Source organism: Oryx dammah, unplaced genomic scaffold (genome assembly GCF_014754425.2).
Source record: "Oryx dammah isolate SB20612 unplaced genomic scaffold, SCBI_Odam_1.1 HiC_scaffold_26, whole genome shotgun sequence".
Classification (NCBI taxonomy): Eukaryota; Metazoa; Chordata; class Mammalia; order Artiodactyla; family Bovidae; genus Oryx; species Oryx dammah.
In genome coordinates, this window is record NW_024070210.1 from 30,470,294 (window position 1) to 30,614,472 (window position 144,179).

At 38.7% G+C, this 144,179-nt stretch overlaps 3 protein-coding genes and 1 long non-coding RNA gene across 7 annotated transcripts in view; 2 read left to right on the forward strand and 2 right to left on the reverse strand.

The window, feature by feature from the left end:
- Positions 1 to 22,296: 22,296 nt before the first annotated feature.
- DHRS7 (dehydrogenase/reductase 7) lies at positions 22,297 to 45,273 on the forward strand. Its single transcript, XM_040226326.1, has 7 exons — positions 22,297 to 22,559; positions 32,744 to 32,896; positions 34,786 to 34,892; positions 35,365 to 35,604; positions 38,485 to 38,607; positions 40,255 to 40,470; positions 45,042 to 45,273. The coding sequence occupies exons 1-7, from the start codon at positions 22,427 to 22,429 to the stop codon at positions 45,087 to 45,089; spliced, it is 1,020 nt and encodes a 339-aa protein (XP_040082260.1). The 5' UTR covers positions 22,297 to 22,426; the 3' UTR covers positions 45,090 to 45,273.
- Positions 45,274 to 48,617: 3,344 nt separating this feature from the next.
- LOC120852865 lies at positions 48,618 to 51,440 on the forward strand. Its single transcript, XR_005718674.1, has 2 exons — positions 48,618 to 49,236; positions 50,228 to 51,440. It is a non-coding gene; the product is annotated as an uncharacterized LOC120852865 (long non-coding RNA).
- A 3,926-nt stretch (positions 51,441 to 55,366) lies between these two features.
- PCNX4 (pecanex 4) lies at positions 55,367 to 92,516 on the reverse strand. 4 transcript variants are annotated; one of them, XM_040226327.1, is made up of 12 exons: positions 92,065 to 92,243; positions 83,015 to 83,127; positions 80,815 to 81,558; positions 76,617 to 76,796; positions 76,004 to 76,518; positions 75,670 to 75,770; positions 75,432 to 75,554; positions 72,737 to 73,097; positions 68,722 to 68,825; positions 64,752 to 65,788; positions 64,216 to 64,402; positions 55,367 to 56,103 (listed from the first exon to the last, which is right to left on the reverse strand). In XM_040226327.1, the coding sequence occupies exons 3-12, from the start codon at positions 81,501 to 81,503 to the stop codon at positions 55,852 to 55,854; spliced, it is 3,549 nt and encodes a 1,182-aa protein (XP_040082261.1). In that variant the 5' UTR covers positions 81,504 to 81,558; positions 83,015 to 83,127; positions 92,065 to 92,243; the 3' UTR covers positions 55,367 to 55,851. The 4 variants fall into 4 exon arrangements, with proteins under 4 accessions (XP_040082261.1, XP_040082262.1, XP_040082263.1 ...); XM_040226328.1 differs by lacking the exon at positions 83,015 to 83,127 and having other exon boundaries at positions 92,065 to 92,516; XM_040226329.1 differs by lacking the exon at positions 76,617 to 76,796 and having other exon boundaries at positions 92,065 to 92,240.
- Positions 92,517 to 135,289: 42,773 nt separating this feature from the next.
- The window catches only part of LRRC9 (leucine rich repeat containing 9), a 118,492-nt gene continuing 109,602 nt past the window's right edge, over positions 135,290 to 144,179 (reverse strand). The window contains exons 31-33 of the mRNA XM_040226333.1: positions 140,758 to 140,902; positions 138,619 to 138,787; positions 135,290 to 137,526 (exon numbers count right to left, since the gene is read on the reverse strand). Coding sequence (XP_040082267.1) covers positions 137,487 to 137,526; positions 138,619 to 138,787; positions 140,758 to 140,902 — 354 coding nt within the window. The 3' untranslated portion in view covers positions 135,290 to 137,486. The remainder of the gene's footprint in view (positions 137,527 to 138,618; positions 138,788 to 140,757; positions 140,903 to 144,179) is intronic.

Consider the following 144,179-nt stretch of genomic DNA (forward strand, 5'->3'; position numbering starts at 1 on the left):
ATTATAGTTGACCAAGCTCACAACTTAAATTTTGTCTCAAGAAGATAAAAAGTTAATCTCATGAGCTAGAATTAGTATACACATTATAAGAACTGCAGCTGGTGATGTCACAAAGAAAGCATTTACTTGAGTTTATTTTTGAGGTTGCCAAAGTAGGAAACCAGTACTCGTTTACTCTGATGAGAACTGGCTCTCATTCTCTGGCTCTCTATCTGTCTCTGCCTCCCTATCTCTCTCTGTTTCTTTCCCTCATCTCTATCTCTGTCTTCCTGTCTGACTCTTTATCTTTGATGTTAATGCATTGGAATTCATTTTTTAAACTGTCAACTCTCAAAATTAGAAAAGGAAGCCCCCCTTTGGAGAAACATATTATCTGACCATATTAATAAGCATGGAGGAATATCCAGACAGCTTGAACATCTAGGTTTCTTTCTCTGAAATTCAGTGGCAGGGGAGCGGGGGGCAGGAAGAAATCAAAGATTCTATTTAAACCAATCCACCTGCAATGTGGGAGATCTGGGTTCCATCCCTGGATTGGGAATATCCCCTGGAGGAGGGCATGGCAACCCACTCCAGTGTTCTTGCATGAAGAATCCCCATGGACAGGAGAGCCTGGTGAGCTACAGTCCATGGCGTCACAGAGTCAGACACGACTGAGTGACTTAAGCACAGGACACAGTAGAGTGGTAAACACAGATTATCCGGTAGAGGGCAGTGCTGACTTATCCATGGATCCCTTCAACAGAAGACCCAAAATGTAATAATAAAAGCCTTTTTTTTTTTTTAAAGGAATTCCCTAATAGACAATAGGTAATTTTACCTTAGATGCATTGAATTCAGCAAAAATGCCTCTGTTGGAAAGAAAAAGCGTGGTCATCGGCTTTACCCTCTGAATACCCAGGTTTCTGGGCTACCTCAGCCCAGGTTTGCTATGACCAGTGCGTTCTCTTGGCAAAACTCTGTTAGCCTTTGACCTACTTCATTTTGTAGTCCAAGGCCAAATTTGCCTGTTACTCTAGGTATCTCTTGACCTCCTACTTTGGCATTCCAGTCCCTATAATGAAAAGGATATTTTTGGGGGGTGTTAGTTCTAGAAGGTCTTGTAGGTCTTCATAGAACTGTTCAATTTCAGCTTCTACAGCATTACTGGTTGGAGCATAGAATTGGATTACTGTGATATTGAATGGTTTGCCTTGGAAATGAACAGAGATCATTCTGTCGTTTTTGAGATTGCATCCAAGTACTGCATGCCAGACTCTTTGGTTGACTACGATGGCTACTCCATTTCTTCTAAGGGATTTTTGCCCACAGTTCAGTTCAGTCACTCAGTCGTGTCCGACTCTTTGCGACCCCATGAATCGCAGCACTCCAGGCCTCCCTGTCCATCACCAACTCCCAGAGTTCACTCAGACTCACGTCCATCGAGTCCGTGATGCCATCCAGCCATCTCATCCTCTGTCGTCCCCTTCTCCTCCTGCCCCCAATCCCTCCCAGCATCTGAGTCTTTTCCAATGAGTCAACTCTTCGCATGAGGTGGCCAAAGTACTGGAGTTTCAGCTTTAGCAGCATTCCTTCCAAAGAAATCCCTGGGTTGATCTCCTTCAGAATGGACTGGTTGGATCTCCTTGTAGTCCAAGGGACTCTCAAGAGTCTTCTCAAACATTACAGTTCAAAAGCATCAATTCTTCGGCGCTCAGCCTTCTTCACAGTCCAACTCTCACATCCATACATGACTACTGGAAAAACCATAGCCTTGCCTAGACGGACCTTAATCGGCAAAGTAATGTCTCTGCTTTTGAATATACTATCTAGGTTGGTCATAACTTTTCTTCCAAGGAGTAAGCATCTTTTAATTTCAGAGCTGCAATCACCATCTGCAGTGATTTTGGAGCCCCCCAAAATAAAGTCTGACAGTGTTTCCACTGTTTCCCCATCTATTTCCCATGAAGTGATGGGACCGGATGCCGTGATCTTCGTTTTCTGAATGTTGAGCTTTAGGCCAACTTTTTTGCTCTCCTCTTTCACTTTCATCAAGAGGCTGTTTCCTCTTCACTTTCTGCCATAAGGGTGGTGTCATCTGCATATCTGTGGTTATTGATATTTCTCCCGGCAATCTTGATTCCAGCTTGTGTTTCTTCCAGCCAGTGTTTCTCATGATGTACTCTGCATATAAGTTAAATAAGCAGGGTGAAAATATACAGCCTTGACATACTCCTTTTCCTATTTGGAACCAGTCTGTTGTTCCATGTCCAGTTCTAACTGCTGCTTCCTGACCTGCATACAGATTTCTCAAGAGGCAGGTCAGGTGGTCTGGTATTCCCATCTCTTTCAGAATTTTCCACACTTTATTGTGATCCACACAATCAAGGCTTTGGCATAGTCAATAAAGCAGAAATAGATGTTTTTCTGGAACTCTCTTGCTTTTTCCATGATCCATAGGATGTTGGCAATTTGATCTCTGGTTCCTCTGCCTTTTCTAAAACCAGCTTGAACATCAGGAAGGTCACGGTTCATGTATTGCTGAAGCCTGGCTTGGAGAATTTTGAGCATTACTTTACTAGCATGTGAGATGAGTGCAACTGTGCGGTAGTTTGAGCATTCTTTGGCATTGCCTTTGTTTGGGATTGGAATGAAAACTGACCTTTTCCAGTCCTGTGGCCATTGCTGAATTTTCCAAATTTGCTGGCATATTGAGTGCAGCACTTTCACAGCATCATCTTTCAGGATTTGAAACAGCTCAACTGGAATACCATCACCTCCACTAGCTTTGTTCGTAGCAATGCTTTCTAAGGCCCACTTGACTTCACATTCCAGGATGTCTGGCTCTAGATTAGTGATCACACCATCATGATTATCTGGGTCATGAAGATCTTTTTTGTATAGTTCTTCTGTGTATTCTTGCCACCTCTTCTTAATATCTTCTGCTTCTGTTAGGTCCATACCATTTCTGTCCTTTATCGAGCCCATCTTTGCATGAAATATTCCGTTGGTATCTCTAATTTTCTTGAAGAGATCTCTAGTCTTTCCCATTCTGTTGTTTTCCTCTATTTCTTTGCATTGATCGCTGAAGAAGGCTTTCTTATCTCAGATGACCATTATATCTACTACTTTTTGCCCACAGTAGTAGATATAATGGTCATCTGAGTTAAATTCACCCATTCCAGTCCATTTTAGTTCACTGATTCCTAAAATGTTGATGCTCACTCTTGCCATCTCCTGTTTGACCACTTCCAATTTGCCTTGATTCATGGACCTAACATTCCAGGTTACTATGCAATATTGTTCTTCACAGCATTGGGCTTTACTACTGAGAGAGTCATTTCCTAGGCTGGTTGATTAGTCTAGGGGTCCCCAAGTAGAGAGGGGTCTGGAATTCTCAAGGAGGAAGAAAGGACAAACTTTTCTTCCTTCTCTACGTTCCTTAGGATTATATAACAACAATGTATTCTGCCTGAGGACAGTCTCTGGATTAAACCTTCTGGCTAATTCTGGTATCTTAAAATGTAAATTCTGGGAGTAGGTCTCCTGAGGTCTTTACAACCTCCAGACATTCTTTTGATTTACTGGAGAGTATATAACTCCATTGTTAACACTAGCAAGGGGGCACTCTTTCTGCCCCCTTCTGATGCCTATGTCAGAAGCTTTCTCTATCTCCTTTATACTTTAATAAAACTTTATTACTCAAAAGCTCTGAGTGATCAAGCCTCATCTCTGGCCCTGGATTGAATTCTTCTCCTCCGGGGGTCAAGAATCCTGGCATCGTGATTCAACAACAACCTTTCATCTTGGGGGCTCGTCCGGGATTCTTCAGGACAAGGTAAGGATGCTTGGAGCTCTAGTTCTTTGTTCTCTTAGCGAACACGTTTTCTGCTGTGCTTTACTGTCTACACTGTGCTTGTGTGAATGAATGACATGCCCTGCATGAAGCAAGTAAGGAGCCCTGCTCTGCGGTTCCACAGTGATCTCATACGGCTTTTGGCAGAAACCTGTCGGGGGTTTATACCGACCTGCCAATGCCAAGAGGCACCCAATGTCTCCTTCGGGAACCGACCAGAAATGGGCAAAGCGTGTGGACCGAACTCTCCTTTCTTGGTCAAACTTTTCGGTCTCTTTGACCATTTCATAACTCCTTGGGAATTAGAAGTACTAACCTAATCTATTGGATCTTAGACTTTCAAGGGACTTGTGATCTATACTGTTACTGTGTACTGTGGCTTAGGTTCCAAACTTGGATTGGTAGTCAAAAAAGCGTCTAGCCTCGCTAGGAATCGGAAGTTCGGAAACTAGATGGAGCTCTAGCTCCAAGAACATCTCTGAGGTTAAAGGTTACTCAGATTGGGACTGCAATGGGTTTTTTCCTTTGGTAACGCTGGCTCTTAGTGGACCAGAGGAGACTCTCATACTGGTGTGGTGATGCTTGAAAAGAACATCTCAGCTTTATGTTCATATCGGTCTTATTGTGGTCAGGAATATACTCAGGGTCGTGCACAGGCACTCGGGTGACAAATGTTTCCCCCAGCGGTTTTAGCTTGGAAGGCATTCCCGAAGGTTACTCTGATTGCACCCCGGGTGGCATCAGAGGCAAGCAAGGTTAAAGGTGAAGAGCTGGACGTCAGGTAGAGATGCTATCAGGTCAACCCCTGGTACATCTCCACCCCATCTCGGTGGTAGAACCGGGAGGGTCGAGATGGCGCCTGCGTCGGTAAGGGACAGACTAAGTCTGACCAGGAAGAAAAAGCTGTTGGTGTAAAGTCTGTCTACACCCCCATCTAGAGCAGGGAGGGATGCCTCCGGTAGAAAAATGGCGCTGGTCGCCTTTTTCTCTCTTACAGATGGGAGCTAACAAATCCAGCCTCACTCCTTTGAACTGTATCTTGAAAAACTGGGATAGATTTGATCCCCAGGGCTTAAAGAAGACACACCTGGTCTTCCTTTGTGATACTGCATGGCCATGGTATCCATTGGAGGACAGCGAACGGTGGCCGGTTGGAGGGTCTCTTAAGTATAATACTGTTTTACAATTAGACCGGTTCTGTAAGGAACAAGGGAAGTGGGTAGAAGTAGCATATGTGTTGCCCTTTTTCTCTCTGTGAAATATGCCAGACTTATGTCCTAAGGGTATAGATTTGGGCGTGAAAACTTCAGTTCCCTCCTCTACTTTGCCCCTGTACCCGGGGCTCCAAGCTGAGCAAACTGAAAACCAGAGAACGCCCCCTTAGAAGGGTTGCCTTTGTCTCAGTGGAAATCCAAACTGAGATTCAAACTGCACACGTGGAGGTCCAAACAACTCCTGTCTCAGTACGACTGACCTCAGACTACTCTGGTTTCAGTAGAAACTCAGACCATAGAAGTAAGAGATGAGATGGAGGACAGGAGACAAAGAGAAAAGTAAAAAGAAAGACAGGTTTCTCCAGTCTATCCCTGGGATCATATGCGCAGAGCAGCCAGAGAGACTGAGGAATAGCCACACAAGCTGTTGCCTCTTCATGAAACACCCACCGGGAGAAATAATCAGTCTATGAGGGTTAATAAGCCCTTTTCTTATCAAGAAATACAAAGAGTTAAGGAGGATCTGGGAGACTATTTAGAGGACCCAGAAAAATATATTAGAGTTTTTAAAGGTGTTACTCTGCTTTATGACCTTACTTGGAAAGATGTGATGTATATCTTTGGACAAACACTGACTCCTGACTCAAAGACTCGAGTTTTGGGAAAAGCAGTTGCTTAGGAGATGAATGGCTTGGTAATGAATCAGTAGGGAAGAGGGAGGATGAGATAGCGGCCCTCCCCACTGGGAATCAGGCGGTCCTAACTATAGAACCAGACTGGGACTACAACTCAGCTAAAGGAAGATGAGATCAGAGTCATTTTGTCAGATGTTTTCTTGAAGGACTCAGGCAGGTGCGTTCTAAGCCTTTAAACTATAGCAAATTGGCAGACATAGAACAGGAGGAGAAGGAAGCTCCTGGTAAATTCCTAGATAGACTAAGAGAAGCTCTTTGCAGATTCACTGAGATTGATCCTGAAAGTGAAGAAGGAAAAGTGATCTTAAAAGATAGATTTATCACTCAGTCGGCTCCAGATATCTGCCATAAGCTACAAAAACGGGCATATGGACCAAATCAGTCTTTAGATACTCTGTTACAACTGGCTCAGATGGTCTATTACTGTAGGGAATATAAGGAAAAGAAAGAAAGGCAAAGAAAGACAAAGGAAAAGGCGGAAGCCTTCGCAATGGCTATGAAAAACGCTCTTAAACAGCCAGAGAAAAATGCCTAGAGGGACCCAGGTGAAAAGGGATGGGCTTGCTATTATTGTGGAAAGGAGGGGCACCTCAAGCGGGATTGCCCTTTGCCCCCGGCTCCATGTCCGGTCTGCAAAGGACCACACTGGAAGAGAGACTGCCCTCAGAGGCGTAGGTCTCCGGGGTCGGACTCTCAAGACAATCAGGACTGAAGGTGCCCGGGGGTCCCCACACAAGGTCCACCTCTATATTGCAAAATGATCACCACAATAAATCTATGTACATCCATCACCACACAGTTTTTCTTCTTATGACAAGAGCTTTAAAGATCAACGGTCTTAGCAACTTATAAATATACAAATATAGCAGTATTACTAATCATAGTCTCCATACAGTACACTCCATCTTCCTGACTTATTTATTTTATAAGTGGAAGTTTCTATTTTTGACTATCTACTGCCTGTTTCTGGTGACTACCAATCAGTTCTCTGTATCTGAGTTTGCTTTTTATTTCTTTTTATTTTAGATTCCACATATAAGTGAGATCATATAGTATTTGTATTTCTTTATCTGATTGGTTTCACTCAGCATAATGCCCTTTAAGTTTCATCCATATTATTGCAAATGGCAGGATTTCCTTCTTTTGTATGGCTGAATAACATTCAACTGCATTCCATCTTATATATATATATATATATATATATATATATATATATATATTCAACTACAAATTTCACTTGCCAAGATCATTGCCAGCTAAACAACAACGACAAGGACATTTGCCCTCTGACTTCTCAGAGATGTAGTTCCGTGATTGCTGCAGCTGCTGACCTTCAGCCACTGAGGGGAATTCAGGGTGGAGAGTGAGGCAGTCTGTGCTCCAGGGAACCTGGGGGAGCAGGGCTGCTGCTGTATATAATAGTTGGCATCTGCTAATCCCAAACTCCAGCACTTTCCCTGCCCCGTCTTTGGCAACCACAAGTCTGCTCTTTGTCTGTGAATCTGTTTCTGTTTCATAGATATGCTCATTTGTTTTGCAGTTTAGAGTCCACATGTAAGTGATATCATATGGTATTTGTCTTTCTCTTTCTGACTTACTTCACTTGGTTTGATTATCTCTAGGTCCATTCATGTTGTTGCTTCCATTCTTTTTAATGGCTGAATAATGTTTCATTGAATGAAGAAGATGTGATATATATATATACCATATTCTTTATCCATTCATCTGTAGATGGACATTCAGGTTGTTTCCATGTCTTGGCTATTGCAAATAGTGCTGCAGTGAACATAGGGGTGCATGTACCTTTTTAATTATAGTTTTGTCTGGGTATATGTCCAGGAGTGGATATGCTGGATCATATGGCAACTCTATTTTTAGGTTTTTTTAGAAACATCCAAACTGTTCTCATAGTGGCTGTATCAATTTACATTCCCATGAACAGGGTATGAAGGTTCCCTTCTCCCTGAATCTTCTCCAGAATTTATAGTTTGTGAATTGTTTGATGATAGCTATTCTGACTGGTAGGAGGCGATATTGTAGTTTTGATTTGCATTCCTCTAATAATTAGTGATGTTGAACATTTTTTCATGTGACTCTTGGCCATCTGCATGTTTTCTTTGGAAAAATGTCCATGTAGGTCTTCTGTCCATTTTTTGGATTGGGTTGCTTGTTTTGATGATATTAGGCCACATGACCTTTTTATAAATTTTGGAGACTAATCTTTTGTCAGTCACATCATTTGCAAATATTTTCTCCCATTCTTTTGGATTGTATTTTTGTTGTGTTTATGGTTTTCTTGGCTGTGTAAAAGTTCTTGAGTTTAATTAGGTCCCATTTGTTTACCTTTGCTTTTATTTCCATTACTCTGGGAGACAGATTGAAAACGATCCACTTTCTTTGGATCTCTGTTTCCATGGAATACCCTTTTCCATTCCCCCACTTTCAGTCTGTATGTGTCCCTAGGTTTGAAGTGGGTCTTCTGTAGACACTATATATACAGGTCTTGCTTTTGTATCCATTCAGATAGTCTATGTCATTTGGTTGGAGAATTTAATCCATTTACACTTAAGGTAACTATCAATATGCATGGTCCTATTATCATTTTCTTAATTGTTTTGGGTTTATTTTGTATATTTTTGATATACAAATTCTTAACTGGTTTGGATTTGTTTTGTATATTTTAACCTCTTATCAGAGATAGGGTTTGTAAATATTTTCTCCCATTCCATAGGTTGACTTTTCATTTTTTCAATGGTTTCCTTTGCCATGTAGCCTTTTAGTTTGATGCCATCTTATTTGTCTATTTTTGCTTTTGTTTCCTGTACTTTTGATGTCATATCCAAAAGAACATTGTCAAATCCATCCTTTAACTTTTAATCTACTGTATCTTTAAATTTAGCAAGTTTCTTATAGATAACATTTAACTGGGTCTTGTTTTTTGATCTCCTCTGACAATCTGTGACTTTTTTAAAATTTATTTTTAATTGGAGGATAATTGCTTTATAATATTGTGTTGGTTTCTGCCATGCATCAACATGAATCAGCCATAGGCATACATGTATCCCTCCCTCTTGAGCCTCCCTCCCATCTCCCACACCGTCCTACCCCTCTAAGTAGTCACAGGGCACCCGATTTGAGCACCCTGCATCATACAGCAAATTCCCCCTAGCTATCTATTTCACACATGGAAAGTGAAGTAACTCAGTCGTGTCCGACTCTTTGCGACCCGTGGACTGTAGCCCACCAAGCTCCTCTGTCCATGGGATTCTCTAGGCAAGAATACTGGAGTGGGTTGCCATTTCCTTCTCCAGGGGATCTGTATACACACAGAAATGTATACCAAAAGCAGATATAGATGCCACAAAGAAAGAAAATTACAGGCCAATATCATTAACAAACATAGATGCAAATATCCTCAATCTGTGACTTTTAATTTTTATTTTTAGACCACTGAGAGTGCTTACTGATATAATTGGATTAATATCCACCATATCTGTTACTGTTTATTGCCTTACTTATTGTTAGTAACAAAAACTTGTACTTCTTCCCTAATTTTGTCTTCCACACCATTTCTGCCTTTTTTAACTAAGCATTTTATATGAGTCTATTTTCCCTCCGTGACAATTAATTTTATGTATCAACTTTACTGGGCTAAAGGGGATGCCCACATAGCTCATAAAACATTATTTCTAGGTGTGTCTGTAAGGGTGTTTCTGGAAGAGATTGCATTTGAATGAGTAGTCTGAGTAAAGAGCACTCTCTCCAATATGGGTAGGCATCATCCAATCCATTGAAGGCCTAAACAGAACAAAAAAGTAGAGGAAGGACGAATTTGCTCTCTGCTTGAGCTGAGACATCCATCTCCTGTTCTCTCTCATATATCAGTGCTCCTGGGCATTTGGACTTGGATGCGGACTTACACCATCTGCTCCTCAGGTTTTCAGGCCTCTGGCAAAGACTGAATTATACCACTGGCTTTCAGGGTCTCCAGTTTGCAGCTGGGAGATCATGGGAATTCTTGGTTTCCATTTGCATGAGCCAATTCTCATAATAAATTTCCTGTTACACACACACATCTCGTTGGCTCTGTTTCTCTGGAGAACTGCCTAATGCCCTCTCCTTTATTAGCATATCAATTATATGACTTAAAAAAAAAAAAACTTTTTAAAGTAGTTGCCCTAGAATTTGCAATACACATTTATAATCAATCCAAGTCTACTTTCAAATAACACTGTACTGTAGGGCAAACACCTTATAACTACAAAATATTCCTACTTTGCTGTAACATGATTATAGATTCACAGGAAGTTGAAAAAAATGAACAGAGAAGTTCTGTATATAACCTTTCATCAACCTGTTTTTCCCTATTCGTAACATTTTACGTAATTTTAGAACAATAACTGAGCTAGCAAACTGATATTTGTACAATGCAGGGACCTTATTCAGATTTCACCAGCTTAACATGTATGCAAGTGTGTATGTGTGTTCAGGCATGCATATGTAGTTCTATACAATTTTACCACATGCGTATATTTGAGTAACCAGCACCACTGACTAAATCATTTACTGAGATATGTAACAAGAAGTTTGAAATGAGAGAGAGTGAAAGAGAAAGAAAAACAGAGAGGGAACCAACCATATGGTGAACTTTTCATGTTTCAGAGACTCAAGATAATGCTGAAATCAGCTAACCTAAAGAAACAGTTAGTGCATTGATAAACAGAACAACACGTGGCCAGCAATGCAGTGAGAAGTTCCTATTGAGGAATCCCTTGAGATTATCAAAGAGAAGGAGGCAACTTATATAAGAGATGCAAAACTCTTCAGGTAAGATGTTGTCTGCCTGTAGAATATAAGGATCCTCAACAGTACCCAGTGCTTGTACATGCAATCTTTAATTCAATTTTCTGTTGATGGGTGGGGCTGTGTTCCCTCCCTGTTATTTGACCTGAGGCCAAACTATGGTGGAGATAATGAAAATAATGGCAACTTCCTTCAGAAGGTCCCATGCACACACTGCCACACTCAGTGCCCCCAACCCTGCAGCCGGCCACCGCTGACCCACCCCTCCACGAGACTCCTGGACACTCAGGGCAAGTCTGGGTCAGTCTCTTGTGGGATCACTGCTCCTTTCTCCTGGGTCCTGGTGTGAGCAAGGTTTTGTTGGTGCCCTCCAAGAGTCTGTTCCCCCAGTCCTGTGTAAGTTCTGGCAGCTCTGTTGTGGGGTTAATGGCAAGCTCCTCCAAAAGGGCTTATGCCATATCCAGGTCTACACCCAGAGCCCCTGCCCCTGCAGCAGGCCACTGCTGACCCATACCTCCACGGGAGACACTCAAACATAATTCTGTCTAAGTCTCTGTAGGGTCTCTGGGTCCTGGTGTGCACAGGTTTGTTTGAGCCCTCTGAGTGTCTCTGGCAGGTATGGGGTTTGAAATCTAAAACAATTTTGCCCCTCCTACCATCTTGCAAGGCTTCTTCTTTGCCCTTGGACATGGGATATCTTCAATAAAATTAGAGAAACCAGGGGAACATTTCATGCAAAGATGGGCACAATAAAGGACAGAAATGGTATGGACCTAACAGAAGCAGAAGACATTAAGAAGAGGCGGTAAGAATACACAGAAGAACTGTACAAAAAAATATCTTCATGACCCAGATAATCACAATGTTGTGATCACTCACCTAGAGCCAGTCATCCTGGAATGCGAGGTCAGGTGGGCCTTAGGAAGCATCACTATGAACAAAGCTAGTGGAGGTGATGGAATTCCAGTTGAGCTGTTTCAAATCCTAAAAGATGATGCTGTGAAAGTGCTCAATATGCCAGCAAATTTGGAAAAATCAACAGCAGCCACAGGACTGGAAAAGGTCAGTTTTCATTCCAAACCCAAAGAAAGGCAATGCCAAAGAATGCTCAAACTCCTGCACAATTGCAGTCATTTCACACACTAGTAAAGTAATGCTCAAAATTCTCTAAGCCAGGCTTCAACAGAATGTGAACCATGAACTTCTAGATGTTCAAGCTGGATTTAGAAAAGGCAGAGGGAACAGAGATCAAATTGCCAACATCCACTGGATCACTGAAAAAGCAAGAGAGTTCCATAAAACATCTACTTCTGCTTTATTGACTACACTGAAGATTTTGACTGTATGGATCACAACAAACTGTGAGAAATTCTTAAAGAGATGGGAATACCAGACCACCTGACCTGCCTCTTGAGAAATCTGTATGCAGGTCAAGAAGCAACAGTTAGAACTGGACATGGAACAACAGACTGGTTCCAAATTGGGGAAGGAGTACATGAAGGCTGTATATTGTCACCCTGCTTATTTAACTTATATGCAGAGTACATCATGCGAAATGCCAGGCTGGATGAAGCACAAGCTGGAATCAAGATTGCCGGGAGAAATATCAATAACCTTAGATACGTAGATGATACCACACTATGGCAGAAAGCGAAGAAGAACTAAAGAGCCTCTTGATGAAAGTGAAAGAGGAGAATGAAAAAGTTGGCTTAAAACTCATGGCATCTGGTCCCATTACTTCATGGCAAATAGATGGGGAAACAATGGAAACATGAGAGACTTTATTTTGAGGGGCTCTAAAATCATTGCAGATGATGACTGCAATGATGAAATTAAAAGACGCTTGCTGCTTGGAAGAAAAGTTATGACCAACCTAGACAGCATATTAAAAAAGCAGAGACATTACTTTGCCAACAAACGTCCCTCTAGTCAAAGCTATGGTTTTTCCAGTAGTCATGTATGGATGTGAGAGTTGGATTATAAAGTAATCTGAGTCCCAAAGAATTGATGCTTTTGAACTGTGGTGTTGGAGAAGACTCTTGAGAGTCCCTTGGACTGCAAGGAGATCCAACCAGTCCATCCTAAAGGAAATCAGTCCTGAATATTCATTGAAAAGACTGATGCTGAAGCTGAAACTCCAATACTTTGGCCACCTGATGGGAAGAACTGTCTCATTGGAAAAGACTCTGATGCTGGGAAAGACTGCAGGCGGGAGGAGAAGGGAATGACAGAGGATGAGAAGGTTGGATGGCATCAGTGACTTGATGGACATGAGTTTGAGTAAGCTCTGGGAATTGGTGATGGACAGGGAAGCCTGGCATGCTGCAGTCCATGGGGTCACAAAGAGTCAGACATGACTGAGTGACTGAACTGAACTGAACTGTACATGCAATATGGCTCAGCAGATACGGAGAGTGTGGAGGAATCCTTCCCTTAAGCAGGGAATAGACCATGAAACCTCTCTCCACCACAGTCAGGCTGTAGTATTTCTGGACAGGAACTGTGGGCATTTGGGGCCAGACAACTCTTTATTAGGTTTGCCTTTATATGCTGCCCGGATTTTAGCATACCTGACCCATGGCCATGAAGCACTATGAAAGCAAAGCATATCCAACACGTTTCCAAAAGTATCCAGGGTATTGTAATCATGTCGTCAATCAAAAGCCACAAATCCCTTGTTCTTGAGGAAGAATATTCTCTCCCTAGACTTCCTCAGTCTCAGTTTTCACTCATATTGTCTACATTTCTTTTCTATTCTCCCAGAGACTGCCAATCTTGGATGATCTGGATTTTCTAAGTTATTTTTAATATATGCTTTTATTATGAAAGGAGACAATTTTATTATAGACCACTGCTTCCATCTTGGCTGATCTATGTTGACTGGTCCTGACCACATACCGTCAAAAGTGATCATTACTAAAAGGAGGGAAGGTTGGGTATCATTCTACCACAGCTGGAGTAAAAACTAAGGTTACAGATTATGCAAAAGGCCTGGTTTCAAACTTTATTCAAAGTATTTTAATGACACTCAGAGACCTGACCTGAGAATTTCATGGAGGTTTAACTTTCGAAGAAAGGAAATATTAATTCAATTTGGGTTTATCATTTGTTATCATAGCTAAATATCATAGATCCTTCAAAAGAAACATTGGCTTTGTTACTTTATCTCAAGGAACTTAAAGTTTTGTTGAGGCAATACTATATTAACCCCACCAAAAAACTGGAGCTATCAGACACAGTCCCCATCAGAAATAATTGTAAAAAGAGGTAAGACTAGGGAGGAGGTGACGTGGCTCCGGATAACCAGAAAAAACTTTCGAGAGGAAGGCCGAAGTGGGAGGGGTTGGTGGAGGAGGTTTGCAATGGGACTGGAAAGTCAGAAGAAAGAGCTGTTTAAGGAAATTTAATTATTACAAGCAACATTCTTCAAAATATTTCAAGAGGAAAGACAAGGAAGTTTTGTAATTGGAAAATGAAACCTTGAGGAGGGAAGCCACAATCTCACTTTTGTGGTTCTTTTAAAGTTATATTTGGCTCCGACCAAAGAACAGCCTTTGATGTCAGATAATGCAGCGCATTGCAGGAGTTAGAGAGAATGGAAGTTCTATTGTATCCACGCCTAGAATATTCTCCACTTGACTATTGTCATCACCTATAACCTTGTTTCTATGCACCAGAACTGGGTCTTCATGAGGCTTGTGAATTGAAAACTCTTTTGCTTTTAAATGCATAAGAATAAGAAAGTTGCTGCTGTTGCTTGTCTAACACTTGTAGGTATCTGGGTGTGTGCATGCTTGCGTGCTCAGTCCTGTCCAACTCTTCACAACCCCATGGACTGAAGCACACAGGCTCCTCAGTCCATGGGATTTCCCAGGCAAGAATACTGCAGTGGGTTGCCATTTCCTCCTCCAGGAATCAAAGCCAAGTGTCTTATATCTCCTGCATTGACAGGTGGATTCTTTACCACTTGAGCCACATGGGAGGCCCTATGTAGGTGTTTAGGAAGAAACAATTAAATGCTTTGAAGCATATTCCTAGTGCAAATTAATCAAGAAAAGTATTCTAATGCTTTGTGAATTAGACAGTGGTATATTGATTACTTTCTGTTCTCACTGCACTGTGTACTCTAGGACATGAATCATGGCTGAAGTAGGGGATGATTTAGTACCAAATAGGATTTATTTGCCGAAACAGATACTTTGGCTGAGAGCAAGTTAATGTTTGCAGAATCATGTTGTAAGGTGCTGAAATATAGTATATGGCTTCACGGTTTTTTCTTTAATCGTGAAAGGCCCCTGACCTATTTGAGGGACCATTGCCTTGGCTTGGACTTAACACTCAGCAGCACTGTCCTGCACTTAACACTCAGCAGTACTCTCCTGGCCTCATAAGACTATACTGAGACTTGAGAAAAGGAGCAGCCACTGCTCTTCCAAAAGGGGGATGGAAAGGGGTCTGCAGTGACAGTAACACTCTTTGTCTCTCGACAATTGTTTAAGGTGCTCTGTTCATAGAGGAAATAATGCAGCTTATGTTTCAGTTCAGTTGCTCAGTCGTGTCTGACTCTGCAACCCCATGCACTGCAATACACCAGGCTTCCCTGTCCATCACCAACTCCCAGAGTTTGCTCAAACTCATGTCCATTGAGTTGGTGATGCCATCCAACCTTCTCATCCTTTGTCATCCCCTTCTCTTCCCACCTTCAATCTTTCCCAGGAGCAGGGTCTTTTCCAATGAGACAGTTCTTCCCATCAGGTAGCCAAAGTATTGGAGTTTCAGCTTCAGCATCAGCCCTTCCAATGAATATTCAGGACTGATTTCCTTTGGAATTGACTGATTGGATCTCCTTGCAGTCCAAGGGACTCTCAAGAGTCTTCTTCAACACCACAGTTCAAAAGCATGAATTCTTCAGCTCTTAGCTTTCTTTATAGTTCACCTCTCACATCCATACACAAATATTGGAAAAAACATAGATTTGACTAGACAGACCTTTGTTGGCAAAGCAGTGCCTCTGCTTTTTAATATGCTTCTAGTTTGGTCATAGCTTTTCTTCCAAGGAGCAAGCATCTTTTAATTTCATGGCTGCAGTCACCATCTGCAGTGATTTTGGAGCCCAGAAAAATAAAGTCAGCCACTGTTTCCCCATCTATTTGCCATGAAGTGATGGGATCAGATGCCATGATCTTAGTTTTCTGAATGTTGAGTTTTAAGCCAACTTTTTCACTCTCCTCTTTTACTTTCATCAAGAGGTTCTTTAGTTCTTCACTTTCTGCCCTAAGGGTGGTGTCATCTGCGTATCTGAGGTTATTGATATTTCTCCCGGCAATCTTGATTCTAGCTTGTGCTTCATCAGCTTATATTTAAATAAGATTTTTTTAAAACACTATTGGAATGTTATATTTCAATGGTTGAAATTTGGTCAGCTCATGGATGGGCTGCTTCAGGAGAGGCCAGATTTCTACTGCTCTGACTATCCCCTACTGGCCTCAGAAGAATGCCTTCATTTGTTCATCTGTCTTTCATTTGCTTTGAATGCTTTGGCTCCAAGTTTTAAGGTAAATTCTGTGCAATGGGAAGAGGCAACTGGAATGGATGTTATTTATGAGAAGAACTTGCTGAGTATCTTTACTGAGGCAGAAGATTCTGAAAGTGGATTTTTCTCACTGGAGAATAGAACAGATGAGGACATTTTATACTGCAAAGATGTTAGTTATAATAGCTATTTTTTCTGATGATGGTTAACTGAATCTTTATACATATACTTGAATGTTAAAAATACTTCTGTTTAGGTAAAGTAAAATCTGTGATATGGAAATTTTTACATTAATTTGTTGTTTTCATTTTCCAGTGCAAAAACTGCTGGTGAGATGACATCACTATGTGGTTTCATTATACCTGTGTGTTAGTTAGGGTTCTCCATACAAACAGAACCAATAGGATACAAACACACACATTAGTTTGGCCAAAAATTTTGTTTGCTTGTTTTTGGTAAATGGTTATGGAAAAACCCAAATGAACTTTTTGGCCAACCTAGTACATATACATATACCTATGCATATACAGAGAGAGAGAGAGAGAGAGATATTTATTTTAAGGAAATAACTCACAATTTTGGGGACTAGCAAGTGTGAAATTTGCAGGGCAGACTGGCAGGCTAGAGACTCAGGGAAGAGTTGACATTGTAACCCAAGTTCAAAGGCAGTCTGGAGTTAGAATTCTCTCTTCTCGGGACCTCTGTCTTTTTTCACTTAAGGTCTTTAACTTATTGGATGAGACCCAGCCATGTTATGGAGGCTAGTCTGCTTTATATAAAGTGTACCAACAAAAAAATCCCTTCATAGCAACATCTAGCTGAATGCTTAACCAGAAATTGGGCACCATGGCCTAGCCAAGTCAACACTTAAAGTTAACCATTATATCTTGTCAGATAATAAATGTACACAAGTTTACAAGTACATACCCTGGAATGAACAAGATATTCACATTAGACCAAATCATCAAATTAAGAGACAAAGACATAGGGATAGATTGGGAATTTGGATTAACATGCACACACTGCTATATTTAAAATAAAATGCTCTTCCATGAAAAAAGACAAAGGCATATTTTTTTGAGACTTAGATGTTCAGAGCTCATGTAGACTTCTTATTCTCCAGGAATGGACAGAGACTATATTCTTTGGGCCAGTTTTCCCAATCCTGGGCCTGCTGTCCCAGCTCCCAGTCCACTTGCCATTTGCAGATCTATCCCCTTTCACAACCACCCCCACAGCTGGAGTTTGGGATGGAGAATAGAGTGTACCCATCCATGGGATGATTTAGCGGGGGACACTAAGTCTAACTCAAGCCTTTCATTTTACAGCAGGGGAAAAGGCACAGAGGAAACTTGAACAGAATTTGTTCACAGTAGTGAGACTCAGTGTAGTACTGAAACAGAACAGGACTCTGTGGGGCTCTCCCAGGTACAATAAAGCCTCCATGTTCCCTGTTTCTTACTTGTGGAAAAGCTGTAGTCTCCCTGGCCTCACTGTGTCACAAAAAAGCAGGCTCAAGCAGTTCGTGGTTAGGGTGATAGTGTCACAGAATCTTTAGTTCCTCTCTGAAGGACACAGATAATAGTGCCTGATGTCTATTCCTGAGTTGTTTTTTGCAGGATACTAAAACCACCACCACATAGAAAAAGCTAACTGCATGATGACTGGACTATAGCTGTGACATAAGCTTATCCATCTTGCACAATTCCAAGAACTGACTTCAAGGAAAAGGTGACAAACCAACTCTGGAACTGAAGATTAACTGCACTTACAACAATCAAGATGACACTGACCAGACTATCACATGACCAGTTTCAAGAGAATTGTTGGAGGTGACTACTGTTCTGCACGCTCCTGAAACTTCCCCCTTTTCCCTTTAAAACTCTTTTCCTCTAACTGACAACTGGGAGATGGTTTGGGGAGTGCTAGTCTACCATCTCCCCAGGTTGCTGGCTTCCTGAATAAAGCACCTATTTCCACCAACTCTGAGCAAGAGCAGTTGAACCTCAGTTTGGTTCCAGCTCTAGCTGGCAATAGTATTTTTAAGCACCTTATTTGAAAAATCATTTACACTTATCATAAGAAAAAGAACACCTATATTACAAAGGTGACAAGGCCATAAGGGTAACTCTTGAGCAACGTTATTCCAAGTTGTGACTGGGATAAACTATCAGCCAGGGTCAAGGTTTAGCTAAGTAGGGCACAGCTTCCTCCAGGAACACAGAACAATATCACAATTTCTGATTCACACAATGTAAACATTTTTATGGCTTTCAGGTGTAAGGGTGTAACTCTATAGGTGCAGGATAGAGAGTTTATAAACAAAGCCCCTGCCTTTCATGTTGGAGTCTAAGAAATTGATAGCTTACAGTGAATGATTCATAATCTCTAAAGAAGAAGATTTAGCTTCAGGATCAGGGATCAGGCTCAGGTCTTTTGTGTAGCAGAAGTTTTATTACAGTGAAAAGGGACAGAGAAAGCTTCTGACACAGACATCAGAAGGGGGATGGAGAGTGCCCAACTCGCTAGTCTCAATTTTTCAATTGGTTATTACAGTAAATCAAAAGAATGTCTCAAGGTTGTAAAGGTCTTACCAGAACCACTCCCACAATTTACATTTTAAGATAATGGGATTAGAACTAACAATAGAAAGATCTTACTACACCCACTCCCATAATATACATTTTAAGATAACACATTAGTCAAAAGGTTCTTAAGAAGGAGAAACAAGTTCTCAAGCAGGATACTTTGTTGTTATATAAACCTTAGTACAGAGTTTACAGTGGAGAAGGGAATGGCAAACCATTTCAGTATTCTTGCCTTGAAAACCCCATGAATAGTATGAAAAGGCAAAAAGATAGGACACTGAAAGATGAACTCCCCAGGTCGGTAGGTGCCAAATATGCTACTGGAGAAGAGCAAAGAAATAGCTCAGGAAAGAATGAAGAGGCTGAGCCAAAGTGAAAACAACACCCAGTTGCAGATGTGCCTGGTGATGGAAGCAAAGTCAGATTCTGTAAAGAACAATGTTGCATAGGAACCTGGAATGTTAGGTCTACCAATCAAGGTAAATTGGAAGTGGTCAAACAGGAGATCCATTGGATCATCCATTGGATCACAGAAAAAGCAAGAGAGTTCCAGAAAAAGGTCTATTTTTGCTTTATTGACTATGCCAAAGGCTTTGACTGGGTGGATCACAACAAACTGTGAGGAATTCTTAAAGAGATGGGAATACCAGACCACCTGACCTGCCTCCTGAGAAATCTGTGTGCAGGTGAAGAAGCAACAGTTAGAACTGGACATGGAACAACAGACTGGTTCTAAATTGGGAAAGGAGTATATCAAGGCTGTATATTGTCACCCTGCTTATTTAACTTATATGCAGAGTACATCATGCGAAATGCCAGGCTGGATGAAGCACAAACTGGAATCAAGATTGCTAGGAAAAATATCAATAACCTCAGATATGCAGATGACACCACACTTACAGCAGAAAGCAAAGAAGAATTAAAGAGCATCTTGATGAACATAAAAGAGGAGAGTGAAAAAGTTGGCTTAAAGCTCAACATTCAGAAAACGAAGATCATGGCATCCGGTCCTATCAGTTCACGACAAATAGATAGGAAAACAATGGAAACAATGAGACTTTATTTTGGGGGGGCTCCAAAATCACTGTAGATGGTGACTACAGCCATGAAATTAAAAGATGCTTGCTCCTTGGAAGAAAAACTATGACCAACCTAGACAGCATATTAAAAAGCAGAGACATTACTTTGCCGATAAAGGTCAGTCTAGTTAAAGCTATGGTTTTTCCAGTAGTCACGTATGGATGTGAGAGCTGGACAATAAAGCAAGCTGAGAGCCAAAGAATTGATGCTTTTGAACTGTGGTGTTGAAGAAGACTCTTGAGAGTCCCTTGGACAGCAAGGAGATCCAACCAGTCCATCCTAAAGGAAATCAGTCCTGGGTGTTCATTGGAATGACTGATGCTGAAGTTGAAACTCCAATACGTTGGCCACTTGATGCAAAGAACTGACTCATTGGAAAAGACCCTGATTCTGGTAATGACTAAAGGCAGGAGAAGAAGGGGATGACAGAGGATGAGATGGTTGGATGGCATCACCAACTTGATGGACATGAGCTTGAGCAAACTCTGGGAGTTGGTGATGGACAGGGACGCCTGGCGTGCTGCAGTACATGGGGTTGCAAAGAGTCAGACACAACTGAGCAACTGAACTGAACTGAACAGAGTTTAAAATGAGTTGTTTTATTGTGTAATCATTCAGTTCAGTTCAGTCGCTCAGTTGTGTCCGACTCTTTGCGACCCCATGAATTGCAGCACGCCAGGCCTCCCTGTCCATCACCATCTCCCGGAGTTCACTCAGACTCACGTCTATCGAGTCTGTGATGCCATCCAGCCATCGCATCCTCTGTCGTCCCCTTCTCCTCCTGCCCCCAATCCCTCCCAGCATCAGAGTCTTTTCTAGTGAGTCAACTCTTCGCATGAGGTGGCCAAAGTACTGGAGTTTCAGCTTTAGCATCATTCCTTCCAAAGAAATCCCTGGGTTGATCTCCTTCAGAATGGACTGGTTGGATCTCCTTGCAGTCCAAGGGACTCTCAAGAATCTTCTCCAACACCACAGTTCAAACGCATCAATTCTTCGGCGCTCAGCCTTCTTCAGAGTCCAACTCTCACATCCATACATGACCACAGGAAAAACCACAGCCTTGACTAGACAGACCTTAGTCGGCAAAGTAATGTCTCTGCTTTTCAATATACTATCTAGGTTGGTCATAACTTTTCTTCCAAGGAGTAAGCGTCTTTTAATTTCATGGCTGCAATCACCATCTGCAGTGATTTTGGAGCCCCCAAAAATAAAGTCTGACACTGTTTCCACTGTTTCCCCATCTATTTGCCATGAAGTGATGGGACCAGATACTATGATCTTCGTTTTCTGAATGTTGAGGTTTAAGCCAACTTTTTCACTCTCCTCTTTCACTTTCATTAAGAGGCTTTTTAGCTCCTCTTCACTTTCTGCCATAAGGGTGGTGTCATCTGCATATCTGAGGTTATTGTTATTTCTCCCTGCAATCTTGATTCCAGCTTGTGTTTCTTCCAGTCCAGCGTTTCTCATGATGTACTCTGCATATAAGTTAAATAAGCATGGTGACAATATACAGCCTTGATGTATTCCTTTTCCTTTTTGGAACCAGTCTATTGTTCCATGTCCAGTTCTAACTGTTGCTTCCTGACCTGCATACAGATTTCTCAAGAGGCAGGTTAAGTGGGCTTAAAGGAAAAAAAAATACGTTTTATGTGACTAGAGAAAGCAATGTAGAAAAAAGTTTGTCCTTTTCTCCTCCTCAAGAGCCTCATACCCTTTTCTCCTCCTCGGGGCACTGGACTTCTTATCAACCTGCCTAAGAATTGACACTCTCAAAATGATATTTATAATAGAAATAATAAATAATACTAGTTAATTCTAGGAACTACAAAAGAAAGAACAAATATTATTACTGTGTATGAGCCACTATGCCCTTCACAGGCTTTTTTTTTTTTTTTTTCATTTAAATTATATATTCTTCGTGGGTACAGATAAGGAAAAAAAAGTAGGGTCACTGAGGGCTGAGCTACCTGGATTCCAACCAACTTGGAGTTGGCTGAAGTCCTCAGAAAATGCTCCTGGCACTAGGCTCAAGGGCAAGTGTTGCCTAAGCTGCACTTTCCCATTCAACAATCACACTAGAATCACTTGTAAGGTGCTTTCCAAACGTTGGTGGACACAGGGCCAATCCTACTCATATACTTGGTTACTTTGGTGAGGGAGTGGCGATAGCGCGGGGTGGAAAAAAAACAAAACAAAATGTGTGGTCTGTTAGGTCCCTGTAGTTAAAGATTAGAAGGGAAAGGAGGAGGCCGAATTCATAGGCTGGAATATTTGTACTCTTCTTGAGCTTCGAAAACTATTTGCATCTCAAAACAACTGTAAAAGAATCGGTCTTGAGATTACAAATGCTGTGACTACCTTACGAATAGGAATATCTCCAAATGCTTAAGTGACCCACGCCGTTTGTTCCCACTACAATCCCTTACTGGGCGCCCTGGCGGACAAAACTTGGGCAGCGATCTCCGGGCTGGGCGCCCCACGCCCATCGCGGGCAGAACTGGGGCGGGCTCCCCGCGGGGGGGTTCGGGGCGCGCCTTGCGACTCCTCCCTCCTGCCTGCTCTCTGGGCGTGCCGGGGCCGCTGGGCGGGCGGCGGAGCGGAGGCGCGATTGCAGCCGGGAGGCCTAGGCGCAGTCTAGGCACGGGTCAGTCTATCTTCCTCTCGCGGAGCAGGGCGCGATGAGCTGGGAGCTGCTGCTCTGGTTGCTGGCGCTGTGCGCGCTGCTAGCGCTCGTGGTGCAGCTGCTGCGCTTCCTACGGGCCGACGCGGACCTCACCCTGCTGTGGGCCGAGTGGCAGGGGCGACGCCCAGGTGAGGACCTGCCGCCGCCTCTCTGCACTGGGAGCCCGGGTTCCGTGCGATCGGATTTCCGCTGCTCCTGCGTCCCTCCGGGTGGCGTGGAGCTTCCAAGCGGCGAGGCTGCGCCTTTCTCAAGGGCTCTGGTTCGGGGTGGAAGGGGCCGGCGCCTTTTGTCTTCTGTCCTGGTCCCTACGGACTTGCCTTTTACTTGCTGAAGTAAAAGAACCTTGGAATCGGCGGGGTGCCTTCGGTGTCTTGAGTTCTCCGCCTGGCTCCCAGGGATTCTGAAGCCGCGTGGGAGGACAGTACTTGGAGAAACAGTGCGCTTGTAAAGGAGTGTCCTTTTGAGGCTACTTCCTGAAGTTGTTTATCTGCCATCTCTCACTCTACTCGAGAGTAGTGAAATGGAATTTGAGATAATACAGTCACCCACAAAGCTGCCTACCCACTGGGAGAAGAGTAAAGAACTGGAGTGGGTGATTTGCCTGAAGGAAGGCCGTTATTGGCATACTAAAAGACATTCTACTTGTCTTTTATCTATGCCCAGCTTAATATTTGATGGTCGTTTACTAAACGCATTCTATGTGCTAAGCAGTGCACCAGGCCCTTTTCATTTGTGACTGTTCGCCTTTACAATGACTCTTATAAAGTAGGCATTATTAATCTTATTTTCATAATGCTCAGAGAAGTTCAGTGGGCTGTCCAGAGCTAGGCTTTGGGTCTACAAGGGCCGGCGGGAATTGGGATTTCCCTGGACCTAGTTTCTCCACATGACAATATCTAAATCCTATGAGGAGGTTTGCTTGGAAGTGATTAAGTGAAAAAGTGAAAGTGTTAGTTGCTCAGTTCAGTTCAGTTCAGTTGCTTAGTTGTGTCCCACTCTTTGCGACCCCATGAATCACAGCACGCCAGGCCTCCCTGTCCATCACGATCTCCCGGAGTTCCCTCAGACTCACGTCCAACGAGTCAGTGATGCCATCCAGCCATCTCATCCTCTGTCGTCCTCTTCTCCTCCTGCCCCCAATCCCTCCCAGCATCAAAGTCTTTTCCAATGAGTCAACTCTTCGCATCAGGTGGCCAAAGTACTGGAGTTTCAGCTTTAGCATCATTTCTTCCAAAGAAATCCCAGGGTTGATCTCCTTCAGAATGGACTGGTTGGATCTCCTTGCAGTCCAAGGGACTCTCAAGAGTCTTCTCCAACAGCACAGATCAAAAGCATCAATTCTTCGGCGCTCAGCCTTCTTCACAGTCCAACTCTCACATCCATACATGACCACAGGAAAAACCATAGCCTTGACTAGACGGACCTTAGTCGGCAAAGTAATGTCTCTGCTTTTGAATATGCTATCTAGGTTGGTCATAACTTTTCTTCCAAGGAGTAAGCGTCTTTTAATTTCATGGCTGCAATCACCATCTGCAGTGATTTTGGAGCCCAAAAAAATAAAGTCTGACACTGTTTCCACTGTTTCCCCATTTCCCGTGAAGTGATGGGACTGGATGCCATGATCTTCGTTTTCTGAATGTTGAGCTTTAGGCCAACTGTTTCGCTCTCCTCTTTCACTTTCATCAAGAGGCTTTTTAGTTCCTCTTCACTTTCTGCCATAAAGGTGGTGTCATCTGCATATCTAAGGTTATTGATATTTCTCCCAACAATCTTGATTCCAGTTGTGTTTCTTCCAGTCCAGCGTTTCTCATGATGTACTCTGCATATAAGTTAAATAAGCAGGGTGACAATATACAGCCTTTATGTACTCCTTCTCCTATTTGGAACCAGTCTGTTGTTCCATGTCCAGTTCTAACTGTTGCTTCCTGACCTGCAAACAGATTTCTCAAGAGGCAGGTCAGGTGGTCTGGTATTCCCATCGCTTTCAGAATTTTCCACAGTTTATTGTGATTCACACAGTCAAAGGCTTTGGCATAGTCAATAAAGCAGAAATAGATGTTTTTCTGGAACTCTCTTGCTTTTTCCATGATCCATAGGATGTTGGCAATTTGATCTCTGGTTCCTCTGCCTTTTCTAAAACCAGCTTGAACATCAGGAAGTTCATGGTTCACGTATTGCTGAAGCCTGGCTTGGAGAATTTTGAGCATTACTTTACTAGCGTGTGAGATGAGTGCAGTTGTGCAGTAGTTTGAGCATTCTTTGGCATTGCCTTTCTTTGGGATTGAAATTAAAACTGACCTTTTCCAGTCCTGTGGCCACTGCTGAGTTTTCCAAATTTGCTGGCATATTGAGTGTGGCACTTTCACAGCATCATCTTTCAGGATTTGAAACAGCTCAACTGGAATTCCATCACCTCCACTAGCTTTGTTCCTAGTGATGCTTTCTAAGGCCCACTTGACTTCACATTCCAGGATGTCTGGCTCTAGATGAGTGATCACACCATCTGGGTCGTGAAGATCTTTTTTGTACAGTTCTTCTGTGTATTCTTGCCACCTCTTCTTAATATCTTCTGCTTCTGTTAGGTCCATACCATCTCTGTCCTTTATCGAGCCCATCTTTGCATGAAAATTCCCTTGTTATCTTTAATTTTCTTGAAGAGATATCTAGCCTTTCCCATTCTGTTCTTTTCCTCTATTTTTTTGCACTGATTGCTGAAGAAGGCTTTCTTATCTCTTCTTGCTGTTCTTTGGAACTCTGCATTCAGATGCTTATATATTTCCTTTTCTCCTTTGTTTTTCTCCTCTCTTCTTTTCACAGCTATTTGTAAGGCCTCCCCAGACAGCCATTTTGCTTTTTTGCATTCCTTCCAACTCTTGGGGACTCATGGACTGTAGCCAGTCAGGCTCCTCTGCCCATGGAATTCTCCAGGCAAGAATCCTGGAGTGGGTTGCCCTTCCCCTCTCCAGAGTTATCTTCCCAACCCAGGGATCAAACTCCTAATCCTCATTGCAGGCAGATTCTTAACTGTCTGAGCCACCAGAGAAGCCCTGGAAGTGATAACTATAAAAATGGAACCAGAGAGGGAAGGGGAGCCCTATCACTTACATGGGGGTGAAAATTGGTTCTTGGGGACTGAAAAAAATCTTAGATAGTACAAGGTTTTGTGCCCCTCCTAAGCTCAACCCTAACTGACAAAGTATTATTCCTTAGTATTTCATTTTTCTTGTTTCTTTTCTTGGAGGAGGGTGTAGCACTTAGATTGAGTTCATGGAAAATATGTAAAACATGTGCAAGCTCAGGGTTACAAAACTACTGCAAATAGATGGCTGTGATTGGCAGACTTTCTCTTGGTCATTGGCCCATCTCAGCAGATGGAATGCATGTACCTATTGGCTGCTTTGTCGACTTTAGTGTTTGATCCTATTTGTGCTTAGTGTTAACTTGGACTTTGAGATTACATAAAAATACTTTATATTTTACTGTTCTACAAAAGTTACTCAACTGATAATGTCAAGTGCTAAAGAGAAGAAACGTTGACAATATCTAGCAGCTAGTTAAATGAAAAGTTATTTTCACATATCATGCAGAAGTTAAGGTGACTAAAGATAACTTTTAAGAAATTCATTTGGTGTCTTCAGTGTTTTACTTTTGCTGGAAAAATACCAGTTTTGAAGGATTTTAAACATTTAATTACTTTGCTATTATTATCGTGTAGTTATATAATTTGATGATTTACAAATGTAATATGATACATTGCAATTTATGTAAATACATGTTATTCAGCAAAATAACTTTTGTAAATTTACGGTTGTAAAGTTAAATGTTAATAGCTTTTAAATTTTAATTTAACTTTTAACTTTTCAATTTCACCATGCTTAAACCTGCACTTACTGAAGAATAAACTTTATAGACCTCCTTTTATGTCTAAAGGAGATACATACATGTAAGGACTTCCCAGGTGGCACTAGTGGTAAAGAACCTGCCTGCCAATGCAAGAGACACAAGAGACACAAGTTCTGTCCCTGGATGGGCAAGATCCCTTGGAGGATGGTATGGCAACCCACTCCAATATTCTTGCCTGGAGGATCCCATGGACAAAGGAGCCTGGCAGGCTATGGTCCATAGGGTCACAAAGAGTTGGACATGACTGAAGCAACTTGGCACGCAGATATATGAAGATACATAAACATATATTTGTGAAATTGAAATGTTATAGGGACGTTATTAGGAAAAATGACTAAAAAGACTTCTAGGGGCTCTGGGAGGGGAGGATTGGGGGTGAGAGAGTTGGAAGGGAGGTGAGGGCAATAATGAAATAGAGTTAAAGGAACATGAAGATAGATTCAAGTTCTGAAAACAGCTCAGATTGGAAAGATGGGCAGACTCTATTAAAGTTTTTTAAAAAATTATCCTCTTTTTCATCTTTATGTTTTTGTTCAGTTGTGAAGTTGTGTCCATCTCTCTACAACCCCCTGGACTGCAGCACGCTAGGCTTCCCTGTCTTTTGCTATTTCCCTGAGTTTGCTTAAATTCATGTCCATTGAATCAGTGATGCTCTCCAACCATCTCATCTTCTATTGCCCCCTTCTCCTCTTGCCCTCAGTCTTTCCCAGCATCAGGGTCTTTTCCAATGAATCAGCTCTTCGCATGTCCACAGTAATTTTGGAGCCCAAGAAAATAAAATCTGTTAACTGTTTCCACTTTTTCCCCATCTATTTGCCATGAAGTGTCACTTTAAAAAGTTGACAATATACTCACATAAGGCAAAAAAACAAATACAAAATATATGTATTTAAAAATACAAAAGGATACATAGTGACAAGTAAAGCTCACTCTCACCCTTGTCTCCCAGCTGCCCAGTGTGCCTTTTTGGAGGCAACCACCATTTCCTACCTTTTATGTATTGGTCTAGAGATCCCTTCTGTCTCCAAGCATGCATCTCACATGGTAAAACTTCAGAGTGACTAATTTTAGGTACTGCACATAGATCCAGAAAAATCCATGGAAAAGTAGGAGTAGGAAAAGTCTCAACAGCAGAACATATGTGAGGAAAACAGCTCTTATTTGAGAGTGGCCTCAATGAGAGTCAACTGTGCAGTGCCAGAAAAGATTAGGCAAGCTTTTGGAGCTGTTTCATGTCTTATGGAACAAACTGCAAACAACAAAAGATGTTTTCTGAATTCCTGCTTGTGTTGGCCTCTGTGCTGGGCACTGGGGACACAGCAGTGGCTGAGCCAGCCACTGTCTGGGCCTTCACGGCATGTCCCTTCTGAAAGACAAGGGAAGTGGTTTAGTCAAGTCACCCTACTTGGAGCTGTTTAGACCCCTGGGAATCCTGTATCCTGCTCTGGCCAGCTCTTTTCAATAGAACATTGACCAGTTGGAGCTTGTACAGAGGGTGTGAGAAGAAGGGTGAGGAAACCAGATGCTGTGTCATCTGAGGGAAAGTAGCAGAAATTGGAGGTGTTTATCTAGCCTTCGAGAAGCAAGAGATGAAAGGACTTAGGGAGGACATAGCAGTTGTCTTCAAACAGATGAGACAGTCATGTGCAGGACAGGCCTGATTTATCCTTCCTGACACCACAAGGCAGAACTGCTGCCAGCTGCTGCTGGTCTGTAGAAGTTAAAGGTATCAGTATAAGAAAATTCCTGAAGCCCTTGAATGATTGTGCTCAGTGGTCAGTCGCCTCAGTCATGCCTGACTCTTTGTGACCCTATGGACTGTAGCCCGCCAGGCTCCTCTGTCCCTGGGATTTTCCAGGCAAGAATACTGGAGTGGCGGTCATACCCTCCTCCAGGGGATCTTCCCAACCCAGGGATAGAACCTGGGTCTCCTGTGTCTTCTGCATCACAGGTGGATTCTTTACCCTGAACCACCCAGGAAACCCATCTTGAATGATTAGACTTACCCCCTCCCAAATGAGCTGGTGCCTCAGAGGTAACTAGATTACTCATCCTGTGAGGGAATTAAATGGTCAACAGCTTGAGAGGAGAGTTCTTAACCTGGGTTGGGGGTTGAACTCTGAGAATCTGCTTTCAGAGGCTCTTTAGCGGAGGCCATGATGTACGCCAGATTTTGTCGAATTGTTTTTTTTTTTTTTTTTTGACATTTTATTTATTTATTTTATTATTTTTAAAAGTCTTTATTGACTTTGTTGCAATATTGCTTCTGTTTTATTTATTTTATTTTATTTTTTTCTGGCCCCGAGGCATGTGGGAACATTGCTTCCTGACCAGGGATCAAATCCACACCCTCTGCATTGGAAGGTGAAGTAGGAACCACTGGACTGCCAGGGAAGTCCCTGTAGAATTGTTAAATAATTGGTGTTAAGTTAAAAAGTTTTCTTCTCCAGAGTGGGAGGAAGGGTATCAGAACTGCAGATGTACTAAGGTAAATGTGAGCCTGATAGTTTTCATTGTTGTATTAATATTTGCATATTGGTATAATAGTTAGAATTGGACATGGAACAACAGACTGTTTCCAAATAGGAAAAGGAGTACGTCAAGGCTGTATATTGTCACCATGCTTATTTAACTTATATGCAAAGTACATCATGAGAAACGCTGGGCTGGAAGAAACACAAGCTGGAATCAGGATTGCTGGGAGAAATATCAATAACCTCAGATATGCAGATGACACCACCCTTATGGCAGAAAGTGAAGAGGAACTAAAAAGCCTCTTGATGAAAGTGAAAGAGGAGACTGAAAAAGTTGGCTTAAAGCTCAACATTCAGAGAACGAAGATCATGGCATCTGGTCCCATCACTTCATGGGAAATAGATGGGGAAACAGTGGAAAGAGTGTCAGACTATTTTTTTGGGCTCCAAAATCATTGCAGATGGTGATTGCAGCCATGAAATTAAAAGACGCTTACTCCTTGGAAGAAAAGTTATGACCAACCTAGATAGCATATTCAAAAGCAGAGCCATTACTTTGCTGACTAAAGTCTGTCTAGTCAAGCCTATGGTTTTTCCTGTAGTCATGTATGGATGTGAGAGTTGGACTGTGAAGAAAGCTGAGCGCTGAAGAATTGATGCTTTTGAACTGTGGTGTTGGAGAAGACTCTTGAGAGTCCCTTGGACTGCACGGAGATCCAACCAGTCCATTCTGAAGGAGGTCAGCCCTGGGTGTTCTTTGGAAGGACTGATGCTAAAGCTGAAACTCCAATACTTTGGCCACCTCAGGCAAAGAGTTGACTCACTGGAAAAGACTCTGATGCTGGGAGGGATTGGGGGCAGGAAGAGAAGGGGATGACAGAGGATGAGATGGCTGAATGGCATCACTGACTCGATGGATGTGAGTCTGAGTGAACTCCGGGAGATGGTGATGGACAGGGAAGCCTGGTGTGCTGCAATTCATGGGGTCGCAAAGAGTCGGACATGACTGAGTGACTGAACTGAACTGATGCAAATGAAGAGGGCTTCCCAGATGGTTCAGTGGGTAAAAAGTCTGCCTGCAGTGTGGTAGACTCAGGTTCAATCCCTGGGTCGGGAAGATTCCGTGAAGGAGGGCATGGCAACTCACTGCAGTATTCTTGCCTGGAGAATCCCATAGACAGAGGAGCCTGGTGGGCTATGGTCCATAGAGTCACAAAGAGTTAGACATGACTGAAGTGACTGAGCACGCATGCATGCATGCACAAATGAAATCTTTCTTACTGCTATGCTAACTAGTAAACATACAAACAAATTATATTTACCTTGGAGTCTTATATACTGCAGAACTTTGGAACAATAAGTAGGAGATCAAACAATCCTGAAGGAAATCAACTCTGAATATTAACTGGAAAGACTGATGTTGAAGCTCCAATATTTTGGTCACCTGATGAAAAAAGCCAACTCATCGGAAAACACCCTGATGCTGGGAAAGATTGAGGGCAAGAGGAGAAGGGGGTGACAGAGGATGAGATCGTTGGATGGCATCACTGACTCAACGGACATGAGTTTGAGCAAACTCAGTGAGATAGTGAAGGACAGAGACCCTTGGTGTGCTGCAGTCCATGGGGTTGCAAAGAGTCAGAGATAACTTAGCTACTGAACAACAATTTCCCCAAAAATCTGCAAGGTTGCTCAGTTGAGCCTTTCCATAAAAGTGCATTAGATTTAAGAGTTCCCTGGTGGTCTAGTGGTTAGGACTCAGAGCTTTGACTGCTGTGGCCTGGGTTCAATTCCTGGTCAGGGAACTGAAATCTCGCAAGCCAACAAACAAACAAAATACATAGTGCAATAGATGATAGGAAAACGCTGTAGCCCAGACACTGTATTTGGGATGTTTCTGTCCTTTGTTCAGATATTTACATGAAATCACTTTCCTGATGATATTTTCTTGAATTGCTACGAGAGTTGGGTCTACAATATTGACCATATTAAAATGTGGCAGCTTAGGCTAGAGGTCAGACATACTTTGACAAATATCCTAGCTCTGCCAGGATTCTTGGGTGTTTATTCAACAGTGACTTGTGGAGTCCTTCTTCTAAGCGAGTTTCTGTGCTAGGCACTGAGGACATAGCAATGAATAAAGGAGACAGGGTCCCAGCCTTAAGGAAATGTACAGTCTAGTGGTGTAAATTAATCTCTGTAAACCTCAGTTTCCTTTCTTGTAAAACTGAGATAATTCCTGTTTCATAAAGTTCTTGTGAAGATTTTAATAAGGTAATTAAAAAAAGCACATAGGAAGCAATGGAAAAATGTTAAGCCATTGAAGTTAGTAATCCCATTGCCTTTGGCTGGAGAAATTAGAACATTCAATGTTTTGCTGCCAAAATCCATTTGTTAAACAATTTTGCAACAACTAGAGCTGACGTTTTATTAAGCACTGAGTCCCCTGGAGGAGGGTATGGCAACCCATTCCAGTATTCTTATCTTGAAAATCCCACGGACAGACAAGCCTGGTGGGCTACAGTCCATGGATGCCAAAGAGTTGGACATGACTGAAACAACTTGGCTCACACTCCCACACGTGTGTCAGTCACTGTTCTGAGTGCTTTACATGTTTTAACTCATTTCTCTCAGCAATTCTATGAAGGAGGTTTTATTATTAATTCAATTTTCCACTTTTGGAAGATGAAGGCATTGAGTTCCCACACGGGAGCATTTCCTGGCTGTGTGTGGCACGGCTGGCACTTGACCCCTGGGAGTTAAAGTGCAATCAGAGCACATACTGACTCACCAACACTTAGACTTTGGAATCGTTTGACTAAAACAGTAAACTGGCTTCCTGATTTTAACTTTTCTGATCCAAAATCAGCAGTGTGTATCTTAAATAATACCTTGTTTCCTATTTTTGACAAATAACACATTTTAATAAGGTACACAGGAGCATCGCACTGCCCTGACTCGATGGATTCCGGTGGACAGTGGCTGTCATGTGCTGAAGTACAAATAAGGTTTTCATTGGACAATAAACCACTTGTCAGTGCTTTATTTCACATTTTTACAATCTTTTACAAGATGGTATCTGGCAAGCAGAGTATAACATTTCATCTCGCTCTCGTACGTATTTCATCTTGGGTGAACTACTAGATTCTTCTAAGATGAAGGCTCAGGCATTTGGAAAGCTCTTCTACAAAACGACCTTTAGTTGCTAGGCATCAGATTATGATTGACAAGTGGGGAAAACGAAAACATGACTTTAAAAATTCAGGGTGATTCTACCATACCATAGAGTAGAACTTGGTATACTCAGATTTATCATCAATACCACCAATGTGAGAAATTAGAATAATAGAATAGAAAACTGGATGGAACCAGAAGTGATCATCTTATATGAAACCCTCATTTATGAATAAGGAAGGTGAGAAAATGAGTCCAGATACTTTCTATCTACTTACCCTTACTTTTCATGATCAAATATGAAGGTAAATAGAGCCTTAGAGTCAGACCATGGAGTTGTAAGGCTTACCTTGAAGTAAAGTCTGGAAAACTCTCAAACAGTCTAGAATACACAGAATAATACAATTAGTAATAAACTGTTACTAATATGATTTCTAACACTAGGTAGAAAGTGTTTCCTTAAGATATTTAATTTAAAAAAATTTTAAACCACTTTATTGAGGTATGATTGTCATATAAGAAATCGTCCATATTTAATGTACACAACTGGATGAGTTTGGGGTAAGTATACACTTGTGAGATCATCACCACAGCAATCAGGGCTGTAAACATAGGATACTTAAAATTTTAAGTTCCACATATTATATCTTCATATTCAGTGATATTGTTTAAAACTATTTTTTTCCTTTGGTCAATCTTTGATTTATGGTTGTAACCCATAGCTTATTTTCTCCCCTCAAACCCCACCCCCTTTTCAATAGAATGGGAGCTGACCGATATGGTGGTGTGGGTGACTGGAGCATCAAGTGGGATTGGAGAGGAACTGGCTTACCAGCTGTCCAAACTAGGAGTTTCTCTTGTACTGTCAGCCAGAAGAGTGCAGGAGTTGGAAAGAGTGAAAAGAAAATGCCTTGGTGAGTAAATCTAAAATAGCAGCAGTGCTGCCTAGAACTAAATCAGAGCCCAGAGTCAAAATTTGGGAATTTTAGAGGGAAGAGGGAAGAGGGGGATTTTCATGGGCAGTAGACTCTGGTTCCAAATGCTGAGTGCTTTGATCCAACTCCTTTCCCTTTTGTCACTTCTTAGTTACCTGGCCTGACCTTTTTCTTCTTTTTCTGCCATCTTTCTACCTTTTTTTTTTATACTAATTCTTAGCATTAGGGATTGATCGTCAGTTCTCTCAAATGCTGGTTTGGATTTTTAGTGACCACATAAATGTCTTACATTTTTATCTTAGACAAAGAACAATTTGGTTCTTATGAATGACATACATATACGTTACCATAGAAATTTACTTGGTATTGTGTTAAAATGTCCGATATTAAAGTCATATGAAATAATATAAGATTTTTGTTGTAAAGGACAAAAAAACAGGAGTGTAATTAAATTTTTTTTCTGGCCGCACTGTGCAGCATGTAGGATCTTAGTTCCCTGACCAGGGATTGAACCAGTGCCCCTGCAGTGGAAGTGTGGAGTCTTAACCACTAGACCACCAGGGAAATCCCAGAGTAGAATTAAGTTTGAGAAATGCAAGTTGATATAAAATTTTTCATATATACAGGACAATAGTGTTTTTGTTTATCTGTTTGGGTTTTGGTGTAGTTCACAGTAAAAGCAGTCTCAAGTAATACAGTTATTATTTCTCATAGGAAATTTAATATCTACACTGAAATAGTTTTGAATTTGCCAGAAGATCGTTGTTTTTTTTTTTTTTTTTCTGTCATCTACTTGTCATTCTTTAAAAATCTTTCTTTCACTTTGCTGATGGGACTAATCACCCAGATATGGAGTTAGCGGATAAGGCCACAAACCCTCTTTCACAATATTGCTCTTAAAGGCCTCTTGTGTTTTTCCACTGGGCTACTTCTTTTGATAGTTGCTCCTCTGCTGTTGAGACTTGCACAGGAAGAAATGAACCATAACAGTGTTTCTTAGCTTGAGTAAGATTGTTTTCCTTTTATCTGTCATATCATGGGTACAGACTTTTCTATTGCTTTTAAAAAACAGTTAATATTTCACAATTTACTCCTATGCCCATAGAGCCTTTTCACCTCTTCTCTACTTACTTGTTTTTCTTACCAAAACACAACTTTGTTGTATTTCAGGGCTAGAATTCAAGGAAATTCGTTTGAACTGTTGTTTTGATAATAGAAATAGAGAGGCTGTTACAGCCCAACGTGTTTCTTGGTTGGGAATTTCAGGATTGTGTCCTTTTCCTTGTTCATCTCCTGGAATCCTTAGCCTCTGAAAGGAATCTTTTCTGTGTTATGTGACTGGAAGACCCAAATTCTCATTGATTTTCAGCATAAATTTTTAAAAATTGTGTTTAAAAATCAAGCAGTGAACCTATTATATAACAGATGTACAGAAATACCTCTGTACCTCTAAAGGAATTGATCTAAAATGTTTGCTTTTTTAAGTTTGTAGTATAATCTTGATTCCTTCTAGAAGCTGTTCCAATACTGAAGTGGGTAGCCTATCCCTTCTCTAGCAGATCTTCCTGACCCAGGAATTGAACTGGGGTCACCTGCACTGCAGGCGATCTCTTTACCAACTGAGCTGTCAGGGAAGCCTGGTCCAATGTTAGGTTGTATATATTTAAATAGAAGAAAGGAATTCTGTTTCCTGTGTACCTAGTCAGTTTTTTGTTCGATAAGATCCGTTTCTTGGTCCTTAAAGAGAACCTCATCCACAGGGCTTCACCCAGAAATGAGCTCATTGCTAAGTGTGGTTGTAGGGTGGGTGTTAAATGTAATGTGAATAGCACATGACTTCCATATTAATTTTAAATGTCTTTATTTAGAGAATGGTAATTTGAAAGAAAAAGATATACTCATTTTGCCCCTTGACCTGACTAACAGAAGTTCCCATGAAATGGCTACCAAAGCAGTTCTCCAGGAGTTTGGCAGAGTAAGTAGCATTCTGAGTGCATGAGTCTTGCTCTGAAGTAGCTGCAAAAGAGATTCCCATCTGTGGTGCTATCATTCAAAGGGCTGTAGGCAAATGGGTTCATGAAGCATCTCACTTCATCTCAAGGGCCCAGCTGGGTCTCTTAATCTCTGAATCGGTGGCTTTATGTATTAATAATTGGAACTTTTCCTACCTTAATAAATTAACTCCTCCATGTAGGACAAAAGAAGCTAAAGATTTACTGTGCCTTTTATTTCTGTTACATTATTTTCCATAAAAAGTAACTTAAGGTGGGAATTTAATTCCATAGGTGAATTTTTGTTTTATCTTTTTCTACTGCTGACCTCTGGAAATGTACTGTCCTGTTCCATTGATTCATCAAGTTAACAATATAACCAGCCATCCCTAGGAATTCCAACAATCCATCTAACGTCATCCCTAAAGTACCCCCTTTCTGATTTTCTTTACTTAGATCGACATTCTGGTCAACAATGGTGGAGTATCCCAGCGTGCTTTGTGTGTGGACACCAGCCTGGATGTCTTCAAGGAGCTAATAGAGCTTAACTACTTAGGGACGGTGTCCTTGACAAAGTGTGTTCTGCCTCACATGATTGAGAGGAAGCAAGGAAAAATTGTTACTGTGAATAGCATTGTGGGAATTATAGCTGCACCCCTTTCTACTGGATACTGTGCCAGCAAACATGCTCTCCGGGTAAGGCTGTCAAAACTCAACTCTGATAGAACTGACCTGAACGTGTGTATGGAACATTTACTGCAAGGGATCATTGGAACTAGGTAGTGATGTTTGGAGACAGAGAGACCCAAGAAGATCTTGGGTAGAAGACTTACCCAGAAGATGCTAAAAAGGCTTGAGCCTCACATGCCTCTTCCTAATTCTGCAAACATGCAATGAGTACCTACACTGTGTCATACACTGCAACATATCCTGGGAATATAAAGATGATATGATCCCTGCCCTTACAAACTGTATAGTCTAGTTGACATGACTTGTCCTTTACCTTGTCCTCATATCTACCACATCTTCATGGCAAATGTGGGGTCTACCCCTATTTCTTCTACACACATTTCAGGATTCTACATACATTTACTTGTCCTTCTCATTTCTATGACTTTGTTTCCTTCCCCTTTGTTGTTGGTGTTTATTTTACCTGAATTTCTAAATGTACATGCCTATCAGAAATAGAAACTTCCCACTGGGTGATTAGCTCTGAGCATCAAATCCCTACTGGGTCTAGCCTCGATTCTGTTTACTCTGACTTCATTAGAAGAAAATCTAATTAAGGCAGAGTCTGCTGCTGCTGCTAAGTCACTTCAGTCGTGTCCGACTCTGTGCGACCCCATAGACGGCAGCCCACCAGGCTCCCCCATCCCTGGGATTCTCAAGGCAAGAACACTGGAGTGGGTTGCCATTGCCTTCTCCAATGCATGAAAGTGAAAAGTGAAAGTGAAGTCACTCAGTCATGTCTGACTCTTTTCGACCCCATGGACTGCAGCCTACCAGGCTCCCCCATCCATGGGATTTTCCAGGCAAGAGTACTGGAGTGGGTTGCCATTGCCTTCTCTGGAGAAAGTTTAATTTGGCCTGTGTAACTTATGAGATATGAGTACTAGAAATGAATAAATTTTTAATGTTGGCTTAAGAATGGATAAGAAGAAACTGTAACTATATACACTATGCTGCTGCTAAGTCGCTTCGGTTGTGTCCGACTATGTGTGACCCCATAGACAGCAGCCCAACAGGCTACCCCCGTCCCTGGGATTCTCCAGGCAAGAACACTGGAGTGGGTTGCCATTTCCTTCTCCAATGCATGAAAGTGAAAAGTGAAAGTGAAGTTGCTCAGTTGTGTCCAACTCTTCAAGACCCCATAGACTGCAGCCTACCAGGCTCCTCCGTCCATAGGATTTTCCAGGCAAGAGTACTAGAGTGGGGGTGCCATTGCCTTCTCTATAACATGGAGCAAATTAAATTGTAAGGCCAATAGGAGGAAAATGATTAATAGAGACGTGATTTATAATTAATGCCATTGAAGGTCAGTTTATGTAGAATGTTTCACTGTTGGAATAATAAGTGCAATAGCTGAATGGTCATCAGTTTCATGAAAATTTGAAGCTTTGCTTCCATAGGATCCTCTTTCTGCTGTGAAGAGCAGACAATTGCAGAGAGTGATGAAATGAAACAATGCACTGATGATTTCCTCTTATTTGGTAATAGGGTGTCAGTTACTTCCAGCACGGCAGTTGGGCAACTCTCAGGCAGGCACATGAGGGAAGGTAGCCACCCCATCTGTTTGGTACCCAGTATCCCATAAGATACGCGGGATACTTTCAATCAAACGCAGTGGAAGTTGTCTGGCCTGCCCTCCAAGACTGTTTTGTACTGGATTTGATTGTCTGATACCATGTGTCAAGTTGAGATCTAGTTATACCAGTAGCTGAACACTGAAACCAGGGGTCTCTTTTTGAAGGGCACATTTTTTTCCCTGATACTCAGCAAGCTAGAGAGTGAACTTACTTGTTGAAAAGTTCACACACTATACTAGATGTGATTTCAAGCAAGGAGAGGTTTTAGTGTCTGGAGTATTGGCTTTCATGGTGTCCTCTCCCCTCTTCTGCTATAGAGGGGCAGAAGGTTAAAGTTCATTCATTCATTTACAAAGCCTTTTTTCCTGTCCATCTGAGTCAGACACTGTATTAGTCTCGGACAGCACAAACCCTCAAAGGCCTTGTATTTGTTAGGCATCAGCATTAAAGGCTGGTAACTGTTTAATGTTATTGGATCATAAATGAATGTACCTATGTTGGCTGCTTAGGCTTTTCAAAGTTAACTCAGTTTATCATAGTGTAGTCTTGGAATATTTCCTGATTTAGGAGAAGAGATGAGGAGAAGTAGATGTTTACTTCCTATATGGTTTAGAAATAGGCAGTATCTTTTAAGTCTAGAGGGTCTAGCTTGTTTTTACAAAAGTCATTGAGTAAGCAATCATATTACATTTTTAACTAGCCATGTACTCTCTTACTACACCTAAAATAAAAATTTTTGCTGAAACTAATAGTCTTCAGATAGTAATTGAAAAAGTGGAACTGTTCCTCTATGATAGTTTCCCTTAAGTATTAATTCCAACTTGCTCCCTGTTGCCCTACCATCTGTACTTTAGGCCACTTTGAGGGATCATCAAAAGAAATCCAGCCTCAGTGATGCTCAGTGAACATGTAACCCTTTTGGAGTGGGGAGCTGGTGACTGGGTATCAGACTCTTCAAGGGTAGTCTCTCACTTATCTGGTGCAAAATCACTGATGGCACAAGCTAAACCACTGCCATTGGGAGGATGAACTACTCATACCTGGAAGGAGTTAACAATGCCTGTTATAGATTGCCTGCGGTCTTATGTTTAAAAATGCCTCATCTTGTGTAATTACATTCCCTGTCCTTTACTCAGGCATTTCAGAACACATTTTGATAATATGCTGCTATTGTCCTTCACAAAAAGTTGAAGAAAAGTAATTTCATACTATTAAACATGAGATATGTGTCTGTATTTATTTATTTATTTATTTATTTTTTGTCTATTAGGGATTTTTTAATACCCTCCGAACTGAACTTGCCACGTACCCAGGTATAATAATTTCTAACATTTGCCCAGGACCTGTGCAATCAAATATTGTGAAAAATGCCCTAACTGAAGAAGTCACAAAGGTAAAATTTCTAGTTGGGGAATAATTTGAATGCTTTAGTAGTCATACCCTGGCCTTACATCACTATGCCTCAGGATTTTCATGTTAGAATCCCTTATGAATTATTTACATAACTTAACTCAGCATTAGGAAAGTTGTTAAGGTTAGCTGATAGTGCTTTGGCATCCAGCTTTAGTAATAGCTAAAGAAATTACTAAGATACTGCTTATAAGTGATCCACTATTATGTGGGCTATCAATATTTTAAAAACCCAGTTTTAATCAATTCACAAATCATAGCAATGTTGAAAGTTCTGTGTGGCTGAATTTTAGTAAATTAAGTTTTACTGGGATTTTAAAAGGGATTATGGTAAAGGAACTTAGCAAAAAAACCCCTGTTGAGATGTAATAGTTTTAGGTTGGCCTCACCCAGGCCTGTGCTTCTCTCAGCTCATAGATTACGTGTAATTAATCTACCAAATGAATAATAAATGTCTCATGAAGAATCCAGTATCACTCCATAATACAAAAAACTCTCTAAAGACCGTGAAATTTTCCTTCTTCTCCACTAATATTTCTACTGAGATATAAATCTATGTTTCCATGTAAGTGTTTACATATATAATTTATATTTTACATTTTCTATGGAGGCACTATAGTAAAATAGAATAAGCACAATGTACAGGAATCAGGGGACCTGGAATATAGAACTGGTTACTACTAAATGGTCTGTGTGAGCACACATAAAAGTTACTGCCTTCCTGGGCCTGTTTATTTGTAAAACAGTAGTAGATTAACTAGAGTAGCAGTTCCAAATTTTTTCAATATCAAGAAACCACTTTTATCTTCTTTCTCTATTTCATCCTCATAGACTCCATGTTTTATAGAACTTCATTTGTAAATGTATACATAGAGTTATCATTAAGTACTTCGCTCAGTCATGTCCGACTCTTTGCAACCCCATGAACCGCAGCACGCCAGGCCTCCTTGTCTATCACCAACTCCTGGAGTTCACTCAGACTCATGTCCATCGAGTCGGTGATGCCATCCAGCCATCTCATCCTCTGTCGTCCCCTTCTCCTCCTGCCCCCAATCCCTCCCAGCATCAGAGTCTTTTCCAATGAGTCAACTCTTCGCATGAGGTGGCCAAAGTACTGGAGTTTCAGCTTCAACATCATTCCCTCCAAAGAAATCCCAGGGCTGATGGTATAATACTAAGCAAAAATGAATAACTGTTATCTTTTAGTTAGCCTGCACACTTATCTGGTTAAGTATATGAATTCCATTAGGTTTTCTGAAATATATAGCTTATGTGTGCATGCTTAGTCAGGTCTGACCCTGCGACCCCATGGACTGCAGCTCCCCAGGCTCCTCTGTTCATGTAATTTTCCAGGCAAGATTACTGCAGAGGGTTGCCATTTCCTCCTTCAGGGCATCTTCCAGACCTAGGGATCAAACCCGCATCTCTTGCATCTCTTTCAATGGCAGGCGGGTCCTGTGCCACCTGGGAAGCCCATAAATAGCTTACAGGCACCCCTTAGTGCCTATGGGGACTCCTGAGGGGCATGAGGTCACAGTAAAGGAATCACTCAACTGGATGTCTCCTAAAAGTTCTGTGAGATACCCTAGATAAATACTTATCACTCACGAATTTTTCAAAATTTTCTTAGACTACAGGCAGCACTGCAGACCAGTCCTACAAGATGGCAACCAGTCGTTGTGTGCGGCTGATGTTAGTCACCATGGCCAATGATTTGAAGGAAGTTTGGATCGCTGATCAGCCTTTTTTGCTAATGTTCTATTTGTGGCAATATATGCCAACCTTGGCCTGGTGGTTAACCAACAAAGCAGCAAAGAGAAGGATTGAGAACTTCAAGAGTGGTGTGGTAAGTCCAATTTATACATTTCTGAATTCATATCAATCTTGTAGGAAAACATGAAATTTTCCAATGCTTAAAAACTTTTCTTACTGTCTGCCAATCTCATGATATAAAAAGATATAAAAAGTTTTCCATCCTCAATGCATATCTGTTGGTTTACTGTAAATTACTACTGGTCTTGGAGAAAGTTTTCTACAAGGTAAAAATCAAATCAAAGATTGCCATTTTTTTCTTCTGTGTTGCTGTTTGGCCAGTGTATGTGCCAAAATGCTTTTTCTCCACCATGTCTCCCCACAAACTCCAACCCATCCTATAAGTCTCTACATTTTGTGTCACCTCCTTGGGTTGATACCTGGCCTCCCTCCTATTTCTCCCCAGGACTAGGTGCACATCAGCCCTCTGTCAAAGCACTTCCACACTAGTAAGAGATATAGTTTCACCTGTAGTATTGGTTCCTTTGACTTTGTTCCAGAAGGTCAGTTTGCACATATGAAATGTGCCTAAGTCCATGTTTAGGAAAACTTGCTGATAGCTTATTCTTTCAGCACTCATTTTTCCAGAAAAGTGAGGAATGTTAAATGAACTGGTGAAAAAAGAAACAAAACCCCCAAAACCCAAATGAAATACTTAAAGAGACTTAAAGGTTATAAAACTTTCAATATGCACTAACATGTTTAGAACTTGAAAAATCACGAAGAGGGCTATTCATTTTATACTAACCAGTTTGTTTGGGGTCAAAACATTTATAAGTGATTTCATAACGTTGGAACTTGGTACTGTGGGTTGGTTCTAAAGGTAGAGCTGCATCAAATATTGCATCAGAGTCTGAAATTTAGAGGACAGCTGATAAAGTGGCATTGTGCCCAGTGATAGATAAGAGTTGAGGGGAAAGGCCACCTTACTAAAGAGGTGACCCAACATTCTGGTTAAAAGCATGGAGCAAGGTGCTGGGCTACCTAGGCTGAAATCCCAGCTCTACTCCATACTCATCCTACGATCCCAGGCAAGTTATTTCTCTATATCTCAATCTCCCCATCTACAATACTTTGGCCACCTGATGCGAAGAACCGACTCATTGGAAAAGACCCTGATGCTGGGAAAGACTGAAGGCATCACCGACTTGATGGACATGAGTTTGAGCAAGCTCCGGGAATTGGTGATGGACAGGGAAGCCTGGTGTGCTGCAGTCCATGGGGTTGCGAAGAGTCAGACACGACTGAGTGAACTGAACTGAACTGAACCATCTACAAAACGGAAGATTACTGTTGATAGTAGCACCTAGTCATAGGATTGTTATGGGGATTAAATGAGTTAGTATGTGGAAAGCTCTTAAAATATACCATGGTATGTTACACTCATTAAGTATTAGCTGTTACTGCTTTTGTTTTGATGGCAGGAGGATATTTAGCAAACAGACAGTGACGATTAAAGAATTAAATAATATGGCAGAGGGAGAATGCATTATAGAAATCATTGTTTCAGAGGGGAAAGAAGGATTAGGGGCTAGAGTTTCAGTCCCTTGTAGTAGTTGTTGATAAGAAGGTTATTTTATTTTGTTTACAGAATACCAACAGAATACCTAATGTAAATCTTGGGCTTCCCTAGTGCCTCAGTAAAGAACCCACCTGCCAAGGCGGGAGATGTAGGTTTGATACCTGGATCAGGAAGATCCCCTGGAGAAGGAAAGGCAACCCACTCCAGTATTCTTGCCTGGGAAATCCCATGGACAGGGGAGCCTGACGGGCTATACACCATGGAGTAGCAAAAATGTCAGACATGAGTTAGCAACTAAACAACAGCAGTGTAAATATAGTCACTGCCTTACATCTAACATTTGCTAAAAATCATGACTTCTCTCTTCCTACCAACATATTTGAATTATTGCTTGTTACATGGTCTCATTGCTTTATCACTTTATGATAAACTGGGCATCCTTTCAACTCCCCAAATCATTCTGAGATATATCTTATTCTTTACACAAAACCCTAGAAACTTTAAAAAGTTGTTCATTTTTTTTTTCACTTCTCTCCTCATTGCTCTTTCCTCCCTACTGTTATTTTGTATTGTGTATATTCATCTCCTTATTGAAATTTGTTTGTAAGAATCTCAGTTAAGAGAATGCCACTATTATTCCCAAACTAAATGTTGTTGTTGTTATTCAGTCACTAAGTTGTGTCTGACTCTACGATCTCATGGATTATAGCACCCCAGGCTCTTCTGTCCTTCCTATCTCCTGGAGTTTGCTCATATCCATGTTCATTGAGTCAGTGGTGCTATCTAACCATCTCATCCTCTGTTGCCCCCTTTTCCTTTTGCTTTCAATATTTCCTAGCATCAGGGTCTTTCCCAGTGAGTCAGCTCTTCTCATCAGGTGGCTGAAGTATTGGAGCTGCAGCCTTAACGTCAGTCCTCCCAATGAATATTAAGGGTTGCTTTCCTTTAGGATTAATTGGATTGATCTCCTTGCAGTCCACACGACTCTCAAAAATCTTCTCCGGCACCACAATTTGAAAGTTTCAGTTCTTTGGTGTTCAACCTTCTTCATGATCCACCTCTCAAATCTATATATGACTACTGGAAAAACTATGACTTTGACTATATGGACCTTTGTTGGCAAAGTGATGTCTATGCTTTTTAATACATTGTCTAGGTTCGTCATAGCTTTCCTTCCAAGGACCAAGTCTTTTAACTGCATGACTGCAGTCACCATCCACAGTGATTTTGGAGCCCAAGAAAAGAATATCTGTCAGTGCTTCCACTTTTCCCCTTCTATTTGCCATGAAGTGATGGGACCACATCCCATGATTTTAGTTCTTTGAATGCTGAGTTTTAAGCCAGTTTCTTCACTCTTCTCTTTCACTTTTACCAAGAGGCTCTTTAGTTCCTTTTTACTTTCTGCCATTAGAATGGTATCATCTGCATATCAGAAGTTGTTGATATTTCTCCCAGCAATCTTGATTTCAGCTGGTGATTCATCCAGCCCAGCATTTTGCGTAATGTACTCTGCTTAGATGTTAAATAAGCAGGGTGACAATATACAGCCATGTCGTACTCCTTTCCCAATTTGGAACCAGTTGTTCAACATCCAGTTCTAACTGTTTCTTCTTGACCCACATCCAGGTTTCTCAGGAGACAGGTAAGGTGGTCTCTTAAAGAATTTTCTGCAGTTTGCTGTGATCCACACAAAGGCTTTAGGGTAGTCAGTGAAGCATAAATAGATGTTTTTCTGGAATTTCCTTGCTTTCTCAATGATCCAGCAAACGTTGGCAATTTGATCTCTGGTTCCTCTGCCTCTTTGAAACCCAGCTTGTACATCTGGAAGTTCTTGGTTTGCGTACTGCTGAAGCCTAGCTTGAAGGATTTTGAGCATACCCTTGCTGGCACATGAAATGAGCAGAGTTGTACAGTAGTTTGAACATTCTTTTGCATCGCCAAATGAACCAAGATCATTCTGTCATTTTCTTGTCATCTCCTGCTTGACCACATTCAATTTACCTTGATCCATGGATCTAACATTCCAGGTTCCTATACAATATTGTCCTTTACAGCATTAGACTTTACTTTCACCACCAGACACATCCACAACTGAATGTTGTTTCTGCTTTGGCCCAGCCACTTAATTCTTTATGGAGCTATTAGTAATTGCCCTTTGCTCTTCCCCAGTAGCATACTGGACACCCTGTGACCTTAGGGGGCCCATTTTCTGGTGTTCTATCTTTTTGCCTTTTCATACTGTCCATGGGGTTGTCTAGGCACAAATTTGTTTCTGTTCTTTAGGCTAGGAACAGTATGTCTGGAACTTTGTTTTGATGAATTGTTATTAATTTTAGGCATCAAAAACAATAACATCATTGAATTTTGTATTATAATTTGTTTTTGTCTTATTTAGTATAAATTCTTGAGAGTGGTAAATGGGTATCTTCCCAGATGAAATGTCACCTCTTAGAAATTATTGAATTGCCTTGTTTTACTCTTTAAGCAATATACTAAAAGTTCACAAATGATTTTGGAGTTATCTTTCAAGTATTTTAATTCTAAAGACTCTTTGTATTTATTAAAGCAAGCCAGTGTAGGTATGACATGCTGATCAGAAGAGTAATAGTAGAAACTTCAGCATTTATGAAATAGCATACTCAGATGTTAACAAATGACAGGGAAGTAATGTTGCTAAGCCCGTTAGAGATATTTTGTGTCATAAGTCGCTCAGTCGTGTCCAACTCTTTGCGACCCCATGGACCATAACCTACCAGGCTCCTCTGTCCATGGGATTTTCCAGGCAAGAATACTGGAGTGGGTTGCCATTTCCTTCTCCAGGAGATCTTCCCAACCCAGGGATTGAACCCGGGTCTCCGGCATTGTAGGCAGACGCTTTACCATCTGAGCCACCAGGGAAGTGATATTTTGTGTAGCTTGAGAATTTTCGCTATGATTTTTATTCCTATTTAAGTATTTTTCCAAGGATTTATAAGGATTCTCAACAGTGAATCCTAATGATATAGCTCCTCAAAACAGAAGGAATTAATTGTTAAAAACTGGGGTAGAAGGAACTGATTCATGTTTCTGTTATTCTGTTATAGGATGCAGACTCCTCTTATTTTAGAAGCGTGAAAAAAAAACATGACTGAAGGAGTACTTGCATTTTTCAAGCCACTGGAAAGAGAAATGGAAAACATGGAAAACAGCGATCTTCTTACACATTGAAGAATAACTTGTCATTTTATTTCTTAATAGACACAACTTTTCTTTCAATATGTAATAAATAACAAGAATGACAGGAGTCTTGCAATAAATATGTTAATACATATTACATTCCTGGGTAACGTACTCTAGTATATATGCTTAAAATCTAGGTTAGCAGAATGCTAACCAAAGAATTACAGTTCCTCATAACAGCACTCTAAGGTAGGTGGTATTATCCACCTTTGTAGATGAAGAAAGAAAGGCCCAAAGCAAGTAGATATTACTTTTCCAAGGTCACAGGGCTAGTAATGGGTAAAGCCTGGGTTAAACTCAGCTCAGGAAGATTCCATTGGTGACTTTCTTACTTTAGTTATTATTGTTAATTTTACTTTAACCTTTAGTGTCTTACAGTAGAAAACATGCATAGGCTACAACAGAAAACCAATAAATGTTCCTTGACTATTTACTATCAAGGGAGAAGAATAGGGGAAGAAAAACATGGTTCTCATTGCTAAGTGGTTCACATTTTAGTTATAGACAAGGTTCAGTTCAGTTCAGTTCAGTCACTCAGTCGTGTCTGACTCTTTGCGATCCCACAGACTGCAGCACGCCAGGCTTCCCTGTCCATCACCATTTCCCAGAGCTTCTTCAAACTCATGTCCATCACATTGGTGATGCTATCCAACCATCTCATCCTCTGTCACCCCTTCTCCTCCTGCCTTCAATCTTTCCCAGCACCAGGGTCTTTTCCAATGACTCAGTTCTTCGCATCAGGTGGCCAAAGTCCTGGAGGCATCAGTCCTTCCAATGAATATTCAAGACTGATTTTCTTTCAGTTCAGTCGCTCAGTTGTGTCCGACTCTTTGCAACCCCATGAATCACAGCACGCCAGGCCTCCCTATCCATCCGTTAGGATTGACTAAATCCTAAGGTTGGATCTCCTTACAATCCAAGGGACTCTCAAGAGTCTTCTCCAATACCACAGTTTAAAAGCATCCTTTCTTCAGCACGCAGGTTTCTTTATGGTCCAACTCTCACATCCATACATGACTACTGGAAAAACCATAGCTTTGACTAGATGGACCTTTGTTGGCAAAGCAATGTCTCTGCTTTTTAATATGCTGTCTAGGTTGGTACAGAATCTGCCTGCAATGCAGGAGAACTGGGTTCAATCCCTGGGATGGGAAGATCCCCTGAAGAAGGAAATGGCAACCCACTCCAGTATTCTTGCCTGGAGAATCCCATGGACAGAGAAGCCTGGCAGGCTATCAATCCATAGGGTCACAAGAGTTGGACATGACTTAGTGACTAAACCACCACTACCACTAGGTTGGTCATAGCTTTTCTTCCAAGGAGCAAGCATTTGTTTAAATTTCATGGCTGCAGTCACCATCTGCAATGATTTTGGAGCCCAAGAAAATAAAGTCTGTCACTGTTTCAATTGTTTTCCCATCTAATGAGAAATGCTAGGCTGGAAGAATCACAAGCTGGAATCAAGATTGCCGGGAGAAATATCAATAACCTCAGATATGCAGATGACACCACCCTTATGGCAGAAAGTGAAGAGGAACTAAAAAACCTCTTGATGAAAGTGAAAGTGGAGAGTGAAAAAGTTGGCTTAAAGCTCAACATTCAGAGAATGAAGATCATGGCATCTGGTCCCATCACTTCATGGGAAATAGATGGGGAGACAGTGGAAACAGTGTCAGACTTTATTTTGGAGGGCTCCAAAATCACTGCAGATGGTGACTGCAGCCATGAAATTAAAAGACACTTACTCCTTGGAAGAAAAGTTATGACCAACCTATATAGCATATTGAAAAGCAGAGACATTACTTTGCCAACAAAGGTTCGTTTAGTCAAGGCTATGGTTTTTCCTGTAGTCATGTATGGATGTGAGAGTTGGACTGTGAAGAAAGCTGAGCGCCGAAGAATTGATGCTTTTGAACTGTGGTGTTGGAGAAGACTCTTGAGGGTCGCCTGGACTGCAAGGAGATCCAACCAGTCCATTCTGAAGATCAGCCCTGGGATTTCTTTGGAGGGAATGATGCTAAAGCTGAAACTCCAGTACTTTGGCCACCTCATGCGAAGAGTTGACTCATTGGAAAAGACTCTGATGCTGGGAGGGATTGGGGACAGGAGGAGAAGGGGACGACAGAGGATGAGATGGCTGGATGGCATCACCGACTTGATGGACATGAGTCTGAGTGAACTCCGGGAGCTGGTGATGGACAGGGAGGCCTGGCATGCTGCGATTCATGCGGTTGCAGAGAGTCAGACACAACTGAGCGACTGAACTGAACTGAATGTGACTGGATGTCATGATCTTAGTTTTCTGAATGTTGAGTTTTAAGCCAACTTTTTCACTCTTTTTCACTTTCATCAAGAGGCTATTTAGTTCTTCTTCACTTTCTGTCATAAGGGAGGTGTCATCTGCATATCTGAGGTTATTGATATTTCTCCCAGCAATCTTGATTAACACCCATAAAATAACTGGAATAGTTGTTGGAGAGGCTGGAGGCCACCCTGGTGGCTACCACTGGGAAATGTGGAAGGTGTAAATGGTAGAGTGACACCATGGAGTACAGCATGGGGTACAACATAAAGCAAGTAAAAGCAATGGAATAAATGCACACATGGCAACATCCTAGAGCACAATGATGAGTGAAGAAAGCAAATGATGAACTATAACACAATTCTGTTTAGATACACTTAAATTTATGTGCATAGAAGATAGTGCTCATTTTGCCCACAGGGAATCCCAGATAATGGGATTAGACACAGGGTGGAAAACTATGTTTGGTTTATTTAAAGATTTTGAAACACAAGATGGAGAATTTCAGCAGCAACCTGTATCCATTGATGGATAAAGAAAATGTGGTATATAAATATTGATCCAATGCAATAACTCAGCCATTTAAAAAATCTTGCCACTTGAGACAACATGGATGGATCTAGAGGGGTATTATGCTAAGTGAAATGTGTCAGACAAAGAAAACTACCACATAATCTCATTTATATGTGTAATCTAAAAAACAAAACAGACACATAGCCACAAACAGGTGACTGATGGGAGGGAGCAAAATAGGAAGGGGATTCAGAGGTACAAACCTCTATTTATAAACCCCTGTGGGTTTGTTCCTATTGTCTGTTGTTTTTCTTGGATTTTAATCATGTTGTCTTTTCTCCTCAGGTGTTTTATTTTAGATTTTCCAACATAAATATGAAAAATTATAAAAATAATGAAAAGGTCCAGAGAAGATTTATATTTGCTCAGGGTAGTAGCTAGGTACACTACAAATCCAGGATCACCTTAATCCAGTTTTGAAAAGATTTGGGCTTAGTTGTTCAGTCGTGTCTGACTCTTTGTGACCCCACGAACTGTAGCCCACCAGGCTCCTCTGTCCTTGGGATTTTCCAGACAAGAATACTGGAGTAGGCTGCCATTTCCTTCTCTAGGAGATCTTCCCAATCCAGAATCGAACCAGGGTCTCCTGCATTACAGGCAGATTCTTTACTAGGTGAGCTACCAGGGAAGCCCCCTTGACAAGATTGAAAAGATTCAAAATTGATCTATTTTTTTTTTCACCCTCCTTCTTTGGAGAGCCCTGAACTCCATCTTTAATGCTTTAACTTAGTAGGAAGTCTGCCAAAAGTGTTAGTTGTCTTCCCAGCCACATCCTCCTGAATCAGCCAATGTTCCTAGAAGAAAAGCAGCTCAAATGCTGAGCTCAGTCTCGAAGTTTCATTCTGCCTTGGGTCTTGGTGATATAATCCTTCACTGTCTTCTTGATTCACTGATACTTTTGACACAGATTTTAAAATTTTTTGCACAGCTTCCACAGTTCTCTATGAGATGTCTGATGTGAATTACCTGTGTACTACTAAAAGTGGAAGTCAGAGAAGCTGGTTTTAGGGCAAGTTCAATAAGGTCAAGCTAGTTTGTATCAGATGGAGATAAATGGTTACATACACAGGTGCAGTGCTAAGAGAGGTTGAGTACATGTATTTGAACATCATTAATTTATTGATGATATGTAAGGTTTGGGGAGTGAATGCGATTGTCTATGATGAAATGTAGAATAAGAAGAGGTGGCCTAACATACGGATGGCTAACAAACACATGAAAAGATGCTCAACATCACTCATTATTAGAGAAATGCAAATCAAAACCACAATGAGGTACCACTTCACACCAGTCAGAATGTCTGCGATCCAAAAATCTGCAAGCAATAAATGCTGGAGAGGGTGTGGAGAGAAGGGAACCCTCCTACACTGTTGGTGGGAATGCAAACTAGTACAGCCACTATGGAGAACAGTGTGGAGATTCCTTAAAAAATTGCAAATAGAACTACCTTATGACCCAGCAATCCCACTGCTGGGCATACACACTGAGGAAACCAGAATTGAAAGAGACACATGTACCCCAATGTTCATTGCAGCATTGTTTATAATAGCCAGGACATGGAAACAACCTAGATGTCCATCAGCAGATGAATGGATAAGAAAGCTGTGGTACATATACACAATGGAGTTTACTCAGCTGTTAAAAAGAATACATTTGAATCAGTTCTGATGAGATGGATGAAACTGGAGCCAATTATACAGAGTGAAGTGAGCCAGAAAGAAAAACACCAATACAGTATACTAACACATATATATGGAATTTAGAAAGATGGCAATGATGACCCTGTATGCAGGACAGCAAAAAAGACACAGATGTGTATAACAGACTTTTGGACTCAGTGGGAGAGGGAGAGGGTGAGATGACTTGGGAGAATGGTATTGAAACATGTATAATATCATGTAAGAATCGAATTGCCAGTCTATGTCCGATGCAGGATATGGCACGCTTGGGGCTGGTACGTGGGGATGACCCAGAGAGATGTTGTGGGGAGGGGGGTGGGAGGGGGGTTCAGGTTTGGGAACGCATGTACACCCGTGGTGGATTCATGTCAATGTATGGCAAAACCAATACAGAATTGTAAAGTAAAAGAAAAAATAAATAAATTTAAAAAAATAAATAAAAAAATAAAGAGACTCCTGGGGAGAAGCCTTAGACAAAAAAAAAAAAAAAGAAGAGGTGGCCTGAACCATTTATGAAGAAATTCCAAAATTCAGACAGAGGTCAGACAGAAAAGGAAAAGCAGCAAAGGTGACTGAGGAGTAGTCAGGGAGACAAGAAGAAAATAAAGATCATGCGGTGTCAGGGAAGTCCATAAGAAAAAAAGAAGGTGACTCAAGCAGTTGTCAAAAGTGTCAAGTACTGCTTAAGAAAGTGAAGTCTGTCAGTCGTGTCCGACTCTTTGCGACCCCATGGACTGTAGCCTACCAGGATCCTCCATCCATGGGATTTTCCAGGCAAGAATACTGGAGTGGGTTGCCAAGTAAGACAGGAATATTAAAGTAACTATAGTGAACACTTGAGCAGTGCTGGGGTTTTAATCTGTATATAATTTATAGTAGGCCCTATGTTTCCATGGAAACAATTTCAGACCTGTAGTAGCTTAGCATTTACTAATGAAAAGAATCCATGTATAAGTGAACCTGCACAGTTCAAACCTACGTTGTTCAAGGGTCAACTGTAGTTGGTTTGATAATATGAAAGTAAATAATGACTTTAATAAAAACTTTATTTTGGGGGAACAGCAGAAATGGAATCCAAACAGGAACATTTTGATAAGTGAATGAAGGTGAGAAAACTTGGCCATGAATGAATGGAGAGACATCGCGGCAGTTTGAGAAGAATCCATGGTAAAGGGAAAGCATGGCATGGCACTATTATAACAGTGTAAATCTTTAAACAACTTACAATGCCTATTATTTGAGGGATACTCTAATACTCTTTGATATCTATCAAAGTTATATAATCACTAAAGTGGATAATTAGTGTTTCTTAATGATATGAGAAAATTTCCTTCAGTGACAAAAATGATATATAATATATATATGTGTGTGTGTATGTAGGTACTGTTGCTGTTTAGTTACTGTCATGTTCAACTTTTGCGACTCTTATGGACTGTAGCCCGCCAGATTTCTCTGTCTATATAAGTATATATATATATACATTTTTTCCAGCTAATACATCTCAATTACATAAATCATAAGCCTGAGATCCAAACTCAGATGTAACACCAAATCCCATTTTAATAACTATACTATATTGTTTCCCCCAAAATGACTAACACGCAAATCTTGTGAATTCATTAACTGAAATTAGTCCAAAAAAGTATTCTTTAACATTGCTGTACTGAACTGCTTCACATAATAAAGGAATAATAGTAATAAAAACCTAATTGGTACATTTCAAATAATTTCAGTCATTACTATAGAGAATGTATTATTGTACTCCCAACCCAGGAGGCTACTACAGACTAAACAGACCTAACAGAAGCAGAAGATATTAAGAAGAGGTGGCAAGAATACACAGAAGAACTGTACAAAAAAGATCTTCATGACCCAGATAATCATGATGATGTGATCACTCATCTAGAGCCAGACATCTGGAATGTGAAGTCAAGTGGGCCTTGGAAAGCATCACTACGAACAAAGCTAGTGGAGGTGATGGAATTCCAGTTGAGCTGTTTCAAATCCTGAAAGATGATGCTGTGAAAGTGCTGCACTCAATATGCCAGCAAATTTGGAAAACTCAGCAGTGGCCACAGGACTGGAAAAGGTCAGTTTTCATTCCAGTCCCAAAGAAAGGCAATGCCAAAGAATGCTCAAACTACCGCACAACTGCACTCATCTCACACGCTAGTAAAGTAATGCTCAAAATTCTCCAAGCCAGGCTTCAGCAATATGTGAACCGTGAACTTCCAGATGTTCAAGCTGGATTTAGAAAAGGCAGAGGAACCAGAGATCAAATTGGCAACATCCTATGGATCATGGACAAAGCAAGAGACTTCCAGAAAAACATCTATTTCTGCTTTATTGACTATGCCAAAGCCTCTGACTGTGTGGATCACAATAAACTGTGGAAAATTCTGAAAGAGATGGGAATACCAGACCACCTGACCTGCCTCTTGAGAAATCTGTATGCAGGTCAGGAAGCAACAGTAAGAACTGGACATGGAACAACAGACTGGTTCCAAATAGGAAAAGGAGTACGTCAAGGCTGTATATTGTCACCCTGCTTATTTAACTTCTATGCAGAGTACATCATGAGAAACGCTGGACTGTAAGAAACACAACTGGAATCAAGATTGTTGGGAGAAATATCAATAACCTTAGATATGCAGACAACACCACCCTTATGGCAGAAAGTGAAGAGGAACTAAAGAGCCTCTTGATGAAAGTGAAAGTGGAGAGTGAAAAAGTTGGCCTAAAGTTCAACATTCAGAAAACAAAGATCATGGCATCTGGTCCCATCACTTCATGGGAAATAGATGGGGAAACAGGGGAAACAGTGTCAGACTTTATTGGGGGGGGCTCCAGAATCAGTGCAGATGGTGATTGCAGCCATGAAATTAAAAGATGCTTACTCCTTGGAAGAAAAGTTATGATCAACCTAGATAGCATATTCAAAAGCAGAGACATTACTTTGCTGACTAAGGTCCATCTAGTCAAGGCTATGGTTTTTCCTGTGGTCATGTATGGAGTGAGAGTTGGACTCTGAAGAAGGCTGAGCGCCGAAGAATTGATGCCTTTGAACTGTGTTGTTGAAGAAGTCTCTTGAGAGTCCCTTGGACTACAAGGAGATCCAACCAGTCCATTCTGAAGGAGATCAACCCTGGGATTTCTTTGGAAGGAATGATGCTAAAGCTGAAACTCCAGTACTTTGGCCACCTCATGCGAAGAGTTGACTCACTGGAAAAGATTTTGATGCTGGGAGGGACTGGGGTCAGGAGGAGAAGGGGATGACAGAGGATGAGATGGCTGGATGGCATCACTGACTCAATGGACGTGAGTCTGAGTGAACTCTGGGAGTTGGTGATGGACAGGGAGGCCTGGCATGCTGCTATTCATGGGGTCGCAAAGAGTCGGACATGACTGAGCGACTGAACTGAACTGATAGATGAAAATAATAAAGGACAGAATAAAGGTAGAATAAAGGCACAACAAAGGACAGAAATGGTATGGACCTAACAGAAGCAGAAGATATTAAGAAAAGGTGGCAAGAATACACATATGAACTATGCCAAAGATATCTTGATGACCCAGATAACCATGATGGTGTGATCAGTCACCTAGAGCCAGACATTCTGGAATACGAAGTCAAGTGGGCCTTAGGAAGCATCACTACAAACAAAGCTAGTAGAGGTGATGGAATTCTAGCTGAGCTATTTCAAATCCTAAAAGATTTGTAGCACTGTGAAAGTGCTACACTGAATATGCCAGCAAATTTGGAAAACTCAGCAACAGCCACAGGACTGGAAAAGGTCAGTTTTCATTCCAATTCCAAAGAAAGGCAATGCCAAAGAATGTTCAAACTCCTGCACAATTGCAGTCATTTCACACACTAGTAAAGTAATGCTCAAAATTCTCCAACCTAGGCTTCAACAGTATGTGAACCCTGAACTTCCTGATATTCAAGCTGGATTTAGAAAAGGCAGAGGAACCAGAGATCAAATTGCCACATCCACTGGATTATAGAAAAAGCAAGAGAATTTCAGGACATCTGCATCTTTGATTATGCTAAAGCCTTTGACTGTGTGGATCTCAAGAAACCGTGGAAAATTCTTAAAGAGATGGGAATACCAGACTGCCTTACTTGCATCCTGAGAAACTTGTATGCAGGTCAAGAAGCAACAGCTAAAACCAGACATGGAACAATGGAATGGTTCCAAATTGGGAAAGGAATATGTCAAGGCTGTATATTGTCACCCTGCTTATTTAACTTATATGCAGAGTACATCATACGAAATGCTGGGCTGGATGAAGCACAGGTGGAATCAAGATTGCCAGGAGAAATATCAATAACCTCACAACTGCAGATGACACCACTCTTATGGCAGAAAGTGAAGAGGAACTAAAGAGCCTCTTGATGAGGTGAAAGAGGACAGTGAAAAAGTTGGCTTAAAATTCAACATTCAGAAAACTAAGATCATGGCATCTGGTCCCATAAGTTCATGGCAAATAGATGGGGAAACAACTGAAACAGTGAGAGACTTTATTTTCTTGGGCTCAAAAATCACTGCAGATGGTGACTGCAGCCATGAAATTAAAAAACGCTTGCTCCTTGGAAGAAAAGCTATGATCACCACATTAAAAATATGACAGCATATTAAAAAGCAGAGACATTACTTTGCCAACAAAGGTCCATATAGTTAAAGCTATGGTTTTTCCAGAGTTGGACCATAAAGAAGGCTGAGTGCCAAAGAGTTGATGTTTTTGAACTGTGGTGTTGGAGAAGACTCTTGAGAGTCCCTTGGACTGCAAGAAGATCCAACCAGTCCATCCTAAAGGAAATCAGTCCTGAATATTCACTGGAAGGACTGATGCTGAAGCTGGAGCTCCAATACTTTGGCCACCTGATGTGAAGAGCTGACTCATGAGAAAAGACCCTGATGCTGGGAAAGACTGAAGGCAGGAGGAGAAGGGGATGACAAAGAATAGATGGTTGGATGGCATCACCAACTCAATGGACATGCGCTTGAGCAAGCCCTGAGAGTTTGTAAAGGACAGGGAAGCCTGGTATGCTGCAGTCCATGGGGTCACAAAAGAGTTGGACGCGACTGAGAGACTGAACAACAACAACATAGAGGAAAATAAAGGTGTAGAGAAAATTCATCTCAAATGATGCAGATTCATTATTTATCCTCCTTATAAGTTCCTGTAAAAAGTTCCTAAGCAGCAAAAGAATGAAAATAAAACCCTGATCACGTTATGAAAATTTTTCTCTGACCTGTTTTTGGCTTGAGTTCAAACAACTTAAGTCAATAGTAACTGGTAGTCCTATTGGGCAAGTCATTCTTCAGAATCAGTATATTCAGTGGAAAAGAAATGCACAATGAGCCAGATCTACAGAATGGCCTCTAACAGACATAGTCAGATTACCTTAATGTTGCTAATTCTGCTGAGTATTCACATGATGAATGGGATGAACCCTTTTCCTTTTAAATATATCAAAAGGATATTTGGGAAAAAAATTTTAAAAATTTTTGGAAGAGATTTTATTCAAAGTTTTTAAGATTTCTGAATTGAAGTATATGAAAACAAACTGAATAGATTATATGAAAACATTAAGAGCATGTTAAATGTTAAAATAAATAGCACAAAGTTTGAAAATACTATAAAATTTAATATATTTCAAATAAATATATTTACATTTTGTAACCTTCAGTAGGATCCATTATTATTATGTAAAAAACAATGATATGTATATCTTTTAAGCATGTAAAAATTACTTAGTTGTTGACTACTCTAAGGCAAGTCACTTATCACACATTAAAGAAAGCATTAAAAAATTCATTTTATAATCTTATACAAATGTTTTATATTTACCAAAGCCTACCACAATCCATAGGGCACAAATATTGGCCAACTAATTCTAACTTTTATGTTATACATAAAGTCGTTGTTTTATACCACTAAGATATCTAAGAAAATCAACTTTATAGAGCTTAGCTTTTCTCAGGCATCTGACTTGTACGAGGAGAGAGGGAAGTCCAGTGAAGTTACAAGGAATCACAATGTTAACTTTTCCAGAATGAAAAAATAAACACATCTCATTTGCTCACAATACATTTAGAAGTCAAATGGCCTCTAAACCAAATGTATATGGAGAGGTTTTGAAGAATAAATTGGATATCCCAGGGGAGGATCAGCTGCTTGTACTGTAAGGTTTCTTAAAAGTAGTGGATGAGCTTGTATACTATAACGTTCCTCATCATCGTTTGTGGCATAAAGCAATTCCCATGAAAGATTGGCCCACTGACCTCTAATAGTTTCAGCATTTAACTTCCCAACATGGATCAATAATTCTTGAAGGGTAAGTACTCTCCCAGTGTAAACTCCCTGTAAAGAAGAAAGGAGGTTGAAGGGAAAGAAAAAGAAGAGAGATTATATTCAGGCCTTTATTTATAAACTTACAGAAAAACTCCATTGTAGTTAAGCAAACTTAAACAGAAAGTAGTATATCAAAATGTACACAAGTTGCTTGTCTTCAAAATCAAGAATCACTTCTATTTGGTTGCTCTCCAACTAAGCGTGAAATAAAAAAACTTCCTGACACTGTACTCACTTCTTCTTACTTTCTTCTCTATTCCCTCACTCCATGTGGCCTCAGCAAAACGTAAGTCATAAATATTTTTAGTCAGTGAACAGTCACCCAATTATTGAGATATAATGCATATTCCAAATAATTTAATGGCTTTTTAGTTATTCAGATATGTATAACTATCTCCACAATTTCTGGATATTTTTATGACCTCAAAAAGAAACTCTGTACTCTTTAGCTATCACCCTCCTATCCCTAATTCTCCCAGTCACAGGCAACCACTAATGGCTGAGTAGTATTTGTGTGTGTGTGTGTGTGTGTATACATCTTTATCCATTCAGCTGTCAGTGGATATTTAGGTTGCTTCCATATCTTGGCTATTGGTAAAGAGTGCTGCTATGAACACCAGGGTGCATGGATCTTGATTAGAGTTTTTGTCTTCTTTCAGATATTTGTCCAGGACTGGGATTACTAGATCATATGGTAACTATTTTTAGCTCTTTAAGGAACTTTTGTATTGCTCTCCATAATGGCTGTACCTATTTACCTCCCCACCAACAGTATAAGAGGATTCCTTGAACTCTCCACACTCTCTCCAGCATTTATTGTTTGTGGATTTTTTTGATATTAGCTATTTGACTGGTCTGAGGTGATACTCATTGCAGGATCGACTGAACATACTGTTCAGTATCAGTGTCGAGACTGAACATTTTTCATGTTCCTTGATACCATGAGTATGATGTTATCTGTGGGTGTCATACGTGGCCTTTATTATGTTGAGGTATGTTCCCTCTATACCCCTACCTTCTGGAAAGTATTTATCATAAATGGGTGGTGAATTTTGTCAAAACCCTTTTCTGCATTTATTGAGATTATCATACATTTTAATTTGTTAATGCAGTGTATCACATTTATTTTTTTGTGGATATTAAAGAATCCTTGCATTTCTCAGAAAAATCCCACTTGATCATGGTATATGATATTCTAAATGTTTTGTTGGGATAAATGGACTAGTATTTCAATGAAAATTTTTACATCTATATTCATCATTGATACTGGCCTGTTTTATTTTTTTGGAGGCTAATTACTTTACAATACTGTGGTGGTTTTTGCCATACACTGACATGAATCAGCCATGGGTGTACATGTGTTCCCCATCCTGAGCCTCCCTCCCACTTCCCTTCCCATCCCATCCCTCAGGGTCATCCCAGTGTACCAACCCTGAGCACCCGGCCTCATGCATCAAACCTGGACTGGTGATCTATCTCATATATGATAATATTCGTGTTTCAGTGCTTTTCTCTCAAATCATCCCACCCTTGCCTTCTCCTACAGAGTCCAACAGTCTGTTCCTTACATCTGTGTCTTGCATATAGGGTCATCATTACCATCTTTCTAAATTCCATATATATGAGTTAATATACTATTTTGGTGCTTTTCTTTCTGACTTACTTCACTCTGTATAATAGATTCCAGTTACATCCACCTTATTAGAACTGATTCAAATGCATTCTGTTTAACAGGAGAGTAATATTCCATTGTGTATATGTACCACAGCTTTCTTTTTTTTGGTACTACAACTTTCTTATCCATTCATCTGCCGATGGACATTTAGGTTGCTTCCATGTCCTGGCTATCGTAAACAGTGCTGTGATGAACACTGGGGTACACGTCTCTTTCAATTCTGGTTTCCTTGGTGTGTATGCCCAGCAGTGGGATTGCTGGGTCGTATGGCAGTTCTATTTCCAGTTTTTTAAGGAATCTCCACACTGTTCTCCATAGTGGCTGTACTAGTTTGCATTCCCACCAACAGTGTAAGAGGGTTCTTTTGCTCTGCACCTTCTCCAGCATTTATTGTTTGTAGACTTTTTGATAGCTGCCATGCTGTCCGGTGTGAGATGGTACCTCATTGTGGTTTTGATTTGCATTTCTCTGATAATGAGTGATGTTGAGCATCTTCTTTTTATGTGTTTGTTAGCCATTTGTATCTGTTCTTTGGAGAAATGTCTGTTTAGTTCTTTGACCCATTTTTTGATTGGGTCACTTATTTTTCTGGAATTGAGCTACAGGAGTTGATTGTACATTTTTGAGATTAATTGTCAGTTGCTTCATTTGCTATTTCTCCCATTCTGAAGGCTGTCTTTTCACCTTGCTTATAGTTTCCTTTGTTGTGCAAAAGCATTTAAGTTTAATTAGGTCCCATTTGTTTATTTTTGCTTTTATTTCCATTACTCTGGGAGGTGAGTCATAGAGAATCCTGCTATGATTTATGTCAGAGTGTTTTGCCTATGTTTTCCTCTAGGAGTTTTATAGTTTCTGGTCTTACGTTTAGACCTTTAATCCATTTTTAGTTTATTTTTGTGTATGCTGTTAGAAAGTGTTCTACTTTCATTCTTTTAGAAGTGGTTGACCAGTTTTCCCAGCACCACTTGTTAAAAAGATTGTCTTTTCTCCATTGTATATTCTTGCCTCCTTTGTCAAAGATAAGGTGTCCACAGGTGTGTGGATTTATCTCTGGGCTTTTTATTTTGTTCCATTGATCTATGTTTGTCTTTGTGTCAGTACCATACTGTCTTGATGACTGTTGCTTTGTAGTATAGCCTGAGGTCAGGCAGATTGATTCCTCCACTTCCATTCTTCTTTCTCAAGATTGCTTTGGCTATGCGAGGTTTTCTGTAATTCCATAGAAATTGTGAAATTATTTGTTCTAATTCTCTGAAAAATCCCATTGGTAGCTTGATAGGGATTGCACTGAACCTATATATTGCTTTGGGTAGTATACTCATTTTCACTATATTGATTCTTTCGATTCATGAACATGGTATATTTCTCCATCTATTTGTGTCATCTTTGATTTCTTTCAACAGTGTTTTATAGTTTTCTATAGATATGTCTTTTGTTTCTTTAGGTAGATTTATTCCTAAGTATTTTATTCTTTTCTTTGCAATGGTGAATGGAACTGTTTTCCTTAATTTCTGTTTTCTCATTGTTAGTGTATAGGAATGCAAGGGATTTCTCTGTGTTAATTTTATATCCTGCAACTTTACTGTATTCATTGATTAGCTCTAGTAATTTTCTGGTGGAGTCTTTAGGGTTTTCTATATAGAGGATCATGTCATCTGCAAACAGTCAGAGTTTTACTTCTTCTTTTCCAATCTGGATTCCTTTTATTTCTTTTTCTGCTCTGATTGCTGTGGCCAAAACTTCCAAAACTATGTTGAATAGTAGTGGTGAGAGTGGGCATCCTTGTCTTGTCCCTGACTTTAGGGAAATGTTTGCTGTAGGTTTATCATATATATGGCTTTTATATGTTGAGGTAGGTTCCTTCTATGCCCACTTTCTGGAGTGTTTTTATCATAAATGGATGTTGAATTTTGTCAAAGGCTTTCTCTGCATCTATTGAGATAATCATATGGTTTTTATCTTTTGTTAATGTGGTGTATCACATTGATTGATTTGTGAATATTGAAGAATCCTTGCCATCCCTGGGATAAAGCCCACTTGGTTCATGACGTATGATCTTTTTAATATGTTGTTGGATTCTGTTTGCTAGAATTTTGTTAAGGATTTTTGCATCTATATTCATCAGTGATATTGGCCCGTAGTTTTCTTTTTTTGTGGCATCTTTGTCTGGTTTTGGTATTAGGGTGATGGTGGCCTCATACAGTGAGTTTGGAAGTTTACCTTCCTCTGCAATTTTCTGGAAGAGTTTGAGTAGGATAGGTGTTAGCTCTTCTCTAAATTTTTGGTAGGATTCAGCTGTGAAGCCGTCTGGACCTGGGCTTTTGTTTGTTGGAAGATTTCTGATTACTGTTTCAATTTCTGTCCTCGTGATGGGTCGTTAAGATTTTCTATTTCTTCCTGGTTCAGTTTTGGAAAGTTATAGTTTTCTAAGAATTTGTCCATTTCTTCCAAGTTGTCCATTTTATTGGCATATAGTTGCTGACAGTAGTCTCTTATGATCCTTTGTATTTCTGTATTGTCATGATTTCTCTATTTTCATTTCTAATTTTGTTGATTTGATTCTTCTCCCTTTGTTTCTTGATGAGTCTGGCTAATGGTTTGTCTATTTTATTTATCTTCTCAAAAAACCAGCTTTTAGTTTTGTTGATTTTTGCTATGGTCTCTTTTATTTCTTTTGCATTTATTTCTGCCCAAATTTTTGTGATTTCTTTCCTTCTACTAACCCTGGGGTTCTTCATTTCTTCCTTTTCTAGTTGCTTTAGGTGTAGAGTTAGGTTATTTGTTTTCTCTCCTGTACCTTGAGGTAGGCTTGTATTGCTATGTACCTTCCCCTTAGCACTGCTTTTACTGAATCCCATAGGTTTTGGGTTTTTGTGTTTTCATTTTCATTCATTTCTATGCATACTTTTTTTGATTTCTTCTGTGATTTGTTGGTTATTCAGAAGTGTGCTGTTTAGCCTCCATATGTTTGTATTTTTAATAGTTTTTTTTCCTGTCAGTCAGTCAGTCAGTTCAGTCACTCAGTCGTGTCCCACTCTTTGCAAACCCATGAATCACAGCACGCCAGGCCTTCCTGTCCATCACCAACTCCTGGAGTTCACTCAGACTCATGTCCATCGAGTCAGTGGTGCCATCCAGCCATCTCATTCTCTGTCATCCCCTCCTCCTCCTGCCCCCAATCCCTCCCAGCATCAAAGTCTTTTCCAATGAGTCAACTCTTTGCAAGAGGTGGCCAAAGTACTGGAGTTTCAGCTTTAGCATCATTCCTTCCAAAGAAATCCCAGGGTTGATCTCCTTTAGAATGGACTGGTTGGATCTCCGTGCAGTCCAAGGGACTCTCAAGAGTCTTCTCCAACACCACAGTTCAAAATCATCAATTCTTTGGCACTCAGCCTTCTTCACAGTCCAACTCTCACATCCATACATGACTACTGGAAAAACCATAGCCTTGACTAGACAGACCTTAGTCGGCAAAGTAATGTCTCTGCTTTTGAATATGCTATCTAAGTTGGTCATAACTTTTCTTCCAAGGAGTAAGTGTCTTTTAATTTCATGGCTGCAGTCACCATCTGCAGTGATTTTGGAGCCCCCCAAAATAAAGTCTGACACTATTTCTACTGTTTCCCCATCTATTTCCCATGAAATGATGGGACCGGATGCCATGATCTTCGTTTTCTGAATGTTGACCTTTTTTCCTGTAGTTGACATCTAATCTTACCGCATTATGATCAGAAAAGATGTTTGAGATGATTCCAATCTTTTTGAATTTACCAAGGCTAGATTTATGGCCCAGGATGTGATCTATCCTGAAGAAGGTTCCATGTGCACTTGAGAAAAAAGTGAAATTCATTTTTTTGGGGTGATATGTCTTAAGGATATCAATTAGGTCTAACTGGTCCATTGTCTCATTTAAAGTTTGTGTTTCCTTGCTAATTTTCTGTTTAGTTGATCTATCCATAGGTGTGAGTGGGGTATTAAAGTCTCCCACTATTATTGTTTTACTGTTAATTTTCCCTTTCATATTCGTTAGCATTTGCCTTACATATTGTGGTGCTATGTTGGGTGCATATATAATTGTTATATCTCCTTCTTGGATTGATCCTTAGATCACTATGTAGTGTCCTTGTCTCTTTTCACAGCCTTTGTTTTAAAGTCTATTTTATCTGATATGAGTATTGCTACTCCTGCTTTCTTTTGGTCTCCATTTGCATGAAATATCTTTTTCTAGCCCTTCACTTTCAGTCTGTATGTGTCCCTAGGTTTGAGGTAGGTCTCTTGTAGACAGCATATATAGGGGTCCTGTTTCTGTATCCATTCAGCCAGTCTTTGTCTTTTGGTTGGGGCATTCAACCCATTTACATTTAAGGTGATTACTGATAAGTATGATCTTATTGTCATTTACTTTGTTGTTTTGGGTTCCAGTTTATAAACCCTTTCTGTGTTTCCTGTCTAGAGAAGATCCTTTAGCATTTGTTGAAGAGCTGGTTTGGTGGTGATGAATTCTCTGAGTTTTTGCGTGTCTGTAAAGCTCTTGATTTCTCCTTCATATGTGAATGAGATCCTTACTGGGTGCAGTAATCTGGGTTAAGTTTTTCTCTTTCATCACTTTAAGTATGTCCTGCCATTCCCTTCTGGCTTGAAGAGTTTCTATTGAAAGATCAGCGTTATCCTTATGGGGATCCCCTTGTGGGTTATTTGTTGTTTTTCCCTTGCTGCTTTTAATATTTGTTGTGTTTGATCTTCATTAACTTGATTAATATGTGTCTTGGGGTATTTCGCCTTGGGTTTATCCTCTTTGGGACTCTGGGTTTCTTGGACTTGGGTGGCTATTTCCTTCCCCATTTTAGGGAAGTTTTCAACTATTATCTCCTCAAGAATTTTCTCATGGCCTTTCTTTTTGTCGTCTTCTTCTGGGACTCCTATGATTTGAATGTTGGGGCATTTAACATTGTGCCAGAGGTCTCTGAGGTTGTCCTCATTTCTTTTAATTCTTTCTTTTTTCCTCTCTGCTTCATTTATTTCCATCATTCTATCTCCCACCTCACTTATCCTATCTTCTGCCTCAGTTATTCTACTGTTGGTTCTCTCCAGAGTGCTTTTGATCTCAGTTATTGCATTATTCATTATTGACTATTTTTTATTTCTTCTTCTGCTGCTGCTGCTAAGTCACTTCAGTCATGTCCAACTCTGCGACTCCATAGACGGCAGCCTGCCAGGTTCCCGTCCCTGGGGTTCTCCAGGCAAGAACACTAGAGTGGGTTGCCATTTCCTTCTCCAATGCATGAAAGTGAAAAGTGAAAGTGAAGTCGCTCCGTCGTGTCCAACTCTTCGTGAACCCCATGGACTGCAGCCTACCAGGCTCCTCTGCCCATGGGATTTTCCAGGCAAGAGTACTGGAGTGGGGTGCCACTGCCTTCTCCGTTATTTCTTCTAGGTCCCTGTTAAAACTTTTCTTGCATCTTCTCAATCCTTGTCTCCAGACTATTTATCTGTAAGTCCATTTTGTTTTCAAAATTTTGCATCATTTTTATTATCATTATTCTGAATTCTTTTTCAGTTAGACTCCCTATCTCCTCTTTTGTTTGGTTTGGTGGGATTTGATCATGTTCCTTTACCTGCTGAATATTTCTCTGTCTTTTCATTTTATTTAGGTTGTTGTGTTTGGGGTGGCCTTTCTATATGCTGGAAGTTTGTGGTGGTTCTTTATTGTGGAGGTTCCTCCTTGTTAAGGTGTCCCAGTCATTAACCACTGGAAGAGGGAGAATCTTGTTAAAGACACTTGTCATTTTGGGTGAGGTCCCGGAGGTTCTGCAGAGATTCCAAGCCCTCTCCTTATGGAGTCAGGGTGCCTTATCCTTCCAGTGCATTGATGAGGTCACCAACCAGGAATCTAGAGTTTTTATTCTGCCTTTTTAAAATGGTATCTTTGTCTGGTTTGGGTATTAGGTGGTGACCTCACAGAATGAGCTTAGCAGTGTTCCTTCCTCTGCAATTTTCTGGAAGAGTTTCAGATGGATAGGTGTGACCTCTAAATGTTTGACAGAATTTACCTGTGAAGCTATCCAGTCTTAGACTTTTGTTTCTTGGGCATTTTAAAATCACAGTTTCAATCTCAGTTCATAGTTTGTATTTCTGGTTCAGTCTTGGGAGATTGTACCTTTCTAAGGATCTGCCCTTTCTTCTAGGCTGTTGATTATTTATTCTTTTAGTTTTTGGCTGTATTGTGTGGCATGTAGGATTTTAGTTCCCAAACCAGAGTCGAACCTGTGCTGCCTGCATTGGGGGCATGAAGTCTTAACCACTTGACCATCAGGGAAGTCCCAATATAATCGATATATTTATACCTAGAATGTTATCTCCATCACTGAGGTTAAATACTTTATAACTGATTTCTATTCTTTAAGGTTTATATACAAAAATGTTTAAGAACACATTTTTAACCTTACCATATTAGGATCATATCCCAGAGAAAACAAGTATGGTTTTTCTTGTAAAACTGCTTCCTTCCACTTTTCATCAGATACCAAACCAATGTACCAGTCACTTTCATATTCTTCAAGGCAGTTAATCAACTCTTTAAAGTCTTCTATTGGACCCAAACTTGCTTTATCGATCATTAGTTTCAAAGTGTACCTTAAAAAATGGAGACACAAAGAATTTTAAGTTTGATCAATATTTTTAAGACATTAAATTACAATCATACATACTTCAGAGAAAAAGAGACATGATAAGAGTTAAAGCAAAAATATCCAGAAAGCCATACAAAACATAGCTACTCCATATTAAAAAAAGAAGTACATATTTAAGTGTATTCCTGATATAACATAGTACATACCAAGCTTTTTTTTTTTTTTTCATTTTTAGGAAAGTGATCATTTTTTAAAATTAAAAATGGAAGAGCATCTCCTTCTAAGTTATTTTTTTTTTTAAATCAACATTTTCCCACCAATATTAAAACTTGTATGTAATCAAAATAAATTACCTGAAAGCTTTCAGGGCTAGTTGAAACAGGTCTGGTTTTTCTGTGAGCCAATCCAAGGCAAGAGACCAAGGCAAAACACCACTGTAAACTCTCAATATATGACCAGGACTAGGAATTGTATTGTCTCCCCCCAAAAAACTAAAGTAACAAGTCATTACTGCATGAACATAAAAGTCTTTTAGAACTCTGTCCTTCGCAATTTCTTCCACTACATTTGAGGCATTTTCTTTTGAAGGAAAACATTTCAACTGCCTTAAAATAAACTGGTACCAGTCTTCTGGAAATAATGAACTCATCTCCTTCATTTTGGAATTAGGCAAACAGTTAGACATCCACTCTTCAGGTAAACTTAATAAGTGAGAATGAGAACAACTGAATTCCACGAGAGGGATATATGCCATGGTTTCTTGTTTTCCTTTGTCAATGGCAGGGTATCCAAGTGCAACTGCTTGGTAAAGACTCTTTTCGGTAACTGTGTTTGTAGAATGACTATCAACGTTGTGTGATTCTACTGATCCGGGAATAGGTAAATTTATACCTGGCAATACTTTCAACTGATCTTTTACATCTTTTTCTTTTTTGATAGTTGGCTCTTCACCAAAAACATCATCAGACCAGTCATCCAAATTTTCTGAATTTAAACTATCTGTATCTTCTGGAGATTCAGTTTGTGGTTCAGTATTCAAAGCAGGCAGGATTATTAGAGATGCTTTCCCTTTATTTTCAGTTTTGTGAACATTCTCCAGCATGCTAGATCTTCTAGAACAGTACTGAACAAGTATCCATACAAGTACTTTAACAAGGTCACCTTTAAATTCCTTTAAGTTATCATGAGAATCAATTATGCCAGACAGGACATTCCTGGCATCAGAATAGAGTTTCACAGGCAAAACAGTACAGGGTGTCAAAACATTTCCAAAGTGTTCATTAATGGAACATAGTTTTACATATTCTTCTTGTTCAAAGGCACTTTCAAAAACTTCGTCAACTGTTCGAGCTTCAGCAGTGTGACAGGATGTCTCTTGCAATTCTAACCCCTAAAGAGGAAATTAAAAAGTACTTGAGCTTATGATCACTTCTTACAAAAAGAAAAGTAACCAGTTTTGTAACTGTTCATGGATTGCATTCTCATAATAAAAATATGTAAAATGAAAAAAAATTGTTTAACCTGATAGCTACATCTTAATTCAAACTTAATGACACATTTTATGTTGGATATGGAAATGAAAAATAATGCTGCATTTTTAAAGACATTATAGAAATTCCAATAGAAATTGGCAAAACAATTTTAATGAGTATGACCATAATTTTAAGACTGTAGCTCAAGATTGAATCACACTTATTAAAAGCTTTTTTAAATTATAAAAATTTGGGAAGGAGCAAAACTGGTAATATACAGTATGCACATAATTTTGTATCCTTTCCATTCTACTTTATAAAGAGCATTATTCTACTATATAGATATGTCATAATTTATTTAGCCAGTATCCTGTTCAAGTTTTTAAAAATTATAACATAAAAATAATAATATAATTTATGTATTTGATTATTTTCTATCTCCTCCAACTACAATATAAACTCCATGTATCAGCTCTCTTTTGGTTATTCCTAATTCCTCAGTGCCTAAAGCAGTGTCTAGCACACAGTAGGTATGCAACAAATATATATTGAAAGAATGAATACTTTGAATACATTCCTGTATAAATTTTAAACACATTTTGATTACCTCCCTAAAATGAATCACCTGAAGAGGATACATCAGGTCACTGTTTACTATTATTATTATTGTAATTATTGCCTACTTATTTATACATTTTCTCAAAACTACCTGTGTTTTTAATAAAAGGCAATGCTGGTAGTTTGTACTGTGATCCAGGGAAAGAACATGGAATGTGACATTAGAAACTACTTTTAAATAATGGCTCTGCTCAGATGCTAGTGCACAATCCTGAGTAGGTCACTAACCTTCTGAGATTCCTTTTGCTTTTCTTTCAAAGAAAAATAGCCCTGGCATATAGGACTGTGAAGATTAACTTAAGTAATGAAAGTGCTTTGTCAAATTTTTAAAGTGTTACATGGAGCACAAAAGATTATAAAAGGACCTGCATAATTAGGTATTTTAAAACCATTTTAAAAATAGAACTAAATTAAGCAATGAAAATATCCTCCATATTTTGCATGATTTTTTGCCTTCTCTTACTTGTACATGTTAGACTAGAACACTAGTTCTCAAATTTTAGGTGAGTCAGAAACGCTGGGAGGCTTGTTAAAACAGACTGCTGGGCACTGACCCAGAATTTCTGACTCAGTAGGTCTGGGTTGAGGCCTCAAAATTTCATTTCTAATAAGTTCCAAGGAGATACTAAAATCACTAATCTGAAGAACTGGATTTTGAGAACCACTGGACTAAAGGAACAGCTTTCTAATCACAGAAATTTTATCCAATCTGCGCCAAGACAAAAAAATTCATTCATTCAACAAATACTTAGTAAGGGCCTACTATGTGCCAGGCACTCTTCAGGGGCTTAGGATATAGTCTCCAAATAAAAACAAACATCCTTGCTCTTGTGACTTTTATGTTAGAAAAGTGCAGGGACACAGGTAATCAACAATAAAATTAATAAGTAAATTACAGTTTGTTAGAAGGTACAAGAGCTATAAAAACAGAGAAAAAGTAAAGCAAGCCAGGAGGACTGGAAGTGCAGTCAGGATGGGAGTGGGTATGCAATTTTAAACAGAATAGTCATAGTAGACCTTACTGAGGTGACATTTGAGCAAAGCCTTAAAGCTGATGAGAGAGTTAGCTGTGTGGCTACCTGAAAGAAGGGTGTTCCAGGCAGAAGGAACAGCCAGTATGCTGGAGTGGAGTGAGACAGTTAAAGCAGCAGATGAGACAAAATAGAAAACAGGGAGCTTAACCATTTAGGGCCTTGGCTTTTACTCTGAACAAAAGAAGAAATCCTCTGTAGAATTTTGAGTAGAGAGGTGGCATGATCTTAGATTTTCAAGATCATTCTGGGTGGTAATAGCTAGTTGTGGGACCAGAAGTAGAAGCAGAGACCAATTAGGAAGCAATTGCAGTTACTCATGAAAAGGATGAAAGGGGCTGAGGGCAGGGTGGTGAGAAGTGGTGGGATACAGGATGACAAAGGTGGAGCCAATAAGATTTCTTACTGGATTGGATGTGGGGTATAGAAGTAAACAAGGAATCAAATATCACTAAAGCCCAAATGTTTTTGAGCTGAGCTACCAGAAGGATGGAATTGTCAGTAAGAACTGGGCCAGTCTGATATTAAGAAGTCAAGGAAGAGGGAAGGAACCATCAGAGGAGACTGTCAAGGATTAATCCGTGAAACAAGTGAAGAGATCACTTCACTTGACAAACGCTTCACTGTGCCAAATGCTTCTGACAGGTCAAATAAGACCAGGTGTAAGAACTGATCATTGGATTAAGCAATCGTCAGTCACTGGAGACCCTGACATTAGTGGTTTTTCAGTAGTGTAATAGAAAGGGTCAAAAACTAGGGTAATTGAAGAGAAAATGGGAGAAATGAAAATTGGAGATAGGATGATAAGCAATTCTAATAAAGCATTTTGCTCTGAAAGGAGAAAAACAGAGTGTTAGCAGGCAAGGGAAGTGGGGTCAAAAGAAGGTTTTTATTAAGTTGAGAATGCTTATATGATACAGGAGTGAAGAAAATATTACTCAGTCACCTTTTTGAGATGCTCAATCAGATTAGGATAAAAAGAGTTAGACTGGATAAAAAAGGGGCAAGTGTACTTTGTTATTACGCTCTATCATATAGTCAACACTAGTCTATCAATATGTACATACTGAAATATACTTTAAAAATCCTAGGTGTTTCACAAGTAATTAAAAGACACTCTTTCAAAGTGAGCTATTAAGTCTCTGATGTGTGCGTAACAAAAATTTTAACTTGTAAAAGAGAGATTTCAAATGCATAATGACCTTAATGTTAACACAGCAATAAGTATAGCCACATTCTAGAATCATTATCCATATTAAACGATCCTGAAAACGGCCCAAGTAATGAGACCCAGGTAAGAGGAGACCTAAAACAAATTAGAAAAAAAAGTAAGTAATTGTTCAAGCTTGTTTTATTTTGCCATGTGAATCTTTAAAAAATCGATAAAACACTTGGAACTAATTCATAACTCCTTCTACCCTCTTTTTATGTCAAAAATACAAATGACTATCCATTGCGTATCAGGAGAAATTAAGCTTTTTACAGGAACAGCTGGAAGAAAAAACTATAGGTGATAATTAATAAGAATTTAAGAATATATTTTCCATAAAAACAACAAATGAGAACCTCTTACATAAAATTCTAAATACATGCTAAATATATTAGGAAAACAAATATATTTTGGACATTTTTATACATGCCTATAAAAATGATCTGTGCTGTTAAAAACTTAAATAAAATGCTACCTACCAGGCTATAATACAAATACTCTTTAAAATTTAGTTTTTCTCTTAACATTATGTCTCTGAGATATTTTATTGACTACAAAGCTCATTCACTGTAACTGCACTGAGAATTCACTGTATGAATGTAGCTAAATTTAAATATTCATTTCCCTGTTAATAAACATTTCATGTTTTCCAATTTTTCCCTATTATAAATAATGCTGTACAAATTACTTTGTACAAATCTGTTTGTATTGCTATCAAATAAAAGGTCTGCTTATAAAGTTGGCCCTGGAAACTTGTATTTCACTACCCTAACTGATAAACAGTCTCTCTTTGGGCCTAAACTGTGCAAAGAATACAGTTTATACTGAACACTTGCTTTCCTTTTGGGAGGCTGGAATTTTGGCATGTGGTAGGCAGAGGAGCCTACACGACCAGTCTTCAATATAAGGTTTAGGCACTGAGTCTCAAATAAGCTTCCCCAGTAGTCAACATATCACACATACTGTCACAACAAGTTGCTGGGAAATTAAACACGTTCTGTGTAACCCTACTGGGAGAGGATGCCTGGAAGCTTTCACCCAGTCTTCTCACCCCACGTGATTTTCCTTTGCTGTATTTGTTTTGCATCCTTTTGCTATATTAAATCTTAGCTATGAGCACAACTGAATGCTGAGTCCTATATGTCCTAGAAAATCATCAAACCTGTGACCCCCAAAACACATGTGCAAGAGTGTCTCTAGAACTGGAATCACTGGACCATAAAATCTAAAACTGAAATCCTTAGGTCATGAGATATGTACATCATTACTACAGACTATTAAATTTACTCATCAAGGTAGCTGTATGAATTGACATATTCCCTTCCAGCAAGGTTTGAGAGTTCCTATTTCCACTCACTAGCTAACAATTGTTAATGTAGACTTTTTTTTTTCATTTTGTCAATCAGATGCGTGTGAAATGTTACCTCACTGTTGTTTGTTTGCTTTTTCTCCAGGAAATACTTATAACAAACTTACTGGATGAATATAATTGATTTGATAATAAGGTATAAGGTATTTATTATTACAGATGTGAGTTTAACCTTCAGTTAAGTTCAATTCAGTCGCTCAGTCGTGTCAGACTCTGAGACCCCATGAACTACAGCACGCCAGGCCTCCCTGTCCATCACCAACTCCCAGGTTCACTCAAACTCACATCCATCAAGTCGGTGATGCCATCCAGCCATCTCATCCTCTGTTGTCCCCTTCTCCTACTGCCCCTAATCCCTCCCAGCATCAAAGTCTTTTTCAATGAGTCAACTCTTCGCATGAGGTGGTCAAAGTACTGGAGTTTCAGCTTCAGCATCAGGCCTTCCAATGAATATTCAGGACTGATTTCCTTTAGGATGGACTGGTTGGATCTCCTTGCAGTCCAAGGGACTCTCAAGAGTCTTCTCCAACACCACAGTTCAAAAGCATCAATTCTTCAGCACTCAGCTTTCTTCACAGTCCAACTCTCACATCCATACATGACTACTGGAAAAACCATAGCCTTGACTAAATGGACCTTTGTTGGCAAAGTAACGCCTCTGCTTTTGAATATGCTATCTAGGTTACCCTCCTTCCAAGGAGTAAGCATCTTTTAATTTCATGGCTGCAGTCATCATCTGCAGTGATTTTGGAGCCCCCCAAAGTAAAGTCTGACAGTGTTTCCACTGTTTCCCCATCTATTTCCCATGAAGTGATGGGACCAGATGCCATGATCATTTTTGGAATGTTGAGCTTTAAGTCAACTTTTTCACTCTCCTCTTTCACGTTTATCAAGAGGCTTTTTAGTGCCTCTTCACTTTCTGCCATAAGGGTGGTATCATCTGCATATCTGAGGTTATTGATATTTCTCCTGACAATCTTGATTCCAGCTTGTGCCTCTTCCAGCCCAGCGTTTCTCATGATGTACTCTGCATATAAGTTAAATAAGCAGGGTGACAATATACAGCCTTGACATACTCCTTTTCCCATTTGGAACCAGTCTGTTGTTCCATGTCCAGTTCTAACTGCTGCTTCCTGACCTGCATATCGGTTTCTCAAGAGGCAGGTCAGGTGGTCTGGTATTCCCATCTCTTTCAGAATTGTCCACAGTTTATTGTGATCCACACGGTCAAAGGCTTTGGCATAGTCAATAAAGCAGAAATAGATGTTTTTCTGGAACTCTCTTGCTTTTTCCAGGATCCAGCAGATGTTGGCAATTTGATCTCTGGTTCCTCTGCCTGTTTTAAAACCAGCTTGAACATCTGGAAGTTCACGGTTCACGTATTGCTGAAGCCTGGCTTGGAGAATTTTGAGCATTACTTTACTAGCGTGTGCGATCAGTGCAATTGTGCAGTAGTTTGAGCATTCTTTGGCATTGCCTTTGTTTGGGATTGGAATGAAAACTGACCTTTTCCAGTCCTGTGGCCACTGCTGAGTTTTCCAAATTTGCTGGCATATTGAGTGCAGCACTTTCACAGCATCATCTTTCAGGATTTGAAATAGCTCAACTTACAGGTATTTTAAAAAGTGGCACTGCACTAAATAATAAAATTAATTGGAACTGGATAAAGTATTAAAAGTGTAGAATATTTCCTATAAGAAAGGAAAATGACTATTCATGAAAAATTTGTATTACAAAACGTTTTTACTAAATTATCTCACTTAATAGATAATTTTAAAAACTCAACCCAAGGAAACATGAAAATTCCAATTTTAAATTGCTATTCTCTGCCAGCAGAGTCAGTGTGCTAGGAAGTCACTGGCCATATTTAAACCAAATATGGGACTAAAGTATATGGCAGGAGACAATGAACTATTGTCATCAGCTTGTACCTTCTCTAAAGCCAACCTTGAGAAATACAAAATAGTTGAACTTACATAGTATATGATGAATTTAGAAAGATATCACAAAATTATGATTATAATACTAGTCCATTCTCATCAAAAATCTTCCTAATATTCATACAGCACTTCATTTTGGAAGGCTATGCATCATAGACCAAAGCTTTTATGTTACCTTGCCTCTAGCCTTGTCAGACTGCTGAAGTTGGTAGATAGTAACTAGTAAGACACAGCATATTTCTTTAAGTTCTTCAATTTGATATGTAATACTGGTTACAGTAACTAGTAAGACACAAGCACACTTCTTTAAGTTCTTCAATTTGATATATAAAACTGGTTTTCATTCTGTGGGCTTGTTACTTCTAACTGACATGAACTCATCATAAATTCATGAAAATTTTGGAAAATAAGGTGTTTTCATGTTTCATGGTGGGACTATAACCTGATTTGAGTCAAGAAAATGTTTCTTAAAAATTGTCGAAATTAAGGTGTTAATGAAATTTTCACTCCATATTTTTATGACTTTATTTACCTCAAAACAATAAGATATACTTCTTCATATTTAGTCTGTCTGCCTGCACATCGAAATATTAGAATCTGTATAACAGTTGGATCAAAACACTGTTTTTCTGTGTGTTCATTTTCCTATACTTCAAATATATTACTGAGGATGTCGTAAGCACAACCCATTCACTTACCTAAACTCCCAGCTGCCATTGCAGACTGCAGCGCAGTGGTTAAACCTGGGACCATCTGGCAATAGTACACTGTATCTGCACACACACAGGCTGTGGTGCCCACCACTCCTGGCCAACTCTGAATAGGTCGAGGAAACCCCACCAAGAACAAAGGAAGGGTAAAGAGGGGGACTAAGGGAGAAGAGAGTACTGTAGAAAAAACTATGAAGACCAACACGAATGGAGAAAAGACAATGTTGAGTACACCCAAAGTGGTGGCTGATTTTCTACGTTTTTTCTCTGTCCATGATGCCACAAGCACAGTCACAGCAAACTGCAATTTAGCGATGAACTGAATCAGACGATCACGCATGATGCCAACCTGGAGAGACATAAAAACGACTTTTTTATTCTTAAATACTTTTCATGAATTTTCAAGATCATATAAGAAAAACTATAATTTTATCATTGCCCCAAGATTTTTGAGGAGATTGCCCTTATGTAAGATTCTCTGTTATAATTTTCTCAATTCCCACAATTAGCAAATGAGACTATATTTTCAAAAGTTTAGACTCTCTTAAAAAAAGTAGTACTAAAGAGAAATGACAGAGTGCTACATCTATCTTATGGTTGATTAAGCTCTGTGTTACATGCTTGTTAAGTCATAAGAACTAGAAGTAGTAAATAGCTAAGCAACTATACTTAATTTATCCTTATTTTAGAGAATACAGATTAAGAAATCTTAATTATACATCATGACATAAGACAAATCTCAACTGACTGAAATCATACTGAATATATTTATACAATCATAAAAGTATGTTCTTCAATCAAAACTGAATTAAATCAACAACAGAATGAAATGTGGAAATTAAAAGACATATTCCTAAATAACGAACAGGTCAAAGAAGAAACCACAAGATAAATAAGAAAACATTTTCAGATGAATGAAACACAAATCAAAACTTGTGACATAGCAAAAACAATCCTCAGAGGGAAATTTATAGTTACAACTGTATATATTAAAAGAATAGAAGTATCTTAAACCAGTAACCTAATCTTCCATCTTAGGAAACTAGAGAACAAAGAGCAACCAAATGTCAAGTAAGCAGAAGTAGAGAAATAATAAAGACTAGAGTAGAAATTAAGAAAATAGAGGATAGAAAAATAATAGATAAAATCAATGAAATCAAATCTGGTTTTTTTTTTTTTTTTTTTGAGGAGATCAACAAAACTGACAAACTTTTAGCCAGACTGACCAAGAAAAATACACAGAAGATGTAAATTACTAAAATCAGGAATGAAACAGATAACATTACCAGCAACCTCACAGAAAAAAAATGAGAATATTATGAAAAACCATATGCCAACAAATTAGAGGTCACTTAGATGAAACTGACAACTTCTAAGAAAAAGACATAAATTACCAAACTGATTCATAAATTTCTAAAACTAATTCAAGAAAAAACAGAAATTCTGAATACACATATAACAAGGAGAGAAACTGAATTAGTAATTTAAAAACTTCCCAAAGAGAAAAGCTGATAGCTTCAATACTACAAAATACTACATAGTACAAAATAAGATACATACTGAATACTATAAACATTTAAGAATTATTAATACAGTCAAACAATCTTAGAAAAAAACAACAAAGTCATAAGATTCACACTTCCCAATTTTAAAACTACTACAAAGCTAGTATTGTAATCAAGACAGTGTTGTACTAGTATAAGGACAGATATATAGACGAATGGAAAAGAGAACGGGTGTCCAGAAATGAACCCTTATATTTGTTGCTTGACTTTCGACAAGGTGCCAAGAAAAGTCACTGAGGGAAAAATAATAATTTTTTGAATCAATGATACTGAAACCACTGTACATCCATATATAAAAGAATGGATTTGGAAATTTACCTCATAACATATACAAAAATTAATTCCAAGTAGATCACAGAATCAAGTGTAAGAACTAGAAGACATAGTAAATCTTTATGATCTTGAAAGCAGTGTTTATTAGATATGACATCAAAAAATACAAGCAACAAAAGAAATAAATAGAACTTCATAAAAATTAAAACTTTTTTGCTTCAAAGGACATTATCAAGTAAGCTAAAGAAAACCTACAGAATGGGAGAAAATTTTTCCTGATCATATATTTGTCAAGGAACTTATGCAGAATATATGAAGAACTCTTATTAAACTTAACAGTAAGAAGGCAAATGACCCGGGTAAAAATGGGCAAAGAATTTGAATAGACATTTCCTTCAAAAACATACCTAAATGGCCAATAAATATAAATATGAACCATTAGCATTCAGAGAAATGCACTATTAAAATCACAAAAAGAGAGTTCACATTCATGAAAATTCTATAGTGAAAAAGTAAGACAACTGTTGGTGTCTTTCGCCAAATGCAAAAGACAACATACTAGATAATTTCGATCATGTGAAATGTCCAGAACTGGAAAGTCCCTGGAGACAGGAAGTAGATTAATAGTTGCTGGGGCTGGAGTGGTAGAATGGACAGAGAGTGGAATGGAAATGACTATTAATGTATATGAGATTTCTTTCTGGGATGTTGAAAATTACCTAAAATTAGATTGTGGTGATGGCTGCAAAGTTCTGAATATATACCACAGAACTTCAGACTTTAAGTGAATGATTTTACGGTATATGAAATACATCTCGTTAAAGATGTTAAAAAGACATATTCACCAGTAAGAGTTTGATTCCTGTATCCAGGCTTCTGCTCCACCATAGGTCTGTATTGGAGATCAGCAAGTGCACTGCTGATACAATGACTGTCTCCAATAAAGCATTTTCTGTATTTTGCCATACCTGCAGTACACAAATTAACCATTTTACTAAGCAGAATTTGATAATTTAAGTAAACTGCTAAACAAAATCTTAATTTGGGAACAGGAACATGCTATTAAGTGCATATTAGTATTACCATTCTAAAAGCTCTTGTGAATCCAATGGAGACAGATACAGAGTGAAGCCTTTGTAAGGAACTGTCCAATGAAAGAAATGCTATCATAGCCAAAGGTGACACTAAGACAAAAATGAGACAAATTTAATGAAGGCAAAATAATCTTTTACCATATTTAATTTTGGCCTGTATTTTTATGAGTACATTCAAGCAATTTATTAAAAAAGAATAAGCAAACAAACCAAAACATAAAAGAATATCTATATGCAATAACATTATACAAATACAGGAATTCTATAATATTTTATATACTTCCTAGATAATAATGCAAGTTTATTATGTTTTATCTGCCTACCTAGATTTATTAAAATCCGTCTGACAACACCAATCTTCATAAGCTTTGTCTGCTTCTCTAGGAATAAAGTCACAGTTTGCACATCCTTTGGATAGAAAGGGTTCCGGAAAATTCCAAAGATATAGATACTTTGAATTTCTTTAAGTATCCACAGTATTATAAATAATATCATCAAAGTATAGCCAACAACAGCCTGAGGGCTGTTTTTGGAAATCTGTGAGAAACTAGCAAAGTGATGCAACAAACCAGTTTCTAAGAGGGCCAAGACTAATACAATGCTGTAGAAAAGGTATTCCCTCCAAGTAAACCGGATTTCTGAACCACTGGATAAAGCATTAGATTTGGTTCCAACTCTGTGTCTGGTCACACTGTGTTTGACGACAAGAACCATCTCACTTAGGTTAAGACTCAGCAAGAACCCAAGTCCAGTCATGAAAAGAACCACACCAACAGTGCTGGGAATGAAATAAGATGCTACAGCTGTTCCAGCAGAAATGATGAACATTATTAACAACCTGCAGAGGGGGGGAAAAAAAAAGATCTGCTTGAAAAGAAAAAAAAAATGTTCCTTGAGAATAAATTACACTATCGCTTTAATACTGAAAATAATTACCGTAGGTGAGTTGACATAGATGAGCCTCCAAGGCCGAACTCTAAAACCTGCTCCACTGCCCATAAGAAAAGTGCATCAGGTGGGGGTAGGGTCCCGAGTGCCCAAAAAACGGGTAAAAATATAAACAAGATGTGTAAAATCTGATTCATCTGTTCTAGAGCTGGTATATTTACCATAAACCTACAATAAAAAGAAAGTATTTAAATCATACAAAACAACAAATAGAAGATCTTTCCAGGAAAAACAAAATATATACATTTTCTTCTACACCCTACCTCCTCCCTGAAACAAGAAATACATTTACAAAGAGGTCCTAGTACCAAACTGCAAAAGATCAAAAACACAAATTGTGATCACTGTCCTTCTCCTACACCAGCAAGTAGTCAATTGTATACAGGTGTAGTACTTAGAAAATATATGTATTCAAATGTGAAAAGAAGGACTAAGTAATTAACTAAATAAAACTCAGTTTAGGGATTTGTAAAACTAAACTGAGCCCATGGTAAAAATACTTCTCCCTTAAATGTGTAAACATGGCTCCAATCACATTGGCTACAATTCCACTAAAGAGTCTTTAGAGTTTAAAATTTTTTAATTTAAAATTGCAGGCAACTCTAGAAAAGCCAAAGACTTCCTAGGGTTCATAAATTAGCAGCTAGCAAAGAGGGAAAGCTCTTCTTTTCCTCCTACTCTCTCCTGTACTGACTTGCTCCCAGGTCCTAGAATTTCAAGTCAGTACATTCAGTATCAGAGGTCAGCAACCTGAGGTTATGAACACATCTCTGTGGTTTAGCCTGGGAACTTAACCAGCATATACTATTTCTATTTTGAATAAACAGTGGTACAGATTTGGGAACAGAAACTTGTACAGCACAATCTCATTAATGAGTGAAGTCTATTTTAAGTGGAGAAACTGGTTTTTGGCACAGCACTTACCATCAAATTGCTTCAAATAATTTGATAAAAACTTTAAAGCACAGAAGAATAAACATTATCTATATGTTGTTAAGTTTTTTGGAATAAGGTTAACCAAACATCTTGCCGGGAAACCAACAATGCTGTAGTACTTACAGAGTTCCAAAGACAATTTTCAGAAGAGAAAACTAAATCTCAAAACTTATAGCATAGTAATTGTACTTGAATATCTGAGCTGCTAGGAATCAAAGTCAAGCAGAAAGGCAACTTCAGTAATTATCCACTTTAGTGTAAATTAACAGCCCAGAAACAAATGCATAGCAACTACGATTATAATAATGGTATAAATGTGCTTCCTCACACAAATACCAGGATGATGCAAGCTAATGTACTCTGCTTCATACTGTATGTCCTTCAAATTTTTATAAGCAGAGAGAATTAATGAACACAATTAATTAACAATGTGATGCTACATTAGAGGATAATACTTGCTGTAGTGTAGTTTTAAAATAAAATTCATTTCATTCTGAGATGAAAACACTCCAGTAACAAAAAAGAAAATCAAACTACACACAATATGCCGTAGGTGGTCAAGGAAAACGTGTAGATTTGTACAGCTATTTTTGTTCTTTTTTAAAAAATACAACAGTTCCCTTGCTAACATATTCAAAGAAAGGATAATTTGTGTAAAAATAATGTATACTCGGGAAATATTTACCCAAGTTCTATTCCTGACCCTTCAATCTGTTTTTGTCCTTAAAGTAAACAAGAAATAGTACAGAAGGTATAAATATTTCACAAATAAATAAGAACACATAATTGAAGTAACCAAACATTGCGGTTACTTTCCTATGTGTATGACTCAGGATAATCAAACAGATGATTAATGTGGTTCTTTTATACAGAAAAATGTTTAAATCTTAAAGTTTCTGATAACGTAACAGGAATTTTCTAGAGCAAAAAAAAAAAAAAAAAAATCCAAGCCTGCAAGAAAAAAACCTGTTTTTCTAACAACCATAAAAATATTTCAAGTTCTGTACACTCACAATCCACGAACCTAGAAAAAGATGTTCTTAATACATAGTGAATAAAATGATATAAATATGCATCATTCATTCAAACAGTTCCTGAGAGTCTATGAATTAAGAACTGTAGGTTTAACATTTGTCTTTAATAAAAATGTATAGAAAAAATCATTTAAAATTATTAATATACAACTATGCTAGGTAGAATAAAGGGTGAAGAAAGAGAAATTTACTACACTGTATGGCTTATCTCTTAAACTTTAATATTCTTTGAAAGGAAATTAAGATACAACTTGACATATCTGACAACTCTCCAAATTTGAATACACATTTCATATAGTATTTATCTGCAGTGAAATCAAGCTGTTCATTCAACACTTTGGTTAGAAATCTCCTCGGCTCTATGTCCTAATTTATTACTCTCAAGTTCTACCTTTCACAAAACTTCAGAAAAGGGTTCAGCTAAGTTCTTTACCACTTTATGAGTTCTTTGCAACTTTCTAACAAGGATTGCCCCTTCCTCTAGTTTCCAATAACCTGTTCTCACTGCTGTCTTAAAAGCTCACCAGAATTGCCTTTAATGTCCATATTTCTAGCACTCACTTCAAAACTCTTCCAGCCTCTTCCCATTATCCAGTTCCAAAGCTGCTTCTATACTTCTAGGTATTTGTTATGGGAGTACCCCATCTTCTAAAAGAATCTTTGGTGGCTCAAATGGTAAAGAAACTGCCCACATTCCAGGAAACCTGGGTTCAATCCCTGGGTCAGAAAGGTCGCTGGAGAAGGAAATGACAATTCACTCCAGTATTCTTGCCTGGAGAATTCCACGGACAGAGGAGTCTGTCAGGCCACAGTCCATGAGATCACAGAGTTGGACATGACTGAGCAACTAACACTTTCACTTTCACCCCAGCTTCCTGGTATCAGAATCTTAGCTAGTTCCTAAAGAAATACTATAGTCTGAATGGTTTAAACAACTGAAATTTATTTCTCACAGATCTGAAGGTCTGAGATCAGAGTGCCACCATGATTAAGGTATGGTGAAAACTCTTTCTGGCTTGCAGGCAGCTGCCTTCTCCCTTTACCTTCATATGTTAAAGGGAGAAATCAGACTCTCTGGTGTCTCTTCCTATAAGGGTACTAATCCCATCCCACTAGGGCCCCGCCTTATTGTCCTATCAGCTCCCCAAAACTCCATCTCCAAATACCACCACAATGCAGGTCAGGGATTTAACATATGAATGTGCTCAGTCACTCAGTAGTGTCCAACTCTTTGCGACCCCATGAACTGTAGCCCACAAGGCTCCTCTGTCCATGGCATTTTCCAGACAAGAATACAGGAGTCAGTTGCCATTTCCTTCTCCAACATATGAATGGAGGGGCACAAACATTCAGTGGTGCTGTAAGTGGCACCTCTACATTTCTACTGGTGAAAGAGAAAATTGCAAACTATAGAAAGAAATGTCAGATTTAGATAAGGCAAGCAAAAGAGGTCAAATAATTGTGTTTAAAATTGCTATTTTTTCTTTTGCTTCCACAGTAAATTGATTTTAAAAAATCAATTATTTTCTATAGTTGCTGCTAATTTGCTTCAGTTGTGTCTGATTCCGTGCAACCCCATAGACGGCAGCCCACCAGGCTCCTCCGTCCCTGGTATTCTCCAGGCAAGAACACTGGAGTGGGTTGCCACTTCCTTCTCCAATGCATGAAAGTGAAAAGTGAAAGTGAAGTCACTCAGTCATGTCCGACTCTTCGAGACCTCAAGGACTGCAGTCCACCAGGCTCCTCCGTCCATGGGATTTTCCAGGCAAGAGTACTGGAGTGGGGTGCCATTGCCTTCTCCAATTTTCTGTAGTTACTACAACAAAATTAACTAAGTTATTCTATCCATTTTAAATCCATTCAATCTATGTATAACATTTATCAGTATCAATTTTAAATTTGTTTTCCCCTCACAGGAAACTTCTGTCTCTTTTCACAGGTTTTAGCCAGGCTATGTTACAGATTCATGGCTCCTTATTTAAAGTAAAATACAGGAATGAAATTTTACTTATAAAAGATTTTCTTTTTACTCTTCAATAAGATTTAACTACTGCTTTAGAATGAATGTTTAACAAGATTAGTCCTATGAGATTAATTATCAAAACAACTTATCACTCAATGGTTTGGTGACTTAATTCATAGATTCTTTTTTTTTTTAATACTAAGGATATTGCTTAAAAATAAAGAAAGTTATAAAGTATTTGACAGTTTATTACCTGTGTGCAAGATCTACAGAAATGAAGAAAAAAATATAAACAGGTCTCATAAGAGGAGTGATTTCATAAGCATCCTGGGTTTGGAAAGTTGCAGACTCTGTAGGTGTGTTTACAATTAATGAATATTCTCCTATACACAGCGTCATCCATCCAAAGACAAAGAGTAGAACACTGACTCCTGCACTGCCGTACAGCAGGGTTATTCTATGTGGGAGCAAATACCATGTTCCAAGGCCACACAGTAATCCAGCAAGAACAGGATGAAAAACTGTGTTGGCTGTATGTTTTTTGCCAGGAATTAGAAATTTGATGGTCTCAGCACCAGCACAACCTGTAAACTCATGCTCATCTTCCTCTGCTAAGATGTCTGTGGTCAGCATTCTCTCCACTGTTACCGATTTGTTTCTGGCGTATAAACTTGTGAACTGGATGACAAATGCAGTGAAAAGCATCAGTCCACCTGAAAGTGCTGCTGTGTGATAGTCTTCCAGGATGCCTAATTGGTACAAAAGTGTTCCTATTCCACCTAAAACCCATGGCATCAAAAAAAGGACAATCTGATTAACATATATGTAAGGAGGGGCATAATAGCCCAGTTTGAGTCGAGGGCCTCCAAGAAAAGTCTGTGGAAAGCGCTTCAGGAAGAAGTCTTGTTTGTAATCGTTCAGCAGAGGCACATCTGGACTCATCCTTCTCACTCAGATTATTCTGAAAGTCACTTTCTTTTCTGTAACACAGCAGTCACTAAGAAAAAGAAAAAAATCACTATTTGAAAACGTCATAATTAAAACATAAGGGAGAAAAAAATGCACATTTCCATTAGTTAGTTCCTTAGGGCAGGATTTATATCTTCACTTCTCTAGCTCCTTTCCATTGCCTGACACATACTTGGCACAAAACAAATAGTTGCTAAGTGCTTTTTAAGTGAATATGAAAAAAAAATATTCACTATTAATTTACACAGATAAACTTAGAATTTCTTAAGAAACTCACATTTTCAGATTCTAAGGTCAAAGGTAAGTTCAAAAAAACTCTCAACTCCAGTACTCTCAACGCAAATCTGCTAGTGGTTTAACTGATTATTTCCCTGCGTGTTTCTGTTGTTTGTTCTTTTAAACTTTTCTATTACAAGGGTGAGCAAAGTTCTTCTATAAAGGGTCAAACAGTAAATATTTTAGGCTTTGTGGACCATATGGTCTCTGTTTCAGTGACTCAACCCGGCTGTTGTTGCAGAAAAGCAACCATAGATAATATATACATAAGTGGATATTTGTAGTCATGTTTCAATGTAACTTTACAGTCTTTACCCAAACAGGCTGTGGGCCAGATGAGCCTGTGGGCCACAGTTTGCCAACCTCTGCTCTATAAGATAAGGATATTCTCTGTAACTCCCTTGAACTGAAATGGAAATAGAGGTGGAAATTAGAGATACTAAGTGTTAGTAGTCGCATCTCTTAACAATTATAATAAATTTAGGTTTTCTGCTAATTTAAAAAGTCAAATTCTGCTAAAATAGTAGCATTTCAATAAAAAGCCATTGGCAACTCAACATGTAGTAGGAAGAACAACTGGAAACCAAAGACTCTAAGGGTCACTTTACATGCTTATTATTAACTAGGTTACCACATGCAAATCACTTCATGACTCAATTCATGGCACAACAATGTGACTGTACAAAGTACCACTGAACTGTACACTTAGAAATGGTAAAGATGGTAAATTTTATGCTCTATGTATTTTACCACACACAAAAAACTTAAAGCCATCTTAAAGTAACTTTTCTTCCTATCAGTTTAAGACAGTCTTTCTGAAAGTTACTCCTACCCAACCAGTATCAGCCCTGGAGAGAGCTTTTGGGTCATCATTAAGAATTACCACCTTACAGCACATCTTGGGAAGTTGGGAAGTTCTTTATCCTGTAAACACTTATCGTCTTGTATCTTCCAGCTACTGGTCTTAGTTCTGCACAGAAAGTCATAGTTTTTAATCACATCACAGCCCTGCAAGTACTCACAAAATAACAGAACCAGGGGGCCAGATGGAACCTTATTCTCTGATAGTTTAACCTCAGGAAATGCAGACTGCCTCCTCGCTCTCTGAATGAGCGTATCTCCTGCATACTGATGTCAGTGTACTGTGTTCTGATATGCTTGTTCGGCAGAGCCATGGGTAGGTGGGCAAAGATTCTAATTTCAATTACCTGTGGATGATGCTCTCAGACAGGAAAACGAGCTTGGATGACCAGCTTAGGCATTTAAAAGCTGACCCCTCCTTCTCCACTAAGGCAAGTCAGGAACAATGTGAGATGACTTGCTGGGAAAGGAAGCCAAAAATTGAAAATACCTTATAAACTAGATTATCAAGCTGTTACTGCCCATATTCAATTACCTTTTAGTACTTTTGAGTCTTCCGTAAATATTCTGTGATTATATTCCAAAGAGTGGAATAGTCTAAAGGAAGATCTATTGTTGATTTGGAAACTTGGAAAGATGCCTACAATATATTGCAAAGTAAAATAAACACATTGATGATCCCATTTGTATTAAAGAAAAAAAAAGTATGCACACTTTCAGGTATACATGGTTATTCCACACGTGTAAGTGTACAAACACTAGGCTTCGTTTGTATTTCACATATAACATTTTGACACCTCTTCAAATTAGCAAATATCCTATAGGACTCTCAACCCATGCCCTGCAAAAACATCCTGTGGCCTCTAAGTGGCCATGCTCATACCCTCTCCTTTGCATAGGTTATCTTCCCCTTCCTTTCACAGTAATCTTAGTCAACTTTCAAGATTCAGTCTAATCCTTTCTGAAATTTTGCAGAGCACTTAGACCAAACAGTGTCTCCTCCTCTCTGTATACTCAAAACATGGCTTATTTATAATATACTCATCTTGTAACATGTATCAACTGGGGGCATTTCTTGTATTAGTTACTTCTTTATATGGTATCTTTTCAAAAATTTTTTTCTCTACTAATAAATTATTTGTGGGTAAGGGCCAAATCTTGAGATACTTCTGATTCTCTATAATATTTAGTAAAATACCCTAGCACAGAAAGGCATGTAGTACATTAATGGCATAGCTTAACTAAGATTAAAGTTGAAGAAAATTAAATATTGCTGTTTGAAAGGGAAGTTGGATGTTGTTTATTGTTTCTGAATTTCTTCCAGAATATCCTGCCCCATTCAAAATAGTAAACCCATTAACTCTTTATTTCCGGTTTTTAAATGTTTGGAAAGTATCTTCATTTACTTCTCTTATGGACTAAATAATGGTATCTAATGATAGTACTACTAGCTCAGAGAAGATTTTGCCTAAAGCAGTATAGTATCCCAGTAATACTGGAGCAGAATGAGCCTGAAGGAGAAATATGGATGGGTTTCTTCCATGGAGAAGGGAATGGCCAGAGAATTTTAACATGTCAGAAGTCTAATTTTAATTTGCTACATGTTTAATGATATACTTTAATCTCCTTCATTATCAGGAAAGAGGAGTTAGTTCTTACTGGGAGAGAAAAACGGAGGAAGACCAGCAGGCACAAGGGACAAAACAAGGCAGGAGTGATGCTGAAGTGAGGACAGACTAAAAAGTATGAAGAGCACAAGTTCCCTCAAGAAGCCTTAGAAGCATGGGGAGGACACTGGGATGGCGATTTATTTTAAAAGCATATAAAAACAAAGACTGTTTGCCCTACAGAATGTTTCTTAAACAGATGTCTATGGTTAAAGAAGTTTGAGAAACTACTATACCAGACTGTCACCTTGAAAAGTCACAATGGATATCAGCAGACCAAAGATTCTGAGACATTTTCAAGTTAAAAACAAAACAAAACACCATTTCAAATCTGCTTCCAATATATCATTTAAGTTTTCCACACTTATTTGACCTTGGAACCTATTTTCCCCTCGATATCTAATAACGGATCACGTGTGCAGTGTTTTGTGGAAATTGCTTTCAGAAATATTGGCCTGGGTTTCAGTTGGAGCCTTAAATATTTAGCCAGCTGGAGTTAAAAAAGATATACCATTTAAAGAAGAATGTCATGAATGAAGGTACACAAGAAAAAATAAATAGAAATTTCATAGGCAGCATGTACATCAGGTTGTTTTTTTCTCATACTATAAGGATAAAAGAGGATTACATGACAAATGCTGTAAATTCATTTAGGCAAAAATTATGATAAATTAGTACTGTTTGGCTTTTACTTTATTACAGATCCTGGAATACTTTAAAAACATCTTCTTTGTATGAAACGACAGTTACATTTATATAGACAGATTTTCTAAATCCTAATCTGGATTACTAGCATGAAAAATAAAATCAGATTAAAACTAACTCCCTAAATGAAAATTTGGCACATTCTGAGAGACTGTTAAAGACAGACTGATGTATTTATATGGCTGCTACTTATAACATGTTGAAATGAATAATGGCTGAAGGCTTTGGGGGAAAAAAATGTAAAAGCTGTGAAAAGAGAAGTTAAGGGATAAAGATGGTTTCCACAGCAATGATTTAAGCCGTATGCTTTCTTCATATGCTACTCTGAAAGCAGGCTGACAAAACAGCCATAAATAGGTTGCTTTATTTGGAATCCGAGTCACATTTTTTACCCTTTATCCAATAGGAAACAGAGATCAATTTGGCAGTGATACAGATGGGAGTACTTAGTTACCAAAATCTTAACTTTGGTAATCATGCAGGATATTAGCCTGAAAATCTCTTAAAACAAAGAAAGAGATAAGAAAAAGTGGCACTTTGGGGGGATTATTCTGAATTCATAGTTCTCTATATTTGGCAAAAAGAATTCCTAGAAATAGAAGATTTAGCAATTGCCTGATTTTGGTTAGCAAAGATTACTTAAAAAAAAAAAATCTAGCATACTGTTTTTATTGTTGGTTTCATTCACCAAATCCACACATTTATTTTCTATTAGATTAGAATTTTTTTTTTTAATGAAAAAGATACTAACATAAGATCTACCCTCCTAGATTTTTCAGTGTACAATGCAGCACTGTTAACTGGCAAGGTAATGTTGTACAGTAAGTCTCTAGAATTTATTCATCTTGTGTAACTAAAACTTGCTAAATAGTAACTTTCCATTTATTCTTCCCCCAAATGCCTGGCACATCATTCTACTCCCTGTTTCTAGGACTTTGACGATTTTAGATACCTTATGTAAGTGGAATCATGTAGTATTTGCCTTTCTATGACTTGCTTATTTAATTTATCATGTCTTCAAGGCTCATCCATGTTGTCACATCTGGCAGGGTTTCTTTTTTAGGCCTTATTAATATTCCACTTTATATAATACCACATGCTCTCTATCCATTCATCAGATGATGGACACTTGGTTTGCCTCCACTTTTTGGCTATTATGAATAACGCTTCAGTAAACATGAAAGTGCAAATATATTGAAAGACTCTCCTTTCAATTAATTTGGATAAATACCCAGAAATGGAATTACTGGATCACATGGCAGTTCCATTTTTAATTTTTTGAGGACTCTTCATAATGTTTTCAGTAGCACTGTACTACTTTTGTGCAATGTGCCATTTTGTATTCCCACTAACAGTGGGAAGGTTCCAGTTTCTCCACATCCTCCCCAACACTTGCAATCTTTTTTTTTTAAACAGCTATCCTAACAGGTATGAGGTGATGGATCCAAGGAGCACTTGTGCACTGTACCTCTACTAAAGTTTTGTTGTACTTTGAGGAACATCAAGTTTCAGTAAATTTTTGCTCTCCTATTTTTAACTTCTAAAAGTACTTTTTCATCCTTAAATATTGCTTTTTATAGAATACTATTATTATTTTATGAATATCCTCTATCTCTCTGAGAATATTCATTACATATATGTGTATGTGTTGTGTGTGTAGATAAATGTCACATATTTTTTGTGATTGCCTCATGTCCTTGGCCTCTTTTCTACTGAAGTATTCACTTTTCTTATTTTAAAAAACTTTTTACATATGAAGGATATCAATTGTGACTTATGTTACAACCCTTTCCCCCCACTATGTTAACTTGCTCTTGAAGCACTGTTAGACGATGCTGGCAAGGATTAACCATTACATTTTAATAGTTGTTAAAACAGACTAAATTCTTCCTTTCACAGAGAAACAGCTAAATAATAAATTAGTACTTTCCACAAATGTAAACATTGGAATAACTTTTGATGATCTACAATGTGTTAGGTGATGGTACAAAGACTGCTGTCTGACTCAAAGGAGTTTACAACCAAGTAGAAGAGAGATAATTTTCCTCCCAAATAATTGTTACTGTTAAAAGCAACTCTGGAATTATTTTAATTTTCATTATCAAGAACACAGAGTAAGCAAGGAACAGAAAGTTAGTTTACAAGTTAAAAATATTTTAAAAAAATTAAATTTGTCAAGAAGAAGAAATTCTTGCTATATTTAAAAATGCCAACACAAACTTTGTCAATAATGAATAGAATGTGCTCATCCATGTTCCAAAAAAGTATTTTTTTTGAAATTTGAAAGGAGGGGCTTCCCTGGTGACTTAGTGGTGAAGAATCCACCTGCCAGTGAAGGAGACACAGGTTCAATCCCTGGTCTGCGAATCCCATATGCTGCGAAGCAACTAAACCTGTGTGCCTCAACCATTCAGTCTGTGCTCCAGAGCCCAGAAGCCGCAACTACTAAGCCCATATTTGGCAACTACTAAAACCTGGGCACCCTAGAGCTTGCGCTCCACAAGAGAAGTCACTGCATGAGAAACCTGTGCACCACAACTTGAGAGTTGCCCCAGCTCTCTGCAACTAGAGAAAAGCCTGCACAGCAAGAAAGACCCAGCACAGCCAAAATAAATAAATTATTTTTAAAATATGAAAGGAAATATACAAAAGTTCTACTTTGCTAAGCATAATCACCTTTACTAATTTGGAAAACAAAAAACTTCATGTTAGGAAAAAGAACTGTACACAGAAAATTATAAGACATTAATGAAATAAATCAAAGACAACATAAACAGATGGAGAGGTATTTCACGTTCCTAGGTACGAAGAATCAATTTTGTGAAAACAACTATACTACCAAACACAATCTACCGATTCAATGTGATCCCTATCAAATTACCAATGGCATTTTTTCACAGAACTAGAACAAAAAATTTCACAATTCACATGGAAACACAAAAGACCCTGGATAGCCAAAGAAGTCTTGACAAAGAAGAATGCAGCTGGAAGAATCCACCTTCCTGACTTCAGATTATACTACAAAGCTACAGTCATCAAGACAGTATGGTACTGGCACAAAAACAGAAATATAGACCAATGGAACAAGATAGAAAGCCCAGAAATAAACCCATGCACCTATGGGTACCTTATTTTTGACAAAGGAGGTAAGAAGATACAACGGGCAAAGACAGCCTCTTAAATAAATGGTGCTGGGAAAACTGGACAGCTACATGTAAAAGAATGAAATTAGAACACTTCCTAACACCATACACAAAGATAACTCAAAATGGATTAATGACCTAAAGGTAAGGGCAGAAACTATAAAACTCCTAGAGGAAAACATAGGCAGAACACTTGATGACATAAATCAAAGCAAGATCCTCTATGACCCACCTCCTAGAGTAATGGAAACAAAAACAAAAGTAAACAAGTGGGACCTGATTAAACATTAAAAGCTTTTGCACAGCAAAGGAAACTATAAGCAAGGTGAAAAGACAACCCTTGGAATAGGAGAAAATAATAGCAAATGAAACAACTGATAAAGGATTAATTTCCAAAATATACAAGCAGCTCATACAACTCAATACCAGAAAAACAAACAACCCAATCAAAAAGTGAGAAAAAGACCTAAACAGACATTTCTCCAAAGGAGACATACAGATGGCTAACAAATACAGGAAAAGATGCTCAGCATTGCTCATTATTAGAGAAATGCAAATCAAAACCACAATGAGATATCACCTCAAACTGGTCAGAATGGCCATCACCAAAAAGTCTACAAACAATAAATGCTGGAGAGGGTGTGGAGAAAAGGGAATACTCTTGCACTGTTGGTTGGAATGTAAACTGATACAGCCACTATGGAAGACAGTATGGAGATTCCTTAAAAACTAGGAATAAAATCACCATATGACCCAGCAATCAGGAAACCAGGATTAAAAAAGACACATGTATCCCATTGTTCACTGCAGCACTATTTACAATAGCTAGAACATGGAACCAACCGAGATGCCCATTGACAGATAAATGGATGAAGAAGTTGTGGTACATATACACAATGGAATATTACTCAGCCATAAAAAGGAATGCATTTGAGTCAGTTCTAATGAGGTGGATGAACCTAGAACCTATTATACAGAGTGAAGTGAGTCAGAAAGAGAAAGATAAATATTGTATTCTAACGCACATATACAGAATCTAGAAAAATGGTTCTGAAGAATTTATTTTCAGGACAGCAATGGAGAAACAGAGAATAGACTTATGGACATGAGGAGAGAGGAGAGGGTGAGATGTATGGAAAGAGTAACATGGAAACTTACATTACCATATGTAAAATAGATAGCCAAGGGGAATTTGCTATATGGCTCAGGAAACTCAAACAGAGGCTCAGGGGCTCTGTATCAACCTAGAGGGGTGGGATGGGGAGGGAGATGGGAGGGAGGTTGAAAAGGGAGGGGATGTATGTATACCTATGGCTGATTCACGTTGAGGTTTAAATTCTGTAAACCAATTATCTTTCAATTAAAAAAAAAACAAACTTCATGTTAGGAAAAGAAACAAAATGGCCTACATTGAAGAGTTTTTCAATCACACCAAGTTACTGACATATGAAATGGAAGTTTGGGGGGGTTTTTGCGAAGGATAAATTTGGAAAAGGGGTTTTAGAGAAAGTGGGCCTGAGAGAAATCTACAAATGTCAAAATAGGAAGCTTTTGTTACCTAAGCCAGCATGGCAATGGCAGGTAGGACTACTTGATAAGACAAACACACATAAGAGAGGAAAGTGTCTAAAAGAAAAGGTTCTCTCCATCAAGAAAGTGAAAACAAGGCAGGGGTGGGGGCAGGATGAATTGGGAGACTGGGATTCATATATATACACTACTATATATAAAATAGATAACAAATGAGAACCTACTGTATGGCCCAGGGAACTCTGCTCTGTGCTCTGTGGTGACCTAAATGGGAAGGAAATCCGAAAAAGAGGAGACGTATGTATATGTATGGATGATGCACTGTGCTGTACAGCAGAAACTGACACAGCAGTATAAAGCAACTATAACCCAATTTAAAAAAAGTAAAATAAAATAAAAAGTAAAAGGTAATGGAAAAAATGCAAAAATCATTCACAGAATGGGAGAAAATTTCCGCAAATTATATATTTGTTATGGGACTTGTAATGACAATATAGAAAAATGTCTTACAACTTAATGAAAATACAAATAATTTAAAACTGGCTAAAAGATCTGAATAGACATTTCTCCATAGATAATATACAAATGGCCAACATAAGCATACGAAATGATGTTCAACAACATTACTCATTGGGGAAGTACAAACCAAAATCACAGTATCTTCAAATCCACTTGACTGGCTATCTAAAAGACAAACAATAACAAGTACTGCCAAAGTAATAGAGAAATCAGAACACTCAAATGATAATGTAAAATGGTGCAGCTGCTTTGCAAACAGTCTGGCAGTTCCTTAAAAGGCTAAACATAGAGTTATCATATTCCACTCCAGTATTCTTGCCTGGAGAATTCCATGGACAGAGAAGCCTGGCAGGCCACAGTCCATGGGGTCTCACGGAGTTGGACACAACTGAGTGACTAACACAGACACCCACACACACCATATAACCTAGCAGTTTCATTCCTAGGTACTTACCCATGAGAAAAGAAAACATTAGTCTACACAAGTATTTGTACATGAACATTCATAGAAGAAACATTATTAATAGCCCCAGATGGAAACAACATAAATGGCCATCAACAGATGAAATAAAATGTGATATATTCAAAGGTGCATGCCCAGTCTCTTCAGTCGTGTCTGACTCCTTGCGACCCCATGGACTGCAGCCTGCCAAGCTCCTCTGTCCATGGGATTCTCCAGGCAAGAACACTGGAGTAGGTTGCCATTTCCTTCTCCAGATATAGCCATACATTGGAATATTAACAAGACTACAAACAACAGTGAAATACTGACGGACGCTATTAATACAACATGAATGAACCCTGAAAACAGAATGCTAAGTGGAAGAAGCCAATCACAAAAGGCCACATACTGTACAATTCCATTTATCTGAAACGTCCAGAGCAAATCTATAAGGACAGAAAACAGATGAGGGTTTGCCTAGGGCTGGTGGGGACAGTGAAGAATGGAGGGCAGGGAGAATGGCTGCTAATGGGTACAGAGCTTTTGGGGCGTGATGAAAATGTTTTAAATTTGAATTGTATGGAATGTGAATTTTAATCTCAATAAAGTTCTTACAAAAGAAAAAGAAACAGAAAAGGTATACGCCCCCCACCCCGCCCCCCGCCCCGGTACTTTCTGTGGCAGCTAATAACTAGTAGGCAGTTCTTTAAGTCGGAAATTAAATAAAGTGATGGTTAGGTGTCCAAACAATTAAACGACTAAAAATGGCAACATCTGAACTGGCTTTGGATGCTATGATGAAGATGTGGAGATTTGGCATGGGTAATGGTAGACATCCAATAATATAAAGGATGGGCTCTGCCCTAATTGCGGGAATGAGAAAAAAATCCACCTTATACAGCTGAATAAGAGAAAAAAATAATTCAGAGGCCTGATAAGTAACTTCTGGTGGAGCAGACTTCACGGAAGTAAATGTTGGTCCTTGATAAACACAGGATTGTGGAGAGAAAGTGCAGATCGGTGGGGAAAGAGTTGTTCCTGTTCAGGAGTCGGTGATTTGACTGATTTAGGGCAAAAGTAGAGAAAAGGAGAAAATTAATACAGTAGCAAGGGCCATAGTTCGTAATCTTTATTTGGATAACAAGTCCATTCATTCCTAAACCAAGAATGAAAGGGCCATTTTCCATTTCGCAAGTGTCTCTCAGAAATAAAATACTAAAATTCAACAGTCTAAAGAAGCCTTACGAAAGAAAGTTAAAAGCACACCAGATTGATGAACTCTAGAGACAGAGCTCATCTCATGTCTTAAAAAATGCAATCATCACTCTGCACAGGCTTGGAAATTAAGGCGGCCAAGAAGTGCCCAAGTGGGTATCAGGGATCTAACGTACCTGGAGTCACCTGAGGGAAGAGGCGAAGCGAAGGCATCTCGGTGACGGCACTTTTGCAGGGTGCGCGCTCCCGCCGGAAGGCTGCCTGCGGTCCGAACGCCGAGGCAGAGGAACTGTGGGGGCCACGGCAACCAGCTCACCGCGATGGCGTCGCGACCGGCACCTCGTTTCCATGGCTAACGTCAACTCCAGCAGGCGCCCCCGGGCGCGGAACGGACCTCGGGGGCGGGCCGCGCGCTCGGCTCGTCCCGCCCCTCGGCCTGAGTTTACGTCTGGGCCTCAGCCTGACCAGGCAAGGCCGAGTGCGGGGAGAGGCGCGCTCGGATCGCTCCAGGTCTGGGCCAGCGCTCGCCTGACCCGGGACTGTGGGACTTGCGTGGGCTCGGGCCTCGCCTAGGGCCCAGAAGCGGCGGTGGGGGATCGTCACTCTAGCTCTGAACTTTCCCCCGCGTCGCGCTTCCACGCAAGAGCGTCGTTGCCCTGGTGACGCGACGTCCCTCCGGAGAGTAGAGCGCTGGGGCTGATAGAGAGATTTTAAGAGCCGGCGCCATTTTGAGAGCGTGTAGCACTCAGTGGTCTGACTGACGAGTCTGGGTGTAGGAAGACTCCAACCGCTCAGGGTCCCGCGACCTACGTTAACCGCAGCCGCACTTTGGCCACCCAATACATTGACGGTAATAAATGCGTTTAATGATACTTCATACATATACGTGTTCGTTGTCGCCCCTTTATTGCATTTTTCGCCCAGGAGTGGATTTGTGACTGCATTTTAAATACTATGAACCAAAATACCCATAAGTGAAACATGCCACCAAGGTATCTGTTTATTAATAAAGTCAGCCAGAGTTACCGTCTTCCATCTTTTCTAAAAAGCTATTTTTTAAATAATGGCGGACTATTATTAGTGGTAGTAATTTTTGGTCCGGGAGTCTTTACAGGGTGGCCTTGAAGTCCCCAGTTTTGGTAGTTTGAAAGTTAAAACATGCCCATCATGACTGCCTACATATTCCACCAAGTTTCATTGCTTCCCTAAGTTTTTGACACCTTCCAAGATGCAAGTTAAGAGCTCTTTAAATTGGTCTCTTAAGGATTTAGAGGTGAACTTAAAGCCAATTTGTAGGTATCTAGGTAGCGATGTCTCCTCTCCTTCCTCCCCCACGCGCATTGATCATCAGTTTTGCATACACAGAGACTCTTGATTGGCTTAAGGACTGTCTGGATCTCAGAACTATGAATGCATCCTTTTTAGTTTCTTTCTTGGTTTTACTGAAAGTAATGGCTTAGTTCTTAAGTACTTAGGATTTCGGACCATAATGGGGGAAACCTTTTGGTGTTAATTTAAAGAAAGCAACCTGACTCATTGGAAAACACCCTGATGCTGGGAAAGATTGATTGAAGGCAAGAGGAGGAGAGTACAGAAGACGAGATGTTTGGATGGCATCACCAACTCCATGGACATGAGTTTGAACAAACTCGGGAGTTGGTGATGGACGGGGAAGCCTGGTGTGCTGCAGTCCATGGGGTGGCAAAGTCGGACAGGACTGAGCAACTGAACTGAAAACAAAGCCAAGGCTAACAAAAAAGAAGATACAAATCTATCCAGGGGAATAGTGTGGTTTATTGAAACCATGTGGAAGAAAACCCTTTGCACCATCCATGGGGATAATGAGGTAGAAATTACTAGGCAGTCAGTGTAGAACTCTGAGACCTTTGGACTTTTTTTCAGTAAACGTCTTGCTCCATTGTCCTGAATTTCTGGAATGTGTCTTTGGTCTGATCAATTATCAGCACCCAGATCCAGGGAAAGTGAAAGTAAAAGTCTCTCAGTTGTGTTGGACTCTTTGCAACCCCATGGACTATACCATCCATGGAATTCTCCAGGCCAGAATACTGGAGTGGGTAGCCAGTTCCCTTCTCCAGGGAACCTTCCCAACCCAGGGATCAGAACCCAGGTCTCTCACATTGCAGGCAGATTCTTTAGTAGCTGAGTCACAAGGGAGGGCAGTAATCAGCTTCTGTTCCATATGTCTGAGGGAAAAACAACTGGTGATCCTTAATCTTAAACCCATACATCTGGCCCATTGTAAAATGGCCAGGGGGCATGAAAAAGAGAGGTGACTTAATCCAAGGATCAGTTAAATTGCTCAGTCCTGTATGACTCTTTGCCACTCCATGGATTGCAGCACACCAGGCTTCCTGGTCTCTCACGAACTTCCAGAGCTTGCCCAAACTCATGTCTGTTGACTCGGTGATGTCGTCCAACCATCTCATCCTCTGTTTTATCTTTCCCATCCTGCCTTAAATCTTTCCCAGCATCAGGGTCTTTACCAATGAGTCAGTTCTTCTCATCAGGTAGCCAAAGTATTGGAATTTCAGCTTCAGCATCAGTCCTTCCAATGATTATTCAGGACTGATTTCCTTTAGGACTAACTGGTTGGATCTCCTTGCAGTCCAAGCAACTCTCAGGAGTCTTCTGCAGCACCACAGCTCAAAAACATCAATTCTTTGGTACTCAGCTTTCTGTATGGTACAACTCTTACATCCATACATGACTACTGGAAAAACCATAGCTTTGACTAAGTAATGTCTCTGCTTTTTAATATGCTGCCTAGGTTGGTCATAGCTTTTCTCCCAAGGAGCAAGCGTCTTTTAATTTCATGGCTGTAGTCACCATCTGCAGTGATTTTGGAGCGCCCCCCCCCCCCAAAAGCCCATCACTGTTTCCATTGTTTCCCCATTGGAGGATAAAGAGAAGTCACAAAATTGTTAAGTATCTTGACCTTTAACTTGATTGGTTAGAAATAACATGACTTAAGGAAGGATATAAAAACTACTGTAAGTCTGGCCTTGTGGGGAACTCTTTACCCCCTCTCAATGTCTATGCTGAGAGCTTTGTACTTTCTTTCTCTTTAAAAAATCCTATTCACTTGCTACTGTGAGTGTTTGTGGATTTCCTTCTGATCTGAGGGCAAGAACTCGGTTCCCATTTCAATAACATACATACATATTTGCTTTCAAGGATATAATTTGGAAATAGAACTTTTCCTAGTTTGTTGTGAAGAGGAAGCGTGTATTTGGTTCATCCCTACTCTTTTCTAGTCTTTTGGGGAAGATATAACTTCAGTCATCATGGGTCATTGTACCACGTTAAGCATCTTTGAAGCACATCAGCTACTCCTAGGAAGTCAGTATAGAGTGGTAGAGTAGATGCTCTGCAATCCAGAAACCTGAGTTAAAACTACTTGGACCTTGGGCAAGCCACCTCAAAATATGCCTCAATAATAATATTAATTATTTTGAATTAAAGTTACTAAAGGAATGGTGGGTGCCAGAGGGACCTTTGAACCTCCTCTCAGTGTCCCTGAAACCAGGAACTAAAGCTCCCATGTGAAAGGTACCCTACCTGTATTAGAAAGTAAAAAGACATCCTTATCACTAGAGACAGGCAGAGAAATCTATATAAACAAAACTTGTTATTTAACTTACTACCTACCTTGAACCCAGAGCTGACTGTGGCTCAGATCATGAACTCCTTATGTCAAATTCAAACTTAAATGGAAGAAAGTAGGGAAAACCACTAGACCATTCAGGTATGACCTAAATCAAATCCCTTATGATTGTACAGTGGAAGTGACAAATAGATTCAAGGGATTAGATCTGATAGAGTGCCTGAGAACTATGGATACAGGTTCATGACATTGTACAGAAGGCAGTGATTGAGACCATCCACCAAGAAAAAGAAATGCAAAAACAGAAAATGGTTGTCTGAGGAGGACTTACAAATAGCTGAGAAAAGAAGAGAAGGGAAAGGCAAAGGAGAAAGGGAAAGATATACCCATCTGAATGCAGAGTTCCAAAGAATAGCAAGGAGAGGTAAGAAAGCCTTCCTCAGTGATCAATGCAAAGAAATAGAGGAAAACAATAGAATAGGAAAGACTAGAGATTTCTTCAAGAAAATTCAAGATACCAAGGTAACATTTCATGCAAAGATGGGCACAAAAAAGGACAGAAATGGTAGGGACCTAACAGAAGCAGAAGATATTAAGAAGAGGTGGCAAGAATACACAGAAGTATACAAAAAAATCTTCATGACCCAGATAACCATGATGGTGTGATCACTCACCGAGAGCCAGACATCCTGGAATACGAAGTCAAGTGGGCCTTACAAAGCATCACTGTGAGAAAGCTAGTGGAGGTGATGGAATTCCAGTTGAGCTATTTCAAATCCTGAAAGATGATGCTGTGAAAGTGTTGCACTCAATATGCCGGCAAATTTGAAAAACTCAGTAGTTGCCACAGGACTGGAAATGTCTTCATTTCAATCTCAAAGAAAGGCAAGGCCAAAGAATGTTCAAACTACCACACAATTGCACTCATCTCACACGCTAGCAAAGTAATGCTCAAAATTCTCCAAGCCAGGCTTCAATAGTATGTGAACCATGAACTTCCTGATGTTCAAGCTGGATTTAGAAAAGGCAGAGGAGCCAGAAATCAAATTGCCAACATCTATTGGATCATCGAGAAAGCAAGAGAGTTCCAGAAAAAAGTCTACTTCTGCTTCATTGACTATGCTAAAGCCTTTGATTCTGTGGATCACAACAAACTGTGGAAAATTCTTAAAGAAATGGGAATACCAGACCATCTTATCTGCCTCCTCAGAAATCTGTATGCAGGTCAAGAAGCAACAGTTAGAACTGGACATGTAACAACAAGGTGGTTCCAAATCAGGAAAGGAGTATGTCAAGTCTCCTTTATTGTCACCCTTATTATTTAACTTATATGCAGAGAATATCATGTGAAATGCCAGGCTGGATGTTGTACAAGCTGGAATCAAGATTGCCAAGAGAAATATCAATAAACTCAGATTTGCAGATGACACCACCCTTATGGCAGAAAGTGAAGAAGAACTAAAGAGCCTCTTGATGAAAGTGAAAGAGGAGAGTGAAAAAGTTGTTTTAAAACTCAACATTCAGAAAACTAAAATCATGGCATCTGGTCCCATCACTTCATGGGAAATAGATGGGGAAGTAATGGAAACAGTGAGAGACTTTATTTTCCTGGGCTCCAAAATCACTGTAGATGGTGACTGCAGCCATGAAATTAAAAGATGCTTGCTCCGTGGAAGAGAAGTTATGACCCAGCTAGACAGCATATTAAAATACAGAGACATTACTTTGCCAAAAAAAGTTCCATCTAGTCAAAGCTATGGTTTTTCCAGTAGTCATAAATAGATGTGAGAGTTGTACCATAAAGAAAGCTGAGCACCAAAGAATTGATGCTTTTGAACTGTGGTGTTGAAGAAGATTCTTGAGAGTCGCTTGGACTGCAAGGAGATCCAGTCAGTTAGTCCTAAAGGAAATCAGTCCTGAATAATCATTGGAAGGACTGATGCTGAAGATGAAGCTCCAATACTTTGGCCACTTGATGTGAAGAGCCAACTCATGAGAAAAGACCCTGATGCTGGGAAAGACTGAAGGCAGGAGGAGAAGGAGATGACAAAGGATGAGATGGTTGGATGGCATCACCGAATCGATGGACAATTATCTTGATGTACAGAGGCTGTATTTATAATTCCCATTTTTTGTCACCCAAATTACATATGACCCAAAGTGATGTGGGTTCCAACCCAATCCCTGGGTTGGAAAGATCCCCTGGAGAAGGAAATGGCAACCCACTCCAGTATTCTTGCCTGGATAATCCCATGGACAGAAGAGCCTGGAGGGCGATATAGTACATGCCGTCACAAGGAATCAACATGACCGAAGTGACTCAGCATGCATACAACCAGAATGAACATTTTTGTTGTTGAAATACCTGCTCTAGATAGTTGGTGGTTAATTTTTTCCCCAATATATTTGTATGTTGTACTTTTTTAGAATAAAATTAGTAAACTTATGGTACAAGGTCTTTGGTTACTTGTATATGAAGTATTGTTTCAGTATTTGTTGAAATAGTGGATGCTATTTGCCAGAAACCACACTGATTGCTGCAAATACAAAGTCAAATAACAATGATCCCTATCCTCAAGGAATTAACCAAAATATGACTTGGGAAACCAATAAGGACATCAGTAATTACAAAGGGTGTGATAAGCGGATATGTACCTGAGCTACAGAAATACAGAAATCATTCTGGGGAAATTGAGATGAATGCAGTTGAGTTTCAAAAGATAAGTAGAAATTAGCTGGATGAAGGTGTGGCAGAGTGACCCAGGTAGCGATATATTCATGTTTCCATTCAACAAATATTTAGATCATACATAGAGCCAGGTACACAAGTGCTTTATTTAGTCTTAACCTTATGAGGTAGCTTATTATTTTTTTCATTTCAAATAAGCAATCCAAGCTTCAGAAAAGTAAAATACAGTAAGATCTGGAACTGGGCACATATCTGCATGTCTCCAAGATCCATATTTTTTTCTCTTATTCTGCTGATTCACATAAAATGAAACATTAACAATATGGAGCTGCTTCTTTAGCCAGAGAAGATGTTTATCCATATATTATCATGGCATACATTTTTTTGCATAATGATATTGCCTGTGTAAGGCAGTTTATGCCTAAGTCGCTTCTCTTGCCTAAAAGTGGGGGGAAAAAACTACCACCCATAAACCCCTAACTCTTCCCCATTTCCCAGAGATCTCTGACCATGATCTGACCACGGGTATGCCGGGGTCTAGCCCCAGTGGATCCAGGGTAATTCGAAGGGGAGATGGAATTAGTGTCCTAGGAAAAAACTTATTTAATTACAGATATAAAGAGAGATTAGAAAAGAAGAGTGTAGTAGGAAAATTAGTGGAGAAAAAGATGCTGAATAACTTGGTTTATGTGGAATACCAATAAAACTCCAAGACAAGGAGTTTGCCGAGTATCCACGCTCCAGATGGGAATTCAGCCAGAACGAGAAAGAAAGAATGACACGGGGGAATCAATCTTTCCAGAAACTGATCCGTTTTCTTTATTTTCAGGTTTGCTTATATACTTTTTGTTATAAATAGGGATGAATACAGAGTCACGCGGGGTCAGCAAACCTGACCCTTGTCAAAATCAGGTACTTCATATAAAATTATACAAAGGCCTTAGGAGTTTTACATCATCTTCTGGCCATGAGGCCTGCTGACATTTTATGGCCCTTTTGATAACAGTCAGTCAACCAGAAAACTTATTTTTTCCAGGGGTGATTTTTTCTTAAACCCAGGCGCCACTCTCCAAATAAAGTTGCATTCCTATAGGGTGAGGGTGTAGCGGGTTACAATCAAGAAAAGGAATTTACTTAGCCTAAGGTTTAACATGATTAATCTTAAAGGTTAATACTTATTTCTCCTATATGCTAGTTATATTCATTATAAGGGCAGGGAATATGGAGATTTAGCAGCAAATATTGGCTCAACAAATGAGAAACCCTTCACCAATATAATTTCTAATCAACCCACTATACTATACTAATAATTTTCTAACTTCTCAAAAGAGTCTGTATTTAGAAAGTTTTCAAGCATCTCGTGCCTCTCACGGTTGGGAGGCTGTAAACAATCACATGTGGCCGGACGAACCTATTCAGGCAGGCTAGAGAACCTTCAGAGAAGTTTGTAAGTTGAAACACTCTTGTCATGCCAAGGAATTTTTATTAACTGGAGCTGCAAGTTAACTAGTTCTCCGAGAGAGGTGGAGGGGGAACAGCCCCCCGTAAAGTCAGAGGTATAGGTGAGAGCATAAAACAGTAAAGTAGGCACTCTGGTTTTGGGGGTAGATGCTCGGGAACAGGGGGTTTCCTGAGGCTTGATCCCGCCTTTGCGTATGCTGAAGCCTCCTTCCTCATGACCTTTGCCATGGGCGGAGTTCCTCACGCTGGCTCCTGGCATCATGCAAAATGCCAAGTTGGATGACTGACAACCTGGAATCGAGATTGCCAGGAGAAATATCAACAACCTCAGAAATGCAGATGATACCACTTTAATGGCAGAAAGCAAGAAAGATCTAAAGAGCCTCTTGGTGAAGGTGAAAGAAGAGAGTAAAAAAGCTGGCTTAAAATTCAACATTCAAAAAATGAAGATCATGGCATCTGGTCACATCACTTAATGGTAAATAAATGGGAAAACATGGGAACGATGACAGATTTTATTTTCTTGGGCTCAAAAATCACTGTAGATGTTGACTGTGGCCACAAAAATAAAAGATGCTTGCTCCTTGGAAGAAAAGCTATGATAAACCTAGGTAGCATATTTAATAGCAGGGACATCACTTTGCTGAAAAAGGTCCATGTAGTCAAAGTTACTGGTTTTTGGGCAGTCATGTTAAAGATGTGAGCTGGACCATAAAGAAGGCTGAATGCCAAAGAGTCGATGCTTTGGAACTGTGGTGCTGGAGAAGACTCTTGAGAGTCCCTTGCATAGCAAAGAGATCCAACCAGTCCATCCTAAAGGAAATAAGTCCTGAATACTCATTGGAAGGACTGATGCAGAAGCTGAAGCTCCAATACTCTGGTCACCTGATGGGAAGAGCCGACTCTTTGAAAAAGACCCTGATGTTGGTAAAGATTGAAGGCCAGAGGAGAAGAGGGCAACAGAGGATGAGACGGTTGGATCGCATCACTGACTCAATGGAAATGAGTTTGAGCAAACTCAGGGAGATAGTGAGGGACAGGGAAGCCTGGTGTGCTGCACATTAGGGGTTGCAGAGAAGCAACTAAATAGCAATAACAACTCAGGTAAAGCACAGAGAAAGATAATCCATTTTGAGACGTGTGATTGATAGGCTTGTGAGATATGTCTTGTTAGAAACATATGATTGGACTTTGGGAGCGAGGTCATAGAGATAGAGACATAGAGATTTGGGAGCATTCTACATTTAAAATAAAGTTGAAATCACAAGATTGGAAGAGAATGCCAAAGTTTGGATATTATTGACTGCAAAGAAAAGCATCAGGAGAGACAAAGAAAGGGACTATAAAATGATGGATTCCCATTGAAATTCATCTCATTGGTTTTGTATCACAGATAATGATATGCATGTAAGTGTATACAAAGGCTAAGTGAACGGGTTTATGTGATCAGTAGAAATTTTAATGTTCTGGCATATTTATAGGCATGTGGGTTAGGCAACATTAAAGACAGGGAGTAACCAATTAATTGCAGTTTCCTACTGAAACTTCCTTTGTTATAGAAAAAAGTCTCAGACCACATAAGTATTTATAAGTAGAATCATCAAATAGTATGTAATCATAGCTTTGCCATTAATTGGTTTTATGCTTTGTTATAAAAGACAATGCATTTTAAATTATAGTTCTGAAAATCTTACAGTAATTCCTGTGAGAAGTGTAGAGTGAATAGATAAAGTTTCTCAGGTTTTGATTTTGATGAAGATTTTTGAATTTTATTATGCAGTTTTAAATTTTAATTATTTCAATCAGTAACTTCAGCTTAGATTTTTAAAATTTTAGAACTTTTCAATTAATATTATTTTTAAAAGTTATCACCACTGGAACTTACTTTCAGTTCAGTTCAGTCGCTCAGTAGTGTCCAACTCTCTGCCACCCCACGAACTACAGCATGCCAGGCCTCCCTGTCCATCACCAACTCTCGGAGTTCACTCAGACTCACGTCCATTGAGTCAGTGATGCCATCCAGCCATCTCATCCTCTGTTGTCCCCTTCTCCTCCTGACCCCAATCCCTCCCAGCATCAAAGTCTTTTCCAATGAGTCAACTCTTCGCATGAGGTGGCCAAAGTACTGGAGTTTCAGCTTTAGCATCAGTCCTTCCAAAGAAATCCCAGGGCTGATCTCCTTCAGAATGGACTGGTTGGATCTCTGTGCAGTTGGGGACTCTCAAGAGTCTTCTCCAACACCACAGTTCAAAAGCATCAATTCTTCAGTGCTCAGCTTTCTTCACAGTCCAACTCTCACACCCATACATGACCACTGGAAAAACCATAGCCTTGACTAGACAGACCTTAGTCAGCAAAGTAATGTCTCTGCTTTTGGATATGCTATCTAGGTTGGTCATAACTTTTCTTCCAAAGAGTAAGCGTCTTTTAATTTCATGGCTGCAATCACTATCTGCAGTGATTTTGGAGCCCCCCAAAATAAAGTCTGACAGTGTTTCCACTGTTTCCTCATCTATTTCCCATGAAGTGACCAGATGTCATGATCTTCATTTTCTGAATGTTGAGCTTTAAGCCAAATTTTTCACTCTCCTCTTTCACTTTCATCAAGAGGCTTTTTAGTTCCTCTTCACTTTCTGCCATAAGGGTGATGTCATCTGCATATCTGAGGTTATTGATAGTTCTCCTGGCAATCTTGATTCCAGCTTGTGCTTCTTCCAGCCCAGCGTTTCTCATGATGTACTCTGCATATAAGTTAAATAAGCAGGGTGACAATATACAGCCTTGACGTACTCCTTTTCCTATTTGGAACCAGTCTGTTGTTCCATGTCCAGTTCTAGCTGTTGCTTCCTGACCTGCATATAGGTTTCTCAAGAGGCAGGTTAGATGGTCTGATATTCCCATCTCTTTCAGAATTTTCCACAGGTTATTGTAATCCACACAGTCAAAGGCTTTGGCATAGTCAATAAAGCAGAAGTAGATGTTTTTCTGGAACTTTCTTGCTTTTTCCATGATCCCGCAGATGTTGGCAATTTGATCTCTGGTTCCTCTGCCTTTTCTAAAACCAGCTTGAACATCTGAAAGTTCACGGTTCACGTATTGTTGAAGCCTGGCTTGGAGAATTTTGAGCATTACTTTACTAGCCTGTGAGATGAGTGCAGTAGTTTGAGCATTCTTTGGCATTGCCTATCTTTGGGATTGGAATGAAAACTGACCTTTTCCAGTCCTGTGGCCACTGCTGAGTTTTCCAAATTTGCTGGCATATTGAGTGCAACACTTTCACAGCATCATCTTTCAGGATTTGAAATAGCACAACTGGTACCTTAGAGTCATTTAAAAAGAGAACAATTTTTGGTAGCCTGAAAAATCACTAAATTGAAGTATTTAAAAGTGTTTTCAAGTTGTTAGTTTTTGTAAAAGTTTGTGAATATAACTTCAGTGAAAGATCAAAATTTAAGAGTAACGAAACTCTGTGTAAATATCGACAGACATATTTACAATTTTACTCTTTATAAAAATTAAATTACATGCCACATGAATTAATAATGATTTTCCTTTAGTTTGACATATATAATTAATAGTTGACTGTGCAGATTTCAAAATCTTTATCCCTGGTCTCCTGTATTAAGTTTGGAATGTTAGTTAACCTCTTCTATTGACAGTTTCACCAACAATTACAATGTCTTATTAGTAATATTAATTTCTAAAGCTAGAACTGAAGTTGGTAGCCTTGAACAAGTATCCTTTTCCTGGCATTTGCCTGCTAACTTTTTTGCTTATAAGTGAACCAATTGTTTAGAATTGTGTGAACATTATTTTCAGTTTCCTAGAATGAATATTGGAGAAGGCAATGGCACCCCACTCCAGTACTCTTGCCTGAAAAATCCCATGGATGGAGGAGCCTGGTGGGCTGCAGTCCATGGGGTCGCTAAGAATTGGACATGACTGAGAGACTTCACTTTGACTTTTCACTTTCATGCATTGGAGAAGGAAATGGCAACCCACTCCAGTGTTCCTGCTTGGAGAATCCCAGGGATGGGGGAGCCTGGTGGGCTGCTGTCTACGGGGTCACATAGAGTCAGACACGACTGAAGCGACTTAGCAGCAGCAGCAGCAGCAGAATGAATATAGTACAAGGAAATACAGTAAATAAATTCTCTGATAAAATTTCCATTTGAAGTTGTAATTAAGTAAGAATGTGACAGTGGGGGAGAGTTGGGTATAATTTGTGTAAAGGTAATATACCCTTTCATAGTGTCTCCAGACTCATGATACTATTGCTGTTGAATGGAAATGTCCACTGGTTAGAATTACTTCCTAGAGCTTGCATTGTGATGCCCTCTTCAGGTTTAAAATATGCCCTCTTAATATTTAAAACATGAAAATTGGAGGTTACTCACAGATAAATAATTTAGGGGAAATGAAACCACATTTGGCAAATACAGTTGTACATCAAATATAAATAACAATATCAGCAATAATCAACTTTGGTGGGATGGCATTTTAGAGGTACATATGAAACTTCGCTCTATCAAGCAAAATTTTAAATGCAATTCCCTTTGATAGAAGTTTTATCTATAGAAATACCTTACAGATATCTTCCTTTACAGACATCTCACCTAAGTATGTAATGATATTTGTACAGATATACTTAGAACATTTGTAATAGCAAAATGCAAAACATTCTTAAATAAGAATTAATTTTAAATAAATTTAAAAGAATGTACATTTTTGTCATGTCCAACTTCTACTAAGTAAAAATTTTAAAAATTATTGTGATCTTATATACAAACTAAATGTATGTATGAGCATGCTTTGTATATACTTAACCTTTAATAGACACATAGGAAACTGATAGAATTCAACCTCTAAAGAGGCTAACTGGTGTTTGATAGGAAAGGGACTTTTACTTTTTACCATTACTCTTCTGCTGGTAATATATTTTTTATCAATACGTGTAGCTTTGATAATCTTAAAATAATAAAATGGCCAGAAAACAAAAATAGACAATCAAAAATACCCATTCTACCCTCCCTCAAACCCATCAACCTGCTATATAACTAGAAAACTGGCACAGTGGATTTTTGTTTTTATAATAACACTTTTATCCAGAGAATAATTTAAAAATATAGTTACTAGTTTCTGTGAATAAATTACAACAATGATGCTTTCATAGGGAGAAAAGCTATATTAGTTTTTAGTGTTACATTACAGTTAAAAGTTACAATAAGTCATTTGGTATACTGGTAAATTTTGAGCTCTGATAACCAGAGATAGCCTAGAATATTGACCATTTTTGTGTTATATCAATAGGAATCCTTAAAGTTAGTTCATTTTATGCTAAATGAGAACATTTACTGAATTTATGAATACATGCTCAAGATTATTAGGATTTCTTTCTAATGTTAGATATAAAATCCTAATTTTAGTATATACATAAAATATACATATATTAATTAGTGTATACATACAGATATAGATGTAAAATACTTATATATCAAAAATATATGATGTATATAACTTATGAAATAAAATACATGGAAATCCTATTTTATTGAACCAGCAATGACTAGGTATTAATGGAAGAAACTTTCATATGGGTTATCTTTAGCAATATTATTTTAAACATAACAATTTTTAATAAAATTTATGCTAATCATTAATATATTATTAGATCTGCTTTTTAGGTTCTTGGTTTAAATGAAAACCAAGTATATAGAAATGAATATCAGAACAATTATTAAAAAATTCTGTCTATAATTTTCAAGCCAAATACTAGATTCATGTTTTTACATAGAAATTTTTCTCCTAAAAGACTTTGTAATTATTGAGAAATGTCTACATCAGTAAAGAGCAGCATGCAAGAAAGAGATGCATTTACTTGTGGAATAACCATTTATTAAGGAACAATCATTTTTATTTGTGGTTTTTATGTAAAACTAGACTATGGATTTTTTTCCTTATAAATTTTTCTCCAGGCAACAATAATGAATAAAATTTTAGAGATAAGCTTTCTTTTAAATGCATATATGCCCTTCCTAACACATGTAGTGAAACCAAGCAAATACTCATACTCTCTATTAAAAAAAATTAAATGAAACTTTTTTTTCCCCTAAATGGCCCAGTTAGTGTAGAGGCATCCACTCTGAATTCCACAATCCAGGATCCCTTGGCCACTTGTTTCTGTATGTTGATATGCCCAAAGTTACATTTACTCTATAAAGACTTCCTTTGTTCATATATGTCTCTTTTCTCCAGTATACATTTTCTTTAAAATTATAGTACATACAAAATATAAACCTGAAGGTAATATGGATTCTTTCAGAAGGAGAATTTATTCCTGTTTCTCCTAATGCATGCAGTGAATAGGTTTGCCTTATTAGACTGAACAGTCTTTAAGAACAACGAGGAGGGTCTTGAGCTGGTTTTCTCCTCCTTTCAATTATAGCACCAATATTCCATCCATTGCTGCCTATTACCAAAGAGTATGACTCCTTCTATTCAGAAATAAAAGCAGCTCTACCTGACAACATTCTGAAATATTTTGCCCTCTTCATAACCTCCATTTACTAAAGCAATATTTCCTTGCTCCTTACCAAAGCATGAACTCAATATCTGCTTTCTTCTTCCATGTTGGATAAATGGATGTGGGAACTTTATTACAGATTAAAATAGTGGAAAATTAAGAAATCAGTGCTCTTACTGTGAAGGGCAAGGCCAGTGATTTTCATGAACTATAGAAAGCATATTTAATCAGAAATAATGAGATCTGAATTATAATTCACTCTCTGCGAGAAACTCAATAACTTGACATTGAACAAGTCATATAAACTCTCCAGACTTCACTCTCTTCCTTTTAAGAGATTGGGCTGCATCTCTTAAATTTCCATTTAATTCTGTATTTCTGCTTTTGTGTTATTTATGTGTTAAAAGTCTCATGGTATGGGTGGAAATAAAGACAGGCGATGATAATTTTGTGTGTGCATTTTGTTTTAAGCTATATGAGTTTTGTAGGTAACAATGCTTTCACAAAAGAGCAAGTTTTATTTATTGTTAAGCAGACCTAACAAACATAGTTATCATTGGAAAACTAAACTAAACTAAATTATCATTGGAAAACTTCATTATTGACTACTTTTCCTGAAAGAGAGATTTCTGTCAATGTTAACATTGGGTAACATGTCACCTTTATCAGAGTTCATTAAGTGCCAACAATTTACTTTCTGAGGAATATCTCTTTAAGGCCAATTAAATAAAAATGTGAAAGCCAGTGTTGTTAGGATTTTTGCCACATAATAGTCCAATTATTTTATGTTTAGCTTCTTTGATTAAAAGCAGTGGTCAAAAGATTTGAAATCCTCAGAAGTGATTTTCAAGAAGGAGAAGTGCTGGAGCTACCCAGGCAGCAATCAGAAACAATTAGGAAAAATTTACCAAATGTTTCATTCTTTCTCTAGGTTGTATTGCAAATTACATTAAATAGTTCAGGCTTATTGCATTTAAAAATAAAGCCTCCAACTAAGCAATTTTCAAGATAGTCAAAAGATCTTGCTTAACATTTTCTTATTGCTATAGAAATGAAAAGGGTGATTGTCTATGTTGATTAGCTTGAAGATTGCTTTGGGAAGAATTTGACAGTTCTAGTAACATTCCCATTATAATTTACAATCTATGAAGAAGAATTGAATACTACCTTGAGCGTCAGGAGAGTGTAAAGCTTCCTTTTCATCTGATAATTTTAATCTACTACTTTAACATAAAGAGGGGGTCTTTGTCATGTATTTTTTAATGCATATATAATTTATTATCTTGATTCTTTAAAACTATTCTCAATTAGATCAAGTAGAAAATATATAGCATAATAAATATACCAGAATATTTATTGATACTATGTGCAGATCCTTTTTTGTGCTAGTCAGTTTTGCAAATAGAAAGATAGAAAGAAGCATCATTTAATGTCAAAGGACTCAACCGTTTACTCAGTAGAAAATTCACAAGGCAAAAGAACAAACAAAACTTAGAGCCAATTACATTTTGGTCATGATAAGTTGAGTGTGGCTGATACTATTTCATTTTCTTATACATAAATGCTGAAATAGAATCTATTTCTACCTAACACCATAAACCGTGGGAAGTTAGGAAAGTGGTCCCACAATAATATTTTATGTTTAGAAAAGAAAGGTTATAATTGAGTGGAATTATATTACATTTAGAAATGTATAGGAAAATGTTTAAATACCAAGAAGACTTACATATTGTCATTTTTTTATGGACCTCCTGACTTGAAGGCCGAATTTTTAATTGCGTTGCTGCTGCTAAGTCGCTTCAGTTGTGTCCGACTCTGTGCGACCCCACAGATGGCAGCCCAACAGGCTCCCCCGTCCCTGGGATTCTCCAGGCAAGAACACTGGAGTGGGTTGCCATTTCCTTCTCCAATGCATGAAAGTGAAAAGTGAAAGTGAAGTCACTGAGTCGTGTCCAACTCTCAGTGACCCCATGGACTGCAGCCTACCAGGCTCCTCCGTCCATGGGATTTTCCAGGCAAGAGTACTGGAGTGGGGTGCCATTGTTAAAATAGTTTAAACCAGTCCAAAATGTACTAGTGTAAACTGAAAGTCACTCAATCGTGTCCAACTCTTTGCGAGCCCATGGACTATATAGTCCATGGAATTCTCCAGGCCAGAATACTGGAATGGGTAGCCTTTCCCTTCTCCAGGGGATCTTCCCAACCCAGGGAGGGAACCCAGGTCTTCCACATTGCAGGCAGATTCTTTACCAGCTGAGCCACAAGGGGTTTCTCTTAAATTACCAAACAAAATAAGATTCAGTGATAGGATTCAATTAAATGGCATTCTCATTTATTTATTCATGAATGCCATTAATAAACATGTATTATGTGTTTATAAGGTGATAAATCTTAGAGAATTAGTGATACAAAGAAGGATAACAATACCACCCATCACAGCTCCTTCTGGTGAGAGTGCTGGGGTAATGAAAAAGTATATAATACCCTTGTAAAAAAAAAATTAGTGCTATTTATCAACACTTCTATAAAAAGTGCATAACTTTTAGCTGATTAATACCTTCCTATGGAAAATATTCCAGAGAAGGCAATGGCACCCCACTCCAGTACTCTTGCCTGGAAAATCCCATGGACGGAGGAGCCTGGTAGGCTGCAGTCCATGGGGTCACTGAGAGTTGGACACGACTCAGTGACTTCACTTTCACTTTTCACCTTCATGCATTGGAGAAGGCAGTGGCAACCCACTCCAGTGTTCTTGCCTGGAGAATACCGGGCACAGGGGAGCCTGGCAGGCTGCCGTCTATGGGGTTGCACAGAGTTGGACATGACTGAAGCGACTTAGCAGCAGCAGCAGCAGCATGGAAAATATTCAACAGAAGAAAAAGGATTTATATCTGTATGCGTTTATTGCATATTTCTTGTGATATAAAATTGGAAACAATTTGAATATTCAAAGGTATGATTAAGAAAATATTTCTCTTTGAAGTGAAGTGAAGTGAAGTCGCTCAGTCGTGTCTGACTCTTTGTGACCCCATGGACTGTAGCCTACCAGGCTCTTCTGTTCATGGGTTTTCCAAGCAATAGTCCTGGAGTGAATTGCCATTTCCTTCTCCAGGGGATCTTCCCAACCCAGGGATTGAACCTGGGTCTCCCGCATTGTAGACAGAAGAAAATATTTCTCTTTAGTTGAATATAATTCAAACATTAAACTGCTAATTGTGCTCTAATATGGAAAATGCTTAGATTTATAATGTGAAAACAAAAGTTATGTAAAGTGTAATTCTGTACAAATATACAAGTGAGAAAACACTTGGATTTTTTAAAATGATAGTTGTATTAGCATGGTGGTGTTTTAGATGATCATTTCAATGTTTGTTTTTGAAGCACTGTATATTATTTTAAAAATAATTAATATTTTAATGTATAAAAGTATTCCCAAGCTGGAGCCCTTGTGCATTGATGATTGGAATATAAAATGGTGCAGCTGCTGTGGAAAACAATATGGTGGTTCCTCAGAAAAATTAAATTTGGAATTACCATATGATTCAGAAATTCTATTTCTGGGTATAGTCCCAAAATAATTGAAGACAGGGACTTGAACAGATACTTTTACAATGGTGTTCATAACAGCATTATTTCACAATAGCCAGAAGGTAGAAACAAACCAAATGTCCATCAATAGATGAATGGATAGGCAAAATATGTTCTATAAGTAAAATGGAATATTATTACAATGGAATATCAGTTTTGCAAGGTGAAAAGAGTTCTAGATAGATGGTTGTGCAACACTGTAATTGTATTTAATGCCACTGGCACTGTACAATTAAATATGGTTCAGATGGTAAATTTTATGTATTGTTCACCACAATTAAAAAATTAAAATGGTTAAAATGGTAAATTTCATGTTGTATATTTTACTACAATGAAAACTTTTAAAAAAGTGGTCCCAAGTTATGAATGGATTCCTAGATATGTGTCTGAAGTTGAAAAGAGAGTTAGTTTGTAGAGTTAGTAGATTTAAGACTACATGACAATAAAAAAATGAAGTGCATAATGTAGTTGGAAAAATAATTTTTAAAATGAACATCACCAAATTCTACTCAGTATTATTCTCAAATTAATGATTTGAAATCTATCCTGCTTATTTGTCATACTTTTCTAAGCGCATGTATGTTGGTAGTTTACAAAAATGTGAGACCAAAATGAGCTTTGAATGCTCAGTCATAATTTTAGAGGTGAAAGAGATGCTTGTGTTAGAGGTGAAAAACCAGGGGTACAGAGAACTTAAGATCATATAGACAGATAATGACTGACATGGCTAGAATGGATGCCTTTACTTTTTCTGCTGTGCCAAGTCGCTTCAGTTGTGTCTGATTCTTTACTTTTATTACAGTGTTATTTAAACTTTATACTATGTCAAGCAAGCCAGATTCTAATCTTTTTTTAAAAGTTAATCTTATGAAACATTCAGTTGTTTATTTTCTACTAGGAAATTCTTCTATCAAACATGAATTTCCTATGTGCTGTGTGCTAAGTCACTCCAGTCATGTTTGACGCTTTGCAACTCTATGGACTGTAGCCCACCAGGCTCCTCTGTCCATGGGATTCTCCAGGCAAGAATACTTGAATGGATTGCCATGCCCTCCTCCAGTGGATCTTCCCAACCCAAGGATTGAACCTGAGTCCCTTTTGTCTCCTGCATTGGCAGGTGGGTTCTTTACCACTAGTGCCACATGGGAGGCCCAGGAAATTCTTATATCAGACATGAATTTCCTATGGTATAGCTTAAATCTAAGTCTTTACTTCTGCTTTTGACTTATTCAAGCAATTGTTAACTTCACAACTTTTCGCAAGCCTAGTTCCTTTGATGCTTAGAGAAGATGCCTTTCCTTTACTTTTAAAACTAATCTACTTTTTGAACTTTTTTTTAGTGCTTCATATTTTATGAATTGATGCCCAAATATCCTTTCTACTTCCCTGATAGGAAAAGAGGGAATTACATTTTTCCAAATTACTCTTTCTTTGTAGGACTCAAAATAGAGACAATATTATCTTTTAGGTCTTTTGCACTACGCTCGGGATACTTCTGGTTGCAAATGAGAGAAATTGAACCCCCTAAAAGGATTTATTGGACTTCCCTGATGGCTTAGAAGGTAAAGAATCTGACTTCAATGCAGGAGACCCAGGTTCGATCCCCGGCTTGGGAAGATCCCCTGGAGAAGAGAACGGCTACCCACTCCAGCATTCTTGCCTGGAGAATTCCATGGTGAGAGGAGCCTGGTGGACTGCGGTCCATGGAGTCACAAAGAATCATACATAACTGAGTGACTTTCACTTTCACTTATTCACTTTCAAAAAGATTTGTTGGCTTATATAATTGAGAAGTCCCAGGGTAGATCTTAAGGAAAGACTGCAATCAGAGACAAAGATACCACTGTCAAGACTTTCTCCATCTCTTGGTTTGCTTAATTTTATTCTTCAAATAGATTTTCTCCTAGTGGCGGACAAATACCTTCAGAGGCTTCAGATTCACATCCTCGTGGTTAAGCAATTGATGCAGAGGAAATAAAGAGCTCTGTCTTATTGTCTGTATCTCAATTTCAGGGCCTGTGTACCCACCCCTATGATCAGCAGCCCCAGTAGTAACACATAGAGTCAAGGAGCAGTTCCCAAAGGAATCTGAAGAAAGGGGTGGGGGGAAGGAATTACCTGGGTAGACAAAAGGAATAATGCTCATAGTCTACTATACCCACTTTAAAGTATGTTCAATTAGTTCAGTTGCTCAGTCTTGTCCTACTCTTTGCAACCCATGGATTGAAGCACACCAGGCTTCTCTGTCCATCACCAACTCCCAGAGCTTGCTCAAAATCATGTCTATTGAGTCAGTGATGCCATCCAACCATCTCATCCTCTGTCGCTCCCTTCTTCTCCTGCCTTCAATCTTTCCCAGCATCAAGGTCTTTTCCAACAAGTAAGTTCTTCACATCAGGTGGCCAAAGTATTGGAGTTTCAGCTTCAGCATCAGTCCTTCCAATGAATGTTCAGAACTGATTTCCTTTAAGGTTGATTGGTTTGATCTCCTTGCAGTCCAAGGGACTCTCAAGAGTCTTCTCCAACACCACAGTTCAAAAGCATCAATTCTTCAATTCTTCGGTGCTCAGCTTTCTTTATGGTCCACCTGTCACATCCATACATATGCTGTGCTTAGTTGCTCCGCCGTGTCAGACTCTTTGTAACCCCATGGACTGTAGAGAATTTAAAGTGGGGAATTTAAGCATGATTCCTTTTTCATCCTAATGTATTTAATAGATTGAAATTCTAGAGATTATTCTTCTATGCCCTCTCCCCCGTTATACTGATACTAAAGGACTTTGCAGTGACTTTCTAATATAACTCATTCAAAACCAGTTCCTGCCTTCATTTTTTATCCTCCATTTTATGCTATTCCCTAAGATCTACATTTCTTCTTTGCTTTCTTTCTCAATTATCACTGAGTCATATTTGTCTGCTAAAATTTAAATATAAAAGTCCTTCACATCTCTTTTCTGGTAATGTTCCTGAATCAGTTAGGAATAGGTTGAACTTCATATAACAGATAAATCATAGTGACAATTGTTTAATAAGGTATAAATTTATTTCTCTGCCATATAGAATAGATCTGGGTTTAGGTGTTTCAGGATTAGTATGGCAGACATTACTTTGCCGACAAAGGTCTGTCTAGTCAAAGCTATGGTTTTCCAGTAGAAATGTGTGGATGTGAAAGTTGGACCATAAAGAAAGCTGAATGCTTTGAACTGTGGTGGTGGGAGAAGACCCTTGAAAATCCCTTGGACAGCAAGGAGATCAAACCAGTCAATCCTAAAGGAAATCAGTCCTGAATATTGATTGGAAGGACTGATGCTGAAGCTGAAGCTCCAATACTTTGGCCACCTGATGCAAAGACCTGACTCATTGGAAAGACCCTGATGCTGGGAAAGATTGAAGCGGGGAGGAAAAGGGGATGACAGAGGATGAGATAGTTGGATGACATTACTGACTCAATGGACATGATTTTGAGCAAGTTCTGGGAGTTGGTGATGGACAGGGAAGCCTGGCGTGCTGCAATCCATGGGGTCACAGAGTCAGACATGGCTGAACAATTGAACTGAGCTGCACTGAACATGGGCTGGTGGGTCCATCCATTTTATTATGCCATCCTCCCTATGGTCTTTTCTCTCCTTATCCAGCTAGAGCTCTTCCATCATATTCTTATTATATACCACAGGATGGATGAAAGGGATATTGTTTTCCTTTTTAAGGAGACTTTCAGGAAGTTTCCATACAATGCTACCCCATGTATGTCACTGGCCAAAACAAATGGTCACACTTAACTGCAGGGGAAGCACTATGCCTATCTAATAATGGGTTCTTCTACTAAAGGAGAATGACAGAACAGATGCTGGGTGGTAACTGTCTCCTCCACAATTACCACTTCTTCTAAGCTATGTCGCTAACTAATTTCTCATCTTTGTAGCTAAGACATAGTTTGGTTTTTGTTCTAGTACTACTTTGTATATTTTTAGTTCAATTAATTAGTAGAGTAAAACCTTGAAACAAAAAAACCCCAAAATAGTGCTTCTTTTGTAATAAAAAAATTTTTTGGTAATTATAAAGGTTTTAATTGTATAATTATATTTATTTCAGTTCCCTGAATAGAGTGGTTAAATTTCCTTATCAAAACTTGCTAATCAATTTTTTTCAAAATATCATGACTTCATAATGAGTTAAGTTCTCATGAAAGGAAGGCATATTTTAAAATAAACTGTATTACTTCTTGATTCTGATATGAAAATAAAATTCAGAAGATCCCTAAGACCTTCCTGAACCCCCAATTTCATGAAGAATGTGTGTAATACAGTGGTAATTTGGCTTAATTATAGTTTTACTACTACACATAAGCATCAATAAAATGATAATTACGTGTTAGTAACATTGTCCAAAATTTACATTTCAAATTTCTAATTGTTTTTTTAAGGAATAATTTAAAAAATACAGTAAAGTTCCAGAAATAATGTACTTATTTTCATTCAGCTTCCCCTAATATTAACATTTTACATAACATTTTATACAACAGAAAAATTGAAACTGAGCAGTCAATAATGATACTGTTAACTAACCTACAGACTTTATCAGATTTCACCAGTTTTCCCATTAACGTCGTTTTTCTCGTTCAACACCCAATCCAGAACCCACATATTACACTTAGTTGTGTCTCCTTAGTTTCCTTCAATCTGTGACAGTTCTCCAGTTTTTGTCATTCCACACCCTTGACCTGTTTGAAGAGTTATTGATCATTTATATATAGACTGTCTCTTAGTTTGGGTTTTTCTGATATTTTCTCATGATCAGGTTATGTATTTTTAGCAAGAATATCACAGAACTGATGTACCCTTATTAGTGTACCATATCAGGATATTGACATATCTTATTATTGGTGATGTTAACTCTGACCACTTAAAGTGGTGTTTACAAGGTTTTTCTACAATAAAGGTTCTATTTGTAATGAAAAAGTATCTTGTGGGGAAATTCTTAGAGACCATTCAAATATACAAATTTGTTCTGCTATCTACTAATTTTAGTATCCATAGATGATTTTTACCTAGAATAATTATTACTGTGGTATTTGAATAGTCTTCAGTATTCTTCACACGTTTCAATATGTTTTTTCCCCCATACTGCCAAGCATTTCTGTCTGGAGACACTGACTAGATGTCCTACAAATTGAAATCAATTCTGACACTATCTCTCTGGAGATAGTATCAGGTGCCACAGGGTAAGGGCTCAGTCTCACAAGACTGGCCCCACTTTAAACACCAATTGTTATTTCAGGTTGTTACCTGTGCTTCTGACCCACTGCCTATAAACTGGAGGTTCCTACAACCCTCTTGTCAGGCCTGATCAATTTGTGAGAGTGGCTCACAAAACTCAGAAACATTTATGTTTGCCTGTTTATTATGAGAGACATTATAAAGGATACAGATGAAGAGGTACATGGAGTGGGGTCCAGAAGGGTCCCAAACACAGGAGATTCTGTCCCATGGATCTGGGTGGCATCACCCTCCCACCACATGGAAGAGTTTACTAACCTGGAAGCTCATCAAACCCTCATTGTTAAAGCATTCTTGTAGATCTTTAATCTCCTACCCTCACTTCTCTTTCTCTCCCAGAAGTTGGAGATGGGGTTGAAAGTTCCAACTCTAACTAATTACTTGGTCTTTCTGGTGACCAGTTCCTAGGTCATCACCTTAAGTTATCTCATTAGCGTAAACTATCTAGGACTCAGCCCCAAGTAATCTGTTAGTATAAACTCTGGTGTGCTCTAAAGGGGCTCTTTATGAATGACAAAAGACACTCCTATCACTCAGGAAGTTCCAAAGGTTTTAGGAGCTTTATGACAGGAACCAGAGAGAAAGACTAAATATATTTCTCATTATGTCACTCAGTCTTTTGAATGCAGGGGAAAATTATATACTCTGATTAGAAACAAACATCTGTAAATATGAACCTGATTGGAAATTCTTTTCATCAGTAGGTTGAAAAAATGATTGAGATGCTTGTTTCTCAAGATACAGAAAAAATTGTGTGCAAATGTTAAATTGTGGCATTTTCTACTTCAGCTGAGAAAAACCAGATATATGATTCACTTATCTCTATCTGGGGAGTCAGTATGATTCTTGATGGGAGCCAGGGACTTCTGTGTTGACTCTTAGTTCTAATCTCACTTTTCTTTTTGTGCAGAATAAAACTTCTTGGTCCATAGCAATGTAAGAAACAAGGAATTAGAATTCCTTAAATTCCCATATCTTTTTTTTCCATCCATCTGTTGATGGGTACTTAGGTGGTGGAAGCATATTAGCTATTATATGCTAATTAGCTATTTATAATAATAATTAGCTATTTATAATAGCTAATTAGAACATATTAGGTATTATAAATAATGCTGCCTTGAACATTGGGGTGAATATATCCTTTCAGATTAATATTTCTGTTTTCTTCAGATATATACTCAGTAGTGAAGCTTCTATTTTTAATTCTTTGAGGAAACTCCATACCATTTTCCATAGTGAGTACAATTTACAGTCCCAACAACTGTGTACTAGGGTTTCATTTTCTCCATGTCCTCATCTCATTTTTTATTTGTAGACTTCCTGATAATAGCCATTTTGACAGGTATGAGGTGATATCTTACTGTGATTTTGATCGCAAAGAGTCGGACATGACTGAGCGACTGAACTGAACTGATGATTAGTGATATTGAAGATTTTTTCATATGTCTTTTGGCCATCCATATATCTTCTTTGGAAAAATGTCTACCTAGGTCTTTGGCCATATTTTAATTATGTTAGTTTTTTTTTATATTGGAGCTGTTTATATATTTTGGATATTAACCCCTTATTGGTCATATCATTTGCAAATTCTTTCTCTGATTTCACAAATTTTTAATTTTGTTGTTTCCTGTGCTGTGCAAATCTTTAATTAGGTCCCATTTGTTTATTTTTACCTTTAGTTCTTTTGCACTAGGAAACAGATTCAAAAAATATTGCTACAATATACATCAGAGTGTTCCACCTTTATTCTCTTCTAGGAGTTTTATGTTTTCACGTCTTACATTTATGTCTGTAATCAATTTTGAGTTTTTTTTTTTTTTAATGTGAGGAAATGCCCTAATTTCATTGTTTTACATGGAGCTGTCCAATTGTCCCTGGGCTTCCATCATAGCTTAGTTGGTAAAGAATCTGCCTGCAGTACAGGAGACCTGGGTTTGATCCCTGGGTTGGGAAGATCCCCTGGAGAAGGAAATGGCAACCCACCCAAGTATTCTTGCCTGGAGAATCCCATGATAGAGGAGCCTGGTCAGCTATAGTCCATGGGGTTGCAAGAGTCAGACATGACTTAGCAACTAAAGAGAGTCCAGTTGTCCCAGCACTGTTTACTGAAAAGACCGTCTTTTCTCCATTGTATATTCTTACCTCTTTTGTTGTAGATTAGTTGACCATTGTGTGTGGGTTTATTTCTGGGCTTCCTGTTCTGTTCCACTGATTTATGTGTCTGTCTTTATGTCAGTACCATACTGTTTTGATTACTATAGCTTTGTAGCATAGTCTGATCATCTGAAAATTTGATAAGAGATTGTATGTAACTGATTGGTTTCCAAAATGGTGATGTGTCCATCTTTTATAAATATAAAAGAATAATAAAACTATGATGTCATGAAATAGAAGTGATCCAATGTAGTCGGATAGTTGTTTTTTTGTTTATATCATTTTTTTCTTAGTGTATATCCTCTATTCTCTGCTATAACATTACTCATGTGTTTAATTCTTTAATACATAGGCCATTTAGCTATAGTAAGCTCAATCACATACCCAAACATATAAGTGGATTTTTTGGGGTTGGCCAGAAAACTAGTTTTTTTCTGTAAGATGGCTCTAGTAGTGCTTAGCTGTATAATTTCATTCAAAATAATTTTGTTATGTTGTATTGTGATAACTGTCATATCATTGTGCATTTAAAAAGGATCTTATCAAAAATTGGTGAATTTTTGTGTAACTATTTTATTATTGAAGATAGAAGAAAAAAACTGAATTCTTTGGCTTATTATGCTTCATTATTTCACAAAAGGTAAAAACACAATTGAAACCCTAAAAAAGATTTGTGCAGTGTATGGAGAAAGTACTGTGACTGATCAAATGTGTCAAAAACAAACTTTCATGCCAGAGATGTCTCAGTGGATGATGCTTCATGGTCAGGTAGAACAGCTGAAGTTGATAGTTATCAAGATATTAATTGAGAACAGTCAATGTTATACAACTCGGGAGATAGCCAACACGCTCAAAATAGCCAAAGCAAGCACTGAAAATCATTTGTGCCAGGTTGGTTATGGGTTTGGGTTTGATGTTTGATGTTTGCTTTGATGTTTGGGTTCAACATCAATTCAGTTCAGTTCAGTTACTCAGTCGTGTCTGACTCTTTGCAAACCCATGAATCACAGCACGCCAGGCCTCCCTGTCCATCACCAACTCCAGGAGTTCACTCAGACTCGCATCCATTGAGTCAGTGACCACATAAGTTAAATAAAATAAAACCTTTTGACCACATTTCCACAGTGCAATTCTCTACTTAAGTGTAATGAAAACATTCTATTTTTAAAACCCATGTGACAAGTGATGAAAAGTGGATACTGTACAATAATGTGAAACAAAAAAATTGTGGGGCATGCAAAATGAACCACTAACAACCACACCAAAGGCTGGTCTTCATCCACAGAAGTTGATATTGTATATATGGTAGGATTGAAAGGGAGTCCTGATCATGAGCTCCTTCCAGAAAACCAAACGATTAATTCTAAAAAGTACTGCTCCCAATTAGACTAACTGAAAGCAGGACTCAGTGAAAAGCATCCAGAATTAGTCAACAGAAATGAATAGTCTTCCATCAGGATAACTCAAGACCACATGTTTCTTTGATGACCAGGCAAAAACTGTTACAACTTGCTGGAGAAGTTCTGATTTCTCTTCTGTATTCACCAGATAGTGCACCTTCAGACTTCCGTTTATTTTGGTCTTTACAGAATACCCTTAATGGAAAAAATTTCAATTCCCTGGAAGACTATAAAAGACACCTGGAACAGTTCTTTGCTCAAAAATTTAAAGTTTGGGAAAGATGGAATTATGAAGTTGCCTGAAATATGGCTGAAGGTAGTCGAATAAAATGGTGAATATGTTATTCAATAGGTTCTTGGTGAAAATGAAAAATATGTCTTTTATTTTTACCTGAAAACTAAAGGAAATTTTTGGCCAACCCAATATATCAGAAGAATTACATCAATGTTTTAAAACTTTTAAGTTTTTAATATTTTTACATAATTTATACCTTCATATAAACTAGTGAGTAGATTGATTCTGTTATTTTTTAAAAAGTAATTTTTGTTCTTTCCCCCACAAACATCATGAAAACACTCATAAACATAATGAATGAAATTATAAAATTCAGTGGGAAATAAAACAGTATGTAACTATCAATAACTGATCTCAAGACAAAATAAACATTTATGATGTAGTAAGGGAATTCAAGCTTCTTTATAATCAACTGGGCTTCACTGGTGGCTCAGATGGTAAAGAATCTGCCTGCAATGCAGAGACCAGGGTTCGATCCCTGGGTTGGGAAGATCCCCTGAAGAAGGGAATGGCAACCCACTCCAGGATTGCTGCCTAGAGAATTCCATGGATAGAGGATCCTGGGGGGCTATAGTCCATGTGTTCCCAAAAAGTTGTACACAACTAAGCAACACACACACCGCCCCCACACACATACATAAATAACATTACTTTGGATACAAATAATATGCTTTGTTTTCATTTGATTTTTCCCATCTAGGCTCACAATAGCATTCCTTATTGATTTTTTAATATAATAGAAAATAACTGATCAAAAATATATAGGATTGAATAGTAGAAATAAATACCTCATTTTTTAAAGGTGTTTTTGAGTTTCGAAACTTCTAACCACAACCTAATTTTTTACTTTTGTTTCCTGCATGAAAATAATACTCTTTAAAAAGTAAGCTTGACATTTATTATCTTTAATAGCTTATGATGATGTCTCATCTAAGTATTGAAGTGACTGAAATATTCACGTGATATGTACATATTTCCACTCTTCTTAAAATGTATTGGGAAAAAGTCTGGAAATAGCACTGTGTTAAAACAGTTCCAAGATACTAGGAAGTCTTCATTCCTTCTGAAGTCTGTTGCAGCTGTTGTCTAAATTCTTGATAATGTCCATATTCAGTTCAGTTCAGTTCAGTCTCTCAGTCGTGTCTGACTCTTTGCGAACCCATGAATCGCAGCACGCCAGGCCTCCCTGTCCATCACCAACTCCCGGAGTTCCCTCAGAGTTGCGTCCATCGAGTCAGTAATGCCATCCAGCCATCTCATCCTCTGTCGTCCCCTTCTCCTCCTGCCCCCAATCTCTCCCAGCATCAGAGTCTTTTCCAATGAGTCAACTCTTCGCATGAGGTGGCCAAAGTACTGGAGTTTCAGCTTTAGCATCATTCCTTCCAAAGAAATCCCTGGGTTGATCTCCTTCAGAATGGACTGGTTGGATCTCCTTGCAATCCAAGGGACTCTCAAGAGTCTTCTCCAACACCACAGTTCAAAAGCATCAATTCTTCGGCGCTCAGCCTTCTTCACAGTCCAACTCTCACATCCATACATGACCACAGGAAAAACCATAGCCTTGACTAGACGGGCCTTAGTCAGCAAAGTAATGTCTCTGCTTTTGAATATGCTATCTAGGTTGGTCATAACTTTTCCTCCAAGGAGTAAGCATCTTTTAATTCCATGGCTGCAATCACCATCTGCAGTGATTTTGGAGCCCAAAAAAATAAAGTCTGACACTGTTTCCACTGTTTCCCATGAAGTGATGGGACTGGATGCCATGATCTTTGTTTTCTGAATGTTGAGCTTTAAGCCAACATTTTCATTCTCCTCTTTCACTTTCAGCAAGAGGCTTTTTAGTTCCTCTTCACTTTCTGCCATAAGGGTGGTGTCATCTGCATATCTGAGGTTATTGATATTTCTCCCAACAATCTTGATTCCAGTTGTGTTTCTTCCAGTCCAGCGTTTCTCTTGATGTACACTGCATATAAGTTAAATAAGCAGGGTGACAATATACAGCCTTGACGTACTCCTTTTCCTATTTGGAACCAGTCTGTTGTTCCATGTCCAGTTCTAACTGTTGCTTCTTGACCTGAATATAGGTTTCTCAAGAGGCAGGTCAGGTGGTCTGGTATTCCCATCTCTTTCAGAATTTTCCACAGTTGATTGTGATCCACACAGTCAAAGGCTTTGGCATAGTCAATAAAGCAGAAATAGATGTTTTTCTGGAACTCTCTTGCTTTTTTCATGATCCAGCAGATGTTGGCAATTTGATCTCTGGTTCCTCTGCTTTTTCTAAAACCAGCTTGAACATCAGGAAGTTCACGGTTAGCATATTGCTGAAGCCTGGCTTGGAGAATTTTGAGCATTACTTTACTAGCGTGTGAGATGAGTGCAATTGTGCGATAGTTTGAGCATTCTTTGGCATTGTCTTTCTTTGGGATTGGAATGAAAACTGACCTTGTCCAGTCCTGTGGCCACTGCTGAGTTTTCCAAATTTGCTGGCATATTGAGTGCAGCACTTTCACAGCATCCTCTTTCAGGATTTGAAATAGCTCTACTGGAATTCCATCACCTCCACTAGCTTTGTTCGTAGTGATGCTTTCTAAGGCCCACTTGACTTCACATTCCAGTATGTCTGGCTCTAGGTGAGTGATCACACCATCGTGATTATCTGGGTCGTGAAGATCTTTTCTGTACAGTTCTTCTGTGTATTCTTGCCATCTCTTCTTAATATCTTCTGCTTCTGTTAGGTCCATACCATTTCTGTCCTTTATCGAGCCCATCTTTGCATGAAATATTCCCTTGGTATCTCTAATTTTCTTGAAGAGATCTCTAGTCTTTCCCATTCTGTTCTTTTCCTCTATTTCTTTACATTGATCGCTAAAGAAGGCTTTCTTATCTCTTCTTGCTATTCTTTGAAACTCTGCATTCAGATGCTTATATCTTTCCTTTTCTCCTTGGCTTTTCACTTCTCTTCTTTTCACAGCTATTTGTATGGCCTCCCCAGACAGCCATTTTGCTTTTTTGCATTTCTTTTCCATGGGGATGGTCTTGATCCCTGTCTCCTGTACAATGTCACGAACCTCATTCCATAGTTCATCAGGCACTCTATCAGATCTAGGCCCTTAAATCTATTCCTCACTTCCACTGTATAATCATAAGGGATTTGATTTAGGTCATACCTGAATGGTCTAGCGATTTCCCCTGTTTTCTTCACTTTAATGAATTGGAAATAAGGAGTTCATGATCTGAGCCACAGTCAGCTCCTGGTCTTGTTTTTGTTGACTGTATAGAGCTTCTCCATCTTTTGCTGGAGATAATATAATCAATCTGATTTCGGTGTTGACCATCTGGTGATGTCCACGTGTAGAGTCTTCTCTTGTGTTGTTGGAAGAGGGTGTTTACTATGACCAGTGTATTTTCTTGGCAAAACTCTATTAGTGTTTGCTCTGCTTCAATCCACATTCCAAGGCCAAATTTTCCTGTTACTCCAAGTGTTTCTTGATTTCCTACTTTTGCATTCCAGTCCCCTATAATGAAAAGGACATCTTTTTTGGATGTTAGTTCTAAAAGGTCTTGTAGGTCTTCATGGAACTGTTCAACTTCAGCTTCTTCAGCATTACTGGTTGGGGCATAGACTTGGATTACAGTAATTGAATGGTTTGCCTTGGAAACGAACAGAGGTCATTCTGTCGTTTTTGAGATTGCATCCAAGTACTGCATTTTGGACTTTTCTATTGACCATGATGGCTACTCCATTTCTTCTAAGGGATTCTTGCTTGCAGTAGTAGATATAATGGTCATCTGAGTTAAAGTCACCCATCCCAGTCCATTTTAGTTCACTGATTCCTAGAATGTCGACGTTCACTCTTGCCATCTCCTGTTTGACTACTTCCAATTTGCCTTGATTCATGGACTGACATTCCAGGTTCCTATGCAGTATTGTCTTTACAGCATCGGACCTTGCTTCTATCACCAGTCACATCCACAGCTGGGTATTGTTTTTGCTTTGGCTCCAACCCTTCATTCTTTCTGGAGTTATTTTTCCACTGATCTCCAGTAGTATATTGGGCACCTAATGACCTGGGGAGTTCCTCTTTCAGTATCCTATCATTTTGCATTTTCCTACTGTTCATGGGATTCTCAAGGCACTAAGCGCAGGTGGCGGTGGCGGGCCGGTGCACTAAGCGCGGCCGAGAGCTACCCCACGTCCAAGGTCAGGGGCAGTGGCCTAGAGTACCAAGCTGCGACGGTGCAGGAATGGCCAAGAGGAGGTACCCAGCATCCGAGGTCAGGGGTGCTGGCCAAGAGGAGCTACCCTTCGACCGAAGTTGGGGGCGGCGGCCGGGAGGAGCCACCCTGCATCCTAGGTCAGCGGCGATGGCCAAGAGGAGCCACCCCACGTCCGAAGCCAAGGGCGGCACGTGAGGCCAAGGGCAGCAGCAGGAAGGAGCAACCCCATGCCCAAGGCCAGGGCAGCGACTGGGAGCAGCAACCCCATGCCCAAGGCTAGGGGTGGCGGCCGGGAGGGGCAACCCCAAGTCCAAGGAGTGGTGGCTGTGTGGGCACAGGAGGGCCTAGAGGAGCCATCCCACATTGAAGGTCAGGAAGGGCGGTGGGAGGAGATACCCCTCATCCAAGGTAAGGAGCAGGGGCTGTGCTTTGCTGGAGCAGCCGTGAAGAGATACCCCATGCCCAAGGTAAGAGAAATTCAAGTAAGATGGTAGGTGTTGCAAGAGGGCATCAGAGGGCAGACACACTGAAACAATACTCACAGAAATCTAGTCAATCTAATCACACTAGGACCACAGCCTTGTCTAACTCAATGAAACTAAGCCATGCCCGTGGGGCAACCCAAGACGAGTGGGTCATGGTGGAGAGGTCTGACAGATTGTGGTCCACTGGAGAAGGGAATGGCAAACCACTTCAGTATTCTTGCCTTGAGAACCCCATGAACAGTATGTCCATATTTGTTAAAACTAAGTCTTAAAAAGAATAAGTAGACATTTAAAACTTTAAATAACGAACTATTAAAGGATGACATTATATGGTTGCATTTTCATAGCCAATCGTTTTGAGAGTTAACAATGGCCCGGCTTGTTAACACTGACAGATATTTGGACTTTAGTTTTACTTGGTTTACTCAGGTCTCCCACATTTCAGGCAGATTCTTTACTGTCTGAGCCACCAGGGAAGTTAGAAGTTTTACTTCTACTTCCATAAATATAAAGATACCTTCATTCAAACCTTAATATCATAATATAGTATGCTTCAGTTTACTATACTTGAAAAATAATAGCACCTTCACCTACCTTGAAAAATTATTTAAGCATCATAGTCATTGAAGGAACACACACAAAACGCAATCCAGAAGACAAAAGCACAAATCAGTAATCTTGGTCATAAGCAACTTTCAAGGTTATGTCTTCAATTTAGATCACATTCTACACAGGGATCAAAAACATCCCCAAGAAAAAGAAATGCAAAAAAGCAAAATAGCTGCCTGAGGAAGCCTTACAAATAGCTGTGAAAAGAAGAGAAGCGAAAAGCAAAGGAGAAAAGGAAAGATATTCCCATTTGAATGCAGAGTTCCAAAGAATAGCAAGAAGAGATAAGAAAGCCTTCCTCAGTAATCAATGCAAAGAAATAGAGGAAAACAATAGAATAGGAAAGACTAGAGAGCTCTTCAAGAAAATTAGAGATACCAAGGGAAGATTTCATGCAAAGATGGGCTCAATAAAGGACAGAAATGGTATGGACCTAACAGAAGCAGAAAATATTAAGAAGAGGTGGCAAGAATACACAAAAGAACTGTACAGAAAAGATCTTCACGACCCAGATAATCACGATGGTGTGATCACTCACCTAGAGCCAGACATACTGGAATGTGAAGTCAAGTGTGCCTTAGGAAGTATCACTATGGACAAAGCTAGTGGAAGTGAAAGTGCTGCCCTCAATATGCCAGCAAATTTGGAAAACTCAGCAGTGGCCACAGGACTGGAAAAGGTCAGTTTTCATTCCAGTCCCAAAGAAAGGCAATGACAAAGAATGCTCAAACTACTGCACAATTGCACTCATCTCACACGCTAGTAAAGTAATGCTCAAAATTCTCCAAGCCAGGCTTCAGCAATACATGAACCGTGAACTTCCAGATGTTCAAGCTGGTTTTAGAAAAGGCAGAGGAACCAGAGATTAAATTGCCAACATCCAGTGGATCATGGAAAAAGCAAGAGAGTTCCAGAAAAACATCTATTTCTGCTTTATTGACTATGCCAAAGCCTTTGACTGTGTGGATCACAATCAACTGTGGAAAATTCTGAAAGAGATGGGAATACCAGACCACCTGACCTGCCTCTTGAGAAACCTATATTCAGGTCAAGAAGCAACAGTTAGAACTGGACATGGAACAACAGACTGGTTCCAAATAGGAAAAGGAGTACGTCAAGGCTGTATATTGTCACTCTGCTAATGAGAAACGCTGGGCTGGATGAAGCGCAAGCTGGAGTCAAGATTGCTGGGAGAAATATCAATAACCTTAGATATGCAGATGACACCACCTTTACGGCAGAAAGTGAAGACAAACTAAAGAGCCTCTTGATGAAAATGAAAAAGGAGAGTGAAAATGTTGGCTTAAAGCTCAACATTCAGAAAACGAAGATCATGGCATCCGGTCCCATCACTTCATGGGAAGTACATGGGGAAATAGTGGAAACAGTGGCTGACTTTATTTTTTTGGGCTCCAAAATCACTGCAGATGGTGATTGCAGGCATGAAATTAAAAGACGCTTACTTCTTGGAAGGAAAGTTATGACCAACCTAGATAGCATGTTAAAAGCAGAGACATTACTTTGTCAACAAAGGTCCGTCTAGTCAAGCTATGGTTTTTCCAGTGGTCATGTATGGGTGTGAGAGTTGAACTATAAAGAAAGCTGAGCGCCAAAGAATTGAAGCTTTTGAACTGTGTTGTTGGAGAAGACTCTTGAGAGTCCCTTGGACTGCAAGGAGATCCAACCAGTCCAGCCTAAAGGGAATCAGTCCTGGGTGTTCGTAAGAAGGACTGATGTTGAAGCTGTAACTCCAATATTTTGACCACCTGATGGGAAGAGCTGACTCATTTGAAAAGACCCTGATATTGGGAAAGATTGAAGGCAGGAGGAGAAGGGGACGACAGAGGACGAGATGGTTAGATCGCATCACTGACTCAATGCACATGAGTTTGGGTAAACTCTGGGAGTTGGTGATGGACAGGGAGGCCTGGCATGCTGTGGTTCATGGGGTTGCAAAGAGTCAGACACGACTGAGTGACTGAACTGAACTATACAATTCTCTTCGCTATATTTCTCTAAAATTGTAAATCATGTATAACTATCACCTCAGACACTATAAATCATTGAAATAAAAATTTTCATTTACTCTGATCACTAAAACAGGAAAGTATGTCAATACATTTAATAATAGTTTTCTCAAAATGTAGAAAACAAATCTGATTGTCCTCTAGCTAACTAAAAAAATATATTCCAAAGTATCGTATCCTATGAGTTGTATGTTATCTAGATTAGCTTTCTTTTTCAAGTTTTTGTAATTGTACACTTGCACCTTTGCCACTAACTTTAAGTTAGGCTTTTTGTTTTTGGAGGATAGGAAGTTTGACATAGATAGTGTCCTGAATGCTACAGACCACAGTATTAAATTGCTACAATTATATGAGACCTATATGTTGTAGTTTTACTTGTATGTATCTATGTATGTTTATCTGGTGTTGGGGCCATCCCAAAATATGCTTCAATGGCATATATATTTTGAATTAAAGTTACTTAAAAAAAAAAATGAGCCATGCAAGAGGGACACATTTACCTCTCCTCTGTTTCTCTGAAGGTAGGAAATAAATTTCCCATGTTAAATGTGCCCTCCCTGTACCAGAAGGTAGAAAGACAGGGAGTTCAGGGCCTAGAGCTTTTATAAAGAAACCTTGTTACTTCTTTACTAACTTACTACCCAAGTCTAAACTTTGCTTAAATTCCTTACTAATTAAGAACCTAAGCCTGAGTTTGTCCTGTCAAATCCTCACAAATTTTCTTCACGTAAAAGACATACAAAAACTGCCTGCTTTTGTTTACTCTGAGCATCATTTTATGATCTGTGTGCATGACATTAAGTTGCTTTTTCTACTGTTACCTGTCGTGTGTAAATTTTATTATTAGTCCAGCCATAAGAACTCAGGAGGCATAGAAGGGGAAATTTTGCCCTTGTCCCCAAAGACAGTTGTACGTATACATTAAATTCACAGATGTACACTATGTTGTTGCTTAAAACACCAGTGTTGGCAATTTAAAGACTATTTTGTTACTAATAATGGCTTAATATCTAAAACTGAACAGAGTTGGTCACAAGGTAAATTAACCAGGGAAATATGCCAATTTTGACTTCATTTCCATCCTATTGAATGATTGCATTCATTCTCTTTAGATTTCAAGCTCTTCATTCTACTGTTCCTCAACACTCCTTATAGAATTCCAGCTTGCTTTCCACCTATCTTTTAACAGTTTAACATAGATGGCTGGATCAAGTCCATTGTTCCAATTGTATGTAGCTTAAAAACCTCTGCAGTATTTTACTCTTTCCATTGTATCTGGCTTCCCTGAGTGCTCTGCTCACTGCATTTTACTCCTATTCTCTCTGTTTTCTAAACCCATTTATGCCTATTCTTTCTGAAGACATTTGTTCGTCTGGGCACTCAAATTGACTTCTCCCCATTTTGTTTTCTTAACTAAAAATGTACCATTAAGGTTGATTGAAATCATTTAAGGAACTTCATATAAAAGTGAAAGGCCATAGGAGAGTAGGCTACCAGTGTTTGTAAATATGTTTTCAGCCACACTGATAGGATGAAATAATAAATAATTGGAAACTTTAAAATGTTATTGATATATTTTTTTACAGATTAGTTTTTTTTTGGTTATTCTTTGAGAAACATATTTGTAAAACATTTGAGGGCAGGGACGGAAGGGGGGGCATTATAATTAAAGATAAGACAAATAGTAGAGCCAAACTACTAAAATTATTTAAAACATTTTAATGTTTTACAGTAAGCTAGATGTAAAACATACAGGTCCATAATTAAAATTCATAGTTTTAAACCACATGATCTTAATTATTTTCTATTTAAAGGACAGATATTGTTATTTTAAAATAAATGTAACCATAATAGTTTGCAAAACTATAATCTATAAATGATTCATTTAAGATCATCACTGACCTTTTTTCCTATTTGCAACGTTCAAAAATGGAACTCTGTTGGTAAGACATACTTTAAACATTTGGAAATTCATTAGAATCATAAAATTAAAAACTGGAAGAAAATGTACAATATTATTTGTGAAAAATACTTCACATCCATTTTCATTTTGTTTGATCAAAATGAAATTAATCTTTGAAAATTATCAAAATGTCATTCCAATGGATTTTAATTCAGAGTATTTTAGAAGTAAATACTCTTATTTTTAGTGATACAATATAAGGAAATTTATTCTAATTTTAAAATTAGCATTTCAGAATCACCAGCATTTTATACGGAAATGATGCTGATGATTTGCTTTTGTTTGTTTTTGCATTTGCTTTTATATTTACCTAGTAATAGATTACATGTGAATAATAAATAATTTGATTTCAGGCAATTAACACTTTCAAAGTGACTTTTAATTTCCTTTGAATGTATTATTCTATTTTTAGGTTACAGGATTTTATGTTTTTCTATAAAATCATTTATTTTACTTTAAGGAAAAATCATCACTAAAACAGAATTTTGAGTTAAAAAATGCACAAATTGGGCCAGAGAAATATCTTTTCTGTAGTTAACAAAATAATTTTATCCATAAATCAAAGAAAAAGAGGAATACTATAATATTTATAATTCATATTTTTATAAGATTTAAAACTTCAGAAATAAAATAGTAATAAAATAACTATGTACTTTTGCTGCCCTAGTTCCAAAAGGCAGCTAAAAACTAAAACTGCAATTTGGTATAGTTTTTTTCTTTAAAAAACTTAAATAATGTCGGTGTATCTAGAGGGTATTATGCTAAGTGAAATAAGTCAGGTAGAGACAGAAAAATACCATATAATCTCATTTATATGTAGAACCTAAAGAAAAACAAAACGAAAACAGATTCATAGATACAAATAATGGATAGTTGCTAGAGGGGGAGGCAGATAGGAGAAAAGGGTGAAAAAGGTGAAATAGATTTAAAGGTACAAGCTTCTATCTGTAAATTAAATAAGCCAAGAGATGTAATATACAGCATAAGGAATATGGTCAATAATATTGTTAATAATTTTGTATGGGGACAAATGGTCACAAATCTTATAGTGGCAAACATTTCATAGTGTATGTAAATGTCAGATTGCTATGTAGTACACCCAAACTAAACATAATATTGTACATCACCTATATTTCAATTTTTTAAAAAAGAAACAAACTTTCAATAATAGAGGAAAGTATAGAGAGATGATGGCTTCCCTCATAGCTCAGTTGGTAAAGAATCTGCCTGCAGTGCAGGAGACCCCAGTTCAATTCCTGGGTCAGAAAGATTCACTGGGGAAGAGATAGACTACCTGAGAGGGTAACAAGCAGAAATCCTGGGTCGAAAAGATCCGTGGAGAAGGGGTAGGCAACAGGCAGGAAGGCCAGGCTATGGTTTTTCCTGTGGTCATGTATGGATGTGAGAGATGGACTGTGAAGAAGGCTGAGTGCCAAAGAATTGATGCTTTTGAACTGTGGTGTTGGAGAAGACTCTTGAGAGTCCCTTGGACTGCAAGGAGATCCAACCAATCCATTCTGAAGGAGATCAGCCCTGGGATTTCTTTGGAAGGAATGATGCTAAAGCTGAAACTCCAGTACTTTGGCCACCTCATGCGAAGAGTTGACTCATTGGAAAAGACTTTGATGCTGGGAGAGATTGGGGGCAGGAGGAGAAGGGGACGACATAGGATGAGATGGCTGGATGGCATCACTGACTCGATGGATGTGAGTCTGAGTGAACTCCAGGAGTTGGTGATGGACAGGGAGGCCTGCCGTGCTGTAATTCATGGGGTCGCAAAGAGTCGGACACGACTGAGCGACTGAATTGAACTAAACTGATACAAAATTAAAAGGAGGTTTCTCTTAAAATTCTGGGTTGCCATGACAACACTTGAACTTAACTTTTCTCAAACCTTGCGCTAACCAGTGCGTTTTTCTTATGGAAATGTTTTTCTTTCTTTTTTTTTTGGAAATGTTTTTCTTAAGCTATGTTAATGAAACATATATTTGCTTTAGAACTTGCCTTTCTTCAAAATGGTTCCACCTAAGACTAACTTTTTTCTTTTCTCAAACCTTGGGTTGATAATAGTTCAACAAACCAGTATTCATATCAATTGTTTCATGGCTGGGGGATGACACACCTCTTGCCATCTTATCTCAAAAATGCATATTGTGGGAGAGGGGACTGGTGAAACTCCCTCAGCCTTGAGTTGTCCCTCTTATCTGATTAATAGCTTTCTAACAGACACAACAGCCATGAAATTAAAAGACGCATACTCCTTGGAAGGAAAATTATGACCAAACTAGACAGCATATTAAAAAGCAGAGACATTACTTTGTCAACAAAGGTCCCTCTAGTCAAGTCTAGTCAAGTTTTTCCAGTAGTCATGTATGGATGTGAAAGTTGGACTATAAAGAAAGCTGAGTGCTGAAGAATTGATGCTTTTGAACTGTGGTATTGGAGAAGACTCTTGAGAGTCCCTTGGACTGCAAGGAGATCCAACCAGTCCATCCCAAAGGAGATCAGTCCTGAGTGTTCATTGAAAGGACTGATGTTGAAGCTGAAACTCCAATACTTTGGCCACTTGATGGGAAGAGCTGACTCACTAGAAAAAACCCTGATGCTGGAAGAGACTGAGGGCAGGAGGAGAAGGGGATGACAGAGCATGAGATGGCTGGATGGCATCACCGACTCGATGGACATGAGTTTGGGTAAACTCCAGGAGTTGGTGATGGACAGGGAGGCATGGCATGCTGTGGTCCATGGGGTCGCAAAGAGTTGGAAATGACTGAGTGACTGAACTGAACTGAACTGAACAGACATAAAACATCTTGCTAAAGAGTAGCAGGGGGGCACCCTTTCTGCCCCCTTCTGATGTCTATGTCAGAAGCTTTGTCTATCTCTTTTATACCTTATTAAAACTTTATTACACAAAAGCTCTGAGTGATCAAGCCTCATCACTGGCCCAGGATTGAAATCCTCCACTTTGGAGGCCAAGAATCCTGGCATCTTTCATGGCTCAGCAACAACCTTTCCTACCCACTCCAGTATTCTTGGGCTTCCCTTGTGGCTCAGCTGGTAAAGAATCCTGCCTGCAATGTGGAAGACCTGGGTTTGATCCCTGGGCGGGAAGATCCCCTGAAGAAGGGAAAGGCTACCCACTCCAGTATTCAGGCCTGGAGAATTCCATGGACTGTATAGTCCATGGGGCTGCAAAGAGTTGGATGCGACTGAGCGACTTTCACTTTCCCTTCACAGAGATGAACAAGAAAAATAATTAAAAGGAGGTCATCCAAAATTCTAAGTTTTATAGCAGAGTAATTTAAAAAAGTCAGCCAGTTTCTATACCAAAACAAACCAATATTAAATTCATTGACTAATTAACAGAACTCAGACACAAGTGCTTGCTTCTACTCTTATAAAATTATAATTTACTTCTTTTTATGTAACATTTAATTGGAACTAAGAGCCTACAGCATGACTAAATAGTAAGAGCTAATGTTTTAAAACATTAAACACTTCTCATAGTGTATGACAGCTTATGAGTAAATAGTGAAATGACATGTTACTTAAATATAAGGACTATTTTAAAACTAGTCATGCATGCCTGCAAACACACACACACACAGAGCCACACTAAATATTCTATGCAAGGGTATGTTGACAACCATAGTTAATTTTGTGTAAGTAGTAGAAAATAAAGTAAATAATAAAGTTCTAATTAACATTTACAGTCAATCTTCATAAAAATCAGAAGATTACTTCATAGAAATCAGATCACTTCGACATCTATATACTGTTTAGCAATGCAGGTTCCTTGCCTATAGTTAAAAGGCCCTAATTTTAAGCTTTCCAGATTGTTTGTAGAATTGTCCTTTAATTTAAAACGAATAATATAATTATGCATTTGACTGCACTAAAACTTATCAAGACATTTGCTAGGGGGTAAAGAACTAATTTTGGAGTAGCCATCATGGTCAACAAAAGAGTCCAAAATGCAGTACCTGGATGCAATCTCAAAAATGACAGAATGATCTCTGTTCGTTTCCAAGGCAAACCATTCAGTGTCATAGTAATCCAAGTCTATGCCCCAACCAGTAATGCTGAAGAAGCTGAAGTTGAATGGTTCTATGAAGACCTACAAGACCTTTTAGAACCAACACCCAAAAAAGATGTCCTTTTCATTATAGGGGACTGGAATGCAAAAGTAGGAAGTCAAGAAACACCTGGAGTAACAGGCAAATTTGGCCTTGGAATGTGGAATAAAGCAGGGCAAAGACTAATAGAGTTTTGCCAAGAAAATGTGCTGGTCATAGCAAACACCATCTTCCAACAACACAAGAGAAGACTCTACACATGGACATCACCAGATGGTCAACACCGAAATCAGATTGATTATATTCTTTGCAGCCAAAGATGGTGAAGCTCTATACAGTCAACAAAAACAAGACCAGGAGCTGACTGTGGCTCGGATCATGAACTCCTTATTACCAAATTCAGACTTAAAGTGAAGAAAACAGGGAAAACCGCTAGACCATTCAGGTATGACCTAAATCAAATCCCTTATGATTATACAGTGGAAGTGAGGAATAGATTTAAGGGCCTAGAGCTGATAGATAGAGTGCCTGATGAACTCTGGAATGAGGTTTGTGACAATGTACAGGAGACAGGAATCAAGACCATCCCCATGGAAAAGAAATGCAAAAAAGCAAAATGGCTGTCTGAGGAGGACTTACAAATAACTGTGAAAAGAAGAGGGGCAAAAAGCCAAGGAGAAAAGGAAAGATATAAGCATCCGAATGCAGAGTTCCAAAGAATAGCCAGAAGAGATAAGAAAGCCTTCTTCAGCGATCAATGCAAATAAATAGAGGAAAACAATAGAATGGGAAAGACTAGAGATCTCTTCAAGAAAATTAGAGATACCAAGGGAATATTTCATGCAAAGATGGGCTCGATAAAGGACAGAAATGGTATGGACTTAACAGAAGCAGAAGATATTAAGAAGAGGTGGCAAGAATACACAGAAGAACTGTACAAAAAGATCTTCATGACCCAGATAATCACGATGGTGTGATCACTCATCTAGAGCCAGACATCCTGGAATGTGAAGTCAAGTGGGCCTTAGAAAGCATCACTACGAACAAAGCTAGTGGAGGTGATGGAATTCCAGTGGAGCTATTTCAAATCCTGAAAGATGATGCTGTGGAAGTGCTGCACTCAATATGCCAGAAAATTTGGAAAACTCAGCAGTGGCCACAGGACTGGACAAGGTCAGTTTTCATTCCAATCCCAAACAAAGGCAATGCCAAAGAATCCCAAACTGCCACACAATTGTACTCATCTCACATGCTAGTAAAGTAATGCTCAAAATTCTCCAAGCCAGGCTTCAGCAATACGTGAACCGTGAACTTCCTGATGTTCAAGCTGGTTTTAGAAAAAGCAGAGGAACCAGAGATCAAATTGCCAACATCTGCTGGATCATCGAAAAAAGCAAGAGAGTTCCAGAAAAACATCTATTTCTGCTTTATTGACTATGCCAAAGCCTTTGACTGTGTGGATCACAATAAACTGTGGAAAATTCTGAAAGAGATGGGAATACCAGACCACCTAACCTGCCTCTTGAGAAATCTGTATGCAAGTCAGGAAGCAACAGTTAGAACTTGACATGGAACAACAGACTGGTTCCAAATAGGAAAACGTCAAGGCTGTATATTGTCACCCTGCTTATTTAACTTCTATGCAGAGTACATCATGAGAAATGCTGGACTGGAAGAAACACAAGCTGGAATCAAGGTTGCCAGGAGAAATATCAATAACCTCAGATATGCAGATGACAGCATCCTTATGGCAGAAAGTGAAGAGGAATTAAAAAGCCTCTTGATGAAAGTGAAAGTGGATAGTGAAAAAGTTGGCTTAAAGCTCAACATTCAGAAAACGAAGATCATGGCATCCAGTCCCATCACTTCATGGGAAATAGATGGGGAAACGGTGGAAACAGTGTCAGACTTTATTTTGGGGGGCTCCAAAATCACTGCAGATGGTGACTGCAGCCATGAAATTAAAAGACGCTTACTCCTTGGAAGAAAAGTTATGACCAACCTAGACAGCATATTCAAAAGCAGAGACCTTACTTTGCCGACTAAGGTCCGTCTAATCAAGGCTATGGTTTTTCCTGTGGTCATGTATGGATGTGAGAGTTGGACTGTGAAGAAGGCTGAGCGCTGAAGAACTGATGCTTTTGAACTGTGGTGTTGGAGAAGACTCTTGAGAGTCCCTTGGACTGCAAGGAGATCCAACCAATCCATTCTGAAGGAGATCAGCCCTGGGATTTCTTTGGAAGGAATGCTGCTAAAGCTGAAACTCCAGTACTTTGGCCACCTCATGTGAAGAGTTGACTCATTGGAAAAGACTCTGATGCTGGGACGGATTGGGGGCAGGAGGAGAAGGGGACGACAGAGGATGAGATGGCTGGATGGCATCACTGACTCGATGGATGTGAGTCTGAGTGAACTCCAGGAGTTGGTGATGGACAGGGAGGCCTGGCGTTCTGCAATTCGTGGGGTCGCAGAGTCAGACACGACTGAGCGACTGAACTGAACTCAACTGCAAGAACTAATTTTACTGTAGAATTTAAACATTTTCTCTAAGCTAAATACACTGAAAGAAAATGAATAGTTTTCAGTTTCTACACACATTAGGGCTCAACAACAACTGATTAAACAGCAAATTAGGAATGATTACATGTCAGTTCATTTGCCGTAATTGAAAAAGCAATGAATTTAGAGTTGAAAGAATATAGAATTTGGTGTGATATCTTTTCCTGTTAAGGGCATTTTTTTTTTTTTAATCTATGAATGTAGACAGTGCATGTTGTATCTACTTCATAAGTTATTAGGATTGTTGTTATTTGTTGTTTAGTCACTAAACTGCTTTGCAACCCCATGGATTATATAGTCCACCAGGCTCCTTTGTCCATGGGATTTCCTAGGCAGGAATACTGGAGTGGGTTGATACTTCCTTCTCCAGGGGATGTTCCCAACCCAGGGATCAAACCTGAGTCTCCTGCATTGGCAGACAGATTCTTTACCACTGAGCCACTAGGGAAGCCAAAAATATGGACTAGTGGTTTATAAAAATAAGCACTACTTGCTTGTTTTAATTGGTGGTGAAGTGTATTATGAATAATGTAAAATTTCACAGTTGATTTACTTAAAAAACATCATTTAGAGCAGATCTAAAGCAGATCTGTAAAAACATCTCTCATGTTCAATCATATTTTCTTTTGTTGAATAGGAAGGGGATGAAGTTACAAATATTGCTTTAAGAACTTCACATAGCCAACAACTTAACCTGTCTGGACATTCCTAGGGGAGTATTTTGTATCATCATCTGCTTTCATGGTAGAATAATATTCAGAACTACTATGCCAATTATCTCAGTAATCATCCCCTCATTGCTTTCATATGGAAATATTTATTTATATTAAAATGTTCTTAAGGTTGAGTCAGTGTCTGTTTCTGTACAGCACCCAGAAATGCCTAAATATGTTTGTTATTATTTTCAGTGTTTGTTACTATTAAATTATTACAAATTTACTTTCAGGAAGAAATTCAGATTTAATTAAAATGTTATAATAAAAATATCTCAATTGAACAGTGTGTTCATAAAAAATCAAATGGTCGACCTCAAATATATTTGACATGCATAGAAAAAAATGGCTAAGGAAAAAAAATTTCAAACATTAAATGGATGCTGAATAAGATATGTTTTTCCTGCTTTATACTTTTCTACTCTTGTAAATTTTTCTCCAGTGAAAACCTGTTTTTCCCATCCAATTTATTATTTACAAAGACACTTTTTACTATAAAAGTAGAATATACTGAGCATTTCACTTACACATAATCATGAGAGGAAGAAAAAGCAAATGATGTCAAGTTAGTAGCAAATAATAATGAGCAGATGCTTATCACAACACTAGTGAAAGCAGTTTTCAAAACTAAAGGGTGACAAAGACATCTTCTGGACATCTTAAGAACTGCATAGTTCCTTTCTTAACAAAGGATCTTATTTGTACCTTAGAGTAATAGTTTAAACACCACGCATTAAGAAGGGTAAAGTCAATCTGTATTAGGTTTGAAATTTTAAATATTACATGATTAAGTTACAAACATACAGCATTTAAAGAAGACACAAAATTATTGCATGCACATTGGAATTTCCAAAATATCCTTACAACTATTTCCAGATAGATTATAAAATACAAATATTTTAGTAAAAATAATTTATTTTCATGTAAGGAACACATAAAATAATATGAAAATTACATGCAATGTTGAACTGCTACCTGAAAAATTTAAACAGAATACTTCATGAATCATGGGACCTTTTGATATAAAAATATGATTGGCAATTTAATCATTAAAAGAACTGTGTTTAATAAATTCAAAACCACATTTGATTGATTTGAGATATGTCCTAGTAGTATGCAATATGATTATTTTAGAAAAATTATTTCCAGTGAAATATGAGTCCAAATTTTAAATGTGTCCACTCATTTTGAACATCTGTTTACTTAGCCTACAACTTATTTGTAAAATTATATCACTATGGGCACATTTAATGAATTTTATATATGAAATTGTATTCTTTTATTCCTGTAGCATGAGTTGCACTCATAGTTAGCCATCTTCAGGAAGTATTATTGATGCTTATGATTTACATCTCTAAATAATTCTTAGGACAAACCCCATTTAATGCTATTTTAAAAAAATATATAGTCCTAAAAAAACTAATCTGTAGTTCAACTAACAAAACTCAACCTGATTTAAGTTGTGTTTGGTAGGAAATGTATGCTTTAGTTTTAGATAAGCCTAAATGGATAGATACTCTACAAATGAAAACATACTTATTTCCTAAAATTACCTTTGCTTAGTATCTTTATATATCAAGTCAAAATGAGATTTTACAACTAAATGCTTCCAATAACAGGACTAAATATTTGATTCTTTGGACTTCATTTTATGTCACTTGTATCTTTTCAAATTGTTGTATATTTCATGATTTTTCTAACATAGAAAATCAAATGAATAAGGTAACTGTAAAGAAAGTTTAAGAGAGGTGATATTAAATAAAAGTCACCAAGGATGATAGAGATTATCTTCATATGGAACTGAACTGCTTCAGTAACATAAGTAACGTGATTATCTTATATATATATTTTTTATCACCAACACTGTCTGCTAGTTTTTGCACAACTTCTAAGCGGAAATAGGATTCTTGGTGTATATTCAGTTCTCTAGGCAGTTACATTCGATTTGATCTTGGAAAGTGGCTGCCAGGAATTCTGTCAGAAACAAAATATTTATGAGTTAAACAGTGGTGACAATTTCTTAATGGATCAGCTAACTTAAGGTAATTCTGAAGTAAATAATTTTTGTATTTTATATGTGTACAATTACAAAAAGACACCACAAGAGAGAAAAAATATCATGTTTTTGACTAACTGTAAGGTTATCATGGGGATAACCCATTGATATAAAAATATGATATCAACATAAAGTAAAGTGCAAGTTGCTGTCATGTCCAACTCTTTGCAACCCCATCGACTGTAGCCTGCCAGGCTCCTCTGTCCATGGAGTTCTTCAGGCCAGAATACTGGAGTGAATTGCCATTCCCTTCTCCAGGGCATCTTCCCAACCAGGAATTGAACTGGGGACTCCTGCATTGCAGAGTATCAGCTGAGCTACCAGGGAAGCCCGTGATATCAACATAGTATACTCAGTAAATATATACTTAGTGGGACATGCCTGATGGTAGCAGGGAAGTCAGTACAGCAAGAGCCAGGCTTAATAGGTGTTCCAGAGATTGGCTACAAAGAAGCTAGAGGGCAAATATTAACTGGAAATCTGGGTGGATAGGTTTTGAGCAGCAGAGTGAAATCTTAATAAGAATATCAGGTTCTCAGGCCTTCAGCTGGCCTCTAAGGACAAAGATCCAAACTGGAGGAAGGGCAAGTGGGAATTACAAGAAGTCTGAAGAATTTACACAATTCTCAGCCTTTGTGATTTCAGAGTTGAATTTATCTGTTGTTCAAAATATAAGTGAACTGCTTTGCATATTCAGTAAGTAGAAATGACTTGGGAGATAATACCATTAAAAGTGGTTCCCGTAGTTGTTTCAATGTTCCCTCACATTAAGTACAAGGTGAGCATTATTCTACCTTGAAAGCCATTTCTGTTTGAATTATGATGTATATGCTGGATTTTGAGAAAGATTTGGTGAATGTGAGAGAATAAGCCTTATGCTGACAGTCTTCCCCCAGCTCACAGAGTAAATACATAATAGTATATAACAATATTTCCTATTTCTATACATGATTAGCAAATTTGGGAGGTTTTATGATGAAAAGTGATATTAAAACACAGAATAGCTTTACCTTCCCTCGTCCTGGTTGCTCTGGTACATCTGTGCACTTGGAGATGCCATATTCTGATGCAATAAAAGAGATGGAGAGAGATTTATCCCTCTGAGTTGCCGAAAAGCTATTTCTGCGTGGATGCTCCGAGGATTATTTGTTAGAATCCCTGCATTCTTGTTTTTTTTGTCTGAAATTAGGAATTATGAAACAATGAAAGGCATTAATAAAATTAATAAGCTATGGTTGTCCTTCAATTGACTGTATACTATACACATTTCACAGCATGAATTAAAAATTTTAAATAAAAGTTAAAATTGGAATATATTTCTAGTACTTAAATGCTGTTTAAAATTTTCTGAGTTAGTGAATCAATTTGATACTTTCTTGGTAATTTAAAAAAATATAAATATCCAGAGCTGTGTGCTGTAAATAAATATATAGACAAAGTGACCATGCTTCTCAAGCAAAAATTGGGGTAATATACCCAGAAAATAGGAAAAAAATAGGAATTTTCCAGAAAATCCTAAAAAGTAGTTGCACAATGAATCTTAAAGATCTCTCAGGAAAAAATTATGGAAATGAATCCAGGGTTGAACTAATCCCCAACACCACCCCCCGCCAAAAGAAGATATTGAAGACATTCCTGAGGATGATAGTGGTGAAAATGTACTCTTAAGGAGGCTAATAACAATTTGGTATATCCAGTTTTACTGATAGTTATGTCTTCTGGACAAAAGCATTAAAATTCTCACTATGATTAAATCTTAAAGCTATAAGGAAGTAGAAGTATAAAGAATAAGTTAAAAAATAACATCTTAGACTAAATTATATTGGATTTTTAAAAATTGAATTTCTTTTAAGAATAACTCCATAGAGAGATCTACTATTCTTAGTAGGTTTTTAGATCATTTTATCATTATTGTGATACTCAGTTTTAGAATTTTATTGTCTAACAGTAGTCTGAGGCAAAGTGGGATGTTAAAAAGAATGCCCTCAGGGACTGCAGCACACCAGGTCTCCCTGTGCCTCGTTATCTCCGGGAGTTTCCCCAAGTTCATGTCCATTGAGTCGGTGATGCTATTTAACCATCTCATCCTCTGCTGACCTCTTCTCCTTTTGCTTTCAGTCTTTCCCAGCATAAGGGTCTTTTCCAATGAGTCAGCTCTTTGCAATCAGGTGGCCAAAGTATTGGAGCTTTAGCTTCACCATCAGTCCTTCCAATGAGTATTCAGGGTTGATTTTCTTTAGGACTGACTGGTTGGATCTCCTTGCAGTCCAAGGGACTCTCAAGAGTATTCTCCAACATCATAGTTTGAAAGCATCAATTCTTCGGTGCTCAGCCTCCTTTATGGTCCAACTCTCGTGTCCATACATGACTATTGTAAAGATCATAGCTTTGACTATACAGACCTTTGTTGGCAAAGTGATATCTCTGCTTTTTAATACACTATCTAGTTTTGTCATAGCTTTCCTTCCAAGAAGCAAGATCTTCTAGCTACCTCCAATTTCATAAAAATGATAGCCAGCCAACATCTGGAATTGGGGAAAAGGCTTCATCTAGGCCTGAATGCAAATGTAATAATAGAATGAACCATTTCCATGCCTTGATCTTTTAATATACTCCCTTCCTTTACAGAGCTACCTCTTGAAACACTTTCCTACGACTAGCTTCATGAATATATAAAATAATATTGTGGTTTCAAGGATGAAGTTTGACCTTCTCTTTGTAAGACACATTTTGAGTGCTGAGAGTCTGTTGTTATGAATATTTTTAAACCTCTACTTTTAGCAGAATGCACTATAGGTTTTAGTAGTCATTTGCTATGAAATACACAAAATAGAATAAAAGCTTTGAAAGGAAATCCCAAGAAAAATCCAGTAAGTATCACAAAGTTCAAATTGCAAGCAAATCTTTAACTACAACATATTAGTAGTTGAGTAGAACCAAAAAATACTATAGATTCTTTGAAATCAGAATGATCACATGAAACTTGAACACAAATTCACTTTTAGGAAGTGTAAATCTGTAAATTTAAAATATACAATTTTAAGTAGTATTAGAAATCAAAGTGAGATTTTTGTATCAAATGGAGTGGTGTTGTTGCTGTTTTTTTTTTTTTTTTTTTTTTTACATTCATTCAGAAACTCTCAAAATACCTTCAATTTCAGGAGTTAAAGTGAAGTCAGATCCCAAGTAATGGCTAAATCCACCAGGCAGAATTACATTTGTTATCTTTATGGGAGGAGCTTTCAGTTGGCTAAACGATGCGCCATCCACAGGAGAGCTGGTAACAGGAATAAACTACATGATAAAAATAAAAGTTAAGAACACCTTGCCTCTAAAACTCAGATCAATAGGCTTAGCCTTACCACAAGCCCCATTTGAAATTCAACTTAAATTTTTTTAGGTCAGAAATTGAATGGTTGCCTAAACTCAGAGTTGGTAGAGAGGCAAAAACGGTGAAACAGACAGACTTTGACGTCCTTAACCCCCCATCAGAACCTTATTATTTTTTTCAGACTGCATTGTACACATCACTACAATTTAATGTGATGGCGCTTCCCCATTCCAAAGGGTCCTAATGTGGTTAAGTGTAAAATTAGAAAAATGAGAATTAAGCCTTTCCTCTTTTGTAGTATCTTTTTTTCTGAACAGGAGTTTCTGGATGGTAAGAGTTGTATCTTCTACATCTTTGTGCTCCTCACATTACCTCTTCAATTGTCTTGCAGTTAATTAGTTTTTCAAAAACAATTAAATAAAGTGGGCACTAAGAAAAGCATTTGGCCTCCCAGGCGGTACAGTGGTAAAGAACCTGCCTGTCAATGCAAGAGACATAAGATGTGTGGGTTCGATCCCTGAGTTGGTAAGATCCCCTGGAGGAGGGCATGGCAACCCACTAGGAGTCTTGTCTGAAGAATCCCATGGACCTAGACCCTGGTGGGCTATAGTCCGTGGGGTTGAAAAGAGTTGGACATGAATGAAACGACCTAAACAAGAAAAGCATCTTAGAACAATCACTTTTAGTGAGTGCACTAACCCTCTAAACACTGTTTACATTTTATGTTAATTGAGAATTAAAGTGAAAGTGAAAGTATTAGCTGTTCAGTACAACTCTGTGACCCCATGGACTATAGCCCACCAGCCTCCTCTGTACACAGGATTTCCGAATTAAGAGGTTTGTAAAAGAGCTTCAGGAATCAACAAATGGAAGAGAAGGGTATTATAAACTGGACACTATTGGTTTCCCTAGAAATGTATGCCTACTATGTCTTTAGTAAGACTTACCTTGTTTATACTTTAAAAAATATGAATTCTGAATATATGATTCAATTTATTTAGAGATATAGGCTTATGCATTTGTGTAAAATTATACATTTCCCTCATATTTCAGTGAAAGTGAAGTCGCTCAGTTGTGTCCGACTCTTTGTGGCCCCATAGACTGTAGCCTACCAGGCTCCTCTGTCCATGGGATTTTCCAGGCAATAGTACTGGAGTGGATTGCCATTTCCTTCTCCAGGGGATCTTCCCAACCCAGGGCTCAAACCCAAGTCTCCTGCATTGTAGACAGACGTTTTACCATCTGAGCCACCATATTTCAGTAAATGTAACCAAAATGCAGCTTTGTAATGAGCACTAAGGTATCAAGCCTTTTAGTAAAGCAGATCCCAAATTCCCTAACTAATTCTTTCATTGGAGTTTCTTCCCATCACTAATCTAGAAAGCTCTCAAATTTCTTCTGAAACCAAAGCACCAAAATGTTATGGTTTAAAGGCAACTTTACATTTTATTTATTCCTTCTTTATTTGCTGTTAAAAAAAAAGAACAGCAGCAACTAAAACAAAGGAAAATACATTAGAATGAACTGATAAACTTGAAAAGTATTCTATTCTTGTGTCTTCTGAACAGCTAAATGAAATAATAACTCAATATTGTTCTGGATAGGAAAATAAAAATTATTATTGCATCTTAAAAAATAGATTTATCTGAAATAAAGACTTCAAATGCTCCCTTTATTTTACTAATCATATATAAATGAATATTAAAAAACCTAACTTTTAAAGAAAATATATATATAGGATAAATGGAAAGATATTTTTTCCATTCTTACATATGGCACTAACAAATAGCAAGAACAGGTATCTAGAATCACTGAAAACAAATCATAGTATGCTGCTGCTGCTAAGTCTCTTCAGTTGTGTCTGAATCTGTGCAACCCCATAGACGGCAGCCCACCAGGCTCCCCCGTCCCTGGGACTCTCCAGGAAAGAACACTGGAGTGGGGTGCCATTGCCTTCTCCAATGCATGAAAGTGCAAAGTGAAAGTGAAGTCGCTCAGTCATGTCTGACCCTCAGTGACCCCATGGACTGCAGCATTCCAGGCTCCTCCATCCATGGGATTTTCCAGGCAAGAGTACTGGAGTGGGGTGCCATTGCCTTTTCCAAAATCATAGTATACACTGGGGGAAATGTTAGTTCACTATATGATAAATAGAAAAGAAGCAAACAAGAAAAACTTTTAGTGAAATACACATCCATCAATGACTAAAATTTGAGTTTATGTCTTTTTTTTGCTATATTAAACCAATTACAAATATATATGAAAACTGATATCTTTGAAGTTGCTCTGAGTGATTTCTTCATATGGAATTTAGTATTTACGAAGTTATATGGAATTTTTTAAATGTAGCCGGCATTACCTTAAAATAGAATTTATAAAATTTAATGTTACAATTCATATAGATCTCTCACTAGAGGCCTCACATATGTGGTATGGTAGAGAGCATAATGCTACCCCCACCAAGATGTCCACATCCCAATCTCCAAAACTTGTGAATGCTTTTTGTGGTATAATGGACTGTACAGATATAATTAAATTAAGGATTTTGAGATGGGGAGATTATGCCGTATTAACTAGGTAGGCCCATCACAATCTCAAACATCCTTGTAACAATGGAGAGAAGATGTTATGATGGAAGCTGAGGCCAAAGTTATGCTATTTGTTGGAAGAGGGCCACGAGCCAAGGGATGCAGATAGCCTGTAGAAGGCTGAAAGGCAAAGACCAAATTATCTTGAGCTTCTAGAAGATATTGCAGCCCTGCCAATACTTGTGCTTTTAGCTCTACAGGACTAATTTTTGGACTTAGAACCTCTAGAATGTTAAGGTAATAAATTTGTGTTGTCTGAAGATACTAAAATTGAGGTAATCTGTTTTAACAGGAAACTAAAAGTTTTGTTTAGTTTTTCACTTCTGGAAGCAAGAAGTGACTTGCTCATGGAATATAGAAGAAAGGGAAAGGAAGCTTAAATCTTTGGACTAAATTTTCTTTGTCTCTTTTTAAAGATTAGAGACTGTGACAATAATTTTGGCAGATGACATTTAGATGGTGCTCTCAATTGTATCATATAGATTAGTAGCTAACACTGTTTTTCACAAAGCATACTTCATAGAAAAACTTTTGTAGATATAACCTGTATATGAACCAATTTCCTTTGCCTAATCTAGATAATCTTTATTAACATTGTACAACTGTAAGTTTCACAGGTCTCTACAGTTATTTTGATCTGTAATAGAATCCC

What these genes read in the sequence shown, in the direction of transcription:
- PCNX4 (XM_040226328.1), bottom strand. Translation starts at nt 81,503, where the DNA reads ATGAGTCCAGATGTGCCTCTGCTGAACGATTACAAACAAGACTTCTTC. An exon ending in ACGGATTTTAATAAATCTAG is followed by an intron (nt 75,771 to 76,003) that starts GTAGGCAGATAA and finishes TTTTTGTCTTAG; the next exon opens with TGTCACCTTTGGCTATGATA. An exon ending in TGGGATATGATCCTAATATG is followed by an intron (nt 56,104 to 64,215) that starts GTAAGGTTAAAA and finishes TCTTCTTTACAG; the next exon opens with GGAGTTTACACTGGGAGAGT.
- DHRS7 (XM_040226326.1), top strand. Translation starts at nt 22,427, where the DNA reads ATGAGCTGGGAGCTGCTGCTCTGGTTGCTGGCGCTGTGCGCGCTGCTA. An exon ending in GTGGCAGGGGCGACGCCCAG is followed by an intron (nt 22,560 to 32,743) that starts GTGAGGACCTGC and finishes CCTTTTCAATAG; the next exon opens with AATGGGAGCTGACCGATATG. An exon ending in TAACTGAAGAAGTCACAAAG is followed by an intron (nt 38,608 to 40,254) that starts GTAAAATTTCTA and finishes AAATTTTCTTAG; the next exon opens with ACTACAGGCAGCACTGCAGA.